At 48.0% G+C, this 144,179-nt stretch overlaps 2 protein-coding genes and 1 pseudogene across 2 annotated transcripts; 1 reads left to right on the top strand and 2 right to left on the bottom strand.

Moving 5' to 3' along the window:
- The first annotated feature begins 7,140 nt into the window (after window positions 1-7,140).
- Window positions 7,141-10,692, top strand: LOC121837825. Its single transcript, XM_042293652.1, has 3 exons — window positions 7,141-7,150; window positions 7,253-7,409; window positions 9,606-10,692. The coding sequence occupies exons 1-3, from the start codon at window positions 7,141-7,143 to the stop codon at window positions 10,690-10,692; spliced, it is 1,254 nt and encodes a 417-aa protein (XP_042149586.1).
- A 7,935-nt stretch (window positions 10,693-18,627) lies between these two features.
- On the bottom strand, window positions 18,628-19,832 carry LOC115323594 (annotated as a pseudogene).
- Window positions 19,833-37,428: 17,596 nt separating this feature from the next.
- LOC8032980 (homeobox protein OTX2) lies at window positions 37,429-128,399 on the bottom strand. The gene is made up of 4 exons (XM_040220148.3): window positions 128,176-128,399; window positions 127,684-127,773; window positions 42,560-42,720; window positions 37,429-38,282 (listed from the first exon to the last, which is right to left on the bottom strand). The coding sequence occupies exons 1-4, from the start codon at window positions 128,282-128,284 to the stop codon at window positions 37,674-37,676; spliced, it is 969 nt and encodes a 322-aa protein (XP_040076082.2). The 5' UTR covers window positions 128,285-128,399; the 3' UTR covers window positions 37,429-37,673.
- Window positions 128,400-144,179: the final 15,780 nt, after the last annotated feature.

Below are 144,179 nucleotides of genomic sequence, written 5' to 3'. Positions count from 1 at the left end.
TGGCACTACAAGTCGGCATTCTTGTTAATTTAGTTCTGTTTTTGTTATTATTTGGTTCTCCCGCATACGATTATAAATTAAGCGATATTGATGTAATTTAATTAATCTAAAAAAAGACATTCTACTGAACATAATGTTGGCGAGTTGTGGGTTTTTGTTCTAAACTGTGGCGCCAGATGACACCATCTACCCCCCGAGCCTGACTCCATTCAGTCGGCATTTGTATCATATATGCCGGTGATAATATAACAAAAATAATTAAAAAAAAAAAGTGAGCTGGTGGCTGTGAATTTTCAGGAAATGTTGTCATTTATGTGAACTGCAGACTCAGTTCATTTGATAATATATGTTTTATTTTTTTTTACTTTATTAGTTCTTGAATAAACGAGACCTTCTAAGGATTAGCTTTTTCTAACGGTGGTCTTTGTGTCCACTACATGTGGTTTTAGTGCCCACTCCGTATCTTCACATCTTGATCGTGTTGTTTGTTTAAAAGTGTCTTTCAATGACTCAATGTATTGTTGGCGTTTGAAGCTAGCCGATTGAAAGAACTGGAACAGGAATTAAGTAATTTTAAGTTTGAACACCAAACCTAACCTAACAAACCTCGTCGCCGTTTTGCCCCAAACGTTGTGGGCTTTTGATCGTCGTTGGTCATCTTCTCTCGAGGCGTGGTCAAGCTCGATCGGCCCCACTTTAGGCGCCAGTGTGGGATTCCCCTGCGCCGAGAGGAAGGATTGATGACCAATGCATTCTATGAAAAATAAATTTTCTGCATGTGTTCCTTGTGAGCCATCCTTAGGTGGACATTAAATCAAACTCTCAAGCAATCAACCCGTCACCACCAATTTTACAAAGCGAGTGAGTAAGGAGAACAGCTAGTTCTAAAATGGATAAGACAAAACAGCCTTTATTTAGCTAATAATTTAGCATTCCTGCACAATTCACCGTTCCGTCAACGACTCGTAACCTCGGCAGTCAATGATGACATCGTTTGGAATCTCAAGGTGGATTTATTGACGCCAAGAACGGCTGTTTCCGGAGACATATCATGCAACTTTATCACATTCTGTTAAAATTTTGTATTTTCTTTTTGAGTCGTGACTTCCAGTGCATGCATAGCCCACGTGGGTGAGCTACGTGAACGTCGCCACACTAAGCCTAACAGAGACGCAGGAAGAAACGTTGTTCTTGGTCGTCAGTTAGGTGACGAAAGGTAGCTCTGTGATTTGGTGTTCTAACCATAGCACTAACTGGGACTCTGTGTACTTTATATCCGCGGCAGTGTTTTTTTTTCTTAAAACAGGGGATCATGACGTGACGTCACAATGGTCTGCTACCACGCGTAAAATGACAGCTGTTTTGGGTCGTAATGTGGCTCCATGAACCTAGTGTCCTGGGGTGCTATTCTGGTCGCAAACGGGTACCTTTCGAGTTGTGACGTATCGAGAAAGAAGGGGCGGAGCCTCAAACTAGAATGATTCTTGTTTGAGGCTCCGCCCCAACGTTCGGGTTCACGCACGTGGTCAGCTAGAATCTGACGATGCCCTACGTCGCGGTGACGTGTCCACCCAGTTGGGGCGAAGAAATGCCTGCATTTCCCCCTGTTCTTTTTGTTATCTTCTTCTTTTCCTCCGGGACTTAGAACGAGCGAATAACGGAGAAAAGGCTACCTTCCGAAAAATGGAAGGAAACAGAAAAAAAAAAAAAATATATTATCCTTTTATAAGATACAAAAGATTATTTCAATAATTATAGCGTAAAGATAATTTAGCTAAGATATCTCAGCTTTTTTTCTCGAAGTCTTTCGCTACGGTCTTTGAAAACAAACTTGGCGAAAACCGCGGTAACGACCTTGTCGTGTTTGTGTCTCGTTTGCGTCGTTGCTTTCCCTGCTTCTGCACAATACGGATGGCATTACGAGAAAAAAAAAAAAATATTACGTGAAGTTGCGCTGTGACACCGATCATCCTTTGTGAAGCCGCCGTGAACATAAGCTGCAAATGAAATTTCTTGTTTGCCAGTGAAGGAGACTTCAAATGGATACAGAGCTGACGACGACTCTGTGGTAGTATATGACAAGTGATGAGATCGACGCGGAGTGAAACGGTTGTGAGCAAAAGAGCATTGTATGGATGATGCAGGAAAGTTTCTTCGGGCAGTTTTAATAATGCTTTGCTCCTTTGCTCACTGCACTGATTATGCCGGTATAGTCTCCATAAGCCATGCTCTTCTCTTTCGGCGCTGAAGAAATGCACGCGACGGCATAATTTCGGGCAGTCTTTTTTACTTATTTTTATTTGCAGAATAGCTCGTGCAAAAAAAAAACGGCTTTTACGTTTTCACTAGGGATGCCGCGAACTTTTTTCGAATCGAAGTTTCGATGATCGAATCAAGCGGTTCGAAAGGTTCGAAAGATTTCGATTTTTCGAATTGTCTATATCGTAAAATTCGACGGAGGTCGAATTTTCGAACTTGTTAAGCTAGGAAGTTCGACGCTTTTCGAACCGTCGAACTTATTACGCTAAAAAATTCGATCTTTTTCGAACTTTCGAATTTATTGCGCTGCAAGGTTCGATGCTTGTCGAACTTTCGAACTTGACTGACCAAAAAATTCGATGAATTTCGAACTTTCGAACTTATTTATCAAGATAATTCGAAAAGTTTCGAACTTTCGAATTCTGAAAAGTCAGAAGTTCGACGAACTTCGAACTTTTAGGGTAAAAGTTCGACGTTCGTCGAACTTCGAAAGACCGGCGGACGGTTTCATTTGATTTCAAGTAGTGGGGTACATTCGTAATTTTTTTTTTTCTCGAACTTTTACACGCGGTGCTGCGTTCCTTACGAAAGACAATGTCGTTTATTTCAATGTTCTGGCATGCTTAGGTTTAAAGAAATAAATCCCCGAAGGGGCGAGGAAGGACGACGGGTTTTCGACGATTATCATTTGTGCCAGATTTGAAGCACGCTGCAGCCGGAGCTATTCATGGTAGATAAGTTATACTTTTTTAAGAATGATCTATGTATAGCCTAGGTAAGTGCCGTCTTAAGATGTGATTATTGTTATTCAACGTGAGTTTCGAAGAAATGTCCAAACATGTATCTGCATGCAATTATGACCTAAACTTGATATTTATTTTCGTCTAAGTTGTTTGAGGTATCGCATTTAAATTAACACCACAGACAGTACATATCATTGCCATCTGCAGAATACAAAATAATATATTTATTGTTTTTTCACGTTAAGGAATAAATTAACTCATGGGAGAAGATTTCTAGTAGTGTTCAAGTTCAGCACGTCATTAAAAGAAAACTTTTTTTTTCGCTTCACGTTCCTGGGACGTGTTTCTTTTAGCCTGTACACATTTTGGTAAAAGAAACTTGTTTGGAAGTTCTGGACCTCTGAATATGCAAGAATAGAACACTTCCGACGAATTCTTGATAGTTTTTTTTTTTTTTTTTTCTCCTGCTTTTTATTCCCGCATTTATTTATTTTTTTTTTTTTCTTTTGTTACTATCGGCACAGGTGCTTAGGCCGAAAAGACGGCTTTGAACTTCCGAACCACTAAGCATGTGACGAGCAGTGCCTTCTGACAACGAGTTTCTAACAATGACCATCTACGCAACCTTTTACGCAGTGAAGAGCGACATTAGCTATACATATGCATAAATAATTTCAGATTAAAATAAGCTCGACCACGCCCTCTTTCCCCGTATTGTTTTCTTTAACAGTCCGAAATACCTGAAAGGGGAAGAAGGAGGCTGAACCCCCCCCCCCCCCCGCTACCCTCTTTCCCCCCGTTTTTCCTCTTCCGACGCCACTTGTATGGTAGAACGCTCCTCGACCTCGAGTTGTGTCGGCTTTTGTGCTCTTTGCGAGGCGATTCCTCCGTCCCAGAAAATAAACCTCCAGGACAATTATAAACTTCACCGGATCGGATTACTACCAGCGTGCAAGGGGTGGCGAGGTAGTTTGCCAGGTCGCTTCACGGTTTTTCTGAGCCTCAACCTTCTGCTCGCCCCTGGCCGTTTCGAACTGGAAGATTCTCGTAAAACAGTGTGTTCGTGCAATCACTACTGCGTGATGCAAATTAAAAGCCCCCCCCCCCCCCCCCCCCCCCGCCCCCCCGGGGCTGGCGGTCACAATTCTGCACTGGCAAATATTCTAGCATGTCCGGGACACTCGTCGTCTCATTTAATTGCCTGACCAACTTCGCAGAATCTACATATCACACCCTAACTTTTCTAAACTTGATTTTGTGAAAACCAGTGAGTCGTGAAAACGTTATTTGAAACTGAAACTGTGGAAAAACTTGAAAATCGGACTTCGAATTTTGAAAACTTGGATTAGAAAGAAATTCAAAACCTTCATTTTTTTTTTTTTTTTTAATTTAGCGTTAAAAGAGAATCGAAACCTTCGAACTTTTCGACCTTTATGCAAAAAGAAATTCGAAATCTTCGAATTGTTCGAACTTCATGTCTATATAAATTCGAAGCGTTCGAAGTTTTCGAATTTTTTTTACAAAGAATTTCGAAATCTTCGAATTTATCGAACCTGAAGTGAAAAAATAATCGAAATATTCGAATTCGAAATTTTAGAAACCGTGAAAGCTTCGAACTTTTCGAATTCGAAACTCCGCTGTGGACAAAAGTTGCGAATTTTTCGAAATCGAACCCCGGTCGGTACGAAAATATCGAAATTTTTCGAAATCGAACCTCAGTTCGCTTCGCAAATATCGAAACCTTTCGAAATCGAACCTAGGGTGGTTCGCGACATCCCTAGTTTTTACACGTCCCTACATAGGTACCTCGCTTTCCCATTGGCTTCATTGCGCGTGACGATTCAACGCCATTTGCCATGGAAACGTTCGTGAAACTAGAAAGCCTCTGTTTGCCGCTAACAGTCATTTTTCGAGTTCGGGTTGTGACGACAAAATGACGTAAGAACAAGAATGCACTGGACTATTTGCATTGTTTTAACTCGACAACCGTACCCTTGGCGAGTTAAACTCGAAAGAACATGGCCGCGATGCTCGTCGGATCGACCGCGGCTGGGGTTTGACATGCGATCGGTCACTTGATCAACGCGCACACGAATACTTTCGTGCTGTTGGATGAGCCCATTCGGCGGCAGGACCGGGTCGAAGAGCACAGTGAGCTGGCGTTTAACGTCTCCGATGTAACGCTTGGCGAGATGCAAGACTTGGCTTCTATTTGGGGAAGACGACGAAGCTTGCTCTTAGTCGGCGCCTGGACATTGCGTTCGTATTTCTGGCAGTTTTTGCTGTTTTGCAACTTACCCCGCGGCAACAGAACACTCTCACTGTCTCCTGCAATATCACCAACACCTTCACTGCAGGAAGTATCCTCGATAAACCGAAGGGTTTCCACCCGATGGTGCTCTGGACGGCACCGATCCGGTAGGCCTGATGGAATCCGATGATGCCACCTCGAAACCAATACTCGCCCCTGCTCGATTCGACATGACTTCTGTAACGCACACCACGCAAAACTTGCAGCCCAACATTTTGACGACTACTATAAAGTACTTACCACCTGAGGAATACGACACTGACACGGAAATTGAGACCTTCTCTGAAAAAGAAAAAACCGACGACCAAAACGATGTCGAAGATATGGAAGAACTGTATGCTTCTACCAATGAAGAGTCGCAAGATCCCGACAACCAGTACAAGACGGTTGAATCACGCAAACGACGCAGGGAGAGTACGGACTCAGAATCAAGTTCTCCCAAACCAGCAATCAACTGCCAGGCTCTTGGGCTCACCGTCATATTTACACCAGACGACCAAAACACCAACATCAAAAGCTTCAACCCTATCAAGCTTTCGGACTGCTTGAAAGCCAACTGTCCTGATGGAATTTACAGCATTCGACCTAACTCAAGGCTGAATGTGATTGCTGTAGACACTCGCAATTTAGATACAACAAGCACTTTACTGCGTATCAAGTCCCTTTGTGGGGTTCCGGTGAGTGCATACGAGCCCCGCTCTAAGAACATGGCAATGGGTGTCATCCATGGAGTACCGGTAGATATCAACGACAGCCAACTAACTCAGGCACTACTCTCAAAGACATCAATCGTTCGCATCCGAAGACTGGGAAAGTCACAATCTGTTGCATTAACATTCGCATGCCCAACTCTACCCGATGCGGTATGTGTAGGCTATGTGCGCCACAAAGTATATTTATACGTGGAAAAACCAACACAATGCCGTACTTGCGGTCGCCTCGGACACGTAGCTGCATCATGTGCATCCTCGTCTATTTGCACAAAATGCGGAAAAACGCACGACTCGACATCCTGTCCAGATGGACTACCCAAATGTGTCAATTGCGGACGTGACCATCCCTCTACTTCTAGAAGCTGTCCAAGATGGCAAGAAGAAAGGGATGTCGTTCGTTACCGTGTTCTTCACGGAAGCGACTATCCAACAGCAAAGGCAGCAGTAAAAGCTGATGCCTCTGAACACAATACCGATAACACAACTGGTCCCGGACACGGTCAAAAGTCAGCAGGAAGCATGCCAGTGAGTAACAAGCCACATAAACAACCAATTCAAGAGCCGCCCCCAGCATCGCAACCTTCCCAAAGAAAGGAAAACAAAAAGCCACTCGATAAACCAGGAAGAAGTACACAACTTAATACAGACGACCTCGAGTCCTTTCCGCATCTCCCAAACACAGTACCTACGACACAAGAAGACCTCGCTCACAATCAACCTTCTACATGGAAGGTTGTAAGTAACATTGCCACCAACCTTGTCAAGAGTGCCTGCACTCCACAACCGAATGCTGCAGCTGAACCACCACCACCTGCGCTGGGCATCGGAAGCATCTTTTGTGCTGCGATCAAGGCCTTACGTGGACTGCTTCAACACGTGTCTTCACCCATTGCCATCTACGTTGTCCAACTCATTGACACATTTACTCCGCTCCTGCAACAATGGTTGAGTTAACTCAACTGTTACTACTTAATTACCATTTATTATAATTATGACAGCACTCACTATGGATGATAGATACAACAATGCGACTATATTCCAGTGGAACGCGAGAGGCCTAAGGGGGCGTCTATCTGATCTTAGGCAATTTTCACAGAAGCATCAATTTCCTGTCATGGCCATATGTGAGTCAAGGCTTCCAAACAATTTTCGTTTTTCTGGGTATGAATATCTTTCTTCAACCCGGACTACAGGACCAAGTAGAGTCATCCTTCTCCTGCGCACAGACCTCAGTTACGTGCATCACGCTATTCCACCACATCAAGATAATGAGTACATAGTGGCTACAGTCACTGACGGCAAGGGCAACTTCACCATCATTGCTGGGTACATCCCACCGAAAGCTAAATTTGACGAAGGCTACCTCACTGACATTCTCAGCAAGTACCCGTTGCCATTTGTCTTAACAGGTGATTTTAACGCCCATAATTCTGTATGGGGCAGCACGCACACCAACCCTCGAGGTAGGAGATTGGCCGATATTGCTGCCTGTCACCATCTCTGCCTAATGAATGACGGTAGCCCTACGTATATACAGAATCTTAAAAGTAGCAGCTGCCTAGACCTCACATTCGTTTCGCCATCGCTAGCATCTCAAGCAACATGGTTTGCCGACATTGAATCAAGAGGTAGTGATCACGTGCCCACCTATACGAGGCTTGGGAATTTTAAAAATATGAAAACTCATCATAAGATTAGCCATATCAATTGGGCAAACTTTCAAGAAAAAATGACCGAGGAATGCAACCAAGAGATGGACTTACCATCATTCACAGAAGCCATCACTCGTTCATTAAACCAATCAAGAGAGCTAACAACCTTACCGATTAACCAAACTACATTCAACGCCGAATATGAGCGACTTCGGGCTATTCGCCGGCGTGCTGAGAGGCGAGTTAGAAAGCATAAAAGGCCCGAGGATTTACGTGAGTTCCGACGAGTAACTAAAAAAATCAAACGTCATTTGAACAAACTTGCAAAACGTCGTTGGCGGAAAATGTGCTCAGAACTTGATCCAAGGAAACGTACTACGAGAATATGGCAAATATCAAGAGGTCTTCGAGCAACACCGCAACAACGCTATCCGTTTCGGGCACTAGCTCTATCGATGCAGTGTTCAGATATAGAGGCCGCGAATCAGTTCTGTATACGAATTACGCAGGCGCAGTCTACACACACAATCACACCGAAAACGCCACGGCCGACACCACCGTCAACTCTGTCATGCATGGACGTTGATTTCTCTCTGAACGAACTCGAATCTGCTCTTGCATCATGTAGGCAGTCAAGCTCACCTGGACCAGATGGTGTTACCTACTCGGCAATTGCACGACTCGGACCAAGTACAATCAAATGCCTTCTTCGACTCTTCAACCAATCCTGGAACGAAGGCGAGCTACCTACATCATGGAAAGTCTCTCAAGTTATACCGTTACTAAAGCCAGGTAAATCACCCCTTACCATCACTTCCTATCGACCCATTGCGCTTTCAAGTTGCATAGGCAAACTCATGGAACGTATGATCTTGGCGCGATTGGAATGGCATTTCGAACATCATGGTCTATATTCAAATGAATCGTCAGGCTTTCGACGCGGCCGGTCTTCAATAGACGGGGTGATTGATTTAATTACATCGGTTGAACACGAAAAATCTCAACGACGAATGATCACAGCCGTATTCTTGGACATCAAGAGTGCCTTTGACTCTGTGACGCATGATGCTATACTTGACGCACTAGAAGAACTAGAAATAGGAGGGCGACTCTACAAGTGGATCTCCAGTTACTTAACTAACAGGGCAATTTTTGTTGCTACGGCACAAGAAAAAACTACCCTTTATAATGTCACAATGGGTGTCCCACAGGGTGGCGTACTAAGTCCGACATTATTCATGATATGCCTTAATGCTCTCAGAGTGGAACTTCCAGAAACAGTTCGATCATCGGTATATGCAGATGATATCTGCATATGGGCCTCCGGAGTTACCAGAGTACAGGTTAGAGCTCGTCTTCAAAAAGCATTAGGCACGATTGATAGATATCTTCTTCATCGCGGATTGACCATCTCTCCATCGAAATCAGCCGCCATAGCTTTTACTAGACGTTGCATGGATAAATACACCCTCAAGGTATCCGGCCAAGCCATTCCGTATGTAAAACACCACATATTTTTAGGCATATCGATCGATCGAGGACTGACATGGACGCCTCACATTATGCACCTTAGAAAAAAATTGACCAGCTTTATACACCTCATACGTTTTATATGTGGCACAACTTGGGGTGCGAAAGTAACATCAGTACTGCGTCTTTACAAAGCTCTATTTGAGGGTCTATTGAGGTACAGCCTGCCAGTCCTTCATGGGATGTGCGCCACGAATTTGAAGCGACTACAAAGTGTACAGGGCTCTGCTCTTCGTGCTTGCTTAGGTGTTCCGCACTCAACATCGACTTTGGGTGTTATAGCAGAAGCTGGGTGCCTATCCATTGAAGCACTTCGTGCAAAAGAAACACTACGTGTACACTTACGCCACCTAACAAGGCATGAATCCCACCACCTTGCCCGGATACAATCATCCAGGAAGGATTCAAGCTATGCTAAATTCTTGATACAGCAGGAGCCAAATATACCAAAGCAGTTTGAAACACCAAAGTTGGCGGATGTTCCACCTTGGACACTAACATGCCCTACAATATCACTCAATATAGATGGCATACAGAAAAAAGCGTCAACTGCACAAACTGTATTAAAGCAACTGACCCTCTCATTAATCAATATCAACCATCGGTTCAGAACTCACATTTACACTGACGGGTCAACAACTCATCAAAGCTCAGCTGCCGGAGTAGTTATACCCATGGAACAAGTCGTGCTCAAATTCAGACTAGGCCACCGCACCTCATCAACTGTCTCGGAGCTGGTGGCCATTAGGGAAAGCTTGAAATATATAATACGCACCGAACCACGAGCATGGTCCGTTTTCACTGACTCAAAAGCTGCACTCCAGAGCATGCAGCACTATCTACGACGTGGAGCAAATGAACAGCTGACATTCACCGTAGTCAGCCTCTGCCAACAGGCCCAACAGGCTGGCCACCACATTCACTTTCAATGGATCCCGAGCCATTGTGGCGTCCCTGGTAATGAGGCCGCTGACCAAGCAGCAAAGAGCGGTCACGACAACATATCTAGCATTTCTGTTCCATATTCAAGAACTGACGCTGGTGCAACGGTTTTCTGGGTCGGAAAAAAGATAGGTGCGGCCCTCTGGGCAAGCCCTTCTCACCACTATCCACGACTTTATAATATAGATCCTGAACTTAAGTTCAGACCGCCCAGAAACCTTACAAGAAAGACTGAATCAGTACTTCACCGAATCAGGCTGGGCGTTGCATTTACATATAAATATCTCCACTGTATTGGGAAAAAACCTTCTGCAAACTGCTTGATATGTGAAGAAGTGGAGTCACTAGAACACCTGTTATGCACTTGCACAATTTATGACGTGGAAAGGGAGGTGCTTACTGAAGAACTTTCCCAGCTGGACTCCCGACCGTTCTCTCTCCAGAAGATCTTAGGAGCGTGGGAGAGCCCAGAAAAGCTAGCTGATGCGACCAAATACCTACTACGTTTCTTACGTGATACCCAACTTATTTGCCGTCTTTAAGGAGCAGATATAGAGCTCCACGTTATTGTGATGTGTTTTTATTAATTTCCTCTTCTTGCCCTTCTTTGGCATCCCCTATTCCCCCTCCCCAGCACAGAGAAACTGGTTAATGCAAACTGCATGGAGCGACCTCTCTGTCTTTCTAAATAAACCTCTTCTTCTTTCTTGGCTTCTATTTGTGCCGGTGTTATGAAGCTTGAAAGTGGTGGTGTTGTTGTGGCTCGTACGGTAGCGTTGCTGAGATTATGAAGACGGTAATAGACCTTTATTCAGCGTTGCCGTGCATTAAGATTCAAAACCTCACCTTGACACCAAGGGAACCACGTTTGCGCGAGCACGGAGGCAGCAGCCAACGGTCTGAGAAAGAATTTTGCCGCCGCCACGACCGCCAGCGATCGCCCCAACGGCAAGAAAACAAACGACAAGCTCATTGAGGTTTGTGTAGTGCTGACTACTGATTCATCGGACGACAAAGGTGAATGATGTAAAACGCAACGTAAGTTTGCCAGCGTTGTGCAAAACGAATTCGTTTCGTTGAAAATTTAATTTGTGGAATTCGTTAACGCCTTGAAAGTTTGACGGGGACTGCATTGTGAACGCAGGCTTCACACAAGTGTTTTCTACAGTGTGTGCTTTGGCTGCATGCATATAAAGACGAAAACACTGCCTATATAGTGCATGAAATAAAATAAATTTCGTTTATCTTGGTAATGTTGACTATCTATTGAGTGCTGTTGATAGTAGTGGCGTAGCCAGGAACTTCTAAGGGGGTGAGGATGAAGCGAGGTTGAGGTGGCTGGGATGTTTATGACTTGGGGTGGGGGGGGGGGGGGGATGCTGTCGGAATTTGTGTGTATATTCTAGGGCCCGCCGGATTTGGGGAGGGAAGGAGCGAAGCCCCATAAACCCCCCTCCCCTCTCGCCCCCCCCCCCCCCCCCCCTCTGGCTTTGCCACATAAGGGGAGCATCCTACATTCACAGGCTGCAATAAGCATGTGCATAGCCACTGAGCTCGTACCACAATGGCAAGATAGTTGCTGACATTCTTCACGTTACGTAGCAGTTCTTTCTTTAGTACATATGCTCGCTTTTCCTTCACACATCTACTCTGCCTCCGCTTGTCGTTTATGCTTGATGGTGATAAGCCAACAGTGCGTATTTGCTCTGCATCACAGGCAAATTTCAAAAATCCAGCTCACACTACTCTTTAATTTCAATGAGTTACTGTCACTTTTGAAAGGAAAATCTATTTAATTGCTATAATAACCTTTACATTTAACACACGTGTGTTGAATGTAGGACAATTCTATTTTTATTGTTTTTCTTGGTCACGAAGATGACAACCATCCACAAGACACTGGCTAAATTTCTCGTCTACAGTGGGTAACAATGTTACCATACTCTGTCAGACTAAACTGCTGCTGTCTAGACAAGTAACGATTCATTTTAGGACAGACCTGTTCGTAGTTTATTGCAGGGCATCGAAAAGTGTTCTTATGACTTTCCGATGACTGACTTTCAATTCCAGCAGCTTGGCGTGAAAAGGTAAAATATCTAATTGATACAACAAAATGCACACAGCAACCCATCCAGATTTTATTGCGTGATTTACATTAGCTACAGACCGCAACAAATTGTCAACTGAAGACATAGGTACTAAGCGTGCACTAACTTCGAAGCGGTAGAAACCCTGAAGTTTAAACGTCCCCTTACCACCATGTTGTTAATGGCAAAATGGTGTTTGCGGCAAATTGTTGGAGTCCTTCAGAATGGTGACGGTCTCCTTCAGACCGATGATGACGGTGACGAAGGTTTAGTTAGAGTCTAAGTTTAGTCAACGCACCCGACGACGTCAATGTGCTTGTCATGGTGGCGACGAAAGCCTTCTTTCGCACATGCCTCAGCTGCCTCGGTTCGGGGTTTCGTCGACCCAGCCGTCTCTTCCCATCCGGTTGACAGCGATACTCACGACGGCCGTCACGGCTCTGATCACCATCCACTGGGCATTAGCTATGTGATCATCGGGGGCAACCGCGCACTTGCAGTTCCCCGCTGCGAAAAATCTCAGTGCGATTCAATTAGTAGCTGCTGCTCGACGGTCGTCATCTCTCATCGTCGCCGTCTCTCGTTGTCACACTGCGATCACACGGTGCTTTTCGACAAGCGGTATTGTCGTCAGAAACAGTCGTCGTGCATCGCGAAGGCAACCGGGTGCTCGCGGAAAACCCGTCATTGTACGCGTTGGTCGAGCCATCGTTGAGCAACAAGCATCGCCGCCATTTTCTACGCTCTAGAATCCTGCCCAAAGCTTGTTCCCCTTCGTGCAATAGAAAGAGAAGTTAAAAGCACGAGCGCATCACCCCGAACAATCTTGCACGAACGTTGGCTTCCACTGCGCAAGCGCGCCTGCTCGACAGGGACGTTGAAAGCCCGGAGCACGTTCTTGTAGCTCCTACACCCGCACTAGCTCGCACTCATAGTGGAACAGAGAGTAGGGTGTGTCGAGTAATACCGCAGTTAATCTAGTGACGCGACTTCCGCTACGAGCTACGTAGGTCGGACGTGGTCATACGTCACTTTGTCGTCACGGTCCGAACTCGAAGAGCGACAGCTTACGGCAAACGGTTGCTTTCGTGTTTCGCGAACGTTCCCATGGGAACCGCGTGGAATTATCACGCGGGCTGTGGCCAATAGGAGCGCGCGGTTCGTACGGGGGAGGAGTTTTCGAGAAACACGAACGTGACCGCTTGTGACCAGAATAGCACCCCTGGGTGGTCATGCACTAGAGAGTTTTAGTAGATCGTTCCGATACCCCCGATAGCCCCGATGACGATACAATGCATGCGTAAGGGAGGCGGTGGCGGAGTATCGGGTATCGTTATCGGAGTCATGGGAACGATCTACTAAAACTCTCTACTGTGTCATTCTTCCCCTCCGCGATTTAGTATAGCTTGATAAGGGGCGAAAGTCCCAGCAAGCCAATAAGGACTTCGCAGGAACACACGTGCTTCCATGTTCTTGTTGGCTTGCTGGAACCATTCGCCGCTTCGCTGGATCGGCCACGAACGCTCTCTAGCGGCCTCAACTAATTCCTAAATCACCGTGGGCGATCGAGCTCGCTCCTATAACTGACATCGTATAAATATGCGATGGAATACGCGAGCGAAGCATTGGTGCGCAATAGCATCGCAGTTCTGGAGATCGATTAAGAAAATCCAGTCGATTAGCACTTAATCGGTTAGTTAATCGCGTGATCGGTCTCCGCAGGTAACGCGGTAGGAATTCCTTACTTACTAAGTCTGATTTATAGAAGCAAGTAGCAATTGCTCGTCGCTCACAATGTGTTCGATGATTATCGGACCTTCACCGCACGCCGCGCCGTAATTAAACACGTCAAAAAAAATTACTCATTATTGCTTGATCCCAAAATTTCTGTTAACTATCGCACTTCCACCAGGCGCCACATCATGATTGGGTACAGTATGCAGAACGAAGAAACAATTAATAGAGAATGGATGAGGCAACACTTTCTGGGTAAGTTGTCGGGTGAGGCCAGTTGTCTTGACCAGACTGTTGGAAGGAAACAGAGAGAAAAGTAAAATAAAAAAAAAATCTGAGAACAAAAAAGAATGAAATAAAAACCGATGTGGGAAGTTGGAACGTATAGATCTGGTGCGTGGCTTCTCCTTTTTAGAAAGACAAGGGAAGGCGACGTTCCTGTAAACACGAAGAAGTGTCTTGGCAGCGGTTGATATATATATGTATATATATATATATATATATATATATATATATATATATATATATATATATATATATATATATATATATATATATATATACTGTATGCCACGACGTCCCTCTTGCATGACACCTGTGCATGGCTAGTGGTCAGTGAGAACTACCCTTCCAAAACAATCGCCTTTTTTTCTCCTCTTTTTTTTTTCCACAGAGCCCGCGGTTTTTGCGCATCCGTAAAACCTTTTTTAAAGCACGAAGCATTTGCGCATGCTTTGTTTCGGAGCTAGCACCACCGCTTGGTATAACTTTAGAGAGATAAATTTTGGTATGAGTGAAAAGCACAAGGCTTTAGAAATAGTTATTTGCTTGCGCGAATGCTCGTGTAAACTAAGCATCTTGCAGGGTATATACACTCTCCCACGTGCACTACTCTACACAACCATTCACTTCGCCAAGGACCGGGAGGTCTTGTAGTCCGACCTCTTCCGGATCTGTAAGTGGTCTAAACCCCAACAAATCTGTGTTGCTCAGAATAAGCCGAAAACGAAAAGTGGACGACTTTGCGTACAGTGCCGATGGGACGAAAATACAGGAGGCCACTGGCACAAATCTATATATGTACTGTACCCGTTTTCACCTCAAGAAAAAAAGCAAGTTTTGTGCACTGTTCATACGCGGCGCGAAGTAGTTCTTACGAGATTTTGTTGACGGAGGAAAAAGCGATGCTTTTGGCATTTGGAACGTGTACGTCTTGATAAGAGAACACATATCTTATCTAAAATGCACCTACATATCTCTTAATTATCCACATAAAGAACGATATTAGTCATGCTCCGCGAGGCACCGGACGTTTTTTACTATGGTTCTTGAGGTGAAAACGGTTTGATTGTAGTCGGTCATTTCGATTGCATGTGGACTACCTCTGTAAAAAAGCCTACAAATTAAGAGGTCTCATAACGAACTACATCGAGAGGGATGCGTCAACTTGCATTCTGCATGCTCTACACCGCTCTTGTACTACCGGTTCTGGAGTACTGTTTGTCTATCTGAAGCCCCCGTCAGGCTGACCTACACAAGAGGCTTGAGTCGACTTAAAGAAAAGCCACTAAGACAGCGGTTTACATCCAGGATGGCAGGGCTGGCAACCTCCCCAGCGAGAGACGTTTACAGTCTCTTCGGTGGTCTATAGACTTGACATGCGTCGACTGCTCTCCATGCGAGTAGTTCTGTACAAGTACCTTCATGATGTCACTGTTATCTACCCCATCCTTGACGGCTACATACGGAGGCCAAGGCGTAACCCTTCAGTACTGGACCAGCGCTTTGCGCGCACCATTAGCGCCTTCCTCTTCCCTATTCATTCAGAATCCCGGACTGTGGAACCTCCGATCAGATTATGTTCGGCAGGCTGCTAGCGTTGCTGAGTTCAAGCATCTAGTCCGGCATCGCGAGTGAAGATGTATCTATATTTACAACTTCGCCTTCCACATAGCTCGTCCATTTTTGTATGTACTCATTTCATTTTATAATCATCTGTCACTTAGTCAGCATTTGTATGCAAGGGCTCCTGCTTTTTGACTGCCTCAGACTCACGGCCTTACACGGATGTTCATGGGGAGCTCCGGTGTTAATTTGAACGTTTTCAACTAAACATATTTTCTGAAAGAGCGCAATAGAAACGGAGCCTATAGAGCCGCAAGTAAATTTTACCTAAAATTATTATTTTAATCGTACAAATACGATAAAACCGAAACCGAAACTAACCTGCAACTCTCCTGGTCTGCCATCTTGTTGTGACGTCAGATGTTGTATAAACATCAGCACGCAGCAACGTTACTAGATTACCTCAGGTGCGGAACTCCCGTGGAATGGGGTACCCTCCTTTCTTCACTCACTCCAGTGCGCCTCCCGTCGTTTAAATCGCCACATATATTTCCATTTCAAAACTCGGTGTTCCATAAAGTAGAGGCTTTTACGGGAGAGTTACGCGTTCATCTCCGTAGCGCCGGCTTTCCTGCAGGCTGCACGGCGTTTGGAGTCGAAGCGCGCGGCGCGCTCAAAAGCAGGGGAGCGTACACTGGAGCGCGTGAAGCGTCTACTTTCCTGGACGGCATTTGAGTCTGCGCCCCACATGATCGGATCTCGGCGAATAGCAGCGCGGCGGCACTTTAGCATAGTGCACGGTGCAACGCCATCCAGACTCAGTGCTCCGAAATGTTCGTATTCCATAGAATACACTGCACTTACCATTGCTGCCGTCCGGCGCGTCGAACGAGGAGAGGCAAGCTGTGTTGAGAGAGCGGGGTATACGGCTCGTGGCAAGCAGCGTCTATGAGTAGTTTCGTAACTGAGGTAATTTAATAACGTTGGCACGCAGTTTGAGCCTGTTTCGCGCAGAGTCAGAGGCACTCAAAAGGTCGTCGCAATTGTCCGTGGGAAATAATAGCTTACGATTCATGAATCTTGTCCGAGTCACGGAATGACCAGCGAATGTTATAATTTTCATCACGAGATTTCAGACGGTTCACCGTGCGCATTTGATCCACCGGCGTCGCCTCCGAGGGGCCACCAGTGGAGGCTGAATTCGCGATTCGCCGACATAGGGACAGATATGTTGCTTCAGAAGTAAGATGGCATGGAAGGTTATGTTTGCGAGCATGGTGCGAACTGTTTTCTAACACGACGCGAAAGCCGGCATTCGCGTCGTATATACTGGTCGGACGGCCACTTCCGTCTCAGAGGCTTCTCGATTGGAAACAGATGAGATGTCACTCTGCTGGATTTCTTTTTGGTGCTATTGCACACCACAGCACATCACCAGTCTTCCCCACCCTCCATCGCGTCCCGCAAATATTATAAACCAGACACAATGCGCAAAACCTCAGACGCCACTACAACGCACAACAGATGCTCGTCTGTCACATTTCTTGCGTCTCAGGATTTAAACATCATGATCCATACGCTCCAGCTCGCCTGCACGTTGGCCATCTCTACATAACGCCGTGGAGGAGGGTGCGTCGTCTGATCTTGGATGCACCATTTGACGACACGAGTGCTCCTGCTCGTTGTTGCCAGTAGAGCGGCAGCTAACGACTCGGAAGCGTGCACGTAAACTTTAAAATTCGTTTCTCTAAAGAAAATTATATTCTTTTATGAGATATTTATAGACATACTAGGGTGGTGAACATTTAGTGTGTGCTTAAAATTTTATAAGAGTCGATGACCATCAATATTTCGCCGGAGCTCCAATGTCAATAAACACTTTGATTTTGACTTTGACGTGTGCCTTTGACAGTACACTGCGAGGAATAGTTCAGATGCCGTGGTCCAACATTGAAGTCAAAGCGTCCCTGTCACGTGCCAAAACCACTAATATGTCTGATCAATTGACAAAACAATGCAATGACCGTACAATAGTCAGATGGTGGTTTGGATTGTCGATTTTAAAACGATAAGAATGGTTCAAACTTTTCTCAACTCTTTTTTATTATTATTATTCTCTATGGTTTTTTGACAACGGGGTTTGAGAGTGAGTGAGTGAAACATGTCTTTAATATGGAAAGGAGGATCGCCTGCCTTGGCCGAGTAGGTCTTAAGCAGGAGGGGTAGGGTTATTGGGGTTTGGGGGGGGGGGGGGATATAAAGATGAATACGGTGAGGTTATATGAGGTTATGTGTCCCCGATTTTCTGATGTAATCCATCAGGGAGTCGAGGAGCGCTTTACGATGTTGTGGCGAGCCTCTGGGTCGGGCCCATTCGTCTAGCGTCCTCGGTCGGTCTTCCTCATGGAGGACTTCGAGGGCTTCGTGTCTGTGTCTATCTAGACCTTTTAGACCTTTGCAGTTCCAAAGAAGGTGTTGGAGTGTCGCCATGTTGTTCACCGTGCAGGTCTTGCACTTTGCTTCTTCTGGTTCCAGCAAGTCAAAGCTCTCCAGTTTCACTGGAGTGCACGGCGTCTTGGTCCTGATACGACGGACCCGGACGGCAGCCCATCGGCTGTAGCCTGCTGGTATCTCGTCTTCTTGTGGCGGTAGGAGACTCCTGAGGTAGGCCTTCCTCGCCTGCCTGTCGAGTTCGGCCTGCTCCTCCGGATCTACCATCTCGTGCCTGCCGGATGGAGAGGTCGGGCCAAGCGTGGAGCTATAATGTGCTGCCGCCACTGCGGCCCTGTGTGCCCTCTCGTTTCCGGCTATTCCACTGTGTCCAGGAAGCCACGTTATGTACAAACCGGTGCCCCTTTCTCAAAGCTCCGTCGCAATCTTTTTTTTTTTATCTTTTTAGTTGTGCAGCCTTTGGCCCTGCTGCATTTGGTCGCGATGATCGCCTCCTGAGAATCCGTAAAAATTCTGGCTTTACTGCCCGTTACTGAGATGCTCAGGATGTCTTTGACCGCCGCAAGAATCGCCCTGAGCTCGGCTTCTTTGACGGATGTGCCCTGCGGTAGCGCTTCGGCTCACCCCTTGTTCCTTCTTGGGTCGTGCCATGCTGCTGCTGAGGCTCCCTCGGTCCTTGCTGCGTCGGTGTAGCGTATCTCGTCGCCCTTTTCATGTTCCTCGCACCAAGCTGCATGTAGTCCAGCAGCTCTTGCCCTCTTCCCTTCGTTTAGGGCTTTAGGGAGTGGCCAATGGTCTGTAACTGACTCCTCTTGCCACGGTGGAAGGGGCTGTTCAAGTGGGGGCTTGTTCCTTATGTCGTACCCCAAATCCTCTAAAAGTCGACGACCTTACCTGGTCCGCTCCAGTCGTTGAAATTGAGCGATGTTCTGTACGTCGGCTCTCTCCTCAATACGGCTCATCTGAGCTTCTTGCCTCAGCTCTTCGAGTGGCGTGAAGTTGGGAGGGCCTGTGATCACCCTCATGGATCGGTTATTCAATCTTTCTAGCTTTTTCCACTGCCCGCGGGTGAGATTTAGCCAGTTGCAGTTGTATAGAGCTCTCGACGTGAGCAGGGCTTCCGCCAGGATGCGAAGAGCCTTCTCGTCGGCGCCCCATGACTTGTTGGTTGTTTTTCTAATGAGCTTCAAGCCCTGAACCCAGTTTTTCTCTATCTCCGGGAGCCATTTCGTACTTCTGGCCGTTTCCTCAAAGGTGACTCTGAGGATTTTGATCTGTTGTTTTCTGCCAATCTCTTGCCCCTTTACCTCGAGTCGTATCGAGTTGGCGATTCCTTTCCTATGGTCTCGGGGCCTGGCTACTACCATGTATTGCGTCTTCTCAGGGGACGCTTCCATTCCGAACCCTTTGAGATACTCCAGGACTTGTTCTATGCCGCGTTGCATCGTCCATTCCTGCTCACCTAAGGATCCGCCGCGAGTCCAGAGCGTCACGTCGTCAGCGAAGACGGTGAAACCTAGCCCTTCAATCGTACGAAGTCGGGTCGGAAGACCCGCCATCACCATGTTGAAGAGGACCGGCGATATCACCGCCCCCTGCGGTACTCCTCTGCAGTTCGGCGTCTGGGGACCTTTGGTGTCTCTACTTTTCACCTGGAAGTTTCTACTGCGTAGGAAGTCCTCTATGAAATTCTGTGCCTTGCCTCGAATGCCGCATGCCTTGGCTCCTCTAGCGACAGCCCATTGAGGGATAGCGTCAAAAGCCTTTCGGATGTCGAGAGCAACGACAAGTCGTGGATCTTGCTTATTCTTTTCGGCAATAACTTCTTCGTAGAAAAGTTTGAGACTGTCATGGGTATACCCATTTCCGCTCGGAAGCCCGACTGTCTGGGATCTAGGCACTCGTGCTTCTCCAACTACCACTCCATCGTCTTTCCGTGGGGTTTGAGAAAAGCGTAGAAGCAAAGGTCGAAACAATCGGGTCGGAAGGCGTTGATTAATAAATAAAAAACAATTTAGTCTGTATTTGAGTCTACTGATGAAACCGTCATATGCAGAACTGCGTTATATGAGAAGCATATAACCAACGCTCACATCCGGTCTCTGCGTTCCTGGCACGCGCCACCGCGTCTTTTCAGAGCATCGCCTCGTCTTTGTCTCCTACCTTTTTACTTGTTTTTACTTTACTTCTTTTAAAAAAAAATTGTTTGTAGCTGACCAACCATGCTACCTTATAATGTGCCGCCTTTCCGAAGTGTCGCCTTGTACTCCACTCCCACCTTTTTACTTTTGTTGTTTTTGTTTCCGAAAGTGTTTGGCAGCTGACCAAATCTGCCACCTCCTGGGCCACGCATGCAACGCGCGCCTCACGGGGTTTCGAAATCCGAGTCTGCTTCCATGAGAATGCAATGGACCATACGCAAAAAAAGGAAAGCGCCATTTAATGTACCTAATATCATTTATCAAATTTCCGCGGAATTGAGGAGCTTGCCAACCGATAGTTTCCACCGAGAGACAATGGTCCCGGCAGAATTAGAGTCCTAGATCTAAAATATGACCACATGCTGCAAGTCCAGTACGAACCCTTCACACAACGTCTTCGATAAAGACCGTTCATTGACCCTGGATGACCCAGTCCACTGTTTGAGTGACAAGTCTTGCGGCTTTATTGCTGACAATAAACTTATTTCAAAACTCGAAGTGCCTCATCGCGGCGTAATGCCACGTTATGCATTGTGAGAATCTGTGGGCAGCAAAATCCATACGCGCTCCGCTCCCGGCCCACAGGCTCCCGGAATGCAACGCGCGCGGTGAGGGATTTATGGATGTAGTCTATTCCTTTTCCAGGATTTCGGGGCCGTCTTTCTTTTTAAGCAGTCACTCATTAAGTGCACAAATACACTTTCGTAATATCATGAAAATCGAGTTAAATGCAGATGCGCCTCGTCTACAGCTAGAAGAATTGAAAAAAAAAAAAAATATGGCGGCTCCGAATAGGATGATGATAAGTGACAAGGATTTTGCATATGCCCTATTGATGAATGGACGGATGCATGGTGGCTGTTTCCTCTGAATCGGGCGGTGACTTGCACCACCTGTGAGGATGGAAAGGAGACTGAAACAACGCGCCATCCCCGCGTGCACACCCGAGCTGTACAGCAAAACGCTAGTTTGTTATCGAGGTCGCCGAACAAGGAGCAAGTCGCTTTGCTCCGGGAGTGACACGGAAAAGGAAAGCGGCGCAAAAACGCATGGCGAGAAAAGAAAAAAGAAAGGAGCGTCCGACGAGCACAATGCGTGCGTGCGAGAGAAGACCCGGAAACCTGCCAAGTGACTGCGAGAGCGATCGGCAATTGAGCGAAAGATTTTCGATAGACCCTTCTTAAACACCGAAAGGAGACCCGTTTGTGTTGGACGGGGAAGGCGCGACAAAACGGTCGACGGACTGAATCCGCGGACCTCTGGCCGCGCACTGAGGAAACCGGCTTGCACTGCACCGAGACTCCCTTGTCATCAAAGATGCATGCTACGAAATGTATTATCTTTAGATTTATTAATTTATTTATTTATTCATTTTACTCTCAGGGTGTAAGTTTAATTGTGTATACTATTACCAGTTATACGAATACTTGAAAGGATAAAACATCAAGGACGGGGACGGAAACAGGACTTCTTTCATTGAGCAACAACATATATATATAGAATGGCACAAACTATAAAACCGCCCCCTTCCAAAAAAAAAAAAAAGTTTTCAACATGCTCGAAGAAGAAAACGAAAGCATTGTTAAAATAGAAAGGGAATTTACTATAAATATAAAAGTTTAAAAAGCCCTGGCGTCCCGACGAGGTATCAGTAATCTAGTTATCTCTGGTGCAAGGAATTCGACCTTCGTAGTTGTCAGTGATAATGAAGGTGCAGAAATATTGTTGCTGAGTGTCTCAAAGGGAAATGTACTATGAATATGGGGGTCGGTGGCCGAGTGGTCTAGCGCACACCAGCTTGGAGCAAGGGGGGTAAAAGCTCGCGCTGCAGAACCCAGGGATCCTGGGTTCGATCCACACCCCATGCCCATTTCGATCTGGATGAGTATCGTATACCGGCGTGCGGTCGTGTATCACTACTGCGTGGTGCATGTTAAAAACCCCAGACTCGCGGTGGTACTGTACTGGCTAAATTGCTCATCTACAGCTGGGAGACTCGTCGCCCGTTGAGGCAGACCAAGTTCTAGGCTGTATGAACATCACATCCACACAACCCGATTTCGATGTATTGAAGAATAAAATGCTGTGAAATCGACTTGACTTTGTAGATGAATAATTAATTTTCTGAAACATGTTTATCGCTTGCGGGACATTAGAATTTAGGCGGAATAGGATACTTATAGCTATTTGTTCTCGGATGGTGTAGGTGACATTAAATTAGTTACGCACTCCTATGTGACACCAAAGAAAACGTCCTTTGTTTAATGTTCAAATGTGGTAGTTTTATTGAACGCATCGGGGCGCAATTTTCATACGGAGACTGAATATTCGTCTCCAGTTTTCTTTCTATTTGGACACTTCCCAGGCAAGCCCGATGGTCCAACAATCAGGCTTGTTGCTGCGCACGATGTGTGTGAGGTGTGTCAATGCAGGATACTGTCGTATATCAGCAACGATAAATCTCAACTTTGTTTCGCAGGATAGCTGCAAAAAGAAATTAATGTGTTATTGCCGTGTTTCTTTAGTATCATGTGAGCCTCTATCCGTCAGTTATTTCAGCAAACCAGCTGCTAGATACACTTCCGACTCGTCTTTAACCTTTTATATTCTCCAAGGCAACGTTTACGATTGAGCATGCTCATTCTAACTTTGTCGCCTTGATGGAGCATGACTTAGGTGTAAGACGTAGTTCACAATTACTAGCGTTAGCAGCTTCACTCGGCGTCTATATCGCATTTCAGTAAAACGTGACCTACCCGAGCGAACAAATGCCGAAATATGCAGAGCTTCGTCATGGCCAGGTACAAAGCCAGCGGTGCTGCGCAAAGCTATGACTATGCGAGACATCGGCAGCCTTGAACGTAAAGCAAGTAGTCATCAAATTGCCTTTGGGTTACTCACGGCATAAGGATCCTCATCTTCTCGGTAGGTTTTGTGCATGCCCAGGGAAGCACAGGCTGTTGCGCCCTGCGAACTAGAGGCCGCGGAAGGACCTCCGCATGCGTGCTCAGCAACCTGACCATAATTTTTTTTTAGAGCGCAGCTATTAGGCGCCCGTTTCCGGCTTGAGCGGCGTCGGCGTAACCGTAAGGTCACGTGATCCCCAGGTCACGTGACCCTCCCAGGACATGTGACCCCCCAGCAGTAGGAGGGAGGTTGAGGAGGAGCGAGGAGGAGGAGGAGGCGAGGGGAGGAGGTTGAAGGATGAGGAGGAGGTGAAGGAGAAGGAGGGGTGAAGGAGGAGGATGAGGGGAGGAGGAGTAGCAGACAGGATCGCGAGGGAGCAGGAGGGAGGAGGGGTACACCCTCCCTTCAGTACCCTTCCCTCCTCCTCCTCAAGAGCTGCGCTCCAATTCGGCGTTACAGGGAGTTGTAAACGGCTTTCATTTTTTACCTTTCCTGCTTTAGCTTAAAGATGTGTCGCCTTTTCTTTCTTTTTTCAAGGCTTCAAACAGTCATGTAACGGAATCAAACATTATTATTAGAACAGCCTTACAACCTGTACGCTTCCCGATCGTTCCAGTGATGCAACGTGAGGAGTAGGAAAGCAAAACCAGAACATCGCTTTCAGCCCACAGTTCCATGTTGCGAACAATATACTCAGGGCATAGCACAACACTTTGTCAGTTGACTGAAAGTGAAACATTGGGGAGGCCAACATACGTATTGAAGTCACTGCCCGTGACGCAAGAATTGGAGAGGAGCACTTCCTCGGGGTTCGAAGCGGTGGTCGGCCGCTCGGGCCTAAACCAGCGGCGGATTCATGATCTGACGTCACGGTCAGATATGACGTCAGCTACGAAGCATTGGCTAGATCTATCTTATTGACAAACTATTGCCATTTCAACAAAAACCATAAATTTCATTAAAAAGGGGTCAGTGTAGTTCGTTTCTGTGCTATAAAAAGATTTGCCCTTGGCGCGTAGCGTACGACGCTGTCAAAGCTACTGGCGCGAGCATGAGGCTTAATATCGTTGATCATTTGCACGCGTGCTCGCGCTAAACGAAACCATAGACAAAGCCACGCGCTCGCATCAGTAGCTTTGGCAGCGTTGCATATTAATTATGAAACGGAGTATAAGAAGGGGAAAGGGAAAAGGGGGGTACACCTCTCCCCATTAAATCCGCCCCTAGTCTATGGCATCGCTTATCACCCGGGCGAAAAATGCTGAGTCACTGAGCTGTGGACGCGCGCACGCAGGGTTTTTAAACAGCCCATGGTCAGATGGCGTTCCACAGCCCAACAGACAAAGATAGCAGCGCGCAGAAGGCGATTTTTGCAGACACAAAACATTAATTGTTTTGAACCTTTTGGGCCCTATTAAAGATGCCTAGTGGCAAATCGAACCCAGTGCTCGGGTGAAATCAGCTGTGGCAATAGCGAACGGCGTTGAAAAAAGGCAACACCAGTCATCCTTGATAAAGTCGCTCTCTTCGATACCCACTCATCCACATCATTAACTTTTATTTTTTCTTGAGGGTCCGAATGGATATTATACGAGAAATTGGACACACATATTAAGAAACAACACGAACACAATATTAAAAACACCTAATCAAACCTTCATCGCCGAATATCCATGGTACGAAACAACGAACGAACTGCCGCGATCCCGACGCTGAGCGGGGCTCTTTAGGGCGAGTGCCATTTCCCCGAACATGCATCATTAACAACGCTAATGGAGGTAATAGTTTTAACCCAAGCCCCCCCCCCCCCCCCCCCCCGTCCCCCTCCGGTATTTACCGGCGGGTGGGGAAAGCGAGCAACCCCCCCCCCCCCCCCCCTCTTCCCCCCACGGGGGAAGTCCGCCCGAACGCATTACCCCGAACGGGCTAATGTCACCCCATCAATGCTCGTAGTAGCCCCTAGGGGGCGCCACCGCCGCCGTCGCTGTCCCGGAGAGATCCAGACCGGAGGTAGCCCAGCCAAATCGAGCCAGCGCTGAAACTCGGCCAATCCACATCTGTCACCGTTTTTTCTCTGTTCACGTAGTAATATAAGCAGACGTGCGCGCACTGCTCGAAGTGTGGGGCGGCGCCGCTATGTGGCGCTGTCTACGCACCAATCTCTTAAAGGGGGGAGGGGGAAGAGAAAAAGTGCGACATGCCACAGTGAAAGGACAAATAACCGCGGCGACGCCGCTACTTCAAAGTGAGGAGCCTTTCTTCGGGCTTGTTGGACTGTATTTGCTAGTTCCGCTCAGAAGGTTTCCGCCTTTTGTGTGCGCTCGACGCGCCCCTTTTCTGGGAGAACGGTCGAGTGCGCCATGTTTCGGTGTAGATTGCTACCACCTTGCCGTTTGTATACGATTTTTTTCTCTACCTACAACTGTATTTCCATTTCTCGTCATTCTCGTCAGGTTATTTCGAAGGAGCTCGGGAATCTGAAATGTGTTACTCGCTTGTAAAGCTGCATGCATTTTTTTTTTCGCATAAACCTATATAATCACTTTCTATTATAGCCAAGAGAAGGATGCGAAGTGCCAAACTGAGCGATTTACCGAAAACCTCGTCGGCCCAACGAAAACACAAATGTCGTTCAAAAACATAGGTTGGACAATGCTGCGGACTAACACTAGAGGGCAACTATGTATTAATTGAGTTTTTAGCGCTACTTAATAAGATATGATGAAATACAACGTTCATGCGCAATTATAGGTGTATATGTGGCGCCTCCTCTCGGTGGTTGCATGTTGTTCATTATTGAAACGCGACGACACTTAAAACAACATATTTTGACGTTTTCTTCAGGTTGCTGCATTTTGTTTTGTGGGCGTGTGCAGCACTCCGCTTAGCCAAACCCACAGTTGCGTTCGTGTCTCGGAATTCGAGTTCGATGTCAAAATATTGAACTAGTGACTAAGAAATCAGGTCCAACTATAGACAGTAAATGACCGATAGCCGTCAACTGGACATCGAAACTTTAGTTCGAATCGTGTTCCACAATTAATCGCATGCTTGCGCATTTTATACTTAGAAAAAAATATTAGCACGCTTTGGACGAACGATGTCTTTTATCGCTAAATAAAATATTGCAACCTCCTTGGCACACCCTGCGGAATCAACCAAAAAATATGACTACTTCTCGTGTTAAAGCTGGTTCACACACTTGCGACTGCCTACGACCGACTGCATTAAAACATGCGATCTCTTACGACGAGAGCACATACTAACGCCACCTATCGAGTAGAACACTTGTCATTCCCGTATATTTAATACTTTTTTCGCGCATCATTTTTCTTAATTAGCTTGAAACATTTTCCAGTGTTCTACACAATACCGTTCGTCATCAATATTTCGCTCATTTGATCTCAGAAATGTTGCAAAACCGTCGCTCCATAGCGAAATGCAGTCCCGCCAAGGGCCAACTCATAGATGGCGCTAGTACCTAAAAGTGTGTTATCTAGAGGTCCTCTGTGGTCGAACGAGATCACGAGGACTCGGACGTAAGCAAACGCAAGTGTAAAGCCCCATTCGTGCGATGCGATTTTACCTGGGATTTCGCAGCTGCGACGTCAGCCACCGCACCTTCCCCCAGACGCTTCTTTGCCGCAGAGCGACGTCGCAACTGATAAATCGCGAGTAAAATCGAACCATGTGAACCATGTTTCATCCGTTCCTGGTCATTCTTTCTGCGTCTTAAGAACAATTAAAGTTCAGAAAATCGATTCGTTTTATTAGAAAATCAAATACTACGCTCTGGTTGGCCCACGCTGTAGAATCAATCTAAGCGCTTCGTCCCTTGTCGTGTTCGACCAAAGCTGCCGTCAGCAACATGTTTAGTAAAGGCGCGCAATCCGCTCCTGCTCATTTTTTTTGCGTTCTCTTTTTCAAGACCCGGGAAGGAACTGGAGGAGCCCCGTGTCGCGGAACGGGGCGACGTCTTGCGCAAAGAACCGTCGTTGTTGATTGGAGAGCTGGCATAGGACTCGCTCTGCGGGCTTGTTGCCACGGCAACCGAACGCCGGATCGAAGCCGTGCACCGCGCACCATAAGCCAGCCCGAGGCTGTGTGGCGAAGCTAAGCAGCAACTAAAAATGTTCTTTTTTTTGTGTGTGTGTGTGTGTGTGTGTGTGTGTGTTTTTTTAACGGTATTTATTCTTCCGGAAAGTAAAGGGGAAAAAAGGAAGGGTGTGTTTTTTTATGGGAGTTTCTCCTAGAAGCTTTGCGACGCGTTTTTCGCAATTCTGAAGTTGCAACCGCTATCCGTGCACACTGCTGAATACATCGTCCAAAGGGCATCGTGCTCGCTGCAGGCACGATGACAAAAGTATTTGTGGATTCCACTCGAGCATAATAGAAGCACGGTTGCCTTAGACTTGCGTCTGCTTCGAATATGTCTGCGGACGGTTTTTGCACGAGCGTTTTGACTGGACCATCAAACAAGGAAGAAACAAACAGTGTTTCCAGGCTGACTCTTGTATCGTCTATTATAGCAGTGCGAACACGGCTCAAAAGGACGCGCGCATGAATATGCAGAGCTGCAATGGCAATAACAAAAAAAAAAACAAAAAAAACAGTAGGTATGGTGAATAATTTTGGTTTTAAAGTTTTAGGTTAAGCAAATCTAAAATCCCACCTAAACCTTCACGCTGACGCCATTTTCTCGAATCGACCGATAGAGAAGAAGAGCTTCGAGCGAACGAGAAGTCCTTACACGACGTTTGGAGAGTTACTCTGGTTGACGATTTTTTGGTTTTTTTTTATGTACCGTAATTTATAGGTTGAATGCGATTTTTTTTTTTTTTTTACGAAGTATCCTATTCTCTCGAAACGTTATGAGACCATGTCTCATTTCAGAACCGCAATAAGTAATTTTGAGAGGCCAGAGGGATCAGGTTCAGGGTATGTATATAGTACAACGCTGCAACAACAGCTTAGAAATTTACCTTATCAAGAAATATAATTTCAATTGTAAGCAAAAAAGTAATAGCTTTTAAAAATTTGACACTTTTACCGCTTTCTACTTCTCTCTCCGCCGTTGCGTCCATTCCCTATATTATCCTAAAGTTACTTCGAAATGTACTCAGGATACAATTACTCGGATTAGAATGCACCTAAAGTATATCGAGGTACATTGCTTGCAGGAACATCACATCCTGTGATCTTTCGCATATTACTTCAAAAGGTGGTTGGCGGCCCACCAAATTTCTCATTAGTGCCCCAACTGTGATAAAAAGGAAAAAAAAGAAGAAAAAAATCTTGAAGCCTCAGACGTTATTTTGATAATTCTGTTTTCACGCTTTTTTGCAGTCAGACCCGTGAAGATTGTGCATGATTAGGCAATTAGCCGGTGGCGTTCTTAAAAAAAAGCAAAAAAAAACAAAAAAACAATACCCCCCCCCCCCAAAAAAAAAAAAAAAAAAAATATATATATATATATATATATTTTTTTTTTTTTTTTTTTGACAGGCGATTTAATATGGGCTGTGTGTCAGATCTTACCCGAATAAATCCGAATTACCCCGGCGGGTCGTGTTAGGTGATAACAGATACAAAACGCTGGACACGGCTCTAGGTTTTCGAATGCCAAGGTACAAAACCTTTACCCTGGAGTAAGTTAGAGTAAATTTTGGAACACAGCCTTGGTGTCTAAGAAGATTACCCCAAAAATAATTTGGAGTCCCGCATATTTTTAATAAAGCAAAAAAAAAAAAATCTCAACTGTTCGTCAAATTGAGAATGATACGCACATGTACTTCCTGTGATCTGTGCAACACTGATGTCGTTGTTTTTACAGCAATTTTAGAGGTTACGAAAATGGGGTTCATCTTCATATGAATGTGTGCCTTAGATGACCAGCGACTTTGAATATATTTGGCACACATTGTTTAAAAGTCACGTGACTATGGAAAAGAGAGCGAGCGCGACAGAAACCGGCCAATTCTTAACCGGCTGTTTTTTGGCAGAAAGAAAACGAATATCGAGCCGCAAATTGTGTTCCGGGTAAAATAAAATAAGATAAGATAGCATCATTTGATTACAGAAAAAACTCTCATAAAAATCTGGGCTGGGGTTCTAATAGGTCATGCTCAGATAAAAACCTCGGCGAGCCTAACTTCCCTGTCAGTATCTCTTTAAGGGTGTCAATGTCTCCACATCCTTCTTTTATCTTTCTTATCTGTCTCTGCTTTGTGCATACGAGAGCAGAATACACTTTCCCGCTGTGTCAGTGCCTCGAGAGTGAGGGTCAGGGCATCTCAATGAACTAACATCACCATCATATTATTTATTTATTTTTACGTCAGGAGCTGACGTTAGAGACAAAAGGCACGCGACTCTCGACGAATGTTCTATTCCCCCCTGAATAATAGATAAAGACCACCATGTACTACGTTCGGGGAAGTTTCAATTATCCCCGAAAAAACCAGCCGGGCAACGCTACTCTCCGACCTGAACGCGTGCGTGAAAGCGCCTTCCCCTTTCCCCCTGAACTCCGGTTGAAACACTTATCGTCTCAGGTTTCGAGCACACGAGGGGGGAGACGAATGTCACCGTCACGTGACGACATCACGTGACAGCATCGGGATCCCTCGTCCGAGGGTCGGCGCGCAGATGGCGTCCGCGTGCTCCGCAGCGGGAGGTGACGCCAGGGCGCACGCATACACGCGACGTTCCCGACTGCCAGTGAAGCCTCCGGGCGATGCAGTCGAAGGCCGCGACTTCTGACGGTGAAGACCATCTGCCGTCGCATCGCACGCAGTTCACACTGGCAGTGAGGCGCTGCCGGAGTTGGTTCCGGTCCCACGATCGCTCGGGAGCAAACACAAAGCCCCAGTTGCACTGTTCGTATACATCGTACAAAATAGACAGGGTGACCGAATTATCGGTGAACACGCTTGTTCGAAGTATGTTTGCATCAAGCATATACATGCTTCGAAGCTGTCTCCAGACAGTGTGAAGACTACAGTATCTCCAGACTGTCTCTTCTATCGAGTATTAGCGGTGTGACCTTTAATGAGCGAGCGGCGTGTAGCCACGTGGACTAACCCCAACCGCTATTAAGTCTTCCGATCTTCCCAGTTTTGGAGCTTCCCATAGACAAGTGTGGTTCTTGGAGCGAGTCTCCCTCCGACAGGTGCGCGTCCTCATATTTGGTCCCTCGATTTCCCTCCGATGACGTCGTAAACGTGTCACGCTGCTACCCGTCGCGATCCTGGCGGTGGCACAGCGCAGCGCGGATGAACGCGGCAGATGTTTTGTTCTGCTGTAGGTCACTCTGCGGCCGGACGGTCGACGGAAACCGAAGCAGACGTGAGATGAGACGCCGCGACAACAGAGACCCACGCGCTCGCTCGCCATTTTACAGCGAAGCTGCTTATGGCTAGGGTTCTGTGAATTTTTCATGTGCGTCAAAAAAAAAAAAAAAAAAAAACTCGCAGCGCCCTCTTTTTGTCGCCTTTCCAAGCGCTTGCGCGACTAGTTTCCCCCAGCTCTCCCGGGGTGGTGGTCCCGTCGCGCGTGTCTAGTTTCCTCCGGCTCCTCGGGGCGGCGATAGTCGTCCACGCGAATGTGTATAAAAAACCAGAAAGGTCAAGATACCGTTCTCCATTTCTAATTTCACTTCACTTCTCTCGCCGTAATGGGGAGGATGCGTACAGTCCGGACTCCCGAAGAGCAACACGCCTACGAAGAGCAACGGCGGGAACGGCAACGAGAATGTCAGCGGCAAAGACGGGCGGCAAACACCACCGATGAAGATCGTGCATAAATCTGTTCGAACCTTTGTTCAAAATTCTGTGTCACGTCTGTGTTGTGTGCTAAACAGCTTCGCTGGTCATCTACCTTCGCAGAGTGGAATGGCTCATGATTTTTAATCGCCAGCCTTTGTACGACCAACCGCCATGATCATTCGACAGCGTGACAGACCGGCTCCTGTGAGGCAAGTTGTTGCGTCACAGGAGCCCATGCTTAGTCCGGCACAATGACGTCGAGCGAACAGCTGCGCTGACTCTCGCTCTCGTACGAACTTGTGCTACGATTCGACCAGCAAGACAAATGAGGCGTACTGCACGGAGGCTTAGGGTACAACTTACGAGAGTTACCTCGTGGCAATTATTAATTTACAAAACAGAGCAGTTAGAATTATATCCCTCTCATAGTTCACATCAGAATTGCTCTTTTTTCTTTTTTTTTCGTATTTACATTTTTAGATTTTGGGAATTGATAAAGTACGAAATTGACCAGGATCTTCCTTAGGACAGTAACTGAAAACAAACCCTTTCCAATAACAATCCTCTTAAAACGTGTCCGTCTGACTAGATGAAATTTATCTGGGCATTTCGATCTGTCATTATGTCGTAACTAGTCGTAACACGTACTGGGACATACTGAAGTCGGGGTCACCGCCAGATCCGTGCCTCAAATGCCGCATGGCAATGAGGCCAAAAGAGAAAACTTGGCACGCGGTATTCGAACCGCCAATAATGCTGTGACTCGTGTTCGCAGATGGTCCTTTGTATGATGTATGAGCCGAGTGACCCCGAGGTTAACCTAATTATGTGGCACAAAAATACAAAACTGCCTGCGTAACGAGCTTAGATGTTCCCGTAATTTTATCCGAGCACAACAACACTTTGCCTTTTGCTTTTTTTAAAATCACCTCACCGTAACCGTTCTCTTGCCTTAGTGAAGTTAGTATGTCTCCTATGATTATACGAGTCGTGTTGTATTTTTGTTCTGTTTTTATCTAGCTTCTTAATAACCTGTGTCGCTCACTGCCTCATGGCCGTGAGGCAGTGAGGTCGTTTGGGTCTATTATTTTAATAGACCCAAACTGGCTAGGGGCTCATCTGTTTTATTGGCAACACGTGTGTGTACCTCACTGATGAAACAAATTGAGCGAGCAATGTGTGTGCAAGGTTCGCGTGTTATGCATGTTATCGCTTTAAACAAGTCGAAGGAGCGTATATGAGCCCCCTCGCAGGTGGCGCTGGGCACACGAACGACCCCCTTTAAGAACGGTGCGTTTTTTCTGCGTGCATGAATTAACGTTGGCTTACTTTACCGCAGAAGAATGCGCTCCCACGCTGCTACTTCCATCGCCGCCATACGATAAAAAAAAAAAAAATAGCGGAAAGTTTGAAGTGATTCCTGCTATGTTGTACCAGCAATCACGTAAATAAAAGTGGTGGTCAGCGACAGTATAGACCAGTGTTCCTCAAATGGGGGTTCGCGAAGCATTCTATTAAAGGTCCGCGAAGCCCTGCCTATTCAGTCAAGTCCGGCAATAAGAGTTGCCTTTTCTTTTTTTTTTTTTTTCGGGTTGAGAAGAGATGTTTCAATTTTTGGGCGAGTTTTCTCGATGTGTGTCAATGAGAAGTCTACTTCACCCTAGCCCTTAGTTATATCCACTTATTAAATCATTATTATAATTAACATATACCTTTCCCTTCCCCTCACCACGAAGGGGATCGTCCATCATCTCCGCCGATCCACAAGGGGTTCGCGAAACAAGTAAAACACCTGGTGACTTCGCGTCCGCTCGGTGGCGCCAGTTATGCCACCAGTCCGCGATGAAATCGGTGGAATGTTGGATGCCCATTGCCCGCAGTGGAAAGTGATGATGTGATTGTTTTTATGGAAAACAAAAAAAAAAAGTTCGCGCAAAAAGATTGTCGTTCTAAAACGATCATTCTACGCTGCCCGTGGAAGCGGTGTCGATCGCTTTCTGCCCGTGTATCCTGCTCGCGAGCGGGCAACATAACCATTTTGAAGTCAAACTTCGAGGTTTTACGTGCCAAACCAACCGACGGCCTCCGGCGGCACACTCCAGTGGATGATTAATTTCGACCAGCTGGGAATCTTTTAACGTGCGACAGAAATCTCGGTTACACGCGGCGCCTTCTCCGCAATAAGCCTCGGTCAGATTGCGGGTACCTCGGCCGGGATTCGAACCCGCCACCTCCGTAGGCCGGCGCTTTTGCCTCAAAACCACCGAAGCGACTTTTTTAAATTTTTAATTGGGAGCCATTAAGATTCGTTTTCGAACGGCGCTCTTCCGTGGAGCACTGTCAACTGACAGACCTAGGAAAATTGGCAATGACACGTTGAATTATCTTTGATTTGTTGAAAAAAGCATTCGAGTAAAAGTCCCTCGTACCTTTAACACTGCTCACACATCATACAAAAGATGCAATGTTGATGATGGAGATAGTTTCCCTATACGGTATACCGCAGTTTAATTTCTTGCTGAGCGGGGTACAGAGCAGCAATTCATGAACTGTCCCTCCATCTGCTTCTATCTTCGGGATCCACTTTCCTCTTCTTTTCATATGAATATCAGGGCTGGGTGTCGAATTAGAATATGGCATATCCAGACAAATAGAGAAACTACATTATTTTATTTTTGCTGTCCGATCTATGGCGCATTGTAGTCAGGCAAGAAGTTACTCCACGCGAGCCGGCGTTTATTTTTTATTTAATATTTTAGGAGCGCTTGTTCGATGGCTTGCGCTCGAACTAGTGCTGACGTGACGGGCCCAGCTATGGGAGGCAAACGGGAGAGCCCGTCTACGCAAACTAACTACCGCTATCACTATTGTCTGTGTCACCGTCTTGTAAATAAAAGGGGACACGGACGGAAGTGATAGCGGTAATTTAGAGTATTTAGGAATAGGCGGGACAATTATGTTTCGTATCTCTGTGTGTGTGTGTATGTGTGTGTGCGCGTGTGTGTGCGCGCGCGTGTGTGTGTGTGTGTGCGTGGGTGTGTGTGTTTGTGTTTCCCGGGGGGGGGGGGGGGGGGGGGCCTTTGCCGTGTGATGTTTTTAGTTTTTTTTTTAATGATATCGTGATATGGTAACGGCAGTTCGTTTGCGTTTATTGACTCTCCCTTCCTTTCTCTCCCCCCGCCCCCCGTGTCTGCTACACATAGGTGAGCACGTAACGTTCGAACGAAAGCCATCAGTCAAGCGATGCTCAGAAAAGTGCGCATGCTCGCGCGAGGTTATTCGCCTTCCTGCCTAACTGTACATCATTAAAAAAAAAAAAAAAAAACATACTTTTAGGGTAAGTTATTCTAAACATGAAATGGTTTTACATTACCTTTTTTTTAGCCTGACAAACACTCTGAATTACAGACGTAGGGAACGCTGAAGTGTTTTACCGTGGAATACAGAAATGTCGCTTCTCCATCGAATAGTAGCGTTTCTAGTTCCTATACCGATTAACCGGTTGAATAAATTTAATCGCGATTAAAGCATAAATCGACTAATAGGAAGGTTGATCGCTCGATTCCCCAAGCCGAGAGGCACACTCCGCACACAGAAGGTGGACTGCAGAGACTTCTTAAGCTTGTTACTACACTGTCGCACAAAAACTGCCTTCAGACATCCTCGGAGCACGCATGAAGCTGCTTCTAAGATGCACGAGGCGTGACTGTAGATACTTCAGTCACGATAGCTGCAGTGGAGACTGTCTCTTGTATGATGCAGTCTGACTGCGGCTTCATGGATTACAAAATCGTTTTTCAGGCATATCGGGTCACGCACATGTTCCCTGGAGCATGGCTAATCTCAATTCCGTGCCCTATTTTTCTTCGAGATATGCTCCGATAAACGCCGATTTTGCTTTCCTGTCCGACTCCAAATCACCGACTCCCTGGGGGCGGGAATGAGGGGGGGGGGGGGGGGGGGGGGGGGGGCAACACACGGAACACGTTATATTCCGTTCCTTTTTCTGAACCAGCTTCACATTTCTACTCTCCCTCATACTCGATCATTGCAACCTCCACGAACACGAGTACTCGGAACTCTTCATCACGAGCGATCTTAACTGGATAATGCACATAGACGCACTAACAAAACTGTGGTGTACACGAAGGCGACTAAAATATGCATCGCGCGATACTAAACTTTTTGCCCTATACAACCCTAATCGGGCCCGTGCTTGAATACGCCATAGACCGTTGCAACTCAAGAAGGTATAGGGCAAGGGACAGGAAGGCCGGGGAGGAGGAAGCAGAGGGAATGCTAAAGAGAGGAGGAGGTTTCCCCCTCTCCTTTCCAGCGTTTCGTCTGCTTCCTCCTCCCCGGCCTTTCTTTCCTTAGGCGTATCCCATCTTGAGTTGCAACGGACTATAGTCCTGTCTGGTTTCTCTACCCAAAAACTAATATCCAAAACCTAGGAAAAAGATACAAAAGCGTCCTGTCAGGGTCATAACAAATAAATTTAGCAGGCATGACTCACCCGCAAAACTCAGTCTCAGGCTGGGTCGCGTGCCAGGCTATCTCCTTGAATTTTTTTTTGTTCTACTTGCCGTTGAGGAATGGAACAATTTGCCCAATCATGTAGTCCAAACAAGCTCGCTCTCCCTCCTTGTCAGCGATGGTGGAGTGCTTTTAACGTAACAATACTAATGTTGTTGTTGTTGTTTTACGCATGTATGTTGTTTGCGGTTGTGCATCTGCGATTGTAACTTTTCCAAAAAAATCCTAAAATGAAGATTCTTATTGATAAAGAAATAATAAATATAAAGAAAACTCGGCAGAAATATATTTTTTACTCACATGAGTTATTTGGAGGTTCCAGAACACTACATAATTTGTACCAAAAAAACACGATTATAACAACAGTGCGAGTGTAGTATTTTGAATTCTAAATGCCACGTATTATTTGAAATACCGAGTGTCTCTCGCTGCAGGAAAATAAAAAGCCAGGGCTCGCGGACACTGAAAACCCCTGGGGTGCTATGGAAATGAAGTATAAGCACGTGCAGCCCGTACGCCAAGGCAACTTTGGCAAGCAAGAAATGGTACGTGCCTGTCCATACGTGAGAGTGATCTGAACGATACCGGCTCCACGTTATGGCGACAAGAGCAGAAATGTTTTGTTGCTTACAACTTCTGATGGCTTGAATAGAGAAAGCTGCCATAGCAGAGACGGTCGCGTCCGCGATAGTTGAGTGGCATCTCATCTCACCCGCCCCTTTTTGATACGGCTGGTCGCTTCATTCAGTGCTCTTTGTCCATAGGGTTGTGTAAACATGGATGCGCTAAACGTGAGGTTCGCTCTGCAACTGCATGTGCGACGGTTCCTTGTGGAAATCGTGTCAAGGATTTCAGGGGGGGACGAAAGGCATTCGTAAAGCCTGGTTCACACATTTGCGACTGCCTATGATCGTGTGCTTCAAAACCTCTTAAAATCTCTAGTCGAATACGTTTACTAATAGGAAAGAAAAACCAAAATAGCTTGACAAGGGTCATCCCATATGGTCTGTTACAGGGAAAGAGAGAACAAATTGGCGCCATCTATCGGATAGGTAGGGGTTACTTTATAAATGGCGCCAGCGTGTTTTATCGTCGTGATTACATCCCGGTCGTAAGCAAACGCAAGCGTGTGAACATGCCTTCAGTCTGTGCGACTGAGGGTCCTGCAGAAGACGCGAACAGAGTTGCTTGAGCATCGTCAGCTCACGATTGTCCCACGTCATGATAAGTGGCGAATTCTGTGGGGTAATTACGTGGAGGTGTAGCTACTCTGCGTACCTAAATTGTGTGTATAATAATACATTTCTCACAACTTTTGTTTACTTTGCCCCCAGTTTATCGGAAGTCAAGGAAAAATAACGTATATTTCTGGGGTTACTGAGGGTTAGCAGATTTCGACAGATCCCAATGATGTAGGTCGTCTTCCGTGTTTGTGGTCTCGTCGACGCCTGCCGACAAGGCCTCCCCAGCGAACTCGGCAAGACCACAGACTCCCCGGCGCCGCCGCCGTCCGTCCCGGCGCGCTTCAGAGAGCGGCGCGACCGAGAGCCGATCTGGCATTCAGCGTGGTGCGCGCGCGCACACACACACACATACACTCACACGGCCACGAGGGGCACACGGCGACAGCGGCGGCGGCGGCGAGGGATGCACCGGTCGTCCCTGCAGCGACTCCAGGGCCGTCGATGGCGGCCGGCGATAGCCGGCTGGCCTAGTTGGCATCCGCCGCTCTCAGCGAAACCACACACGCATCCGAGCAGCCCCGGAGAGCGGCCTTTATTTCACCGTCCACCGGCGGCGCAGAAGGGCGACCGCGTCCGCGGGGCGAACCGAAGAAACATCTACAAAAGGTCCTATGTACAGAGCGATTGTCGGGCACCCACTGTCGTTCCGTATATCACACAAAAAGCGTCGTCCCAGGAATAAATAGCGGCCGGGGGCACCCACGGATGTCTGAGGAAGGAAAGCAGTCGCCGACGGTCCCGCGCGCGCGCACTCAAAGCACCTGGAACTTCCAGGCGGCCGTCGCCTTGTCCGCGCTGTACTCGAGACTGCAGTCCGGCGGCGGCGCGGGAGGCGTCCGCGCGCTCAGCGGAGGCCTCTCGCCGGGTTGCCCGTGCAGGGGCGCGTGCACGGGCCCGTGCACGGGACCACCCAGATAGTCCATGCCACCGTAGTAGGGAGACGGGTACTGGCTCGTGCCGTAACAGCCGCTCTGAAGTTGGACTTGCTGCTGTCCCTGTCCTGGACCGCCCTGGGCCGAGGACGACGCCTGCTGCTGCTGGTGGGGTCCGTGGTGCTGATGGTGGTGGTGGTGGTACGAGGACCTCTGGGCGCCCGACATGAGTTCGGCCACGGCAGGTCCGATGGCTGCGGGGCTCCAGATGGACGAGGCGGCTTGTTGTTGGAGCGGGGAGGCCGTCGACGATGACGGGAGGGGCGCCACTAGTGCTGGCGGCTTGTAGGGCGATTCGCCCCGGCTCGAGGAGGTCGGACTCGTCGATGGCGCCGGGCTTTTCGCCTTCTTGGGACGGGGTTTGGAGGATCCGTTCTGCTGCTGCTGTTGCTGCTGCCGACACTTGGCCCGCCGGTTCTTGAACCACACCTGTGGGGCAAAGGAAAATTGGGTTTGGAGGTTATGATCGCCAGTGAGCGGTCCTCCGTGGACCGGAAACCAATCTCTTATAACGTTTTAGCACAGTGTCATATATTGTTATCGTTACAGCCATGACGGTATCGGGTGGGAAACGTACCATGGAAGAACCCGTTTTAGCCAGCCATCGTCTTTTAACGCGCTGCCAAGAAAACAAATAGAGTGAAAGTGATAATCAATGGTGCGGCGGATCGTTACCGATATGTTTCCGGCCTGGTTCTTGCATCTCTGAGGAGACCTCCTCCTCCAACGCCTGCTGACCGCGTCACTTAAACAGTGCCCCGAGTTTTAATCTGAGAATAAGGCGTCGTAAATGAGGAGCGAGGTCTTTACTGCTCTGCCGGCTATAAGCTCATGATCGCAGCGCGACTGATGATCAGAGAAGGCAACTTTGAGCGCCACTGACGCCTCGTGATTAGACACGAGAAAGCTGCATCACAGTTCGGCTTGGAACTCGGTAGCTCGAGCTGGTGTGAGAGCCGAATTAATTAGGCCATTGTACTCATACGACTAGTTGCGAGTATTCCACACTAGATGACCGTATATCAATAAATACATTAATTAATAAATTAATTAATTAATTAATAAATTCAATTTTTAGTTTCCCAATAAGATGGTAGCTGGACAAAAAGCTGCAGGAAGCGCAGCTTGACAAGCCTTTAGCTCCAGGATGGCAGTTCACGTTCAGCGCTTACCTAAACCTGTGAAATAATAACTTCCCTATTTAATTCTGTGTAGACGGGTGTCTTCCGCCGGTAGATAATATCCACATGAAGTCATCAAATGGACAATTATGGCTGAAGTTTGTGTTTAATAAAGATGGTATAATGAATCTGATCGATGCGATACCATGGTAGGCCAGGTTTACGCCACTCTTCACATAGCCATGTGATAGGTGACAGTATCTTTAGTTAAGTTCGATGTTTATAAAAGGGAAAGCTAAGTTGATTTTAGTGCTGCCTTATACGATAATAGGAGTCAGTAATAATGGAGATTAATAACTCTAACAACCTTAAATTGAGTCAAAAGAGCATCTGTGTAATAAAAGTACGACACACTTTCAACCAGTCTTGACTTTCTTTTTTTAGCGTAAAATTTGTGTTTATATTTTGCCGATCAACGGAATTGGCATTGTTACAACAGAAAGAGCTAATTTCATCTTTCGAAAAAAAAAAAAAAATTAGGTGTCTTTAAAGATTATTCTAAAGCGTTTGATCGTATCGATCATATTGAATGTTATGGAGACTGTGGCGTAACACTCGATATTATAAAATCATATCTTAATTTTTGGCAGCAATGTGCTTTAATAAATGGTCAAAATTCTACCGTTCAACTATCATATCTGGAGTACCACAAGGTAGCATCTTAGGTCCTCTTTGATTTAACTTGTATATAAATGATATCGTTAACATCAGTTGGACCCCCTTTCATCATTTATGCTGATGATAAAAGCTCATTTTTTTCAGGCACTGAGATACAGGGGGACTGGTGTATGAAACCAACACCGCATCACACAAGCTATATGAATTAATATGAGCAAAAGTAAGGCGGTCCTTTTCAGACCTAAGAATAGAAATGTAAGTTCCAATTTTAATATAGTTTTTGGCCTCTCTAAAATTGAACTCGTTCAAAATGTGAAACGCTTGGAGTACATTTTAACAACCACATGTCTTGGAATGATGATATTATCAATATAGCTAAAAAAAAAAAACCTTTCAAAAGTGCTGGGCAAATTGTACCAGTTTAAAAATATACTGCCTTGTCGTTTAAAATTTCTCATATATAAAGCTTTTTTTGAACCCCTTTTAAATTGCTGTAGCTTGGTGTGGAGTACTACAACTCTGTCCAACCTAAATAAATTACATATTCTTCAAAAAAAGGCTGATCGCATAATACGAAAAATGTGTCTTTTGATACACACACTCCTCCTCTATTCAAAGAGCTGCATCTGATATCTATTATTGATTCATACGAGTATACCCTTCTCACACGATATAGATCGACCCTTCGATGTAATGAACCATTTTTTACGCGTATTTAAAATTTAACTTTCATTTCAAACCTCATGACGTTAGGAAAAGGAAGCGCTGGAAAATTGCATTAAATCGCACGAACTATGGGTTTCAAATATTAAGCTATAATCTTCCGTCTGTCTTAAATAAAGTTGAAAAACAAAATTTGTCAAACATTGAAAACCTACATCTAAATGAAAATCGAGAACTGTTTTCACAAATAAAAAGTAAATTGTCTTTGTGAGCTGTAAATACATCCATTTTATATATTTGGCTTCCTGTATACATCCAGTCACTAGATGCTGTCGTTCTTTGTGTATAAGGCCAAATCCTTCCTCTATCAGCAAATACAGTATAAAAGTGTTTCATCTTACGTTACTGTTGGTTGTTTTTCCCTGGTTGCCGTTGTTTGTTACCGCGTGCCAATTGTAAGGCTGCAGAGGCCTTGTCAAGTCAAAACTGTTTTGAGTTTTTTCCTCTGCAGCCCACATCACTATCTGATGATGATGTAAATGAAATTGATTGATTGATTGAATGGTGATACGAGGTGATAATACAAGAGTATGACTGTCCAAGACCATTGGAAATAATTCTGACGGGGTGAAAATCGTGCGGTATGGATGTGGTCAACCTCATTCCATGATAATGTGTCCGTAAAAATAACACCAAATATATTGAAGGACTTTACTACCTGAACTGCATCCCCACCTATAGTTATATTTAGGTTAGATTCGAATGTCATGTTCTTAGCCCGGAATAGCATGCATTTAGTTGTCTGTGTAGATTCGTACTTCATTAATTTCTGTCCACAGGTGTAGTTGAGAGAGCACACAATTCGCCGTCTTTTCAATCTCGTCGCACGCACTGCCCTTGAAAAATAATGTAGCCTCATCGGCATAGGCTACGACTGTACAGTGTGGAATACAATGTTCTATAATCATTAGTCCATAAAAAAAATAATGAAGGACCTAGGACACTTCCTTGTTCACTGTTCTTTTGGATGATACTGAATCATTGATTTGAACAAACTTCCTTCGCTCAGACAGGTATATGATTTAGATGATAAGGGTTCTTCACCCCGTATACCGTATTATTATTATTTTTTAATAATACTGCGATTAACTAAGTCAAATGCTTTAGAACGCTAACGTCAACAGTTTGTCTGCGGTGTAATTAATGATTCCACATTTCTGGGGACGTCATAGCCGAATCAGTAGATCTTTCTTTTCTGAAGCCGTGCTGGCAGTCCCATAATATGCTTCCAACCAAGTCCGTTCGCGCGATAGAGAAATAAAGTAGCTTCGCGCATTCGTGGTGAGACACGTGCAAACATCCCGGTGCGGAGGCAGTAAACACGACTATTTCAACACCTTTGGAAAGGAAAATAGCTGACAGATGAGCGGTTTGGGGTTACGTTCTTTTCTCGCGAAACGCGGGCGCCTTCTCAAGAATGATGGGTGAGTAGGCGCGCGCTCTTCTCGAGAAGACCTTTCGCAAAGGCGGGACGAGAAAGCGAGGCTGCCCGACCGTGCTTGTGTCCGGGTGCACCCCGTCAACGAGCGATGCTCACTGGCGCGAAGTCGAGTGGACCCTCGAGCCGCTCGCACGATCGAGCTTCAAGAGTGCCTTTCGCCGAAGGCGATTCGACCACGGAGAAAAGCGAAACGCCACAACATGTAAAAAAAAAAAAAAAAGAAAAAAACTTACTGTTTTTTTTTTTTTTATATTTATCGCCACAATGTTTCCTCTTTTTTTTTTCCGGAATGACGGATTTGTTAACAGTAAGACTATCGACACTGTTTCTTTTTAAGTGTTGCCAATAACTCCGTTTGAAACTTGGAATATGGCATGCTATGCTTGGGGAGATGTATTTAGGTTTCAGTAAATCGTTATCGCAAATTTAACGCCACTCCCGCAACCGCAGTGTTCGGTGTACACCGGCGACTAAGATACTGCATTGCTGAACTCTCTAGATTCATTGTTCCGATTCGTTGTCCGAGCAAAAGAGTCGACACTGAAACAGGAGAAAGAAAGAGAGAGAGAGAGAAAATCATAGACAGGAGTGTGCTGTGCCCGGGAAAACGTTTCCTTGGCACTTTTCTGGCGCCTGAACCTGCTGGTTTGGGAAAGCAAACGGCGGCGCACACAGCAGCAGCATGAACTGAAAGACGCCATTTGGTCCTCGTGAAATGTGCATCGTTATTTTCGTGTCCGTACCTGGACCCTGGACTCCGGCAGGTTGATTTTGAGGGCCACCTCCTCCCTCATGAAGATGTCCGGGTAGCGCGTCTTGCTGAACAGGGCCTCCAGCACGTCCAGCTGAGCACGCGTAAACGTCGTCCTCTCACGACGCTGCTTGCGGGGCGCCGGTCCTGACGCTGCAACAGAGACAACAAGACACGTACGTCATCAGCATCAGCATCGCGCAAGGCCTCGCGTACTGGAACAGAGCCATCTATCTATGCACCGAAAAGGCTACGCCACATAGTCTGGGAATGTCTTAAACACCATCTGCACAGGAAAGAAGAGCTGAACAAAAATTCCCATTGCTCGATGACCAAGGAGACGGCCAGAATGGATCAGTCCAATCAACAGGGCACCACGAGGCAGCACTTGACTCCCTGCCGGACTACAAGTCGGCAACCCCCCCCCCCCCCCGTCCTTCCCCATCCCACCATCCTCCTACCCGGATGACTCAAGTCAAGAGGCGTCGGCGTAATTTTCAACAATAAACATTTATTCCTTCATTCATTCACCAGGCCATATTTTTGGGGGCCACCTCAAGGCGGTGACAATGGCAGGGCACGCACAGATGCTTCGCTTATACACAAAATACAAACCGAAAAAGGTATTACTGTGCTTACGGCTATTGACAGTGAACATGCTTGTTTAGAAACAATGACTTCATGTTCCAAAATTTTAACAATGATTGCACTGCGGTGTGACAATCGCGGTATCTATAGTTCGTGGATGATAGGCTTCACAATAAAGACGCTTGCTTGCAGTTTCCTGGAAGGACAACATGCCTGTCTTGTTCGTTAGGGCTTGTATGATTGATGAATCATTATAGACAGAACCACTTATAGGGCATATGTTACTTGGTTCTTCTCAACATTTCTGGAAAAAAAAAAAAAAAAACAAGTATGTCAAGAAGTAACATTTATGCCCCAGCTACATTAGCATTCTCTCAGCTGTCATTAAGCCAACGATCGTTGGCATCTACCAACAGTCATTGAGCTCAATTAAGTTGTACGGTGTTACACGGTACAAAGGTCTAACAACCTCAGTTGAAAAGCGCGTTAAGGGTCCCAGTTGAAACCGAAACGAAGTGATGCCAATGAATTATATGCACACTTTTCATTCATTATAAACGTTTAATATAAAATAATTGTTGTTTTTGGAGTGAAGAAACGATAATCAGAACGTTATAGACGAATCATTCAAGCAACAGAAAGTCTTATCGGCGCGGACATCACGATGGCTACCCTCGTCGAGCTTTTGCTTCCGCGACGTGCCGTGATTGTTCTAGCGGCAGCTCTGGCCCCGAATCATACCTCTTCGGAGAATATTTGCTGCTACGATACTTTCTGGGTACGTTCCCCGAACCTCCGCAATAATAAGTGCCTCGCTGGCGCTGGCCATGGGCGGCGATGCTACGAACGCCGCTATCTTCAGCTCTATTGGGGCGAATGATCGTCAGCGGCTCAATGACAGTTGGCGCATGCCGTGTAACGCCAGTCGATCGCGATTGAGGCAACTGTCGGTGGCTTATGACAGTTAAGAGCGCTAGTGTGACTAGGGTATTATTCACAAACTGTCCGAACTCTGGAATCCCCCACCTTTCCCCGACACTTCTGAAGTCTCTTCTGGAGTCTGACGGGTTTAGTTCGTTTCTCGTTCCAGTTTGTTGGCGACACTCTTAAAGGCCCTGTCACACTGAGGCAACAGTTGGACAACTCGATGCGGCAACACGGGGAAGTCGTGTTGCCGGCGACCCTGTCACATCGCGGCAAAAACAGTCGGGCAACATGTTGCTGCCGCCCAGCAACCGTGTTGCCCGATATGTTGTCCGACAACCCTGTCACACCGCGCTGACGGCGAGGACAACACGAAGAACACTCCGCCATCTTGATTGTTTACCTTCGTTCGTGTGCGGCGCGGAATCGCTGGAAATGTGACTCTACAAAGTGCTTGTGCGTTCGCAGGGCCGGGAATTACCACGGTATACGACATCAACCGGTGACTGTGATTAAAAAACTTGACACGGGGAGTATTTTCCGCTCTTTATTTTATCGAAATATTCTTTATTCGCTGACAAAGCAGATAGCCCTAACCAAGGTAAGTGACATCACTGATGTATGTTCGGGATTTACGCCACCGTATGAAGTGTGCCTGTCCGGTTCTTTCATGCAATTCCTATTTCTACTGTAAAATTGCGTTATCACCGGCAGTACCCCAAAGCGTCTTTTGTAGCATGGTGTTGAGCTGAACTGACAGTGAGTGCTTCAAAACTGCGACACCGACACCATCGGCCTTCATAACAATTGGTGGAATAAATATTTTTCAAAGCTGTCTACTCGCCTACCGCCTGCTATTTGATCGCTTCATTCCCCCAAAACGTCCTGGGTATTTTTAAAACAAATCAGGTGTCCGGTAGCGGCTGTTTCCAAGTTCCAACCATCAACAATCATGATCAGAGTGGTCATTTTATGCTTCGATTTTTTATTCTCTGGTTTTGTGGATTATTTTTATTATACTTTATTAGCGGGTGAGTAGGCATGCCATTTTATTTCACTACCAGTAATGTGAGCTGGTCCCTCGGGAGTTCTAATTTCAAAACCAGTCTGAAAGTTCACGACCGTAGCTGTGACCATTTCGGAAATCGCTTTCCGTAACTACGCAGCAAAAACATTAATCGAAAATATTTTAGCTGCACGCCGCTCCTAATTATTGTTAAATAACGTTTGCCGAGCCTTTGCTTGAGTAAGACTTTATTGATAGGGCACTAGCTCTACCATCGAAGCTATCTATGTTGTCGTGTTGCCGGCCCGAAATTCGCTCAGCCAGCGATCAGGGCAACACACGTTGTCCAACACAAGTTGCTGCTGTTTTTGTTGCCGAAAGCTGTCATACCGAGGCAACATTTTAGTTGTCGTCCATCTTGTCGTGCTGTTGCCGCGATGTGACAGGTTTGTCGGACAACACGGGGAGCGAGCAACAAGTTGCCCGACTGTTGGACAACGTGTTGTGTTGCTGTTGCCGTCGTGTTGCCTCAGTGTGACAGGGCCTTAAGCCACAACAAGGTCGACTCAGAGAGCTGTGTTTGAGGACGACGACCGACTGCACCACAGCCGCTCACAACCACTAAAGACGACATGGGCAACCAATTAAGTTTTCATAAAACAAGTCTGTAACGCTAATGCAACCAGCCTTCGAAGAGTTCGAAACACGAGCGCTTTTAAGCGGCTCATTAAACGCACGTTCCGCGCCCACTTGTCTGTCCATCGATCCATCGCGATTACGCAAAACCCGCCCCAAAGCAGGGCCCTCCATGGACGCATCGTCCCACACCACGGCGCCGGCCGAAGGCGCCGCCGTGGCTCTCGGCGTTCCGCGGAGCTGTCGATCCTAGTGCGCCTAGATTAAAGAGTGCTTTCAACCGCTGATCGAAGTTTATGGACCGCCTTCGTAATACAAGCTAGTGAGGAGCCGGAGAAACCGTCGATCGTACGCAAGCGTATTCAAACCCCACCCCTGCCCCTTTCGACCTGGATGAGTATTGTGCCTGCTGCGTGCGGTCGTGTGTCACTACTGGGTGGTGCACGTTGAAGACCCCAGGCTAGCGGTTGTACCGCACTGGATCAATTGCTCATCTACAGCAAAGACACCAGACGCCGATCGGGGGCTGATTAACTTTCGCTGTATAAACATAACGCTACTATGATTACTGCAAGCGTCTGCGAAGCTTGAGTCAGCGGCCGTGTTCCAAGATTTACTCGATCTTACTTCAGGGTAAGGATTTCGTACCTTGGCGTTCTAAGACCTACCCGCCACCAGCGTTTTTAGGTCTGTGTTGTCACGTGACACGACCCGCCGAAGTAACTCGGGTCCATTTGGGTAAGATTGGGAGCACAGCCAGCCTCTCCGCGGGTTGCGCCTTAAATTGCCGAAGCTCTCTCCGTGGTTTGAGTTGGTCCCCCTCTTAAAATCTTGGCTCTCCAGTCCCACTAATGATATACAGGCGCCGGCAGGGTGCGAGAAACAGGGTGCTCCCAGCGCGGCCCGACTAATTGCCCCGTTCTGCCCAATGGGACGCGGGTGCCGTGACGGGACCCCTCCTTCGCTCATCAAGGTCTTGGAGCCGAGGCGTGCGCGGAGGGGAGATGATGAGACCCTCGGGGGTCGAGGAACCAGGAGGGAGGGGGGGCATGATGGCGGTGCCAGACACCGTGCAGAGGCGTGATCATGACTCGTGAACGGACGAGGCAGAGGCGTGACTTGCGGCCCCATCGGCCGCCGGTACAACGTCTATTGGAGACGAGATGTTTCGGTGGCGCCCGCTTATGGCTCCTACTCCCGACGTCACGCCCAGGACCATCACTCACGAGCGACGACTCGGATGGTGCGTTTAAAAATCACGGTGGAACCTTGTGAGTCATCGTGCTCTTTGACACAGTCAAAGTTAAGTCTGACATTGCTCATTCCTCCATCGATGAAAGCAGGAGTCATTCTTACAAGCCGAGTGAACGTTTCGCCAATCATGGAAGGCCGACCACAGACGCGTTTGGTCGCGCACGTCGGCCATTAGAATCGAGGGGAGGAGGGTGCGGCCAACAGCTTGCTTTTCAGGAGGCCAGCGCAATGCACAGATGCTGCGCCAACCTTCGGCTAACCTTTCTGCTAAAGAGATGCCCGGTGAACTGGTCCGCTAAAACAACATGAAATAGCAGAAATCGGCATGCCAGGGGACTTTTACCGTCACTGACTCGGCACTTTTTCACGCTAAATGAGCCAGCCTAATGGACGTTTTCCTCAAATGTGCAGCGTCATCCATCTGAAAATAAGTAACGTTTCTGGTGGCTTTAGAAACTTCGAATTAGCTAGTGCGCACGCAGCGTTGCTGCAAACAAGGCGACATCCCTATAGACCAACTCATGTTTACAAACAGGAGCGTCCCCATATAGACGCTACCGGCGCCGCGGATGCGCGATGGAGTGTGCACAAGAAGCTCGCCGTCGCCCATAAACGTACCATTGGAATGCGACGTTGCCGGCGTCGGTGGGAGTCTCCGCGCTCTTTTTGGCACTTGGATTATTGATTCTACGTCTTCCTGGCTATGTTTGACTACATTAGTGGCCTCAGCGAAATTAACGAGGCTTACTACACCGCAAAACTTCGCGCGAATAATGTGACATGCGGCGATTCCTCCCGCGTGGACGCCGCAGAATGAACGCTAAAGCCAGATTCGCATGATGAGATTCTGCTCGCTATTTTCAGTCGTGTCGTCGCTGAGGCTGCAAAGGCGTGGAACCGTAGCTGAGATGGTCGACGTCGATACTGAACATCGCAAGAAGAATCGGATCGAGTGAATCAGGCGTAACAAGTCGGTGATGGCCACTGGTAACAATTATCAACATCTCCTTGTATCTACTGCACACACCCGAGCCCACTTACCCCAACCTTCAAATATAAAAAAGTATTTTGAGGCCTGCACTTACTTCTTATCGCAATTATACCGGGTCAACGTTTGGTCGGTCTACGGGCCGCTGTCGTTTGAGCGGGCAGACAACAACAAGCAGAAACGCTTGAAAGAGCAGACGACAACAAGCAGAAACGCTTGAAAGAGCAGACGACAGTTCGAACGATCAGGCGGGCGTTTGAAGTTGAAGACGCGCTAAACGTAGTCCCGCAGGTGATCCGTACAGCTTGGCGGTTTTCCGTCGTTCATGTTGGAACAAAACAAATAAATATGACCACCCCAAGTGTCCGTTAGTTCAACCCAAAGTGTTTCCCGCACAAACAATCGTGGTCTGGCGGCGTCTGGGCTCCTATCCGCGTTCTTGGACGAACAGAGCAGGCAGAAAACACATGAAAACTGACCTTCCAACCTTTCCCGGTATGCCCCGGCGACGAAAAAAATTATAGAACATTTTAACCTGCAAATAGGTTTAAAAAATAGTAGAGGTGGGACAAAACGAGAATGGGTGACGGTTACGCTTATATCCAAAAAGAATTCTATTTGCGTGGCGACGGCAAAACGATGTTTTCGCCCATACTTGAAGTGACGATATGCAAGATGGCGGCGTCCTCGTGAAGGATGTCTGACCCAATGAGTTCACACAAATCGACGGCAGCGTCACATTTTCCGTGTAATTAAAGGGACCATGAAATGATTTTAAAATCGAATTTCATCCACCGCACGTCGTAAAAGGTGTGAAAAAGAACACAAAAACACAAGACTAGGGAGCCAAAAAAAATTATTTGCTATAGAACTTTTAAAAAGAAAACTGGACTCTTTTGCGACTTCTTTCCTTCGAAAGCTCTGCCTTTTCACTACGATGCATACGCAGAAACGGTGCACGTCAGCCGAATCCACATCGCCTATTGGGTAAGAGCCTACCTCGCCTACCTCACCAGCACCGCGATCGTAAACAATAAATAGCCGGCGAATGTTTCCTAAAGGTTTTGTTAAATAATATTCAGATCCACATTTTGTAGCATAATTAGAGATGTGTGGCGAAAATTGCCAAATTTGATAATGCTGAGAGCCAAGCGCCATCTATCGTGTGGTAAACGAAGCAACTACTGCGCGTGCGCAGTAGGGCAGGGCCAAGTTCAGAACGGTTTCCTTCCTCTCAAAACTCTGACTGACTGAACATTTATTTTTCTACGTGTTCATCTCGCGCGTGCCGACTTCAAGCAGCAAGAAAGAAATGTACTTAAAACAAACCACGACGAACAAGAACGCTGGATCCACAAACACCCGAGAAGAGCGACAACAGCCGCGAATCCCGCTCCGACGAAGCTCTCACAATATAGGCCTAGCAGGCACTCCGACTTGGCGCAGCGTTGCTTCGTCGCAATACCGTCTGTCTGCCTGCGACCGGCTGGCGTGCTGAATGGAATATGCCCGCGCTACCCTTGTGGACCCTTCCCGTATTATAGTTTGATCGCTGACCTCAATTTTAGGTTAAGAGGTGAGGTCAATCTCTTCCCCTTGTTTTCCGAGGCAGGGTTGACGAACACTCGTTGAAAAGGGACCCTCGTCAATTCTCTCTTCTTGTTTTGTGTGATATAGAGCTGAAATAAACGCTGTATGGATTACCTTCGTAACACGGTATGTACACTTTGTTATTGGTATGCCATTTTTATTCTGACAGACTGCACGTCACTGTCGAGCTGTAACAGTTCGTGGGAGGTATACGTGCAATACCGGTCCAACCTTTCTTTGCCGAGTGTCGCGTCAGTATCGAGTTGCAATTGTAAAAGATCGGTCCCGAAGCGCTTACCAACAGCGCGAATACAGCACTTCATCAAACGCGCGCGTCCGCTCCGAGTGTGAACAGGTATTTACGTGGCTCTTGCTGACAGTTCAAACGTATCTTTTTTAACGTCGGCTCGCTCCAGCATCTCCGAGACCGCGAAAAACGCCGCGGCAAATTGTTCCCATCTGCACTTCCCAACAGGCATACCGGCGATGGGACTAGTCCCATGCTGTCGCTGTAGCGCAACGTATCTCATTGAATTTCGCTCAGCTGCGATGCGGCGATGAGAGGCGCCGATTCAGAAAATACGTCGGTGACATCGGCGCAGTAAAACCCACCGGCGCACCCCAACTCGCTAACGCTCCCATCTCCTACTGCAGAGAGAACTTCCGGTTCCGGAAACATCGTACGTCACGGCTTGTTTTGTGGTCAAGAAGTCGATATTTCATTAATTTTTTTGTGCAGAAGTTAATAAACCGAGACGAAAACGGATGCCTGTTCGGCATTCAGTGAACATTGACGGTTTATTGTAAAAGTTATCTGGAAAAAGTAAAGAAGTCATTTCATGGTCCCTTTAAATAACCCTCCTTTTTTTTTCTTAAAAACGTTTCACTGATAACTTCTTCCCACTAGAAAATTCTGCCGCGTTTTTTAAGACTTTTTTTTGACTAAAGAATAAGCTCTACGAAATAATAAAATCCGCCTCCGCGTGCAGCCACTGTGGGAGAAAATCGAACAATTCCGGGAACCGCCTATTCCTACAAACTCCGTGGACTAACATCTACTAGGCACCCTGCAAAAGCGGAAACTCGTCGGCACTACGACGTCACTTCCCGCGAGCAACCCTTCTGCCCGGACAAGGGGGATCTCCGGATAAGCGAGGCTGTTTGCATCGACCTTCACGAGCACGCCGGCCCCTTCCCCCAAGAAGAAGAGCGCGAGTCATCCCTTCTCAATGGTCATTCGAGAGAGAGGGACTCTGTGAATCTCTGAATGGGCTAAGCTGATTACTTGGAAGCGGATCAGCGCTAAAGCTCTCTCCAAACTCACAAGAGGATTTGCCCACCTTTTTTTTTTCTTCTTCTTTCCTTTTTCTTTGTCAGTTTACCTTCGTACTTTAGCTTTTATTTCCCGGAGAAAAACCTTTAAGAATTTGACACCCGTGGTATACAGGATCAGAGCCGCATTACGCCATGTGTATACACACACAGAGAGACACGCGTCTGTGTGTGCTGGTGTGTAAAAGACTCCGCGGTAAGTAAGTGTACTAAGCCTTCCGTAAGCCCTTTGGCCCGGTCATTTTCCCATTCATCCACCACCGCAAGCTGCCGCCCCACTCCAATTTTGACGTCAGCGGGACTTTGTCCGCAATTTTAACCGCGACTCCAACCACGTGCTTACTGAACATCGCGTTTCGATCTATAGTCACCATGCCGCGCTCGCTGCGCGTGCGCTTCAATGAGTGCGGGATCCCCACTGCTGCGCTTCCCGTCTTCGTCGTTAGATGGCGCCACCTCAATTCCTCAAGATGTTTCACGGGCGTATGTATGCTTTCCTATCCATTCGTGTGTTTACACTGCGTCCAAGTCTGTTTTTCCCATCTCTCTCAGAAAGAGCGAGTTCTGATTCCGGTCCTTAAATCTAGGCACCAATTACCTCTGTCATAAATTAAAAAGCCGCGTGTGTAATTGTCATCGCCTAATAAAGGGAATAAAATGTGTTCGAAGGGGCATATGCGGCGGGACCTTTAAACGAGCCATATGTCGAGGATCAGCACGGACGTTTGAGTAACTTTTCTGTGTTAACTAATTACTTTTTTTTTTCTTTTTTTTTTTTTTTTTGGGGGGGGGGGGGGGGGCGAATTGCCTCTCTTTGCAGAGACACGTTCGTTCTTGAGAACAAACTGCCCAAGCGCTCTTTTTCCCAGTTGACCAGTTCTCCGCCGAAATAAATGACGCAGGCGCCCACAATCTCAAATTTCGGTTTGATAAATACTGGAAGATGAACGCGTCGGCTCATAGATACATTTTTCTTTTTGTTTGTATCTTTTGATCCAGGTAACATGCGCTCAAATTTTTGCATTTTGAACACCGCCGCTAGCGTCCCCCTGTTACGTAGTTCCAGCTTTCTGTGATGCGTAGTGTATTTATGCGGGCGAAAAAGCCGGCTTTCATTTTCTGGATACAACCCGGTATAATGTGCAGGCGACACGTGGCCAACCGGAAGTACCGTCCGCTCCTCCAGCAAGCGCTACGAGCAGGGCAGGGCAAGCTGAAAGATGCCTCTCGGGGGCGTGTTACAGGTATTTTTATGCTGACCTTGCGATACACATAAGACTCCACATTGATTTATGAACTGTTCTAGACACGAGATGGTTGTCCTCGCTGATTATACAAAACCGAATATGGATTTTCTATGTAATTTGTGGCATTTCAAGTTTAAGAAGCTAACGAGACAAACAAAAATTAGGGAGTTGAATGGTTCTTCATCGTAGTAAAAGTGAAAAGGGGAAAACACAAAACTCTTTTTGGCGGTCTTTATATTTTCCGCGAAACTGATTTCCCCTCGGAAGTTTGCGTGTCGCCCGGTCGTCCGTCCCTCTCGCGCTAATCTCTTTCCTCCCCTTCCTCTTTTATGGCCGGGCGGTTCGTCGCACTCCTTCGCCCCGCCACGGGGGCCAACAAGGTAGCCCTAATTGCGACGAACGGTACCGCGCGGCCAGCCTCGGACAAGGGCTCGTCGCTCCAGCGGCCACACCGAGAGGATGCTACATCCCGCGCGGCTCTCACAGCGCCCGCGAACCCCCGCGCGAAACGGGAGCGGTCGGCGCACTTCCGGCCCTTCACGCGCACGGAGGCAACCCGGGAAACCTAGGGGAAACCGGGAGGAGCCGCCGCGGCCGCAATGGGGAGAGAGGGAAAAGAAGGAGGGAGAGGAGTGCGTGCTCCGCTGGAGCCTGGGGACTGATGGGGAAGCGCTGAAAGGAGAGGGAGGGAGGCTTCCCGGGCGGTAGCGCCGCCGCGCGGCCGTTCGAGACAGTCGCGCTCCCTCGCCTGTTGCCCGGGCAAAAGGCCGCCCTTGTTACCGCGCGCTACCTCGGGTCCGCTAATCCCACGGCGGCGGGGACCGAAGGAACGACCGCCTGGATTATAACCCCACCTCGGGATTAAAAATGAGCGGGACAGAAGAAGAGGGAGGGAGGGGGGTGTCCCCGAAACCGAAACTATTCATGGCCGCCATCGGCATGCATGATATAACGAAGGGCGGTTGGCCGTCGTCGCTAAATCCCGGCGGCGGCCGAGGGGAGGGGGGGAGCGCCCCCGAAAAATTGCTCCTTTGTGTCCATATCGGTATCCAACGAGTCCCCCGGTCCCTTAATCCGGGTGCCCAATAATAATCCGCTCCTTTGTCCAAGTGAGCAGCGCAGATGCGCTTCCATTCACGGCGGTACCTCGGAACGGCGGCGGCGAGAACGCCTCCGCTGCCGCGACCGGGGATCTCAGCTGCCGTGTCACCCTGACGCAGACGAGGGGCACACCTAGGGCCATACATGCATGCACGGGGCTCCCAGCGACGACAAACTACGCGGACCTTTTTTTCTCTCCTCTTCGCCGGCGTCCGCTTTGCGAAGCCCGCTTTCTTTGGAACCGTTTCGCCGCGCTTGCGGGCCGGACTCCCAGAATGTCGCAGACGCCGCCCAACAAACACTCCAAGTGTTGGAGATCATTGTCCGAGGAGACGGAATTTTAGATGACCAGCCAGGACCCACTGGCGGACCATCGGGACTTCTGGGCAACATCTGCGGAGACCATTTGCCCTACTCTGGACAACTATTCAGAATTTGATGTCCGAACAAGCGTTCTGTAGCGAGCGATAGGCATAAAATACAAACAGAACCGCTCAAAATGAAGTTACTACAAGGCAGAAAGGGCCATTTAGCCTATCCTTTTGGGGTATCATGTAAAAGGGTATTCACTTGGGCTAGTTGTTGGTACATCTCAGGATTAAAAGCGCTAAAAAACGATGACCATTAAAAGAAGAAATCTGCTGTGTGTGTCTTCGCTTACTGGTCCTCGTTTTTTAACGTTTCTAATCCTGAAAACAAAAAACAAAAAAAGAAGAAAAAAAAACCGTATCATGTATTATAGACACCGAAGACCTCACACAAGGGACCAAGCACGCGGATGAAGTATACTGTATAATGCAGTTTGTGTCTACTTCACTTCCGCTCTTGCTTTTGCACTGTTTATCGTAGAAGTATACAGTGTGTCAACCAGCCCGAGTTCACGCTCGGCTGAAATATAGGAAAGCCATATTTTGGGGAACTTAACATTATCTTAATAAATGAAACTAGTGCTTTTTTTATCTTAGACGGGAAATCAAGCTGCATGTTACCAGTTTATAGCGCGCTGCCAATCTCGTGCAAAACAAATATAGCTTTTAGCTGTCTGGAATTCAGTCAATTCGGCAACAAACTGAGTAACGTCGGCACAGCGTGAACGTGTAATCACCTCTCTCTAAGTGAAGGGTGCGACGCATAGACCCACATCTCTGTAATGTTTGCTTAGATGTCCGTCTGGAATTCGCACACGCCTTGATTTATGCGCCAACATGGAAAAGAAATAAGGATAATATGGTCCCCCCCCCCCCCCCCCCCCCCGCTACTTTTAAGCTAAGGCTGATGTTTTCTAAAGGGAGGTATACACCAACTCATGTTTACAAACAAACCGGAGCGCCCCTAGCGGACGCCCCGGCGCCGCGCATGCGCGATGGGGGTGTGGGCAAGAAGCTCGCCGTCGCCCATAAACAAACGATTGAAATGCGATGTTGTCGGCGTCGGTGTGAGTCCCCCTGCCCTTTTCCGCGTTCGAATTGTTCATTCTACGTCTTCCTGGCGATGTCTGACCATCTTGAGCGGCGTCAGCGAAATTACCGAGGCTCGTTATACCGCAAAACTTCGCGTGAATAATGTGACATGTGGCGATTCATTCCGCGTGGACGCCGCAGTATGTACGCTAATGCTTGATTCGCTTGATGAGATTTCGCTCGCAATTTTCAGTCGCGACGCCGCTCGGGCTGCAAAAGCGTGAACCGTAGCTGAGATGGTCGACGTCGATATTGAAAATCGCAAGCAGAATCGGACCAAGTGAATTAGGCATAACAAGTCGGTGATGGTCACTGGTAACAATGATCAACATCTTCATGTATCTACTGTTTACATCGAGCCTGCTTACGACAGTTCAAACGATCAGGCGACCGTTTGAACTTGAAGGAGCACTGAACGTAGTCTGCAGGTGGTCCGCACAACTTGACGGTTTTCTGGCGTTCATGTCGGAACAAAACAAATAAATCTGTTGTCCACAAGTATCCGTGAATTCCCACCAGAGCAATCATTGTCCGACGGTGTCTGTTTTTCCCTTTTCACGGCACATATCCAGATCCTCGGACGAACCGAGCACGTGAAAACTGACCTACTTTTCTCGACACTTTTGGTACGGCCCCAGTCGCGGCGTTTTGACGAGAAGGCAGGTTTTTGTCTGTTTTTTTTTTTTTTTTTTCAAAATAACGCAGGAATACACGTCTGGCATGGGGACTTCTGCCCACAGTTCCAGATCGGAAGTGCGACTGACGCGCCACCATCGTTTTGTGACGTAACAAAGATGAGTTTGTGTATGCTGCGGCTGTTCCCGTACCCTTACCGTCTTAAGGAGGCAGGAGTAATCGTACGCATCAATGCCCCAGAATATGTGTCCCCCATCGTTGTGGTTCAGAAGAACGGAACCACCCGGATGTGCGTTGATCTTCGTAGAGCAAACAAAGCGGTGGTAATCGACAGTTACCCGCTACCGCCCATCGAAGAGCTACTGGATGCCTTGCACGGTGCATAACACTTTTGAAAATTAGACCTCGTCGCTGCTTATCACCAAGTGCCCCTTCATTCAGGCAGCCGTGATATAACAGTGTTCGTCACACATCAAGGGATGTGCACCCGCAGCGTTTCAACAGATGATGTCCAAGATCCTGCACGGCTGTCATTCGTATTGTTTTTTGTCTTGACGACGTCGTCGTTTTTGGCGGAACCAAACAATAACATTTGGAACGTCTACACGAGGTGCTTAAGCACATTTCTGGCGCGCAAAGCTTAACATCATGTGTGTCTTCGGTGTTACCAAACTCTCCTTTCTCGGACACAAGGTCAGTGGTACTGGAATCGCCCCACTGCAGCAAAAGGTGGACATTCTTCGAGTGGCTCTCATCCCAACGGACCTGACGCAGCTAATATCGTCTTTCTGGACACAGCTTCCTGCAGACACGGCTTCTTACGTGTGAAGATGCTGCTGGCGTCTGTCAAGACCGGATGTTCGATCCCGATCGACTCATCATCATGGCGACCAACCCGTCTGCATACTGCAGACGATCCATGGCAAGGAAATCCAGGCGGTCACCTTCGCGTCACGCACGCTGCCTCAAACTGAGCGCAAGTACTCAACGGGAGAGCGAGAAGCCATTGCCTGTCTATGGACGTGTGAAAAGCGGCATACGTCGCTTCGTGCACGCTGCCCTGAGCACCTCCAGGCTTCGTCCGCTTCGAATGGCTCGGCGGTCGACACGTCTACCGAAGTACGACTTCCAGGTCAAGTACCAGCGAGGCAGCGAAAACCTGGGGGCGGATGCACTTCCCAGGCTTCCGGTGCCAGATGATGAAGAAAGCAGGGAATTTAACGAAGGAGATCGTATAATTTCACCACCCTGGAGGGTGAATGCGTGACAAGAGCCCAGCTTCAGCAAGAATCTGCGGTTAACTCGTTTCTTTCGACAGTGACGACCTGCATCACCTCTGACTAGCCGCAGTGGAGAACATTGTCTGCGGACGAAGCAATTTTCCACGACCAAAAGGATTCGCTCACGGTGGAAGATGGTCTCCTGCCAAGGAGTAAGCAGTTTTTCGTCCCAACCAGCACGCGAGTGGCAGTCACCGCCAGAGCAAACGAGGGTCGTGCAGGCGTTGTGAGAACCAGAACTCGCCTCAAAGAGCTGGGTCCTGCTGCACGCAGCTTGAAAAATGCACTATCAATGCCCCTTGGATCGCTGAGGTGGCGACAGCAAAATCTCTCGAGTAGTAAGGCCATCTCGCTGGCGTTTAACCTTTCTCACGAACAACGTCCGAGCCAGGCAGTCGCGTGAACAGATCGGGAAAAATTAACAGGTTTATTTCATAGCGAAATATCTGATCGAAGACAACCGTCCTTCGAACAGTCCTGGGTTTTTGTTGACACCTGAGGGAGAGGAGGATTGCGGGGGCAGTGCTTCCCCCGAAGCGACCGAGAGCAATCGGAGCTGGAAACCTGATGTCTCCCCGATCACCGGCTTGAAACAGACCCCTAATTTTAACGCGTTAGCATTAAAGAGCTCGTAATACGCTCCTATAGACGCTTTACAGCAGGTGTGCATGGGCGCCGCCATAACTGACCTTCAGTTTTTGTTCCCTCTTATTCCGTTCGCTTCACTTCATCATTACCCCCAGCAGGACAGGTAATTGTCATTTTAAGTGTTACTGTGTCCTTCTCCCTAGCATAGGCCCCTGTGGAGACTCGTCAACGCCCGCTTCAGTGGCTCGGCATCTCGGTAAGACAAGAGAAGGGCGGCTATGGCGGCTCAATCTGGCGCGTGTGTAAAGCGTCTATATAAAAACATTGAATGTATTATTGAGTAGATTTGTAAATTTAACCCGAAAAAAAAAAAAACGAATTTCGGAATGTTTTTACAGAAAAACCAGATTTTTCCTCGATTATGGAGTTAAAAATTGCACCCGATTTCTACCCCCCCCCCCCCCCGAATTAAAAAAAAAAAAAAAAAAAAATATATATATATATATATATATATATATATATATAAAACCCGAAAACGAACAACCCTACGTATACACCGCAAAAATGAACCAAGGCCACCGCTGGGCTATCTTTTAGGCTCTTCTGCTCCGCGGTCGCAACCACGGACAGACTGCACATCCTAGGCCTCTCCTGGAACCAGTTGAGGAGCTGCAGCGGCTACGCGATCGTGTACGGCAAATCGCGTAGCCGCTGCATTCAAACGGCTTTTAATTTTTTTTTTTTTTTTTTTTTTTACGTTTAAAGTGTGTCGCTATTTCAAACCCGTCCTTTAGCAAAAAGAAAAAAAGAAATTCGTCGACCCAGGCAGCAGTGCTACGACATTGCAACCTTTCTGCGCCTCAGAGCCGACTCCATCTTGTCTTCAATTCCTGGCAACGAAAGAAAAGAAAAAAAGGCACAAAAGTCGAAGTGCACCTTCCCATCTTAACTCAGCAAATCCATCATCGGTTATACAGAACGTCCCGTCGATGCCACAGCGAGTTTGCTTCCATCATTTCTTCTTTTGTTTTATTTTATATTTTCATTTCAGCGCTCCAGGAGTATTCATTCGACGCCCCCCACCCTGCAACCGGGAAGTGGATGCCCCTTGTTTTCCAGTCTCCGTCGAAGCGGACAGGCGGGGGAAGGGGAGGGGGACGCCTTGACGACGCAGACGCCATAATCCCTACCCTCGAGCCCAGAAGGTCTGCTGCTGCAGTGGAAACGCAGCGTCGGCAGAAACCCCCAGCCCCGCCTGGAAGACGGCGTCGAGAGTGCCCGGTATCGATCCCGACGTCTCCGACGGAGGGCCCTCGAGCCAATCGCGTTCCGTCGCGGGAGGAGCTCGGCCCCTCGGGATCTAAGAGTCCTGGCCACTGGCAACTCCTCGCCGATGGACGTCCCTGTGGACCTCGCGGTCACGTCGCTAGGCCCAACGCGGCGACGCGCCGCCTACGCACTCCTCGCCACTCTTGTAAATGCAGTCGGTCGGCCCTGCGTCTGACAGGCGACAGTCGCAGATGCGTTCTATGACGTAGGTGCACGTCTGACCTAGGATTGCGGAGCACTGCAAAGAGAGCTAGCAAAATGGGCGAACATTTTGCGACATGACATGAGTATTAGTGCAGGGTCACGTGCTTTTCTTTTGCGAAGTTCGGTAGAGGAGACGAGCATTCGTTTTGCTTTGAGCGGCATTGGACGAGACTAGAATGAACAGACGATCGGGAGTCTTTTCAAGTATATTCGCCGAGTATGCTTCACAATTCGTCGTCCAAGGCAAAGCGAGTATACGGATGTGGAAATCAATAAATGAATGGAAGAGGCTTCATTCTTTGAAATGGCAGGTAGCATGTGTCCCTATATTGACTCTTAAATATCATCTCCCACAGATCGTTTCATGAAGATCGTTTTCTGAAGATGGTCTCCTGAAGATGCGAAGATGGTCTCCTAAAGATGGTCTCCTAAAGATGGTCTTCTAGAGATGGTCTCCTAAAGATGGTCTCGTGAAGATCGTCTCGTGAAGATCGTCTCGTGAAGATCGTCTTGTGAAGATCGTCTCGTGAAGATCGTCTCCTGAAGATCGTCTCCTGAAGATCGTCTCCTGAAGATCGTCTCCTGAAGATTGTCTCCTGAAGATTGTCTCCAGAAGGTTATGGACAACCTGGGATCCAAAGCGCGTTGTACCAGGTTACTCGCATGCCAAATCGTACGTGGTCATTTCCACCGTGAGGGTGCCAAGTGCAATTCACGCGAACGGCGCTCCGCCGCTGTAAAAGGCTGTCCCAGAATATGCGCGGGGTCTCTTGGGGTCGAGGAGCCGGCGATGACGGTGGATAAATGATACGTGTAGTTGAACCAGCGCGTTGTGTAATTCTCTTCCAAGGGCAGCAGCAAGGGAATTTTCCCAAGATCGAAGATTGCCTCTTGAAGATCGCCTCCTGAAGATCGACTTTCGAAGATCCATTCCTAAAAATCCATTCCTAAGTATCTAAGGATTGTCTCCTGTATACGGTATCCTTAAGGTGATCTCCTTTTAGGGACGGCTTGCAAGACTGAGACTGTGAGAAAGAAAGCCGTGTTAAAGCCAGCGCACATGAAGTCGAGTCTCAAGTTTCGCGCGCCCAAACTTGCCAAGCTTCTTTTTTAAAGACAGGGTAAGTTATAGGTTTATTCACACGAAGCATCTTGTTGGCGAATCTTGTGTCGCGAAACTACTAGGTTTCGGGAAACAGATTCCCCGTCTGAACGCGACCGAAAACGTGGCGGCGCAACCTGGAAAAAAGTTGCGGGTGTTCCTCGCTTCTGGAGCAATTTTTTGCTGAAATCTCACCGAAGCCTGTCAATCACCTGAAGGAGAAACGTGGAGGCTGCCAATGGCCGCTCGACTTCGCTATGACGCCTGACCTTCGAGGTGGAGCGAGCTTTTGGAGGAGTAATTTTTGGCCGATTCCGTATCCGAGCCAAAGCCGAAAAAAGAAAAGCAAACATGGCGAGCGAGAAGCGGAGAAGCGGTGCGGGCTAGCATATCCAGTGAGCCGAATCTGACGAAATTTATTGAGTGATATTAATAAAATAGTCTGTCTCTTCACACTGTGCGTACTTCATAACATTTTGAAGCGAAATGTTTGACACTCCCGGTGAAGATGATAAGGCTTGGCGAAATTCTCGTGAGTCAATACGTCACAGGTGTCGCGCGTCACACTCCACGTGTCAACAGGCTGATTTCACGAAATCTCGGTTTCGCTGAACTGTCGCGCGTTGAAAAGATGTATCGTGTGAATAATTCCCTAAGACACTGATTCTGAGAAGTCGACCCTGGAGATGGTCTCGTAGAGATGGTTCCATTGAGGTGGTTCCGTTGAGATGGTTCCGTTGAGGTGGTTCCGTTGAGATGGTTCCGTTGAGATGGTTCCGTTGAGATGGTTCCGTTGAGATGGTTCCGTTGAGATGGTTCCATTGAGATGGTTCCATTGAGATGGTTCCGTTGAGATGGTTCCGTTGAGACGGTTCCGTTGAGATGGTTCCGTTGAGATGGTTCCGTTGAGATGGTTCCGTTGAGATGGTTCCGTTGAGATGGTCTCAGAGAGACGGATTTTGAAGGTTGTTTCTTGAGGACGGTTTCTTGAAAATGTTTTTTGGTGGTTATTTCCTAATTGTCTTTCGGAGGTGGCCTCTTGGAGGTGGCCTCTTGGAGGTGGCCTCTTGGAGGTGGCCTCTTGGAGGTGGCCTCTTGGAGGTGGCCTCTTGGAGGTGGCCTCTTGGAGGTGGCCTCTTGGAAGTGGCCTCTTGGAAGTGGCCTCTTGGAAGTGGCCACTTGGAGGTAGTTACTTGGAGGTGGCTACTAGAAGGTTACTACTTGGAGATGGTTCCTTGGAGATGGTTCCTTGGAGATGGTTCCTTGGAGATGGTTCCTTGGAGATGGTTCCTTGGAGATGGTTCCTTGGATATGGTTCCTTGGATCTGGTTCCTTGGATCTGGTTCCTTGGATCTGGTTCCTTGGATATGGTTCCTTGGATATGGTTCCTTGGATATGGTTCCTTGGAGATGGTTCCTTCAAAAGGATCTTTTGGAGATGGTCTCTTGTCCCCTTGTCGGCAGTCTCCTGTATAAACCGTCCCTACCGGTCATTCCGTCACGTGACGTTACAGGCCAAAGCAAGCGTCAGCCCCGTCTGGTCGTTTCCTCCAACCCCCATGCGTGATCCGTGATCCTGGAGCCCGTTCGTACAACCCTGGCAGCATCCTGCATAATTTCCGTATACCTGCCTGCTTTCCACCTCTTTCACCGAGAATACGGGCGCAATGTATGCAAACCGTTGGCACCATTGACGGAGACTCGCAGCTGTCATGCGGACAAGCCGCCCCCAACGTACAGGGCTATAGATATCATGCGAAGCAGCTGCGTTGTGCACCCCGCGTCCTTTCTAACCGCGGCTCAGGGGTTCACCGGCTCCCGGAGTCTGATGAATTTTCTACGTGAAATTTCCGAGTTGCCATGCGCACGGCCCCTTGCCCCCTCTCATTTCGATCATGAAGGAAAAGGAGACGGCACCAGAGTTCGGTATAAGTATGGAATTCAATTCAATATAACTCCCCGAGGATGCGGTTTCAACGGCATAATTTTCCTAGCGTTCCAACTGGACAAACACAAAAAAAAAAATTATTATTTTTTGTTAAGGCACGCTCACACATACATCATACAAAAGAAACTGGGCAGTCAGTGTGCGAAGCGCGTTTCTAAGCACATGCTTGGAGAGTGGCCGCACATGATTATGCATCATCATGTCCGCGGGCAATACAGCGTCTTTTATGTATATGACGTATGAGCGGTGTGACAGTGGCTTTGAAGTTGTGGAAGGTTCGAACTTCGATATAGCAAACCGGCAACTACCAGGCGGCGCCAGCAGAGTGAGAGCCCATGGTTATTAGTCTGTCTCTTTGTAACTTGGCAAAGTGTCCTTTACATAAATATTCATCCACTTTCTACGGAATATCTATAGAAAATAGGGTAAAGAGGCCATCGATATTCTAGGGAAATTGTATCCACTTTTCTATCCCCTCTTTATAGCTTTTCGGCCGCCTTTTCCTGTAGACTTTCTATAGAACCTAGTCTATGGAGATTGAATAAAACTTGATAGAAATTGTATAAAAAAGAGGTAGAGATTTTACAGTGTTTCTATCCCCTTTCTAACCGAAGTATTCTCCCCCCCCCCCTCCCCTCTCCAGAAAAAAGGGGAAAAAAGAAAGAAAACAAAAAACGTGGACAGGCACACAGGGCAGTTCGTATATTTCCTATAATCTCTCTCTCTCCTCGTAGTCTTTTTTTTTTTGGGGGGGGGGGGGGGGGGGGGTGTTTTAGTCATGTATCCGAACCAGTGTTGTACGGAAGGGCGTTCCTGGAACGCGTCCCTTTTAGGAGGAACGAAGGAACGCCGCAGTTCCATTTTGCATCGGTGGAACTGGAACGGGAACTAAAAAAGGAACGGCGTTCCTTTTTTTTTGTCCAGTGGGGTAATTTGTATTTTATTTCTAAGAGGCGAAAAAGTGTAAAAACAATATCTTTACGAAAAGCAGGATCTCGTTAAATTTTTTGGTTAATTATCTTAGGGTTTATTCTGCGTGGTCCTCGCTTCGTAACCGTCGGGTGCAGGACAACTATACCCCGTTTCGCCTTACGACTGGACGCAGCGGACGCTACGAGCTATCCCAGCCAATCCCGCCCTGTGGACAGATCCCGTGATACGCTTTCTGCGCGTCGCTGTGCCCCTCTTCAAGGTCATGTGACTCACACGGCCTTGGATTGGCTGCGATGTTTCATGGTGTAATACGCCAAAACAACAGGGACAAAAAACGAAGGGAGAGCTAGACAGGACGCGGCGTAACTTTCAACTGAATTGTTTATTTGGTGTGTATATATATATATATATATATAAAAGTAGGCACACTTGGCAGAACACCAAAGATATGGTCTAAAAAACACACACCCCTCAAATGCCCCTCAACTGCGATGGCTCCTAGCACCCGCTGCGCTCGGACGAAGGTAAAACAACGAAGTATAATAGTTTTTTTTTTTTTAGTGCTTGTGACTGCAGTACAAAGAGCAAAAACTTTTAGTCGAAGGAGAATGCACAGAAGGAGGGACGTCTGAAACACAGCTACTTTCTTTGCTTCCACGAATCCTCAGACACCCAGAAATCTAAGGCAGACAACAGCCATCCCTGAACTTTCATAAGAGACCTACAGCTACAACGAAAGAACCGGTTACCTGACATCGAACACACCCTTGTATACCGAACATTGGTCACTTAAAAATTAAAAAAAAAAAATCTTTATTTCTATTTTCCTTGTCTCCCACCTTCTAACTAAACAACAAATCCAACACTCTAAAAAAAAAAAAAAAAAAAAAAAAACGTGCGTCTACCTTTCCGCACAACACATGGACAGCCAATCACCGCAACTTACGGAGGCAATTCAGCAAATGACGATGCCGAAACATATGTTTAGACCAAAAAACGCTTGAGTTGTGACATTGAACTGCATCTCTACCTTCAAAGCATTGGAAGATGCGATAATTATTTGACACAGTCGTAAAAAGCAGCTCCAACTGGGTGTGATGTGTAACTTCTCTGCACTCCACCAATTATTTTATCGATTCTGGTCTATACACCAACTCATGTTTACAAACAAACCGGAGCGCCCCTAGCGGACGTCACCGGCGCCGCGCATGCGCCGTGGATGGTGGGCAAGAATCCGCCGTCGCCCATAAACAGACCATTGAATTGCGTTGTTGTCGGCGTCGGTGGGAGTCCCCGTGCTCTTTTTCGCTTTGGAATTGTTGATTCTACGTCCTCCTAACAATGTCTGACTACTTGAGCGGCTTCAGCAAAACTATCGAGGCAAAACTTTGCGTGGATAATGTGACGTGCGGCGATTCATTTCACGTGGACGCCGCAGAATGGGCGCTAAAGCCTGACTCCCACGTCGAGATTCTGCTCGCTATTTTCAGTCGCGACGTCGCTCGGATTGCAAAAGCGTGGACCGTAGCTGAGATGGTGGACATCGATACTGAAAACCTCAAGTAGAATCGGGCAATACAAGTCGGTGATGGCCACTGGTAACAATGATCAACAACTTCTTGTATCTGTTTACACTTAGCCGACTTACCCCAACCAACCTTCAAAAATGTTTTTAGGCCTGCACTTAGTTCTTATCGCAATTACCGGGTCAACGTTTGGTTTACGAGCCGCTGTCGTTTGAACGAACTAACGACAAAAAGCAGCCAAGTTTGAAAGAGCAGACGACAGTTCGAACGCACGCACAATGGAGTACGGGCAAGAAGCACCGCGTCCCGCGTCAACAAACCATTCGAATGTCACGTTGTCGGCGTCCGTGTGAGTCTGCATACTCTTTTTCGCGTTGGAGTTGTCGATTCTACGTCCTCATCGCAATGTCTTACCACTTCAATCGCCTGAGCGAAATTATCGAGGCTCGTTACGCCGCTAAACTTTCCGTAAGTAATTTGACGTGCAGCGATTCATTCGCATGAACGCTGCAGAATGGACGCCAAAACCATGATGAGATTCTTGTAGCTATTTTCGGTCGCGACGCCGCTCGTGCTGCAAAAGTGTAAAAGTTAGCGGCGATGATCGACATCGATACTGAAAATCGGAAGCGGGAACAGACAAAGCGTAACAAGTAGGTGATGGCCACCGGTACCAATAATTAACATGTATCTACTGTTTACACCGAGCCTACTTAAGTCTTTTTGAGGCCTGCAATTACTTCTTATTGCAATCACCGGGTCAAACTTTGGTCTACGGGCCGCTTTTGTTTGAACGAGCAGACGACAAAAAGCAGACAACTTTGAAAGAGCAGACGAAAGTTCGAACGATCAGGCGGCCGTGTGAATTTGAAGACGCACTGAATCCGTGGGTGGTCCGGACAACTTGGGGGTTTTCTCTCGGTCATGTTGGAACAAAGCAAACACATCTGGCGACTACAAATTGTGGCCCGCACACGCAATTGTAGTTCGACAGCGTCAGGTTTGCCCTTTTCACGGCTGCTATCCACGTTCTCGAACGAACGGAGGGTGCAAAAACACATGAAAACTGATCTTCAAACCTTCCCAGACTCTCTTGGTAAAGCCCCCATCGCAGCATTTTGACGAAAAGGCAGGTTTTTTGTCTCGCTTCTTCCAAAGGAACACAGGACTGCATGTCTGGCACGGCGACTTCTGCCCACCGCCCGAGACCGGAAGTGCGTCCGGCGCGCCACCACCGCGGCGTGACGTAGGAGAGTTGAGTTGGTGTATAGAAATTATGTAGAAAAGGGAAGTTGATTGAGACGTGGAGATAGAAATCATATAGCATTTCTATCGTCTGTATACTCTATAGACTTCGGTTAAAATAAAGTCTATAAAAAGTCTCGAAAATTCCCGATAGGACGTGAGTGGATAGGAAGTTGTTAAAATGTGGATAAGATATCTATAAGCGCACTTCGGCGATACGTAGTCACATGCCTTTCTCCGCTGTTCCGATTGGCCCGCACGCGCCGTATAGCTTCCACCGTACTGGCACCGTTTCCACAAGGGCGCAGCCATCTTGAGTGTCGCCACTTACGATATGCGTTAAAACATCGTTTTGATACTTCCACGCCGCTGGACCGTGTTCACGAAAAATGCGTGACTGTATACACAGAACGGAAGGGAACGAAAAACGTCTATACGCCCACGGTTACCTGGCCTACCCAGTATTTCTTGTTTTAGACATTAAGCTAAGCGACGCTACCTAAGTAATAGCTCACGCGTATAATAACATAATATTCATATTGTTTATTTTATGTGCCCAAAACGACAACGCGGGTCAAAAGTACTACGCCGCTGAGGCAAATTATAAAGCCGCGAATAAATCAAAGCACAGAACAAATAAAAAATCATGCAAGGAGGGTGCCTGAACTTTTGAGTTAATTATACTAGATATAATAGCGAAAGGGTTTCATAGCACGGCATAGCAACCAAAGATCGAAATCATCTCTGGCGATTTTGTGCCGGCAGCCAGGTTGACCAATGAAATAGGTACACGAAGCAGAGCGGGTTGGATGGAGTACAGTTCACACACAAGAATAAAAACACAGAAAATACACGAGGGACAGACAGACACAGTTCTTTCAAAGAGCAACTACATTTAAATGATGCCCATTACACCATGATAAACCGCTTTCGTCACAGAGAATTAAGTGAAGACGAAAATACAAGAAGATACTAGAAAAAGAGAAGGAAAAAGAAAAAAAAATCAAGTAAAGATAGCTGAATTTAACTTCCTGAAAAGGAAAAAAAGAAGAAAGTGGATGAGATGTTTTCTATGACAACTTTGGCGCTAGGAATGTCCCTCGTACATTTTTTGTTTTTTATTCTTTCCGTGTGAACTGACCAATGAAACGCGACATTTGTTATTACAAAATGCGCATGTTTGGCAGATGATCGAAGCATGGGAGAGTAATCGAAAAATGATATTTTTCGCAGAGAGGGAACATAATACTGCCCAATAATCGTTTCAAAAACAACAAAATACGTTGTTGCTGTTTTTTTCTGTGGGAGTGATGTGTTCAGTCGTCGTCAGCTCTCGAGCGCTCGACCGCGCGCTTGCTGGGTTGTACGAGCCGCGCGCATTCGAGATATCACTCCGCGGTTCCACCGGTTGGAGTCGGAGGAACCTTCGCTTGCCATTGGCTGACAGTGGTCCTGGTTTCGGAACAGGCTCCTTTCATCGCCGGAGATGAAATTGATGTGTTGCGATCTTCGATTGATTTTCAAAGAGGGAAATCGGCCGCGTATATCTTCATGATTTAGAGCTCTCTAGGATAGAGCCAGCAGGATGAGTTATCGCCATATTTAGCGATCTGAGAAACCGCCTCAGGGCACCGTTATGTAGAATAAAATCAAAATTTGCGACATGTGCGATTCAAATTGGATTGTCATACGGCTAGAGCTCGACTATCTTCGTTATCTTGTCTAAGTTTTTCTACGGAAAACCGTATAATCTTTTACGCCTCATTCTTTCTTTCCCAGTGGGCTCGAACAAATGTTATAAGAGACTATTTCTCACAGACACTCCGTAAAATCGATCACGCCAATACTCCACAAACATTCAGTCTAGTTCAGGAAACAGACCGGAAGTGGGCCAGGGCTACTCGATAGATGGCGCCAGCGTGCAAATCTCGACGTAACCACTCATGCACGGTCGTAACGAAGTCGGCGACGCTGAAACACGCGTGTCTGAACCAGTCTGTAACGTGCTGCGATCGCCGTTCGATTCATGGAAGATCTGTTGTGGAGAACGCCCGCCGTCAGCCAGAAGGAACAAGAAAGATTAAAAATACAACGGCGCGGTTACGACGAGTGCCTCCTGCCTCGTCGGGGTAATCTCTTATCCGAGTCGAGCTTATAAAGTGTCGGACTGGTAACCCCGTTGATCCGGCTGACGGATAAGCGGCGCGGAGACGACGACGACGCTTGCTTCCCGAGACACGGTCAAGGGCGGGTCCTCGTATACAGCTGGCCGCTTGGGGCGCTGCTGCATGCACTCCATCGCCGCACGTTGCGACACTTTCGTCGCGTTCCTGTACAAATGTGGCGCTCGATGGCGTTAATATATTCGCGCGTCCGAACACACACTCCGTGTTATTCCTGACAAGGTAGATATGCGAGGGGCATTTGATCATTTTGTCCTGTTTCACAGTTTTGTCGCCAGGCCGCGTCAGTTTTTGTTGCACACTTGGTGGGTAGGTGGCACTGGTATACCCCCTCTCTTCCGACCTTCACGTATTTTCCGCTGGGTGGCGTTGCCTTATCTAAAATGGCAAAAAGAATGTGAATGCAGCTTTTTTATATTAAACGATTTAAAGGAACCCTACTCTGCAGAGAAAGGTACGACTCGAAGTCGTTTCTGTTTTCTTGAAAACCACCAATTGAGAAACGGTTGTAATGTACCCATCTTGTTTCTTCGGTCACTCGCGATGCCGACACAGACCTCGACACAGCTCTCAATCGGGAACATCTTCATTAATAAATACAGAATATATAAATAAAAAAAAAACACGTATTATCATTATTCTTGTGACAGCGAAAGCTATCAAAACACAGGTGTTTCTGGGAGTACACAAAACAAATAACTTTATCACGATACGATGCCGCGCAAAGTTTGGTGACGGTGATGGTGATGGCGATGATGATACTGCGGCTGCTCACTTTATAACGAGCGGGCTCGAATAATCGTACCCAAGCCCGGGGGTGAATTTAGCGCCCCCTGTGTTGTATTTGATGCGACCAATCCTCCAGTGGTCTTCTCGGTGGTCTTCCAAAGGGCTTTAGTATTATTGGCTCGCTTGCTTGTTGTTGTTGTTGTTGTTGTATGGAACAGCGCCACCTAGTGCGTAATCCACACAGGATTAAGATGCTCTGTAACACCCTTGATCTGAGGTGGTTTGCTCGAAATGAACTGTTTTGTCAACGAGAGGCTCAAGAAAGACCGTTGTCAGCGCTTGTATGAGCGAGAGCCCCGTCCCTTCACAACGATTTTTGCTTGCTCTTTCTTTTTATGCTGGCCAATTCCATTTCCAGCAAGCCGGCTCAAAAGCCCCAGCTTCTGGGACCGTGGTCTGTTCTGACGGTCGTCAAAGAACGCTCTCTAACTTCAGAGGTTTGGAAAGAGAGGCGTGCGTTTGCCATTGGAAACAGCTTGGGGCCACCAAAGTTTAGCCTCTTAGGTGCCCTTCGTAACTGTCTTCAAGCAGACGGAAGTGGGTGAATGACGTCATTTACTTCTGGTTAAAAACAAGGCGTGCACGGAGCTCACACCGGAAGAAGCGTCGTGTATAAGGGCAGACCTTAGCTAAACAAAGTAACACGAATGTGCGGGGCCTTTTGACATCGCGGCACTTCCAAAAGCGCAGCTGCTGCACGCGTGCGCAACGTGCTGCTCGTCTATCACTAGCAGCAACAGCAGCAGGGATCACTTGTGCGCATGCGCGACTGGCGCACCCAAATGCTACTTCTTTCCCCGCGAAGTAGGCAAATGCGTCTAGCTTCATAGTTCTTCATAGTGGTAGCGCCACTAAATAACCTACGTATCTTCCACGTAGCGTATCTTCCACAGCACTCCAAAAGCACTGTTTGTAAGAATAATAATAAAAAAAAAAGATAAGCGCTAGACGACACTTTAAGGCCATTCTACAAAACTATTTCAGTTTTTTTTTTTTTTTTAATATTAATATGAAACGTTTTAGAAACAACGCCGACATCAACTCAAAATGAATTATACTACATAGATTGTCCTTCACGAATGTAATAAATGGCAGCACATGCAGGCACGTTTGATTTTGCCAGGTGCATACACAAAGCTGTTGACCGTTGGTGACAAATTAAGAATTCAGGAGAAGCTCCTTCCACCTCTCTCCGCTTTAGCAGAGCAAACGCCGGAGAGGAGGCAACCTCCTCTCCAGCGGCCGCTCTGCAAAAGTAGAAAGAGGAGCTTCCCCCGAACTCTTAAGGCCGGTTCTCACATGCAGCGAAGCGCTGATGTAGCGCTGCTCACGTGTCGTCAGCTAATTATCGTCTGCCATGAACAGCAGTTTTAACGGTGCGACACAAAGCTGGTGAACGCCCCCGGCAGCACGCGCTTAGCGCGAGGTCAGCGCTATGCTTGAAGCGCTCCGCTACATGTGTGAACAGGCCTTTAAAGGGGCGGTGCAACGATTTTCGGATTTCGGTCAAAAATTTCTGGAAGTTGCCCCCTGACACTTCTGAAGTAAAGAACAGAAAACCGATTTCGCCTGCGTGTTCTAGTTGTTGCGTAAAAAAAAGATAAAGATTGGCATTTCGGGCACCCCTCAACTCACTCCCAGTCTTCAGGGTCACACCTGGTCGCACTCCCAGTGACGTCATTCGGAGTGCCGTGTAGCTTCCCGTGTGCTATCTCGGAGGACGCTTCCCCTCCCTCTCTCTGCGTAAATTAGCGGGCGCTATGCTGCAGCTTAGAGCCGAGCGAGGTCACGTAATCTTTCCGCAGTAGTTCCTTCGGCTGCCACTTGGGGCTACAGGTGGGGGAAAAACCTCGACTTTGCTTTGCGATTATGCAGCGGAATCGCGACATTTTTAATGAAGGAAGTGTTTTCTCTATCCTCTGGGACACGATAAACAGCGTTAAAACGACGAGATGCAAATTCTTTTAATCATAAAATCGTTGCACCGCCCCTTTAACCTGCCACTGATTATGGTGCCGATTGCAAAATATTCCTTTTCCATACTTTGCCCGCTACTGGTGTTCTTTTATGGGCAAGTTTACGGTTTGTGTATTTTTGAGCTCGTGTCGCAAAAGACCCGGCGTCCGTCGGTGTTCGCGAGACCCAGAAATCCCATAATGCAATGCGCGCAGCCACGTATGACGTCACACGTGACGTCATGCGACGTCACGTGACGCTACCGACTAGACGTTTACTTTGACAGCGACGAAGATCGTGATCATGACACCCCCGAGGGATCTCCACTCTGTTGATCGATCAGTCAAGAAGGTAACCAGTGGATAATGCTTAAGTCATTAGGATAATGCATTAGTCAGTAGAGCCGCGGTCACACTGCTAGTATATCATACAAAAGCTGTCTGCAGACATGTTCGAATGTGAAAAACATGCTTGACGCGTGTCCGCAGATGTAATAGTCCGTCGCATTATAGCCTCACATGCTTTAGCGCCACTCAATCATTCGATCTGCAGTAAACACCGTGCCTTTTTGTATGGGCAGTGGGACTGTGGCGTAAAGGTCTACCATGACGCGTTGCCACAAATGCGTTAACAATTAAGCGCCGCGCTTATATATATGAGGAAACAGAACCGCTTTATGGCTCATGAGCAACCTGCTAAAGAAGCGCTAAACCACTTTACGCGACAGTCTATCAATCGTTATATCTATGGGACCTAAGCACCCCAAAAAAGTCGAGCATTACATTCATGCGTGGTCGATTTCTCTATTAAAATCGGTACACAAGGTCAATTAGCACGGAACTATCGCAGACACCAAAGGGCGCCGTCGTCCGATGGCGCCGCCCTCTGGTCTCTCACACTTTGTTCATCCATTCATTTATTTCACCTCAAAGGCCCAGTTAGGACATGCATTACATAGTCCGCCTCCCGTCGGTTGCGCTATCCAGATCTTCGTTTCGAAACTGTGTTCCATAGAGAACTGTGAAGCGTCACGTAAACGCTGTGCCTCAAAAGATATGCATTCCATAGAATACACTGCAGTTAGCATAGCAGGCGCTTAAAAAACGGTGTCATGTCGAACGACCCGGAAGGAGGTAATAATCTAGCAACGTTTGAGTGTATGAACGGGCCTTCACGTTTCATCAAGTTACCCTCGCAAAAAAAAAAAAAAAAAAAAAAAAGTTTCACGTAAAAACGCGTAACCTGTACCGCGGCTTCGAACGCCGCTCTTCACAGCAGCCGGGCGCTCCGTAGCTGCGGCGTGCTCCCAAGAGAGCGCCGGTACACAAAAGGCGAGCGTGGCGCTAATCAGGGCCGTTCACGTCTCCCTCCGCGGAACACCTATGGGTCGGCAACAATGGGCTCCCTTTGGGCCCGCCGCATTCGCGTAATCGGCCACAGCTGCGCGAGGGAGCTTTGTGTGTCGCGCCGAACCGGGGGCTCCCTTGGTGGGGCTGGGCGATCGTGGTGGTAATGATCATGGTGAGGACCATCATCGGGACGATAGTAATGATAATGACCGCGACAATACTGACAATGACGATAATAGGGATCATGATGCCGTTGATAGTGATGATGACGATAATAATGATCATGATGACGGTGATACTGATGACGACGACGACGGTGAAGACTGTAAGAGAGATGATGGTAGGACGATCGTGACGACGGATGATGTTAATGGTGACAATGATGATGCTGGTGGCGGTTATACACCAACTCATGTTTACAAACAAACCGGAGCGCACCTAGCGGATGCCACTGGCGCCGCGCATGCGCAATAGGGGTGTGGGCAAGAAGATCGCCGTCGCCCATAAACAAACTATTGAAATGCGATGTTGTCAGCGTCGGTGTGAGTCCCCCTGCTCTTTTTCGCGTTCGAATTGTTGATTCTACGTCTTCCTGGCGATGTCTGACTACTTGAGCGGCGTCAGCGAAATTACCGAGGCTCGTTACACCGCGAAATTCAGCGTGAATAATGTGACATGTGGCGATTCATCCCGCGTGGACGCCGCTAAAACCTGATTCGCATATGAGATTTCGCTCGCAATTTTCAGTCGCGACGCCGCTCGGGCTGCAAAAGCGTGAACCGTAGCTGAGATGGTCGACGTCGATACTGAAAATCGCAAGCAGAATCGGACCAAGTCAATTAGGCATGGCAAGTCAGTGATGGTCACTGGTAACAATGATCAACATCTCCCTGTATCTACTGTTTACATCGAGCCCACTTACCAACCTTCAAACTTAAGTCTTATAGCAAGTACCGGGACAACATTTGGTCTACGGGCCGGCGTCGTCTAAGAGAGCAGACGACAAGCAGAAACGTTTGAAAGAGCAGACGACAGTTCGAACGATCAGGCGGCCGTTTGAACTTGAAGACGCACTGAACGTAGTCCGCAGGTGGTCCGCACAACTTGATGGTTTTCTTGCGTTCATGTTGGAACAAAACAAATAAATCTGATGACCACAAGTATCCGTGAATTCAACACAAAGTGCTTCCCGCTCAAGCAATCGTTGTCCGACGGCGTCTGCTTTTCGATTTTCACGGCACGTATCCAGATTTTCCGACGAACCGAGCACGTGAAAACTGACCTTCAAACCTTTCTCGACTTTTTTGGTACGGCCCCAGTTCCGGCGTTTTGACGAGAAGGCAGGTTTTTGTCTTGGTCCTTTCAAAACAACGCAGGAATACATGTCTGGGATGGGGACTTCTGCCCACAGCCCCAGACCGGAAGTGCGACCGACGCGCCACCACCGCGCCGTGACATCACAGAGTTGAGTTGGATGGATGGATGGATGGATGGTAATGGCTATACCCTTTGTAACGGGCGGCAGCTCGCGCCACCTATCCTAACCTAGGGATAATGACGGCGATTTTGATGGCGATGAAGGATGAATTGTGGGGAAAATGTGTATTCGTCACTCCAGCATTCTACGAAGGTCACCTTTATCGGGCAAATATGACGGTCTAAAATAGATCGTGCAGTGCCACGTGTCAGCTGAACACGCATCGCTCGCGTTTCAGCAGGCAAGCATTCGACCCAAAATGGTTTTCCCCGATTCTTATCCACTACGTTTCAAACTTACGGCGATGTGTCACCGTAGCGTAAGCTATCTTCCAGAGGCTGGCCTTTCTTAGGGGAAGCGATGGGAAGACTGCCTACTGTTTCTCTACGGTGCTCATGAACGTCGCACAATAAACAATTTTAGCAGGCCGTACGCTAAAGCTCTGCGTAAGCAAAGAAACTGCGGGATGGGAGTGCGCATGCGCGGGACGCAATTGAATGGCTAGCGCATTGTGTACGCACGCAACGCTGGGGATTTTGCGCTGCGGGTAGCGGGCTCTGCGGGAAGCTCTCGAGATATCTCGGGGCCGCTAGAGCACTAGTTTCAAGATGGCGGTTATCTCGACTGGCGCAGCATGCATGGGTGACGTGGTGTTCGCGAACTTCATTGTTACGTGAAATTACGTGGTGTTCAGCTCGGCAATTATTTCCAGGACCTACCGCAGTCGAATCAGATCGCCGTGCAGCTGAAGGAGTGCATAGTGCAAATGTTCACAGCTCGCAATCTGCTTGCAATCGCAATACGCAATATGCTATACTATTGCGATTTGCGCACATAACAGCCAGCAACGCTATACTAAATTATCTAATGTCTGGTTCACGTGGTTTCGTTCAGAGCGACTTGGTAGACACGGAGACACAACATTAAGGAAAAAATCACCAGTATTCCACCACGAACACCGCCAACAACATGTAACCACAGAAGCTACAAGCGAAGAGCCGAAATCGCGAAATGACCTGTACCGTCCAGTTCAGTGTTTTCCCGCTAGGTGCCGACCATTTCCCTGGAGTCGCGACTCGCGAATACCCCGCTTCGCCTGCCGCGTCGCTGGAAGCATGTCGACGCGTTGACTGCAAACCGTCATATTGCAGGCATCCACGAGAAGCACCCTGACTTTTAGAAGGGGTCCCTCGGTCCTCATCTCCGAAGCGATTAAAACCTTCAACCGGGAGCCTTCGGTTCCGCACTTCTCTTCGCCTACGTCCATTTGACACCACGGTGCGAGGCAATTCTAAGACGAAAGAAAGGTAGCGAGATGGGGTCATCCATTCGTCGTGCGGGTATTTCTTTTTTATATCGATTCTCCCAGCGCGCCCCGCCGCATGCACAGCCTCGTCGCAGGAGTGGGCAGGCGGCAAAGGTGCGGCCGCGGACACTGGCGTCCCTGCTTGACAGCCGCCATGATGGATTGGGCTCGCGGCCGGTCCGGGCAGCAAAGTATGCGAGCGCACAACGATGACGACGCTAATTATAACGAATGGCGGTCGGGAATGTCACGCTCCTCACAGAAACGCTGTTGCTTCTGCTGCTGAGGCTGCTGCACGCAGAGAGACAGAGTGGGCCTTTTGGTGTTTTCCTTTTCGTCTTCCCCGATGATCTGTCCTGGACTGCGGCACGCGTCAGGCGGAAGGGGCCGCTGCCTGCGGACGACGTTTCCTTCGCAAGCAGACGCCGAGGAAGGAAAAGAACCCGCGTTCCAGACACCTTCGGGTTGTTTTTTTTTTTTTGTTTTTTTGTTTTTTTTCCCCTTTCGGGGAGGAGTTTGACACGTCGGTCGTAACAGTAAAACGATGCCGTCACTGTCTCCGTATTTTTGAAACCTCTCGTTTACTCGTGCGGCTCGTTCAAGTTCACTTCCAAGCTTGCGGTCACACTGCAAATATAATACATTATACAAAAGACCGTTGGCAGACACATAAAAGAGACGTGTTTCTTGGCGGTCCTATCAAAACGTTCGCCAGACATGATCCACACATGCTTAGTACATCCTTGAGTCATGCGCGCAGATAATTCCATCGTCCTGTCTGCAGAAAACGCCGCGTCTCTTCTATATGACATGCGTGGCTTAAGCGGCAGGCACACTGCCGATATCTCATACAAGCAGACATGTATCGCAGAACTGTCTGCGCCTCGTACATGTATACGAGACCCGTAGCACCTGTTATAGATTGTGCGAGACGTATCTGCAAACACGCATGCATGAGAGGCGTGTCTGTTCCTTCAGTTTAACCCCAGAAGGAATGTGCTTCATTCAATAGGAACAAATTACATGGTGAAAACTTCTTTCTTTTTTCCTATAATAAGGGATCACTTTTTGGAAGCTAAAGAGCCCGTGCGACCAAGAAAGGAGTACTTCATTTCCAATTCGTGCGGAGCCCGAGCTCTATGCGCCGAGAAAGTGAGAGAGGAGGAGGTGACGGAGAGTGAGTGAGGACGCCAGAAGGCCGAGCTCTCTCGTTGGACAGATTAGGGGGTAGACCTAAAGCTAGTTTGCCTTTGTCTCCACTGCACTCGTCGAACACGTTCGTAGCTTCCACCGCGCCGTCAGCTTAGGGGTGAACACTCGGTCGCCTGCGCCATCGCTATTTTATTGTGAATCGTACCACATGCGGTCCCATTTTCGCGTACGAAGCTAAATAATCAGAGTAGAGGTGCGTGACGTCCGAGGATTCGAAAGTCACGTGGGTTGTTTTTTACACTCCGTCACTACGTGTTCGGGTTTTTCTTGAACCAGCATACTGAACATTAGTCGTAAAAATAAAAATCTTTTGATTGATCGTGTTATTGAGTGCAGAGTATTGCTCCGAAATTGCTCTATTGCCCTCGTGTTAACCGAAAAATCCGATCTTGTGCCGCAGCTATTTCTCCTCGATAATGAGCCCTTTGTAAATGGCGTGCTATCGAGAAATGTATACATTAATTTAAATGGAAAACGTCTAATTCTTGCGTGCGGCAGCTTTTGGCGTCTCCGACTGGTGTGTTTACCACGTCCAAAAAAAAAAGTGGTCCCTCGATTTTAGCCTGGTGACGTCATAAAAATGTCATGCTGTCGCCGGTCGCGATCCTGGTGGTGTTCCAGCAGCGGTGGCGGATGTAGCAGACGCCTGTTCTGCTGCAGGTCGCTCTCTGGTGTGACAGACCGCGGAAGCTTCGGCAGCCGGCAGTAGGGACGCTATGGAGACTGCGACACTCGCGGTCGCTCGTGCTTTTCGCCAGCATTTTTGCGACCAACCGCCAGGATCGCGACGTCCGACAGCGTGACACTCCGGTTTCTGTGACGTCATTTGTTGCCACTTGGGGACCACTTTTGACGTATGGGCAGGATGGGACGCTAAACACACCATGTCGGAGACGCGTTCCAGGCACCATAGTTTCATCGGACCAAGCGCCGTCCGTCAGTGTATAATTTCAAGAGTCTGTAGCAGCTTCTCATATCGCATTTGGTACGTCGTTTTTTTTTTTGTTTTTTTTTTTTCGTGCTACGTGGTAGATATTGTTTTATGCAAAAGATGCGCACTGATGAGAGCTCGGCATTTCAGTCACTAGCCGAATGTTCGTCTCTCAAAATCTCTATCACGTTCCTAGTAGCGCTCGGCGCCATAAAACGTTCCTTTACAAAAACAACAAAATCACAGTGGGAAGCAAATTCGGACGACTGATTACCGCACGACTTCATCGATCAAATGAAATCGCGTTTCCTGAACGACCGGTGTACGACTTCGATCGGAAGCACTTGGCGACACCGTTTATCGATGTTTTGGTCCCATGGTAGCCCCTCTCCCAAAGTATACGCTTACTCGGAGCAGAGCAAGGCCAAAGTGCTGAATATTCTTACGTCATCTAGAGGAGACCAACGCGTATAGGTTGTACACCATCAGCCTTCGGCAAAGAGCCCTCCGTGTGTCAACGCGAGTGACCGCCAAGCGTCGACACAGCACTCAATGTGCGCCCCGCTCTGGTCTTCGGTAGGTCACCTGAGGCCGCACTAACACTGCGACCGATCAGTTGGAAAATTGCCATAGAGCCTGCTCTGAAAAAGTGGCGCCGATCCGTACTCGCGAACCGAGCTAATAGCGATCGCAACGCCGCCATTTTTCCCGCACCGGCCACTTGAGGAACTGCACGTGACTTCTATTTTTGACTTGAATCGGCCATCTTGGCTCCGAAACAGATACGGTGGAAGGAGCTTCAAGGGTACGCAACACCCGACGCCCAAGCGGACGCGCCGCGAATTACTGCCGAAGTTAGGATGCGCCTATAGGTCGGGACGCACTACCTGAAATCACCGCTGAGACATGGCTGTATAAAAACAATATTAATTGTGCCGCAAATATTGTAAACTAAAGATTTCAGAAAACATCACGCGCCCCCCGTTTTGTACTAATCTCCAATAAAAGTTACTACAAAAAGAGTTTTTTTGTTTGTTTGTACGGAAAAACCCAGTTCCAGCCGCTGACTGCCTGGCGTGCCCTCGGCGCGGCCCGTGGCAACTGCGGCGGCTGCCGCGATTGGCCGGCGCGATTGACCGCGATTCAGTATCGTTTTAGAAACGGTCAAGAATTCCTAACACCGGCCGATGTAGCCGGTTCAGACCCGACAAATTACCAGAAAACGGCGCTGGATACTGTATATCAGCGTGGCGTTGGCCGACCCAAGTGATGTTCCGCCGACATCGGCCACATCACGGTAATGCTGGCCCGATCTTTACGATCCAGCGCCAATGTCGTCAGTATCAGATTGATATTGGCCCGATTTCTCCGACCCAACGCCAATATTGGCGCAATACTGTGGGCTGCCTGGGTAGTGTCTGCAGAATGTATTTTCGTATGATGTAGCAGAAGTGTCACCGTTACTTAAAGAAGACATACAGGGTGTCTCAAATAGCGGCCAGGCTCTTTCCATCGACCGCAAAAATCGGCTTCTTAACCTATCAAGCTGCGATTTTTTGCAGCGTTGCGCACAGGTGGTGCATCTTTTCCATAAAATGTGTAAAACTTACCTGAGGAAAATGTAAAAAGAAAAAGGCTTAAATCCTATGGACACGCATCGAAAGCCATCTGTCGTCAAACAAACAATAGGAAGCCCTATGGATTGAAGACCGGTGGAGTTAGGCCTTTCTCTTTTTTCTTTTTTTACCTTTCCTTCGGGTAGGTTCGCTCTTTGCAAATGTTATAGAAAAACAATGCACCACCTGTGGCCAACGCTGCAAAAACTCGTAGCGTGATAGGTTAAGAAACCGATTTTTGCGGTCGATTTAAAGAGCCTGGCCGCTATTTAAAGCTCCCCGAAGTGTTGATCCAACGTCGTTTCAAACGTGAACGATGCGCTTGATAGAGCGTAGCTCGCAGTGACTGATAAAAATATATCCATCAGCTCCAGACCGCGCACTGCGTACTGGACAAAGCAGAACTCTGCGTATTGCGAAAGGTCGCCAGCCTGGGAAGAACCACTAGTCCGACGCCACGACGCCGCTTCTTGTCCCGGGCTAATTTAAATGACACCGAAGCGAGGATTGCTTACGTGACATCGTTCGATTGGCTAATGAGCTTTCCGCGCAGACACGCTAGAAAAAATACGAAAAAAACTATTTACGTGGTGCAATTTTTGACGCCTTTGACGTGCCCATGGAATGAGTCACATGACAGTGATGTCATCGTTGTCAGTACGGTCATTTTGTGACGGCTGGTTACAATCTATGGTGCAACTGGGGAACCGGTGGGGTGTTGTGACGTCACGAAAGACAAGTCGGAACAAGCTGCCAAATACCGTTGTTACTCGATCTAACACGGATGATTGCATAGAGGCGCTTAAAAGACGTTGCCTGGCCGGATGTTGAATCCGTAACTCGCGTATATGCCTTCCCGCCACCGACGCCCGACGGCACTGCCTCAAAAAAAGAAACACGACCACCGGTGCGCTCCCCTAATGAACGCCTCCCCGCCGCGGCCCAGAATGAACATTTAAATCGATCCGGACTGCGGCGTGCACGGGGAAAGCCACCGGAACGCATCCGTGCGACGCATTAAAAGAGCGGACGTCGGTGTCGCGTCGTGTCTCGCTCCCCCCGATAGAGCACAAATAAAAGCTCGCAAGCAACAACCCTCGCAGGCAGCATCCCTCGTCGGAATGCGCGTGCGCACGCGGTGTCTCGCGCGCCAAATGCCCATAAAGCGGCCGCAGATAAGCTGAAGAACGACGGCAGCGGCGCAGCCGATGCTCTTGGGGCGCTGGCGCCGGTTGCGGCGAGCGAGCGAGCGCGCTCCCTGGTCGATCACGTTTTCCAGCCCGCAACAAACGCTCCGGGAGCAGCGAGCGGCAGAGAAAACGCCAGCAAGAAAACGGCCGGGCAGCAGCGAGCGGAGGGGAGGCTGCGGCCGTCCAACAAGGTCGCTCTGCGGGGCACGCCGCCGCCGCACCGCGTGCTTGCAGTAAAAGCGGTCTCTTTTGTCGGTGTGTCCGCCTCGACGGCGGGCACAGGTGCACGGTCCCCGCCGCCGATGGCCCATATATTGACCTCGAAGCACGAGAGGTGCGCTTTGATGGCACCGCGATCGGGAGACGACGCGCTCGCGGCGCGCACCTGAGAGGAGCTCCGGCAGTGATGCCTGGCGCTGCTGCTGCTTCGTCACGTGGGCGCTGCATGACAGCCGGGAGCGAACCCTCGGCTTCTTTTCTTTCTGGAGATCGTGTGGCACGCGTTATTGCGGCTGTTGCGCTACACTCTAGAAATTACCACCTACTCGGGAGCGGCCTTTCTTGCAATTTCTTGATCAGCGTTCAAAATGGGCGAGAGCACGCGTGGCGGTACCTTTGACCGCATTGCCAAGAAAACTTGTCCCCCGGGTATACCCACCGGGCAATGCGATGTTTGGTATGACAAATGGCGCCCTTTTACGGGAAATTTTCGATCATTCGGCCCGATCTCGAGCTCAAAATTCTGAGCGCCGTTCTGCACTGGCGCACAGCTCGTGTCGTCGTGTCGCTCAGTGGAAACAAAAACGGCTAGCTTTAGGCCTACCCACTAATCATTCCGACCAGAGCTCGGCGTTCTGGTGTCCGCTTTTATCTCCTCCTCTCTCCCAGTTTGTCGGCGCGTTGCCCTGGATCGGGCCGGTGACACGCATCGCGTGTCCCGGGGCAGCAAACTATTGCGGACGGTTGCCCCTACGCCCCGCAGCGGAGGCTAGAAGTCCGATGTTCACTGCTTCGACAGTTCCTGACGAGCGAGAATTCCTGGAGCCGAGGTGTGTGTCCTTGAACGAGGAATTCTCCCGCTTTGTGGTCTTTGCTGCGGTACATCTTAAAAGAGACCTGCCACGTGTTTCTAACTTTTTTTTTTTTAATATAGTGCACGGGTTACACGTGGACTAGTGTCTAACACACTGGTGCTTTGGTAACGCAATAAAAATACGATCAATAGACCATTCGCTAAATTACCCAAGCATCAAGGAGAATGCAGGGATTGGGTGTTTAATTGGGTGTTCCTATATAAAATATAAGTAAATAACCAAAATAAGGCGTCGACGAACGCGTGTGCAAGATCCAATTTATTTTAGGATTTTGCTTTAGAAAATTTACTACTGCTGAGGCCAGCACGTGCGGCGCGTGGAACACCAATCCCTGCATTCTCTTTTATGCTTGGGTAATTTAGCAATATGTATATATAGAAAGATCGAGTTACCTATAACGTAAACGTGTAAAATCAGTTCAGAATTCCCGGCATTGTTAATATCTCAGTTGTGGAATTCCCGCGGAAGGGGGGTTCCCCCCCCCCCCCCCCCCCCCCCCTTATTCACTTCAGTCCACCTGCCCTCGTTCGAAGCGCCATCAAGATTTTCGTTTAAAAAGTGTGCGTTCGATGGAGTACGGTGCAACATCATCTAGACGCTGCGATTCAAAATGCAAGTATTCCACAAAATACACTGTAGTTACCATAACACCTGTGTGGCGCGTCGAACGACGGGAGGCGAGTCGTGATGAGTGAGGTGGGGCACTCCTCATGCAAGCGGCGTCTATGAGGAGTTCCGTAACTGAGCTAATCTAATAACGTTGGGCGGAGGCATGGCCGAGAATCACGCGCTGCAAAGCGTCAAACGGGTGACGTGCCCTTTTTCAGCCAGTCCCGCCACTATAGCTGCCATGTGTCGTCACGATGCGACGTCCATTAGCGACGTCATCAGCGTAGCGTCGCTGAACATTCGTGCTCTGCCACCAATCGGCACCTCGTTCGAAACAGGCGTCTCCGGGGAGAATTTGTAACGGTGAGAGGGCTACGGAAGTCAGGCCTCAAAATTTACTGCGAGGAAGAAATTAGCGCAAACGATATTTACATTTTTTTTTCAGGTATCTGTACTTTAAAAGTCAAAATCGGCGCTCTTATATAATGCGGTCGAACTACTTTTTATCGCCGAGTTTCCGACCGTTTTGTTAAGAAAGTAGTGCGCAGATGCCTCCTTTGTGCAGAAAAGGGTTCGTCCGCGTGCGCAGAGCCCTCAGCAGATGCAGGCAAAAGGTTTCTGTTATGCTTGCATGCATACGTGCAAGCACGGGCGTGCTCTCAGGTTACAAACGTGTTTTCAACACTAACTTGGTGCGATCTACCGTAGCGTTGCTTTGTCAACACAGACTGAATCTATCCGCGCGCCGAAGGCAGGCCATTGCACGTCCTCGCACGTCTGGATTCCGTCTTTAGTTGTGCGTGAAGACAGAACGTGTCCAGAACCCTTTGGAAACGAGCCAGAGGTCGCGGCGAGCCGAGCGAATTAATAACACGGCTTTCTGCCGCCGAGAATACGAGAAAAAAAAATCACACCAAAAATAAATTTAAAAAAAAAGGCGGAAGAGAGAACACCAGCCAGTTTGTTGAGGAGTTGGGTATTAAAATGATCCGGCGCGGTTTTATTGGGAAGATATAGTTCGGGAATTTGAGGACGACTGTTGCGTTGCAATGACATGTTCGTTAACTGGGTCGACAGCTTTCTTTGTTCTTTTTTTAACATCAAACAGTGCGACGATTGTTTTCATTCTAGTGGGAGGCGACAATGATTTCGTGAAACACATTGTGGCTAGGACATTTTCGGAAGTCGGAAATGGTCACTTTAAGAAATGCGGGGTATTGCTAGTATCTTATTATCATTCCGCAAACAATAGGATAATAATAATAATGACGTAGTGTTGTGCGAATATTAGAATTTTAGAGTTCTGGTTTCGAATAATACGCTATTCGATAGTCGCTTAGAGATGAACTTGCGATATTCGTACTTTTTGGAAGTGTTGACCTCGGCGGGTGAGCCCCGTTGAGTGCGCTCCTCATCGAGCACGTGTGCACTGCGGGGAGAAGCAATACCAGCGAAGGGCGCTGGCTTCGCGGGTATTGCTTTCCCGCAGTGCACAGGTGCTCGATAAGAAGCAGACCCAAATGGGCTCAGCCGCAGAGGTGAACACTTCCGAAAGGTACGAATATCGCAAGTTCATCTCGAAGTGACTATCGAATATTGCTTTTCCGCAGTGCACCGGTGCTTGGTGAGAAGCACGCTTGACGGAGAGATCACCCGCCGCCGCCGCCGCGGTTTACGCAAAAGCGTATGTTACGCAGCGATGTCTTGGCAACCCGCGTTCATCATTCGCGCTTCTTTCGTCCAAATTTAAAATTGTAAATAAAAAAAATGCTTTAGCAGGCAGATTTATAAATTCGATAGATTGGGATAGCTACGAAAGATCCGTCGTTTACATGTCACTGTATTTATATTTATGTTAAAATTAACGGAGCTTAGAAGTGGACAATTGCAAGGTTCGGCACAACCTTCACCAGTTCAGCAAATTTTTGTTTAAGCATGGTACACGGTTGAAAGGCCTGGAAAAACCATTCGATCTCCGATTCTACTCAAAATCCACTGTTCGCACATGCCTAATAATAATAATAATAATAATAATAATAATAATAATAATAATAATTCAACCTCAATCAGGCAGATGTGTGTGTGTGTGGGGGGGGGGGGGGGGGGGGTTGGCAAAAAAGCAAGTCAAGCAGGCGTTGCTTTAAAATATTAAGTAATTTTCACGATCGCAAGAGAAAACGCCTAATACCTTGACAGTGTGGCTTTGTTTATACTTTGTTTATACTTTGTTCCTTTCTGCAGGGCGATTGGTGACGCGGCATGGCTGGGTGCATTTTGCCAATAACGAGATAGCAAATTAATGGAGAACGAAGTAGCTCGACCCCTTAACCTTTGTTCCCCCCCCCCAACACACACACACACACACACACACACACACACACACACACACACACACACACACACACACACACACACACACACACACACACAAAAAAAAAAAAAGAACACCTAAAAGCGAGCAAAGAAATGAGGCAAGAGTTAGCCCTCCGATTTTCGTCCAAAAGAGAACAAACAAAACACGTGTCGAAAAGCGAGCTAAAAAAAGAAGCCATGCTTGTCGCGGACGGGGAAGAAGAGAAAAAAGAGGGGAATCTGATGAAGTTACACCCACGATTATCCCCATCTAAAACTCGGGATTGGAAGAAGAGCGCCGGATAAAAGGGAGCGGCTCAACCCCGCGTCGAAAAGCCAATCCCGGAGGACGGTCACGTGGTGTGTCCCCTTCGGCGTTGCTGCTGCGGGGACCACCTCGGGCAAGTCGACAGCTGGCGCACTTCAGCGCCGCCCCCACTTACACGGGTGGGAACGCCGACGGGACGAGCGGCTCGGACCGGATAATTCGATGGGAAGACCGTGTTTAACGTCCGGATAGTCCGGGCTTAATGCACTTGTTTCCGTTTAATCAGTGCGTGCAAGACCCTACTCCGCGCGACAGCAGGCCGCCGGGATGCTGCGGCTGGCGCTAGGAGGCGCAAGCTACCGTCCGATTAGGATTGGAGGAGGATGACATTGCCTCCGTTCGTCGGTTCGGAAACTGCAGTGGCTTTTTCTTGTTTCGTCGATGCGTCCGTTTTGTGGGGAGACTGGCAGAAAGGACGGCTGCTTCAGGATTCAAGACCTCAAGCCCAACTAGAGGTCAGAATAACGAAAGGATCTTTTCGTCACAGATGTCGCTGAGCGAACTCGCACGTGCGATGAATCAGAGGGACAGAGGGAGTTTAAAAATTTCTCCGCGTCGTTTTATTTTTGTATGTAACGTATCAATGAAACTTTAAGTGTAGTTCGCCACAATAAGTGCTGAAGTTGCGATTCATTATACCGAAATTTTACATGCGGATTCTGTTTTGTCGTTGCACGCGCTGTATAGGGACTGCCCCTCTGACATTATTGTTATTATTTTTATTTTAGTACCGTTGGTATTATTAAAGAGCTTTAGTATATTCTTCCGCTACCTCCGATTACGATAGCTGACGACGATACGATGCATGCGCAAAGGCGTCGGCGAAGTGTCCGGTATCGATACCGGGGTCATCGGAACGACCTACGCAAACTCTCCATTATTAGCTGACAAACAGGCCATTTCTTTTTTACATTTAGAAATATATCGGCGCATTAATTGGGTGCAATTTAGTCGTTTCTAGCTTTTTCCTGTCATTGAAAGTGCACGCGAAGTGCGAGCGAAGCGACAGTGAAAAGTGAGGACTCTGGGGATTACTCAAGCGAGGCGTAGCGAAGCGAGACGCATCGACGGAACTCCATTCAAGGTCCCACATCATATGCAATGTCCGTGGCCGGCTATAGAACGCTGCGCTTTCGATCCGAGCATCACGCGTTTCGGCGTCATGCATTGGCCTTTACACAGGCGTAATGGTCCTGGCTTGGCCCAAGTATAAACTCGCTGCCGCCACTGATTCAGAAGCTTCCTTATCACGGTGAAATTGTGGAGATGAAAGGGGACTACTATTTCTTGCCATCGCGAAGCTTGACGACGTAATTGTGGAATCGAAACTACTCTGGTGACGACAGTCGAACGCGGCTCATGGATCGGACACGAGAACTGCGTGAGCACCCGACTTCGGCTCGTAACAACCAATGCCTCGGCGGACACTCGGGCAGTAGTTCGTGTCCAACCACTGCAATGTCTTCGCTTCATTTTTGCTTATTTTATATAGAACATGCAGGGTGTTGCGTGAATTGTCAATCCACTTAGATGCCGTTCCACTTTAGCGCCAGTCCAATCCGCTTAAAACTTTCAGTGTTTTTGTTTGAACACTTACTGTTTACGATTACCAATTATCCAAAACACTGATTTGTATAGACTAGGAAGTATTTACAATTATTTGAAACACTGATCTGTATAAACTACCCAGATTGTGCAACACGGTTCCTCCTAATTAAACGGAGCTTTGAAGAAAAAAAAGTTTTAGTTATTACCGGAATTAAACTGGAACGAGATTGATTAAGATTGTACTCTTATTTTAGGAGAGGGAAGCAATTAATTATACTAAAAAGGCGTCATGTGAGCGTTTGTCCAATGGTGGAAGGACGACCCACATTGACACTTTTGTTAGCGCGAGTTGCCAATACATGAAACCTGACGAAATCACAGCACGCCGGTAGCCACTTTATTTGTTTTTGCCGGGGGAAAAAAAATTGGGGCTGCGAAATTTATTTTGCTGAAAGTGAGTGCTCAGCAACATATCCACCGGAAATGCCACTGACGTGACGTCAAACGCGAGCCATATACAGATTAGTGATGTTGGATGTCATATTTGGACGCATTGTTTAGTCACTCATGATCTGCCGAGAAAAACGACCTTGACGGTATTGGCGACGTGCGCGACCGAAAGCGTCGCTGTTGTCGGCCTTCCACGATTGGCCCAAAAGCTGACTATGACGTCGGAAAGGGTATACCATCGACGGTAATAAGAGGAATGAAAGAACTTTAATTTCGACGGTGTTGGCAGTGTTGCTTTGAGAGCGCAACGATCTCAGGCTTCCACCATGCTATTTACAAACACCATCGAACTTGTTGTTCGCAGGGTAATGACGTCACAAGGGGGAACCATGGGAGGGCGCCACCAAAACATCTCGCCGCTAATAGGTTCAACATCGCGCAAGCAACGAGGAAGCTCACCGTCAGCTCGCGATCAGCAGCTTCGGGCCCAATCAGTGTAAGGGCTTTTGACCGGAGCACGTGATTTGTTAGCCTCCTGGAGCATTGGAGCAATGAACCTCTGCGTGCTGGGTTGTGCACATTGCGCGGGCTTGATAAGGTGTTCGACTCTGAACAAAACAAGTAAAATGCGCGCACAAGTCGTGTTGGCTCTAGCCGCGCAGTGAACGCGCTCCACAAGAGGACGCCTACAGAAACCACAGGAACGTCCCGTCAACGCTGGGCCACCGTCGTCCGCACACACGCCACCGGAGCGAGAAGACGGCGGAACGGCATCATCGGCAGTAAAAGGACAGCCCGTGGGACGACAACACGACCCGACCGTTTTCATTATAACAATGGACACGCGGAGGAACGCGGGCTCTCCCCAGCGTCACCGGCTGGTCGCTCACATTCCGGCGAAGAAGGTCTGGGCAGAAACGCCATTCCCGAATCGACATTCCGCGGAAGACAAACCGCCGGGAATCCCTTTTAGGGAACCCGGAGCCCGGGCCAACCGCGGAGACGGCCCACGGGGGAGAGAGAGAGATGGGGGTCCCGTCCCGGCGCAGCTAGGGTTGCCGGGCGCGCACGTGCGAAGAAAGCGATCGCAAATATTGGGACACGCAGGTGGGCCAGGTGCGTGTCCGGTTGTTTGCGGAGCGGCTTAGCTCTCGGCCGCTGCCCTCGCCACCGCGGACTCGGCCACCACGTGCTGCCTTTGAAGGGAGCATGTGACTCCCCTGGGTGGACCCCGGGCAAACAACACGGGAGGCGGAGGACGATGCTTGGCTTGCTTGGCGATGCAAGGACAGCGGTGCTGACACATGCGCGGGTGGATAGCGTGTAGCTCTGCTGCCTCCCCGAAGAAGGAGGGGGGGGGGGGGGATAACATCCCCCCCCCCCCTCCCGCTTTCTTGCTGCGCAGGGCGAACAACCTGCCCAGTGAGGTGTCGATTGGCGGCGTTTAAGATTGGCCGCTGCGCGGTAGAAGAGGATGGCTGCGCGCCCACCACCTCGGCTGCTCGATCGAATCCGTCGAGACGGAGCAACTGGTTCTGTGGCACGCAGCGCGGTTGTGGACGATGTGGACTTGCACGGCGCGAGCCGCATGTAATCGGATCAGTTGGAATCGATTACCCGCGTTTCGCTAAGAGGCGCAGAAAGAACCTAGTACCCCTCTCAGCGAAATAGTTGCCACTCTGAAATTTTCAGGAGACTTCTTCTCAGCTGCTCGTTAAAAAGAAAGCTTTTGAGGGTTCTAACAACCAACCCTCTACTCTGTTCAACCTTAGGATAGAGCGCAGGTGGACGCAATCGAGCCATGCCAGTCGGTCTATGCGCAGTGAATACTGCACGTGAGAATGCACTCCGTGCGCATCGCTGTGTAGCTTCCGAAGGTCACCTGATATGTACGCAGCATTGGATTGGATTGGAAGAGGAGCCCAAAACGGCTTGGCTTATTAGTTCTATTAGTTCGGAAATATTCAGCGTTCTGTGTCGTCATAGCACGCGACCGAGAGAACTATAGTGAGGAGAGAACTTAACAACCGGTTCTCAACTTGCGGTTTTCTTCCAGAAAATTGATATATTTTAAATCGCAAATATTTTTCGCAAGAAAAAAAATAATAATAATATAAAAAACGGAAAAAAAAACGCGTACATAGATGTTTTTTTAGCAGACCTTTTAAAGGGGTACGGAAACGAAATTTTAGCGCCGATCTTTCTGCATAAATATGGGCTAGGGACAGGCACCACCTCGGAAATATCAATATCGCGCTGTAAAACACAGGAGAACTAATTTTAAACCTAATTAAACGATTTCAAATTTACATCTGGTGGATGGTGGGAAGTTCTCGTGACATCACTTGTGGCATAGGGGCAGCGCCGTTCTGCGGCAATACGGCGTGCCGGCAGAATTAGCCTAGTTCTGAACGCGTTTGCAAAGCCTTGGCGGAGAAAGCCAAAGCGTAGTTGGCCACAGTGAGCTCGTTCTCGTTGCGGCTCTTGGCACGACACAACCCGAGCATGCTTCTGGCACGGCCGGTATTAGGTATTAGTTGCTGCGAGTCGCGAGCTGCGAGCCGGCGTTAAAAAAGATATGTTTAAACTACGAGAGTGTCAGCAAGACCTGCGCAAATACCTTTTCACACTCGGAGCGGACACGCGCGTTTGATCGAAGTGCTGGATTCGCTCTGTTAGACCGCGTTTCGGTAAGCGCTTCTGGACCGATCTTTTACGATTGCAACTCGATACTGACATGACACTCGGCAAAGAAAGGTTGGACCACGGTTGGACCGACATCGCGTAGCTCCCACGAACTGTTATAGCTCGACAGTGACGTAGCGTCGTGTCAGAATAAAAATGGCATACTAATAACAAAGTGTACATATCGTGTTGCGAAGGTAATCCGTATGGCGTTTATTTGAGCTCTATATCACACAAAACAAGGAGATAGAATCAATGAGAGTCCCTTTTCGACGGTAGCGTTCGTCAACGCTATCTCGGAAAACAATGAGATCGAGATGACAAGGGGAAAAGATTGACCTCTGAAATGTAGTTCAGGGATCAAACTATTCATCCGGGAAGGGTCCACAAGGGTCACGCGGGCATGGGCAGACGGTCTTGGCCAAGGACCGCCGGAGCAACGGTGCGCCACGCCGAGTCGGTGTTGCTGCTAGGCCTACTATATTCTGCCGAGCCCGTTTGGTCGGTAGAATCGTGGCCGTTGTAGGTCTTCTCGGGTGTTTGTGGATCCTGCGTTCTTCATTGTCGTTGGTCTGTTTCAAGTACTCCTTCCTTTTTTCTTGCTGGTTGAAGTCGGGACGCACGAGAAGAGCACGTAGAAAAATAAATGCCCGTTGGTCGTCGCTACCAAGTAACTGAGCGACGCTGTCGGCCGTGTTGATTTGATCGTAAAAAGTGCGTAATACAGCTGCGGAACTGTCGTAGGATTCTGTCGTAACCTGCGCAAAAGTTATGACAATTTCGTTTCGAGACTACGGGTTTTCTCTCAAATTTATCGTACGCACTTTTTTCGTCGTAAGTTCGCTTTGTGAATCCGGCCTCAGAGCTGGTTTTGTCAGTGATGCCGTGGTTGCCGACTTGCCGTGGTGCAGCGTGCGTGCAGCCCTTGCACATCTCAAACGGCCACGTTGTCACAGGTCGTACATCGTCGACGCGCCACCAAGTGGCAACGCTCGTAACCACAACAGCCACGCCGTAGCCTTTCCCGTCTGGCACAAGTGACGTCACGAATGCGCCCAATATCCCAATACGCATCGCGCTCTCCGATGGCTGATTTTCGAGCGCGCGCCCAATCGGGCCCCTCAGGGTGAAAAAAATAGCCGTCCGTTCAAAATAGAAACGCGCGATTATGATTTACGGATGTCATTGATAATATTAAACCTATTTGTGACTATAATAGGTGAAGTTCTAGTTTCGCTTCAGTATCCCTTTAAGCATTTTGGTTTTTTAAGAGCACGACCTAGCTTTTCATTGCTTTAAAAGCAAGGTTGTTTCTGACTTCAAAAATAACCACAAGAGGACTGAGATATTCGCTACACCTGCCTCTGCTGCTGGGCATAAGTCTTCCGTTTGGGTTTGGGGCTATGGTCGCTGGGCTTCCTTGCGTTGTCGTATAGGGAGCGCGTATCCGTTTTTGGAGATCGAGACAATGGCAAACTTGAGAAGGCAGTTGGCTACAAGCTTCGACGTGTGTTCGCACAAAGAGTAAGCAAGAAGTTAGAGCTCATTGTTTCTGCCGAAACATAAATAAGATGAGACAGCGCGGACCGCCATCTTGGGATCAGATAAGGCGGCCCAAAATATCAAACCAAAAAACAACTGCTAAAAAAGAGTCGAAGCATGCGTTGCTCATACGTGAACGGGGCCACGAAGTAAATGTTGAAAGACAAGGGCGAACTGGTAAATTCGTATTGAAGTTCCCAGAAGTTGCGGAAACGGAAACAAGGCATTCATGAGTTCTCGGACTAAGCACAAGGATCTGCGATTTGGGCGATACATGTTCAACGCCACCCAGAGACGCGAAAAAAGGGAAGCTGAGAACTATCGCCTATCCGAGTGTGCCGCGATAACTGGCGCGGCCTAACGGTTGAAACCTGAAACAGAATAAAGGGGACATAGCGTATGTGTGCGCCGTTGGAGTTGCGAATGCATAGGCAATCCAGCCATTGCACTATGGCTGCCGATCTAAACTACTTCACGTGCATCGTACAGGGACACGCGCGAGAACAGTGCCGAACCGTACTGAAGTCGGCAGGAACGGGAATGAAAGCATGGAATCCCCGAGGTGGGCAGCGATGTCTTGGGCTACACATGGTCCAAGAAGTCGGATCTGCGGCGTGTTTAATAATCATGTCGTACGTATGTTTAGACAGCGTGGGGAATGGCAATTGGTGTTGCTCCACCGCGGATGGGCAATTTGACTAGCGCAGCATACGAGTGTTAAGCTGGACTCTTTAACGTGCATCACGCGATACTCGTTGTACGCGACCGCAATTCTCTGCCACGCTCATCCACGTGGAAGCCGACAGAGACGGGGATCGAACCCGATCTATTGGTTCTAGTGCGCGTTTTCGCTCCACCTAATGCGTGATTCACATGGTGCAATTTTACCTGCGGTTTAGCAATTGCAACGTCGTCTGTCCGGGGAAAAAAGCAAAGCCTGGTGAAGTTCCGGTGCCCGACGTCGGAGCTGCAAATTCGCAAGCAAAGTCGCACCATGCGAATTGGGGACCTTCCTGCGGTGAGCCAATGCATTCACCCACCAATCGCCTTCCCGCTTTTTACCGCGAGAACACGTGGAACAAAGGCACTTTGTAAAGCGCCATTTTAAAGCTTCGTGGCTTCGTTACACCACCGCTGCCGGCATGCATCGTGGGAACTGCAGTCTTTCAGCACGCGCGACAACCTCGCTGTGGGTCTGCGCGAGTATAGAGCGTAAGACGACACGAGGAGTCTCGTTCAATGGCACCTGCCTCCTCTGAATTACAGTTTTGGTTATGGAGGCGACACGCATACGCGTAGTAAGAGCACTGCGTCGATCCTGTTCAGGCGTCTCTGCGAAAGAAGATCACATGGCGCAAGTAGCTTGCGCGAGTGTTCGCGCGCGGAGAAAGTTGCAGTTCGAGTGTTGAATTGAAGCTTTATTTATCGGTCGATCCACGGACGTATGACTTAATAATAACCTATTAATAATCGGAAGAAACTTCTGACTCTTTTTACACGTGCCGGAAAGGGTCCATCGGTGGTTACTTAGACTCATCAGGAATTCATAACTGCTCATAGTCGTGTGATCGTCTGCATTAAACGAAATTTAGAATCCGTTCCCTCACACACCTGAAAAGGCTCGATTGAGAGACATATTACGGCTCAAGCTTGAATTCGAGCGTGCCTATTGGAACCCTTCGCAGGCACTTATAACCAATCACGAAGAAGTGGTGCAAATGGGGTAGTTTGTTTCATAACACACCCATACTAATGAATGCACAATCAGCGTGTGATGAGTTGTATCTCGTTTTTACGACATTGATGTAACATTGCACTACTGTGTATATTCCATCAACTTGATTACGACGTCTCCCATTCGTATAGGCTGTGCAACCAATCTGATTATCATCGCGCGTCAACCATACCTATAACGATAACATTTGCTCAAGGAAAATTGTTTAGCATTAATGCTTTCTAGCACTGAAGACATAAGCAAGCTCGACAAGCTTGCAACGACGAAACGACCGGAAGTCGATTGGGGCGCTAACAGCGGTTCATGTCGGCAAATGCAGCAAAGGGGTCTATATACTTCTGCCATCTCTTGGGATCGTAAAGCTGATGACATCCGCGTTAGCCTGTCACGGTGTTTTGGTTCACTTGGTACGTAACTGCGACACGGAATAATTATTGTTCTTCGCAACGCGATTGGCAATAGACAAAAAATAAGGTCCACACACCCAGTTGCGTTTACTATGTCCGCGAGTCACTGGGTCATGCGTGCTTCGTAAGAAATTCAATGATTAGCTTACAGCCGGCATACGAAACGCGAATGTCTTGGTTACTTGCAGTTGCAACGCGGTTCCAGTGAACTGTAACGCGGTACAACACTGTCAAACCACAAAGCGCCGAGCTCACCGCGCCGTCTACGCTTATGATAACTAAATTCTACCGAGACCGACTGTTCACGGTTAGTGTCACATCCGCTTTAAGAGAGGTTATATGGCGGGAAAGACAAACGCTAGTTTCGGTTTCGTTGATATGTTTTGGACGAAATAAGGACCTTCATAGAAGCGCATAAAAAGATTTAGCGCACAGCCAGGTTCGAGAGACTAAAAAGACCTTTTTCGAAGAAAAGTTCAAAATCGTCATCGTGGTTTCATTTTAACAAAGTTCGTGTCTATATTTTTTTTTATTATATTTTTTATCGCAGTAATTAACGGCTTCGGGCTTCCGAAAAATATCGAACAAATTTATACCAGGGCGGAACAAGAAAGAAGGAATATTCATGGGACGTCCAATTTATCTTCTTTTATGTCGCTCGAGACGGCGCTGACTTCTGTCGGGCCAAAAAGAAAAGAAGAAACGAGATCGAACTTCGCGCGTCTGCATTAGCCATCCGCCTAGGATGGAGACATCTATCATTCAAGTGACACAAAACAGGAAAACCATAAAACCAAGGAACGCGAATTCGCGCGCGGTGAGTCAGCTGACACGTGCGCGCTGTCGCGCTCTCTGCCATCGCCGAAAAAGAAAAAAAGAAAAGCTATCAAACAAAAAAACTTTAAGGCGCGCCACAGCGACGAACACACAGACACACACACACACACACACACACACACACACACACACACACACACACACACACACACATATCCGACCGGCGAAGAGGCACCCCCGCTGTCTCCATACCTTACGCAAATAAACAAACCAATAAAGCAATAATAAAACATACCCGAGACGCAGTTGCTCAACAAACCGTACGCAACAGAAAAGTAAAACAACATCAAGGCACCACCTACAGCACCACGATGTCGCGTCGTCAGCGTCAGGTGGTGGTGGTGGTGGCGGTGTGCACCCTCCCCGAAAAGACACCATCTCCCCTCTCCTATAAACGGCGGAGCCTGCACCTGAACGTTGCGATGCTCGCCGGGCCGTGCCCCAATACCCCCGGGAAGTCGCCAAGGCCTCCCCCGAACGTCATCACAAGTGGTCCTCCCACCCGGGCCGCGCCGCCTATCTATAGTCCAAGCGCGCAGCTGACGCTACCACCCAATGAAGCCGACCAAGCAGCACCAAAAGTGCATACATTGCCACGGCGCAGGAAAAAAAAGTGCTAGATCATGACCACATTGCTTTAGCCGGCAACAGCGCACGCGCGAAAGGCAACCAGCGTACGGATGATGCCTTTTCGGCGCTGCTCGACTGTCAGCGTGTTTCCCGCTTATCGAGGATGCACCAACGATGACGTCACGGGCGGGCCTCGTCTCGTAGGTTGCCGCGCGCCAGCGGCCTCGCCTCGGCGTCGCGGGGCATTCCCGCGTGCCGGCGACCCGGGACGCGCGACGGGGCCACCGATAAGAGGACCGAGCTTCAAAGACCCGCGCCGCCGATCGCCATCGGTCCGAGGAGACAATGGCCCGCCCGGTCAGACCGCCGCCGCCGCCGTGCTGTGTACCACACGTCGGCGGACAGTGTGCCCGGAGCTACCCGCTCCCCGGAACCAACCGTACGTCTATACCCTCCGTCACGTGATATGGGACGCTTCCTCCGCCCTGCATCCACCTTCCGTTAGAAGCGTGGCGAAAAATAGTACACTAATTTTGTGCACTCGCGAAACGAAAGAGTGCAACCATTTCGTCGTTTATGTTGACTGTTGACTTCCACCAGCCAGCCTGTATTTTGACTCTTTTCTCGTGAAAGAGTGCATTCGGATGACATTTTGGCATACTTCCGAATATACCAATCGGAAACTAGATATATGATTTGCAAAAAAAAAAGTTTCTAAAAAAAAAAAGGGGGGGGATTTAGTATTATTATAACGTGTTGGCTTTCGCCCACGGGCCCGCGCAGAGAGCGTGGTCAGGTGATGAGAGGGAGACGTCTGATTGGTCGGTGAGCGCGTAGCTTCCAGCCCACTGTCAGCTTAGGGGTCGGGCGGAGAACAGCCGCCGGCCGCCGCTACGACTCCCGGAATCCCCGGAGCCGGGCCGCCGCCGCCGCAGCTCTCTCCGCATCGAAGACTACGTCGCGGCTTCGCAGCGGGGTGCCCGCAGCGGCAGCGAGGTGCTCGGCATGCGCGGGGACCGGCGTCGCACCCAAATGCGGACGCCGCGAATTCCTGGCCACAAGAGAGACACCGCGGCCTTGCCCGCCTTGGGATGGGACAGCAGCGGCTGCTGGGACAACAAGTACCGCGTGCGGCTGGATTACTTGCCGTGCCGCATCTCCTTTTTCTTTTCTTTCTTTGAATTTGTTGTTCACAGTAGATTTTTCGATTGCATTGTTTGTTTGTTGGTTGGTAGTGGCGGTGTCGTTCTGGTTTTCGTTCGCGCGGTCTCGAAATGCGGCCATGGATGGATGGGCGCCCCCCCGTCACGTGGCTTTCCACCAGCAACGGCTTCTCGCATGATGGCCCGCGCTGGATGCACGTCGTGAACCTGAGGTGCATGTGGCGATTGTGCAAAGCGCGGGGCATTTGGGAGCTGCCGTTTTTACGCTCGCGCCGAGAATGAGCATCTGGTCGACTTTTCGAAAGTGCGCGCCATCTAATGGCCACTGGGCTCTGCTTCCGTCCATGGTCTCCGAATCCGTGTCTATGGCCATGGTTCGCAATACCTTGGGTGCATGCACTCTGATCATGCATTGGATACGAGGGCTGTGTCAGCGTTCGCGTCGTGTCCATGGATGGATGTTAGTGGCTATTCCCTTTGGAACGGGCGGTAGCTTGCGCCACTTTGCTTCGAAAAATGGCGACCACCAATGTCGCCTTACAGGGTTTTGAGTCTACTGCACGCCTGCTGCACCACACGCGGATGTCGCGTGTTCTAGCACGGACAGTGCACCAGCATGCCTAGACGTCACTCACACGCAACTCCTATATTGACTGGACGCCATATTTGAGAGCGCTGTTTAGAGCGCGTGCTCAGAACGAGCTCACATTAATAGGCTGCTCAGACCATGTTTACGCCCATACCGAAAGTGGCGATATTCAAGATGGCGGCGCTTTTGCGGAGAAGGTCTGTAAACGTTTGCAGAAGAGAAGAGGAGAAAGAGTAAGACATTGGCGCGGCCAAAGGCGCACGATTGCTGGGAATGCTCGGATGAAGGAGATGTTATTTCTGTGTGCAGCCCGACTTGTACTTCTTGCGGGTAAGCAGAAAGCACTGAACCCCAAAGACGTCAGCGTGACGTGGACCTTGGTAGCGGACGCCCTTTCGGAAGAACACTGGCCGGCGTATGCGAGTATTTTATTTAATTGCTCGCGCCCTCTCTCGGCAGTTGCGCCGCCTCCCTTTCCTCATGGAATAAGTGCGAACTCGTTCTGAGCATGCCCAGTGAGCGCTGCCCTCAAATATGGCGTCCAGTGAAAAAAAATAAAAAATACTATTCGCTTTAGTGTTGCCCCTCATTGCGATCACTGTCGTAGCGAGCAATAGCCGTCTTTGTTGGTGCTCCCTCCGCGTGTCCTGCAAGCACGTGCCGCACGCAAGCTGCGAGCGGTTGCGGAGGATGCGCTGGTTCGATCTGATGACTCTTTGAATTCCGGTTCGAGAACGTGCCAAGCGAATGTCCTTAGGTAAAAAGAGAACGCACGGTCGTTCCCTCCGCGCACGTAACGGTTTGTCGCGTAGGCAGATCGGAAACTGACGCATCGCGTGAACGCTAGAAACATAAAGTCAAGGCTGGTAAATTTTCAACGTTCCGAAAAGCTAACTGATTTCTGAAAATCTAATTTTAAAAAGTTAGACCTTTCTTTCTTTGTCTCGTTTATTAATCTTTTTTTTGGTCGCCTTTCAGCTCTATATACACCTTTCCAAAAACCGCTCCTAGGCCGCCGCCATGTTGCTGATGCTGATGCGGTTGGTGCGACTCTCGCGCCCTCTATCAGCTAGAACTTTTCTGCCACTCTCTGGGACTGTGAAGACCCGCTCAGCGCGGTTCTCTACCTACGTTTTTGCGGTTCTGCATTCAACGTTTTCTCGCCCCTCTTGAAAGTTTCCACTTAATTTTTTTTATGCGTGCTGCGTACCCTTTCTGTGTTATCTTCAATTGTGAGAAATAAGGCTGGTAAGTGCCTGCCATTCAAGCTTTTCTGGTCGACATTCACAGGAAACGAAGGAGGTGAAGGACGTCGAACGACCCTCGACGCGATTTTGCGAACATTGTTCTCCCCCTCCCAGAGATAATCCGCGTAGAATCCTCAGCCATCTCCAAAAACAGTCGTCCGGGTTGGGGTGAGAAACGGGTCAGTCACGTTTGTTTCTTTGCCTTGGTGCGGTTGTGAAAAAAGGAAGCTCTCCCCAAGACGAGCCCCAAAACGAAGTCATCCCGGATTCCGTCCGATTGTCAAGATGTGACTGTCGTCGACTGTGACTGTGCTATTTGAGATCTTTCTCAAATAAATTTGTTTCGGATAACGCTGCATCGTGTGGTACGTACGAATGTTAACACTTCCTCAATTGTATGTCCGTGTCCTGTCCATCGGTAAACACGTTATTTGTGAGCGGAAAAATGCATGCCGTTCGGCCCTCTTCTGTTGCAATTTATTTTTGACAGCAAAGCCCTTTGTCGTTTCACATGCGGCGAATCCCGCGGTGCGGTCAAAACTTATCGCAAGAAAAAAACAAATAACTAGAACTATTCATTCCAGTCGCATTCGTTCTGTCGCGCGTGTACCCAACAAAAATAGTTTAGATTTTTTTTTTTTACTTTTTTTGTTTTTTTAAATGCGGCACAATGCTTTCTCAATGTCCTCGGAAACATACATGTACCATGAAACACAAAATATAGCGGAAAAAGACAAGAATTTAGCCGCCAGCAGCGTTTGAAACTGCACCTACGCAGGCTGCGCCTATTGAAATCACAGTCCACTCGGTTAGGGTTAGGAGGGACGCCGGTGAGAGTCTAGCCTCAAACTCAGTGACTGGGCTCACAAACGGTTTGTTGCCCCTGGGGTCGAGTGTTTTTTGGAAAGGTGTATATTCGAAAGCTCTGTCGGCCACGAGTTTCTTATTGAGAAATTCTGAAAATCTCTTAGGCCCTCTAACTTTTGTATAAGATAACGGTTAGCTGAAGCTTTGGCATTTGTTGCGGACTGCTATAATTACATTTTGGCGGAGAATAAGCATTCGGCAATGTGTAATTTATTTTTTGAGCATTAAAAAAAAAGGCTTTGTGCGCATATTTGTTTTCGAAAAGAAAACAACAAACGGAACGATAAAATAAAATAGAAGCAGTATAACCAAACGTTGGAATATGCCAGGATATATAGCATACGTTTCTGACGTAAATACTATACCTAAAATTGCGTTGGCACGAAGCACTGCACGAGCCGAGCCCCCTGCCGCACGTGCGCCCGAGTTCGGAGCAGAGGTCTTCGGAGTGCCGGCGGCAACGGATGCCGGCGCGAGATAAAGGCGGAGCTGCGAACGCCGAGCTTGCGAAAGAGGCGCGAACCGGGCGACATTTGCTAACGCCGCAGTTCAGCCGATGTGACGCAAGGAAGGTGTGTGCAATATCTAGCCCGCACTCCGTCTCGCGTTTTAGCCTATTGCGCGCATACATCGCTGACAAAGCCGTATCTGGGCAGCGCGTCTCGTATTACCCGAATGATTTACACGCTGGCTTTTGTCGAACGAAGCAGCCGGTTGTCAGAGCGGTGGAAAATGCATGCGTGCCGGACCAGCACGGTGATTACGACCGGTGTTGTCCCGCGCGTACCTCGCATAAATTGATGAGACTTTGGAGATTGTTTTCGCGCTCCGATAACGACGTGGTAAAAGTAGTTTTAGCAGAAAAATTTTGTAAATCATTTCCGTATACCATTTCGGTGATACTCGTTGTTCCTTCGGGGCCTTAGCCACCTCGGTGGCTCCGAGGCGAGAGCACCGGCCTACGGATCCCCATATGGCGGGTTCGAATCCCGGCCGAGGTGCCCGCAATATGACGGAGGCTCATTGCGGAGAAGACGCCGTGTAACCGAGCTTTCGGTGTGACGTCAAAAGATCCCGAGGGGGTTCAAATTAATCCTCAGTCCTCCGCTGGGGCGTGCCAGATGCCCTTCGTTGGTTTGGCACGTAAAACCCCCCCCAGTTGGCATTCGGCGCCTTTTCGCATGCATCGTATCGTCATTAGGAATCGTTGTCGGAGCTATTTGAACAATCTACCAAAACTCTCATCTGATACACGATATTCCTCTGATTCATTGGCGGAGTATCGGGTATCCTTATCGGAGTTCAACCGGGACGATCTACTAACACTTCCTATTCTCTCGTCATTGTGGATCGTTAGCTATTTTAAATGGCGTAGTAGTGAAGCGGAAGAAGAGGCCCGCCAGGGCAGTCTTTCAAACGCCGCCCAGAGGCTGTCTTCGCACACCTGCTGTTCCGGGAATATACACAGATTATGGAAAGAGGCTAAGGAGTATTATATGCCACGTATTTTCAATAAACTACCGGCTAATCTGCAGAAACTCCGGTCGTTCAAAAATAGCAAAAATAGAAATAATGAAATGGTGTCAATGTACGCGCCTATAAATACCAAGTATGTGTTGCTGAGTTTATTAGGATTTGCCATAACATGAATTCGCAGTGCTTTCATCGTGGTCTTTTTTATTTTTTATTTCGCAAAAGTTTAAAAAGAAATATTTTTGTTTCGAAATAGTTTGCCCCGTTCAGCGTCAATGACTCTTGATAGTATAATTTCAACGGCGCAGGATTTGCGTATTTTATTAGTTTTTTTGTTTTTTTTTTTGTCAAGTGTATTTCGGTGTACTGCCCGTACTCACAAACAAGCACAAAAGTGCTTTCGTGAGACGGATTCAAATGTTGGTAAAATGAAGCGAAAAATACTATTACTGTTGCTATTACCTGTTGAATCTCGCTTCGGTGCCATCTATAGCTTTCCCGTTCACTGGTCATTGAAGCAAGTACGAGAAGCATGGACTACTGAATTGCGAGCTGGATGTACGTGTATCTTCGCAGAACTACTCAAGAGACCGGAATTGCGAAGGCACGGCCGCGGGCAGCAACAAATGTGACGGGCACGTACATTTGTTGTTGTAGTTTTCGCTTTGCGAAAGAATTCGGTTGACGGCAAGAGCACCTCCTTTCGCAAATGTGAGCGAAGCGTTAAGAAAAAGCGTAAATCGTAGCCAGCCAAGTCGAGACAATCCGCAGCCAGTATATCTAGCTCCCAATATATCACGAAACGACACTCTCAAGATCGGTCGACACAAAACACCCGATAATTCTGCGCATGCGCGATGACTGTTGGCGCGATACCGGCTATAATGTGCCCCAAAACGATCATTATCGTGGAGCTTTTAGTAGATCCTTCCGATAACTCCAGTTATGATACTCGATAGCGAAACGATGCGTACGCCAAGACGCCGGCTGAGTATCGGTTCTTGTCATCGGCTGATCGGAGGAACCTCGCAATACTCCGTGTTGGCACCACCAATTTCTAATGAATTGGAGCAAAGCCCTGCGCGACTATTCACCTTTCCAGCGCTTATCACCAGGGCGATAAGTGCTGAGTCACCGCGCTGTGGTCCCATGCGCGGCGTCCGGTATTCCGCAGAAGAGAGCTACTGCGCATGTTCGGAACACGTTTCACGGCAGACAAAGATGGCAACACACAGAAAGCGATTACCGGAACGTTCTAGTTATATCTCATTAATATACCGTAAAATCCCGTAAGGGCGCCCTCTCCCGGCCATCCCGTTTTTCTGTCTAAACATCTGTAACATAAAAATTCCGAAACATCGCCCACCCCCCGATTCTCGTTGCACGTCAAGCGATGTCCGACGGGGATCGCGCATCAACGGCACGATCTGCGGTACCGGTGCGTCCGAGAAGCGAGTTCATGGCGGGTTCCCGCGTTTTTGTCTGCGATCTGCGCGCGATATCGGCTCGCGTAACACGCGAGTTGTTCCCGCGTGTATATTGCATCGTGAAATGCGATTCTGCCGATCCCGCGATCTGCGGTATTTGTTTCCGTGGCATGCGAGTTTGTAGCGTATTCGCGTGTTTTTGTCCGCGGTCTGCGCTCGCGGTATCGGTTTCCGTGACAGGCAAGATTGTAGCGGGTTCCCGCGTCTTTATTGCACCATGAAACTTGAATCTGCTGCGTCCTCGATCTGCGGTATCCGTTCCCGTGAGATGAGAGTTCTCGGCGGGTTTCTCCGAGTCCTTCGCACCGTGAAACGCGAATCTGTTGCGTCGGCCACTTGCGGTATCCTTTCCCGTTACACAGAAGTGTGTATGGAATTCCCGCGTGTTTATCGCATCGTGAAACGCGAATTTGCCGTGTCCGCGATATCAGTTCCCGCATCACGTGGTTTGTAGCTGGTGCCCCTGCGCTTATCATTAATTTTCGACAAAGTTTTGCTGTGGCATAGATAGGCCACCCCACGTTTTTCATCATTTATCTCTTCATTTTGGGTGGGCGTCCTTACGGGATTTTACGGTAGACAGATTTCGTCCCCCAACCACCCCCCCTCCCTTTCCCCCCTCAAATCATCCTTAAAGTTAGTCGTCCACAATAACGAATCCAAAAAGGCAGTTTACACGAGTCAAAAATGCAGTTCGTACGTGCAGTGAAGCCCTGTGGGTGATAGGTTTAGCCGGTGATACCAAACGCAGAAAGTTGATGAGCGCCATTACAATACTCTTTTGACACTTCTTGATTGGGTTCATTGGGCCGTGTGCCGTCGGCTCCGGTCGACTCGTTGAATGAAGTATGTAGCCTATAGGCTGCGTTTACAAGATGGATACGACGATTGTGGTTGGGTATAAGAAGAACAACAGCAGAGAAACTGGGCGCGCCTGATTGGTTCCCATTCCGTGCGCTACTGTAGCATCCATCGTGACACGGTATGTAGTTGGTAGTCCACAAGACTCTGTAACAATCCCTGAACTCTTGAAACTTCCATTATTTCTTATTTTATCCTTTGCTTCTTTTTTTTTTTTTTTTTTTTTTCAGTGGCACTCGGCAGTTATCATTTTAGGGACGCACGGTCCGCGGGCTCGGAACTTGTCCGGAGCTGGAGCGACAGCTCGCTCGGTGAGCTAATGGCGACACACTTCTGCCAGGGGGTCTTAAACCCCCGAGGGCCGGTGCTGGATTAGCGAGCCTTCCCCCTCCACCTTGGCGCGCTGGGAGTTTTCCCCAATTAGACTAATAAGGCCTTTACCAAGTCGGAAGACCAACCCCGCGTTCAGAATCACGTGGAGCCCTTTCTCCACGACTCCTGATTGGACCGTTGACGCCCGTGACGTCAGCTTTGGGAACCAACTATAAAATAAATAAAAAAAACTCCAGCCCCCTCCCCCTCCCCTCTCGCGCGCGCGCACGCACGCACACGCACACAAACACACACACACGCCCATATCCTCAGTTCTATGCAGAGATGTGAAAAGAGCGCATGCGCTCGATGAAGGAGAACTTCTAGTGATCGCTCACTGTGCTGCCTTTGAGAGTTCTGTTGCCTGGGGCGGCTTATACGTGGCTTGCATGTAGCATCATGGCACCATGCCGGTGGTTATGCGTACTACTAGCCCGCAGGGCACGTGAGCTGCAAAATACCACAAGTGGGTATCCACTTGTCTTTATGGTAATTTGTTGGATCGCGCATCCTCGCTTAGTTGCTGCAGCGCAAGTGTGGTCACCGGAAGTTCCTAAAATCGGCCATCTTTGGACTGCGTAAAGTCAACCAGGTGAAACGCTGTAGAGGCTGGGCGGCTGCGAGCTAGCTGAAAGACACGTTTTCTGCTCGTTCACCATCGCCATTCGCCGAAAAGGTTTTTGAAAAACCTATGGGGTAGCTGCTTTTGAGAACCGGCGGAAGTTTTTACAAAAGATCAGTACGGTAAAAAAATAAAAGGCACAACTTGCAAATCGCGAGTCTTGCGGCCAAGCGTCGCGATAAAAGGACATGCCTTGGCACGCCCAAGTGCTGCGTCTCTGTGCCTTCGGCATCCAGCAAGTTGCCGAGACACATCCATGCGTCGAATAAGGCACGGCAACAATTCCAAGAGTAGCTTGCACATCGAGAGCATGCCTAACATGCTTTCGACATGCAAGCCCATAACCGGGCGTGTACAAAACGAGACTGATCCAAGAAAAACAAATCAAAGGCAAAGCCGGACACCGCCTCGCGTGGATGCGTATTCACTGGGCGCCATAATTGAGCGCGGATTTCACAGCCCAGAACGAGCGCTATACTTATCTTCTGATCACTACCATCTTGGCGGTGTGTGTAGAGGAACAATACGGAAGCGTCGTGGAAAGCTCATCGTATAAGCTCGCACTGAGCAGCAACGGACTTGCGACTATGGCCGCCAGTGAATACCATCTTTTCGACGACTCGACACCGGCGCCGCGGCGACGACACCAAAACGAGCTGAACTTCTAAGCTGGATCCGAGCGACTGCATTCGACGTGATTTGCGAGCCGCAGACGGGTCCTTGTTTCACCGCTCAAATCATATCGCGTGCCACCACCCCGAAAAAGAAGTCGTAAAAACTCGTGCAATGGGCGACTGCCAGGAACGGGTTCTCGCTTTCACCCGCCCCTCATCTGCATGAGCACGTCAGCCAGAAAAGGCACGCGCCCCTAAAAGCAACAACAACATCCAACAGAACAAAAAGCGCCTTCCACGCGCCAACACCAATCAGGGCTGTCGACGACCACGAAGATGGGAGTGTCTCGGGAAAGGTCGGAAGGCATCGCGGCGGCAGCAGCCGTGTTATTGGGAGCCACACCGTGTAATTATTGAGGAAACTCCGCCACGCATCTCGGTAATTTATTTGTTTTATATTTTTTAGACGAGCGTGCGTTGCGTGTGCTAACTGACGGGAGAAGCACGGACTGGTATACATTGCGCGACAATGCGTGAACACGACGTCGTCGCTTTCTTATATTTCGCTCGATCGGCGGGTACTAAATTTCACCTTTTAGGGTAGCGTTGAACGCTTTCCATCGCAATTATTTATTTTTTTTATTTTAACAGACAAACCAGAAGAAATAAATCGGCAATCATAAGTTCCTGCTAACAGCGATCGCGCTTCGTTTACATAGAGAGGACGCGAGAGATGTGTTTGTCGTTATAATGATGGCGAGCGGAACCTTTCCTGACGTGTTCTATGGATGAAAGGCGGATTCAAGTTTGAGTCAATCGAAGCTGCCAGCAATATCCGCGATTTTTGCACAAACCAACCAAGAAAACAGTTAGGCGCACCCTTTTCAACCGATATATCAGTATTGTCAGAGATGGCCCCATTCGGGTGATTACCTTCGACGCGCTGAGGGGGGGGGGGGGGGGGGGGGGGGGGGGCTGTCGAGGACATTTATTAACAAGCACACCACGAAATGTGGCTCTGCTAACACATTCGATATTATATTATGTGTCCTGTCCGAACGCATATTATACACCTGCAAACTGTTGATCCTAGCCACGCGCTGGGGTTGTAAAAGCAGAAAACGCGTGCTGAGCTCCAGGCATCGTTCGTGTTCGGCTCTTCTCATCACCGCAGTTGTTGGACACGAGCCACTACCCGAGTGTCCGCCGAGGCATTGATTGTTACGAGCCGAGGTCGAGTGCTCACGCAGTTCTCGTGTCCATTCCATGAGCCGCGCTCGACTGTCGTCAGGTTCCGATCCCACGATTCCGTCATCAAGCTTCGCAAAGGTAAGACTGAAAAATATAGTCCTCTTTTATCCTTCCAATTTCACCGTGACAAAAAAAAAAAAAAAAAAAAAAAAAAGCTTCTAAATCAGTGCTTACCCTTCACACCCCCGGCTGCGTGCCTGAGTGGCGGTCTCTGCGAGTATATTGGCGCGTAGGGACGCTGTAGTGAGGGTGGGCGCAACTCAAAACCTGGAGAGCGTTTGCAATTTAATGGCGGCGCCTGAGGGAAAGGATTCGAGAAAGGATATGCGCCAGTGTTGCCTGCACGAGAGCAGGCGCCCGCTCTGTTGCAACTCTGTTGCTCCATGCGCCTTTCCTCCTCTCGCCTCCCATTGCAAGCAACGAGCGCCTTGGCGCAGCCTCTCTCGCTTCCTTCTCGCTCCGAGAATTGCAAACGTCGAGCGGAGAAAGCAAAGTTGCCAGACAAGCAGCAACGTCTAAGATGGCGGAATTTACCATTTTTCGCGTTAAAAAAATACTTAACCTATCGCAACAAAACTGGTGGCTATGGAAAAGTAATCATTTATACCTTGTGTAAATTATTCAAGCACCTTAATGGGCTCTTATGACCCGAGTTAGGAAAGAAAACGACCCTTTACCCCATAGACTCCCAGCAAAATTTAGCAATTAAATGGCGTCCATGTCCCGTGATCGCCGATCTAGCAGTTGCACCCACCCTCACTTGAGCCTCCCTATTGGCGCGACGAGATGGTGGCGCCACCTCATATTGAACTTCCGGCTCAGCAACACTTCCCTTTGATTTCCTTGCTCTCAAGACTCTGACTGACTGCGCCACCTCGCAGGCACCCTCCCGTGACAGAGCTGGTAGGATACGCGCAGACGACGCGCTGTGTCAAAGCACGGAGTGGCCGTGTTACTTCGTATCTCTGCCGATTAAAATCGGTTTACTTATTATTAAATAAACGGCGTGCGATAGGACTATTTACTACCTCTCTTGTTATTTGTTTTTTTTTCCGGATTAATAGAGGCTGTTGTAGAAAAAGGTTTTATTTTGTTCGAATTATAATTTCAAGAAAAATACACCCTATTCGCTGTGACACATGTTGTAGTGGGGTAAAATCCTGGATGTTTTGTTTTCACCATCCCGCCTTTTGTTCTGGGGTAGAGAACATCACACCACCATTCCAGCGCTTTGTACCAAAAGTGTTCGTAGCACGACTACGTGTGTCACGGTTTCAAGCTTTGGTAAAATGTGATACTACAAATATCACTTCGCCAAATGAACACAACGCGCGAAACAGGCTTTGCCGCGACAGCGCATGAAGCGGGCTGACGAGCCGAGGGATCCAAGATCTGCGCGGTCTGTCTCAGTCTGTCCAACCCGTGACGTCACAAACGATGATGATGATAGCTAGAGAAGCGCCCCCTCTGGTTCGCACACGCCGCCAATGCTTGAGGACCAGTACGCTTCTGCAAAGTCATGAACGCTCCAATTTATTTTTAATCTTTTGGCGAGCAATTTTCTCGCAATATCTTGCCACCAGGGAAGAGGCACAACGGCGCATGCGCGCCGGTTCTCCTAGAAGAACGACGGTCGCTTCCCGCAATGCTTGGATAGAAAATAGCGTATCGTCGCGATTCACACGATTACCAGCGACCTCAGCGCTTCTCCGTGCCCCGTTCGGCAGCGCCATGAATCGCGAAGTGAATTTTACGACGGTTTCTTACGGGACGCGAGACATGAGCAATCAATGCGGGACAGTCCCGCAAGTCGCGGGAGGGTGGGTCACACTAACCTCACTTTTGCCTTGATACGTATCTGCATTCTGCACCAATGGTCACCTATATATAGACCGACACGCTCTTTACAAACAAGCCGGCGTTTGCCCACACGCATGCGCGGTAACCAAATTCGCGTGAAGTGAAGCGGCTGCCCATGCGCAGTGCCGTCGACAGCGCCACCGCAGATGCATGACGTCAGGGCCGCGTGTTGGTCTTATAGACCAACACGCAGTCAAGATGCCGCTCTATAAAGCGCAGGTCTCGTGCTCCTAATTCTCTCAGAAGTTCATGTGAGCTTCGAAACTATGGAAATAGCCTTCTCGACCCCCCCCCCCCCCCCCCCAAAAAAAAAAAAAAAAAATAAAAAAAAATAAATAAATAAATAAAGAAGAGAAAAAAACGACACCCGTCACCCGACTTCCAACGAGGCGTCAAAATGGCGGATATTTGACTCCTACCCCCCTCATCGAGACGGCTCCAATTACTCTATACATACACGTATACTATACTAACAGTCTGCGAACACCAACCCACGCTCAATCAACGACGACCTCTCCTTCCTCTCCCTCGCCGATGTCACACGGTCCGAGTAGGCTTAGCACCCGAGAGCGACAACACTGTAGACGCGGCTGCAAAGCCTAATTGGCAACCTGAGACACCGCGCACGCGGACGCCGTTTGGTGGCGCAGCGGGGCGCCTTCCTCTGCGCCACGTGCGGCCCAAAATGGCCTCCCTCGATCCTGTCCCTGCTAGAGAACTCACAATGAGTGGTGGGGGGGATCTCGGGTTTCCGACAACCCTTGGGAAACGACGACGCCGGCCCCCGCGTGTTTGTTTATCCGCTGTCTCGGACCCCCCGACAGACTAGGACCCCGCGCTGCTTCCGACTGACTGTCCGGCGTGTGTAAACAGTCCCCGTGTCGCACTAGTTTCTCTCTTCCACGGAAAGACGGGTATTCTCGGGGGCGTGCTCGGGGACCCTGTGTACCTAGAATCCGCCCAACTGCTTAGTCGATCGAAAAAACGGTGATCGAGAGTCACGTGGTCACGTTGTCACGTGGTTCACAGAAGCCGCCATTTTGTAACGATTTCTTACGGCAGTATAGCTGTCCCATTTGGGAGAAATCCGGCGTCAGGGACGACTTCTAAATGCGAAATACAACATTTAGATTCAGAGGCAACATCTCGATGCAACACTTAGAGCTCCTTTAAGATTTACCAAAGATTTACCAAATTCTTTTTTTCTCGCTTATGTTGTTGGCCACAGTACACCGCGCGACACCGTTCGCACCAGACTTGTACATACTAAATAAAAGTAATCATCGAATACTTCTTGGGTTAATTTCATAATCATTTGAATACATGTATTACGAAGTAATCGCGAGAGTGGTCAAATTACTTTTGGAAGTACTAAAATAAATTGTATCCGTTCCTATTTCCCCCTCCCCTTTCTAATGGCGCTCTCTGTTTCCACCAGTTTTCTATTAAAGAAATCTCGAACCAAGCCTTCGGTTCATCAATATCGGTGTATTAAGAAGATATGTAGTTCATATTACGGTGATTCAAATCCAGCTGTGGACGGTACAAAAAGACCCGTTTTCAAATCGGCAGGAAAATTTGTCGCTATGAAAATCTGGAAGTCAAGCAACGGCTTAGTTTCTTTTTTTTTTTTTTTTAGTTTTTTTTTCACGTAACGGTCAATTACTTTTCTTCTCCAGTAATCGAGTCATCTCATTGAATGCTTTTTTTACCGAGCAATTGTAATTGTCGGTTATTTGTTTTTTCTAGTATACGTGTACAAGACTCGTTTACCTCGAACAAGCAATCGCCTGTTTCTTCTGTTTTTCTCTGAGTATTGAAGGACTGCCCTCAAATCTACCGTATACTCGTTGTTATAGTTTTCCCCATTATTGTCTTGATAAAATAACATAATATGAATAATACTTTATTTCCTCTCCAAGAGCGGCGGGGCAAGGACAAAAAGCTGCATTCAGGAACATGACGAGGTCCCCGCCCCGATACAAACCGCAAAGACAGCAGTGATATCATGTTTCATAATCACTCATTTAAAAAAAAAATACGAAACTACATACCTACAATAAAAATGAAGCGGTGGTCGAGAAAATCACTCACTAAGAAATAAAAATTTTCTTAGTGAGCGGCAGTGAACGTCATAAACAGTGGGACTTGGTGACAACTTCAGGTAGGACGTGATATTGAAATCAATTCGTTTAGAAAGTGAGGTAGATTGTGTCTTGTTGATTGACGTCCATATGTTGTACGAGATGTCGGCACAAGCCATGGTTCTGCGTGTCGTGTATTATGGCTAGTGAGATGCTTGTTTAGATTAAAAAATTCAATTATGAAAGTGTTGTTTGCGATCAAGGCAGATCTGTAAAGGCACGTGAGTATGAGTCTGTAAAGGAACGCTATATTTAGGATGTTTAACTGCTGAAAATAATTAGCAGTGTTCTCATTCCATGCGAGATTGCTATTATTCTGATTGATTTTTTCTAAACACGAAGGAAGTTAAGCTTGTTATGTTTTGTAGCATGTACCCCAAATGTGATGACAGTATGTTAGGTGAGGAACGGCAAGAGCATTGTATAACTTTTTTTAATAGTGCATGGTAGCTATGTTTATTTCAGCCCATTTATTATATTTATCTTTGTGCGGATGTGATTAATATGAATGTCCCATGTGAGGCGTTCGGTAAAATAAAAGCCCAGGGATTTTATGTCACTTACAACTTCTATTCTCTGGTTGTCTAGATGAGGATATGTTGGCCTACAAATTAATTTATTTCTGGGTCTAAAAAATCGCTTAGTTTCATTGGATTTTGTTTGCAGACAATTTGCGTCCATGTATGTGAAAATTTCTAAAAGAGCTATTCGCTTCTGAAACCATGTCAGTCGGGTGAGTACCAGTAATAAGTAAAGTCATATCATCGGCATAGGCTATTATTTTTGCTGATGTCATTATATTAAAAACATCATTAATGTAAAGTATGAAAAGAAGAGGGCCTAATATCCCCAGGAGCACACGTGTTTTAATAGTATCAAGTGGGAAAAGACACGAGTTTATACAAACAGATTGAGACCGACGCTGCAAATAAGATTAGATTAAAATGCAGTTTTTTTTTATTAAATGTAATCTAAGATACACCTACATATATCCTAATTCACGTGCATGACGGGGGCAATTAGTAACGTTCCGCGAGGAGCCAGACTTTTTTTCTTGAGGTGAGGAAAGTGCTCCGTTAGGGTGGTATAACCTCCGCAGTAAAGTGTAGTACCCAACAGTTTCGAAGTGACGGGCGAAAAGCGCCGGTGTCACGTTCGCGCTAACAGCGTCGCTCAGTGTGCGGTGTTCTTTGTTTCGTTTTGTTTTGTTTTTAGGACTCTGGAGCAAGACGGACGTGAAGAACGGGGAGGCCCGGAAGCGACGGACGGCTGCAGCCACGTATATATATAGATTCGCGATTCTGTCGGCGCCCGAGACGAGGAGAGGGAGAAGCGAGAAATCCAATCCGAGTGGATTACATATGTCTACAGCGTCTCCAGAGCGCAGAGCGATGTAATCTTACCGCCAGATTGCGATGGCAGCGACGCAGAAACAAATTTTTTTGGGCCGCTTAATGTAGAAGTTCTATAGGAGAGGGTGGTCCCCATGCATATAGCGGCAATCGCGTTACCCGTTCCGGCATGCGTTTGACGTGCCATTTTCGTAGAGGTGTAAAAATATCCCGTTTCCCTGGGTTTTCTTTTGTGGTTTCGCTAAAGCACCAGTCCACACTGCTAATACCATCCTACCAAAAGAAAAAACTGTCTGCAAGTGTTCGAAGAACATAGAAGCAACCGCGCGCTCCCAACATGCTAGAGGACTAGCGAGGGAAAGTAAGGCCGGGGAGGAGGAAGCAGACGGAACGCTGAAGAAGGGGGGGGGGGGGGGGGGGGGGGAACGTCCTTCTCTTTTTAGCGTTTTCTCTGCTTCCTCCTCCCTGGCCCGTCTTACCCTCGCCCTACCCCCTCTTGAGTTGTCCCAAGAAAATTTTTGTCATCGTGTCTGTACATACTGCGATACTGCGTCTTTTGTAAGATGTATGAGCAGTCAGACTGAAGGACGTTGACTAGCGCTACCTGGGTCTTGTGAGACTTATTCAGTCAGACTGAGGCTGATATAAACCAACTCATGTTTGGATGGATGGATGGATGAATCCGGCTGAGCCCTTTGGATCGGGCGGTAGCTTACGCCACCTAGCCATTTTGTTTTACCATTTAAGCATAGAATATTTAAATGTGAAATCTATATTCACTCCGCACTGGAAACAAAGTGAGACTATAAAAAAAACTCTTGTCATCAGTTAATAAGAAAATACCTAGTTTTCTCTCGCTTTCTGCCACCATTCACAAACCGGAGCGCCCCTAGCGGACGCCACCGGCGCCGCGCATGCGCGATGGAGTATGGGCAAGAAGCTCGCCGTCGTCCATAAGCAAACAATTGGGATGTTGTCGGCGTTGGTGTGGGTCCCCGTGCTCTTTTTCGCGTTGGAATGGTCGATCCCACGTCTTCCTGGCTACGTACGATTACTTTAGCGGCCTCAGCGAAATTAACGAGGCTCGTTACACCACAAACCTTCATGTTATTATGTGACATCCGGCGATTCGTTCCCCGTGAACGCCGCAGAATGGACGCTAAAGCCTGATTAGCATGACGAGATTTTGCTCGCTATCTTCAGTTATGACGTCGCTGGGGCTGCAAAAGCCGGTGTGGTGTCAGTGCGAGCCAGGCACAGTCGGCGACAAGTCAAGAACCCCGAAAATGGAGTGAGCTCTCTGCCTACGATGACACTCGACCGCATGCGCAGCTGGAGGCGAAGCGTCCACTGCATTCTTAGTCTGCCACCGACCACGGGGTAACCCCCGGCATATACTCTCACGCACCGTCACAGAGCCTTTCCGAAACCCGATCAAGCGACAATGGCGGTCGCCATTTCTGGGGCACGAAGCGCATCACTGGGTCCGAGTTATCGTCGAACGCTGACGTAAACCTCGGGTCTCCCGCCCAAACGATGGTGGACTCCGGCAATCGACGCAAACGGTTACTAGGTGGCGCGAACACTTTTGAATAGGGCGTCTGTCCTTCGCAATGCTGGTGTTGTCGCTGGTGCTGTCGTTCTTATTGTTGATGCGATACTGTATCTTTATGTCAGACAGTGTCTGCACACTGTTCTTTGTGTGATCTAGAGAAGTGTGACCACCGCCTTAATAAAGCAACGGTGTGTGCGCACCCAAACGCGAAAACTCGCTCCTAGCGAACCCTCGGCGCAGCGCCCCCTCACCGTCAAACGGGCCACTCAAACCCCTCGAAAACTCCGAGACCCGCGCTTGTTTTACGCCTCTAATTCAACCGGAACCCACAACACTCGTTCACGTGGAAGAAGGCGGTAGTCGTTCCCCATCCGCGGGGGCGTGTAACCGACCCCGAACCGTGCCCGCTCGACAGCGCGGGCCGCGGGGCTGATTCTATGGGAAGAACAGCGGTACACACCGTGCACACACCCCGATCCACCTCCTCCCACACCAACCCCCTGTGGAGAGGAAAGGTTCCGGTGTCCCGTTGCAGCGGTCACGTGCCGACGTCGTTGCAGAAGAGCAATTCGGGAGCCGGCTATTCGGCCCTAAGCTGACAGCGCGGTGCAAGCTACGTGCTCGTATGAGAACCAGCCGTTCGACCATTCTGAGAGACTAGGCCCACGTATGACGTCATCATTAGTTGGTCCCCGACCCTCCTCAAGCGGCAAAACGCGCTAAAGCTCGAAAAAATACTTTTAGAAAAACAAAAATAATAATATAGCAAAAAGTTTGTAACTCAAGCAGTTACTACCGTTTCTTCGCAGTTACTGCTTCTTACTAGCTATTTACTATCTCAAACGCGCGACAGATACTGACTGCAGCTGCTACGCGGGGAAGCGAGAACATGGCTGCTGGGAACCTAGATGGAAACGCTGTCTTCTAAACTGTCGCAAATAATTACTGTGTGTACACAGTAATTATTTGCATTGCATCATAGTAAGAGATACATTCCTCGGAACGTTTGGCAACAATATTGGAGAACAGTATTGGTGCGAAAGCAGCACCCTATTTGTAACATCGTCCACGGACGAGGTAGTCACTGACCAACCGACTTATTTTCAAATGATCCGTATAAAAGACGTATGGTTAGCCATTGGGTTGGCGTGTCGTCGCGTGCGTATCATCCGTGTTCCAATTCCTCATTTCTGTTAAATGTATAACACGTATATATGATACGTATTATACATGTATAATACATACGTATTATACATTATACATACGATTATACTATTATAAATTATACATTATACATACGATTATACTACATGTATAATACATACGTATTATACATGTAGTATAATCGTATGTATAATACGGGGAAAAATAAAATCTATCCCAACGATAATTTGCCCATTTTTAATTTGACGATGACTAGCGCCACCTGGGTGCCAGTTACTAGCTAAAGGCAGTGAAAGATACTAGGTCGGTCAGTCACTTTTACTAGCTTCTTGACCTAGTAACTGTTACTAGCTTGACCCTTACTACCTACAGTTACCAGATACCTAGTAACATGTGACATACAGTTACTAGCTTTTACCCAGTAAATACTACCAGCTTTTTATAAGTGTATTTGCCTAATAAATACGACAGCTCTTTAAAAGTGTACGCCAAAGAGTGCCAAACGCGTGCGCTTTGGCGTCATCACGTGATAGCGTCGCGCTCGCCTGTGAGACGCTGCAATACGCGTTGGCGTCACACTGACGCGAGCTCGCTGCGCGTATACCACAAGCGATGACGTTTGTGGAGGACACACATCGGCCTTGTCTTGTAGGTGGCTGGTATTGCTTGTACCACGGTTCATCCCCTGACCCCGCATGTAGAGAGCGGAGGATGAAAAAGAGGCGGTTTGATTGGTCCGGCGAGACAGTAGCTTCCACCGCGCTGTGAGCTTATGGGGAGCACGGAGTATGGACTGGGGTCCTTCTGCGTGCGCGGAAACTGCCTGGGTCCGTGGGAAAACGACGCCTCCATATAGGCGCCGAATCGTCGGTAAACAGATGCACCGCGCGGTCGACGCAACGGGGCTTTAATGTAAACGGAATGTCTGCTTTATAACTGGAGACTGTCCCGAAGCCTAGTGTATATACGGTGCGCCAGCTGTTCCAGCAACACAGAAAAGGGTAAAGGAAAAAAGAAATATATGTATATATTATATATAAAGAGGAAAGCCGCGGGTTTTGGGTGTTGGGTTCATGCATACGCGTGCTATATGGAAACCGATGATTTAATATGTACACGATTTCCGGAATGTTTTGTTCCTTTCTGCGCTAAACGTTTCGCCAAAGGCTTTTTCGCTAGTTTCGAAATTCTGTGACTTGGCGATTTGGAGTAGTGTGAAGGTGTTAGGTGGAAACAGCAACAACTCAGTACGGAGTTTTTACAGCGTGTTTGCGCGTGAGATTACACAGTCGTGGTTTGGGTCGTACATTTTTTCAAATATATTTATGTAGAAGATATATGTGAAGGCATGTTCTTGGGAGAATCATCGAGATATATGTGAACGGCTTTTAGCTAATTTTTATGCGGAAATATAAAATTTCGAAGCTCGAGACGTGGTGGTCGCCAAGGTTCTCACTATGGTAATTTGCGCAGCTCTCAATTTCACACCGAAGTATGCACGTAGTAATGCTATTTTCTATTTATTTTATGACAAGGTTTACAACATGATACACGAAATATTAAAAATTACAAAAAAAAGTTCTATCGAGAGAGAAAAAAAGGTACGAAACACATCAATAAGCACGTCTAAGAGACACATTCGCAAATTATTTATCACTAAACTACTTCATTTAAAATGGCTTAAATTATATGAAAACGAGTATCTTTAAATGCACTTTACGAATATATAAAAATATATGCTTAGCCATTCTTTCAGTTGTGTGATAAATGCAGCGACGCAGCTGATCTCTCTAAATGTCGCAAGGTAGCACTGCACAACGATATTAAAAAGAAAAAGGGGGGGGAAAAAAGCTCCATCCCCTCCTTTCCCGGTTTATCTTCTCACGAAGGAGACCTGGCGGACCCCACTGCATGCTGCCGACAGCAGCTAACTATCCATGCACAGCCTAGCACCGTGAAAGCCAAAGCCCGCACACGAGGAAGGTCCATTATCACCGCGAAAACAAGGCGACGGAAGAGTATCTGGTGTTCAACATTGTGTATCGACAAACAAACTGGCTTGCAATTTCCCGATATCCATGAGTACAGTTCAATGGAATACAGATGGAAGTCGATAACCACCAGGGTTTTGCGTTTGGGTGTTTCCATGTCAGTTGATAGAGTGAAGTTCAGCGTCATATTTTGCATGGTTCTGTAAAATATATACTATATGAAAGTCACGTATTCCGGAGAAGCACTCAGCTATACATACAGGGTGTTTCACGAAACGCGGGCCAGTTCGTTCCTGTGAAAAGTACGCCTCGCACAGAAAAAGGGTCGGCTCCTGCTCCAAAGGGCACATTTAGGTGAAAAGATCTGTGTTCCATATAATTAGGTTAATAATTACTTTTCATAATTAACTTTATAAGTAATGAACTTAATGGTATCGTTTCAATTGGAGGCATCATTTAGAACCATTAAATCCCACCACATTATAAAGACATAAGACACGCGCAGCATCGAAAACACGCTCAATTTGGACGCGTTTTGAAAATTCTTTGGAGGGAACGCGAGGAAACACACGCATAAAGCTACTCTATAAGGGACCCCTCTACACCCTACGATGGTAGAGGAGCACCGCTGTACGGCCCTTGTCGGTTCTAAAAAAAATATATATATATCTCTTTGGAGCTGACGTCGTGCGGCAAAGCCACGAAGGGCCCAAATTGAGCGGAAGGCTTTCAGCGTTCTTGAGTATGGCGCGTGATTTGCTCGCTTTGCGAAGCGAGTAACATGAGCGTGATGGGTTGTGGTTTTGTAAACACTGTACTTTGTTATAACGACGAAAGAAAAGCATGTCGCCGCCTGCTCGTGCTTCTTTCTTCGCGATCCGTTCTTCGGCGCTCTTAGTCGCGGCAAACGTCACAACCCCACAGGGGGTATTCGCAGGACGCCATATTTGAGGGCGATGTTTAGAGCGCATGCTCAGAACGAGCTCACATTAATAGCCCGCTAAGCCCGCCAATTTCGACGGAATGCACCTGGCGAAAGAACTGTGGAAGCTCGCCGACAGCGCGTTCCGCAGCTTGCCACCCAGCTTAAAAATGGTATCTGGGCTGTGGACGATCGAATGCGGTGCGTCTGGTATCCTGCGAGGAAGAGAGCTACTGCGCATGCTCAGAACTCGTTGTACAGTCCAACAGACAAAGATGGCAGAGCGCACAAAGCTATTATTGGAACATAAGATACAGCTTGACCCCGGGCCCGCCCCGACCGCCCAGAAGAAAAAAAAAAGTTTATATAGAGTTTGTTTCGTTGCAGTAATAAACTACGCATCGCCTAACGTTCATTCTCCTCGCAAATGATGACGCTAGGGGTCCAAACCAATTTTCAGGACTTATCGTTACCTTATTGAAAAGTTAGGAGTGATCTTGTGACATTCTCAAACGGAAAACGGAGGCCAACGCAGCGCTCAATACACGAAGCTGAACGGTGCCAGTTCTACCGACAACGAGTCGCGTCTCTGCCACCGCTCTAAATCTGGTTCATCGTGCTGTTGCTCATATGGGGAGCCGGTATACTCGTCAACTTGGGTAACATTTCTAAATTTTGTTTTCTCGTCCCTCTCGGAAGGACCGGCATTGATGGCAGCCTCGTGGGCAACGCGTACCACAAAGATGCGCGAAACAGTGATTTCACGAGATAGTACACTCGCTCTTCATCAAGTGTGACTCGTGTTTTCGGTGTGATACTCATGCAGACGGCGGAGGAGTTTCGCGAAGCCGTCAAATTCGACTTTTATATTGTGTCATCTACCAAACTTGGGTGAAGACCGCGTGGGAGGAAAATGACCGACGGCGATAAAAACTAGACTTTTCGAAACTGACGAAAATAATCCCTGGAGAAGGGGAACAAAGGGACAAAGGACAGGCACAAATCTCCAAACACAGCTAGATGACTGGTGAGCGACCGAAAAAATCCGCCTGGTCCGGGTATCGAACCCGGGACCTCTCCATTACATGTGGAGCGCTCTACCAACTGAGTTAACCAGGGGTTAGATGTCAGTAGAGCAAACTGGTTTTATCAGTTGCCACCAGTCTAACACCATCAAGGGTGAAGCTTGCAATTTAATGTTATAATTATAATGCAATTACATGCATTGGGGCAAGCGAGCTGGACAAGAAACTAATTTTTTTTTTTCTGCTTAGAAGCTTAACCGGGGGACTGAAAACTTCCCAAAAAGTGAGTGGAAAAGCAGCGTTGTTTCTGTAGAAACATTTAACGTTTCGAATGTGCCAGATTTCTAAAGTATTCGGAGGTTTTCGGAAAAGCGAGAATGTCAACTCGCGCACCTGTCGAAATGTGCTGCGAAAACTTCCGCGGCCTGCCGGTGAAACTGTGCAACACATAAAAGGGGAATAGATGCGCATACCGTTACCTGCAAATACAGCTCCATTTTGTGTTACGTCGTTCAGACAGCGGAAGGTCGGTCTGCCTTCGACGTGTGGAGAGAGACGTGGTTTACGCTGAAGATGAGAAATTGAGCTAGTACAGCACCGCCCAGGGGCCTTAACGTGCATCACACATTATATTGACGTACACGACAGCACGCCGGTATATGATGCCCATCCCGATTGAAACGGGCAGGGGAGGAGATTGAACCCAGGATCCATCGACTCCATATTGCGCGTGCACTGTCTCGAGATGCTTCGCCGAACAACCGCTTTTTGCATTGTTTTGTTTTTCTCCCCAACACGAAAATATCTCTAGAGGACCATGCATTATATATACTACGGGCACCCGTATAAGGCTCTATTCCTGCGTGCGCAATCTGTAATGTATGCCGCAAAAGAAGAGCAAAAACAGAAAGCCGCGGAAGTTGGACAAATGCCCACCAGAGCGCGTCCATCGCAAAGGTTCATAGCGCGACATCGAAAAGGAACCCGCAGCGCAATCTCGCTATCGCGAACCGAGTATTGGCGCGAGCGATAGCGATCGCACACCACCGCTGACGTTCCGCTTCACCGCGCATGCGTCGCACGGCAACAACCCTTTCGCAGTCCCGAGTGCGCGCCGGCTTCGCACGAGATCGCTATCGTCCAGGGATCTCGTAAGAGCGTTACGGATAAAAGGACGACCACGCACACGAACGTTTAGTTCCGTCAACTCGACAAAGGGGCGAGCGACGAAGTTTCTCTCGGTTGTTCTCGAAGAAGGCGCGAGAAATGGACTCGTCTGTGTAGTTCGAAATACGCTGCCCCAAGGAAGGCGTCTCCAACTGGTGTGTTTAGCGACCTATAGACGTGTAGCTCTCAAGTTTGGAGCAGCGCCTCTGACAAGCGAATACAGATACTTTTAGGTCGCGTTTCGTCCTTTCAGGCGCTTTTGTCAGTGCCCGTTTACAGGCGCTGCAGGGACGCTGACGGACGCTAGTGTACGCTTGTTGATTCTGCACGATACGATGCTTTAGGACGCCGCTCACCACTACTATCTTTTGCGGTCGCGTCTCGTGGACACCACAGCGCTCCCTGGCCGAGGGAAACAGGCCTATTCCGGCAGTGAAAGCGGTCCCGCGGTAGACGCGGTGAACGCACCTGTCGGAGACGCGTTTCAGACATCATAGTTCAACGTTTTTACAACCTTACCGAGCAACACTGGTGGCGGTCGCCATGTTCTGGGCATCCCTTCCGGTACACTGTACTTCCGGCGCGAAGCCTTTTCGTTGAACCCACACCACTCTGCCACGCGCGTGCGGGCCACCAGTATATGCACTGCCACTAAGTATGGTTTGCACTGACGTCATATCAGCTGCTATTGTGGCGACCTTGTTGATGACTCATGAGCACGTAGATTCCGCAACATAAGAAATTTCGCACCACCGTAATTTATTTTTCTCCGCAAGAGCGAGGGGGAACGACCACCACCATGGTTCGATGTCGTCCCGTGCGAGCCGTGTAGACGGTGCGAAATTTTAAAGCGGTGGCCGTTGGCCCTCGGCACACGACTGACAGCAACGCTCAGGGTTGTAGCAGCCAGTGACTTTACGAGTTCGTGGCATCATCGAGAGCGTGACTTTTCCGTCCAAATGCCGCTAGCGGTTCGAAGCAGATGCAGAAGTTTTAAAAATATCTAGTATCTCATTCAAAAATGTTACATGCAATTTTCTTAAAAAAAAAATAATAATTAAAAACGGAGGCTTATTCTTGATAACTGGCGCCTTTCATCTTACATCTGTTCAAAATCTCCGTCGGCCGCCATTTTCCCACTAAAATTTTCAAAAAATCAGATAGCTTTTGCCTAAGATAACGGCTAGTTCTGACATTTTTCCACCTTGTTCGGACGGCTAGCGGTATACCTTTGGGCGGAGATTGAGCGTTCGGCAACGCGTAGTTTAATTTTAAGGTAAAAAAATAATAACAGCCTGTAAATTGTTTTGGAAGCATTTTGCACACTTCCCATCCAAGGAATGGATCTGGGGGTTTCCTCAGGAGGTTCGTCGCCGTGGCGCGGGTGAAAGTGCGCTGAACGGAGCGGAGCCTTTCGCAACGTGCCAGACGCGTCGCTGTGGGGCAACCGCCGGCAACCCCTTCTTCGCCCGCCGCGGTGGCGGCTTATCGCCGAGGTCGTCGCGGACGTGGGGTCCATGCCCAATCGCGCTTCCTGCCGCCGCCGCCGCACCAACCCGCGCAGGCACGAACTGCTCGACTCACCCCCGAACGGACAGTGGCGCTGGAAGCAAGCTGCCCCCTCGAAACCAATCGCACTTTCCATCACGTGATCACGCTCTCCTACATGTATACCTTAATCCGATGACGGTCGCGCCTTGATCATGTTACACATGGCTCAAACATATTTGCAAACAAGCTTGTTTTTTGGCTAATATGACAACAGGAAACACGCCTGACAGTGTGTATCTGCTGTGAGACCGCTGTGAGACCGGTGTTTTATGCAGAGACCGTTGTCAGGTGATGAAAGAGAGGCGGCTGATTGGTCGTGCAAATGCGTAGCTTTTACCGCACTGTCAGCTTAGGGGTGAGCGGGGTGTACGTCTCGACTCCGCGATCGCGCCGTTTCGGAACGACGAGATCGGCGTCGACCGACTCCGCCGATCTCGGAGCTCCCGTTTCTTTCTTCTTCCACCTTTTCTGTTTATCTTTGAATACGGAAACGCGGGACCGGAGAAGCGGTTTTCATTGAGCGCCTTTCGGGGTTTCCAGGTATTTTTGTTTTTCTCCGAGAATGACAACAACTTTGACGATTGCGCGGCTCTTCCACGAATGTCGACTCGCACGGACGCGGAATGCGTTTGACGGTTCGCGAGCGTCTCACTTTTATGGGTCTAGGGTTAAGTTTTTAGTGGTCTCATTGGGGTTCCAATTATGGTGTTGGGATTTAGCGTACGATGTTCTTTTGAATGAGTCGTGCGTTTCTGGAGCGGACCAGCGATTTTGTAATTTTCGGCGAGGATACAGAATGACCAGCCCCTTCGCGCCATGAGGTCACGTGCAAGTCCTAGTATTAGCGACGTCCGCGACCAAACGCCTCGTTGTGATCGGCTTTCGATGATTGGCCAGACGCTTACTAGGACGTCTTTGGTATAACATTGAATAGTAAAATATCGACCAAATAGTCCGCCCAAATACTTTGGAAAAAAGTGAAAGCCGTTTACAACTCCCTGTAACGCCGAATTGGAGCGCAGCTCTTGAGGAGGAGGAGGGAACGGTACTAAGGGCCATGTGTTCTCGGGGGGGGGGGGGGGGGGGGGCTGTCACGTGACACAGGGGAAAGGGTCACGTGACCCCCTCCGAGGTCACGTGACCAAAATTTTCCCGCTAATTTTAGCGGGGTAATTTACCCATATTGCACCGCGCGGTTACGCCGACGGCGACGCCGCTCAAGCCGGAAACGGGCGCCTAAGAGCTGCGCTCTTAAAGCACACATATATATAAAAGCGGGTAAAACATAAACTTGCTTAAAGGGGTACTCCACCGATTTTTTTGAGCTACCTCAACTAACTATATTTTCTGACTCCCCGGCCTTTACTCTCTCCGGTATGCTGTTTAGAATCGCGAAATTCATAATAGTTATTGCGAAATCGGCAAATGAAAATGATGCAAAAACCAACATTCAAATATACGCGCGCTTTTCAAGGCCGTGACGTCAGTGGCAGGCAGGCTTGCCAGTCGAGCAAGCAGCCAAAAAATAGAATATGCCAATCATTTGTCCCGTGCTGGAGCGCGGGTACTGCAGCGAGCTTCCCAAGCATAACCATGAAACTGCTTCGAATCAGTTTAAAACAAAATCTACAGCCCAAAGAGTGAACCCCTGCCTTCCACTGACGTCACTTTTTCATTGTTGCCAGTAGAGACTTCGAGCTTGAAAAACACGGAGAAAACCAAAACTGTAAATTCAATAACTTCGCGAAAAAACAATATTTTGACCTAATATTTGGGATACTATTTTTGCGATGTTTGTGTGTTAGTTTAGCCAAATTTCAAGCAAATCGGAGACAATGAAAAAATCGGTGGAGTAGCCCTTTAAGGCGCTGAAATGTTGAGATCTCTGTCCGACCGAACGCGCCTGGAAGGAGGGGAGGGGAGGGCTCGAGCGCTATTTTGAAAGCGCTGTTTGTGGCACGTGGTGCATCATTCTCAAATATAATTTTGATATTCGTGATCCTGCAGTCCACAGGAAAGACGAATGAAGTGTTTACCCTTAGAGACAGAATCGCTTAAGTTTCCCTATAAGCGTGCACTTCAGATTCTGCGGTCGAATGTGACGTTTTCGGTATTTTTTCGAAGCTTATAGAAAAGCCAGTCTCAACTTCAGTGTCCAAACAATTTGGACGCTGAAAAACGTTCGAAAAGAACGGGATGAGGCTGAAAACGTCACATTTGACCGTAAATCTGCCGTGCACGCTTAGTATAGAAAAGCCTACCGTAATACCTCGAGAGATCGCCCCCCTAAACTCGAAAGCAAATCGGGTGAAAATAGGGAGTGGAGCTAACTTTCGGTGTAAGATTAAGTAAGAAAAGTTGGAGAGAAAGACATACACAATTTTTAGGTTATGTTTCGTGCCAAACTAGTTATCGTGGCGAGCGACAATTAAAGGGGCAATGCAACAATTTGTGCACTTTGCGCAAATACCGCTTAAAACGGATCCCTGACGTTAATGACCTATGAAACACGCGTTCATTTCTGACCCCACGCAATAGAATTCCCCCGAAAAAATTGAAGAAAAACGACCAGCGTTCACCCCCTCAACTTGCAGCCAAAACAAGCGGCCACGTGATCTGGAGCCGATTATATGCCGCCAATGCTGATCATAGCCACGCGCTGGGGTTTGCAAAGCACAGGACACGCGCTGAGTTCCGGACATGGTTAAGGCTCGGCAACTGTCGTCGTTGCCCGAACGCTTCTCGAGCTAGCAATTATCACGAGCCCGAATCGAGTGCTCACGCAATGCTCGGGTCCAATTTATGAACCGCATTCAAATATCGTCATTGGGGTGTACTTCAATCCCCTCTTTACGTCATCAAATTTTGCAAAGGAGAGATTGAAGGAAAATAATCGCTTTTGTCCTTGAAATTACACCGCAACAAAGGAGTTTCTTGGCCAGTGGCATTGCGTGCGAGTATCCATGACTCCCACGATAGTGCCAGTAAGCTCGTGTACAGTGAAAAACATTCCAATGGAATATCGTTGCACCGCTCCTTTAAAGGAGCTGTGCAACGATTTTAACGTTGAAAGAATTGGCATTTTCTGCTTTTGATATTGTTCACTGTGTCACAAATGGCAGAAAACACACCTCCTTTCATCGCAATGTTGCGATTCCGCCGCGTAATAGCGAGGCAAAACTTGGAATATTTCCCGACCTGCAGCCACGAGCGGCGGCCATGAGAAACAAGCGGCGTGACGTCACTTGGGTCGTTGTAAGAAAGATAGCAAGTTGTGCGAATACCTGCTCGATAAAAGGTAACTCTTTTTACAAATCTTGTCGTTCCAACATATATATAAATGCGTCAACACCCTGGTATCATCCACAAAACTTTTATTATACGGAGTTTTAGTGGCGCCATCTATCCTAGGTCCACAAAACCGCGAACAGCCGCCAGAAGCCGGAGGGGAGGGGGACAGCGCCGGACGGGCAAGGACGGGTGGTCACGCGGTCGGCAGCGGATGAGTTCTCGCTGCTCGCTGATGGTCTAAAGAGAGAACTTTTCCGGAACTCCGCGCCTACTCTAGTGACGTCACTGTGCACGTGACCCGGAAGACGATGCACGAGTTGAGAGGCGGCGAAAACCTGGATCTTTTTCATTTTTTTTAAGTAAAAACTAGGGTATCCAGGCAAAATCTGTTTTCTGTAGTTCACTGCAGAAGTGTCAGGCATCAACTTCCACAATTATTTAAGCAAAGCCCTGAAATTGTTGCACAGCTCCTTTAAGCAAACAGGACTGTATACTTCCCAGTCAGCAATATTCGCTTATATCCCCCTACTAACGAGGTGTTGGCTTAGCGCGTCTGCAAGGCACAGATCAAAGAGGAAAACGGGGGTCTCCTAATATATTAACTGACAGCGGTGCGTTTACACTGGCGAATCCGAGGGCCGTTCCGCGCCGGCGGCGAGCAAGTTTTGGAGCCGAGTGGCCAAATCCGCTCGTCGCGGCAGCGGAAAATCTGAATCGTCCTTGGAGTTGTATCCGAAATTTCCACCAGCGACGAGACGATTTCGCCACGCGGCTCCAGAGTCTGTTCGCCACCGGCGCGGCCGGAACCGCCAGCGGATTCGAAAGTGTAAACGGGCGTTTCTTATGGTAATCTATATGAAGCGCGGTTCTCGAACATCTTGTTAGCGCTCCGCCGCCAATGAAACTCCGATTCCGATAAGGTTGCCGAAGAACCCTATAATCACAAAGTACGAGGAATGAAGATAAGATGGTTCCTTCTTGGTTTTCTTTTTTTTTTTTTATCGGCTAATATCAAAACGCCTTTCTTATACTGTCACTGACAATAGTAGAAATCACATTCACAGGAACGTAGTACGGAATCCCAACAGCCGTGAATTTCAGGAGACACCAGACAGAACACACCCACTTCTTCCCCATACTATACATGCCTTGCACGTGACGTCATATGGCACTGTACCAGCCGCCATTGCTCCGTACCAGGTTCCTGTACGGAGCCTTTTGCGGCATACATTTGGCGCGATCGAATCTGCTCTTCTCGACAAGTCTTGACCAGAAAAACAAATTCAATGGTGTCAAATGTAGGCTGCAGAATTTACGGGTACAGGAGAACGGTACGGAGCAATGGCGGCTGATGTGACGTCAATGCAAGCCATGTATAGAACGGCCCCCAAACTGATGGATGTATACGTGCACTCCCCACACACAAACACGGAGTTCAGACCCACGTTCCAAACCGGGGACCCTTCCTTTTCCCCTTCACGAGGGAATGGAAAGAACGGGAGGAGGGGGGAGCCCCGGCAAGCCAATCAGGAAGCGGGAAAGCAGAGCCAAGCGCGCGGCGACCAATAGCGTGGCGGCGGGGGCGGAGCCCAGCGTTTGCACACGTTACCACCGGGGGAAGGCGCGGGTTTCAAGGGAGGGTAGGGAAAGGGGAGGAGGGGGGGGGGGGGGGGGGGGGAGTTGCAATGTGCAGGCGTGGGCAGCCACGAGCCCATGGCTCCGTAAATGTAACGGTTCTGGGTTTTCAACACCGTGGTGGCGGCGGCGGTTTTCGCTCGGTGTGTACGGTTCGTTACGGCGGCGGCTGTTTCCTCCTCCCTTCATCTTCTCCCTCTCCCGGGTTATAAAATAGAAACTTTGTGTTGGTCTACCCGCGAATAAAAGAGCAATGATTCCTCCCAACGGACCCTCCATAGTTCCCACGAAACAAGCGTGGGATGGAGAAGTTAGCGACGAATATATCCTCTTTCTTCTCTTTTATTTCCTTTGGCGCGTTGTTATGGCGTAGTAAGCGAATTATGTAATGTTTGGGGAGTTTGAACAGATCCCGTCTTTTGGAAGGATGAAGCTCGCATTGCACTCTGTGCTGATCGTCATTCGCGCGGAACCTTCCATTGCTCGCCCTGTAAGTGACGGTCTTCGTGTTCTGCAGGAATCTGAACTCGCAGACCCTTTTTTATAAGTGTAGAGCGAAAGCGGTATTTGAAGTGCAATACTGCCAGAGTAACATAAGAACTGATTTGCATTTACAAGCATATTATTAAACGCATAATTCATATTGGTAAATAAAATACCAGGCTAATATAACTATACCGGCGCGACCATGCGTTGAAAAACATTTTGTAAGCAAAATCCGGACATATAAAAGTGGAACGGTTTAGGTGGAATTATTTAATTTTAACATATCCAAATGGACGATTAAAGGGGAATTTTTCGAGCGCTCCAGTTGGATGTTGGGCCAACATATATGTAACTACCAAGTCTCACGTAAAAGTCCAGAGGTCGATTCTGAACACTCCAAAGACGCTCCAAATCTATGCCAGTGGGATTCCCTGTTGATTGTTCGTTAACATTGCTTCGGAATATAGGAACATGTTACATAAAAAAATATTCCGTCGTAAAGTACCATAAATGTTAACGTGTTCTCTTCTTTTTATTTTTTTTTTAATTTATAAAGTTTTTTTTTTTTTTTAGTTAAAAATGCCGACATTATTTGTTACTATTTTTATGTGATAAGATTACGTCACAACTCTGACGGGAAAGAAATCTTGCTCGATGGCTGCTTTGTTTTAAAATAAGTATAGTAGCCTGCACACTAAATGCAGAGCGCGAACTTGATTGTTTGGGTACCGATTAACTGAAAGCAACTCGGCAACTCACGCTGCGCTTGTGCAAGAGATAGTTATCACTACGATGCACTACATCGATACGACGGAACGGGATAAATACTCGACACGTTTCACGAATTTGATGATAATATCGCCGAGTACACATCAACAGAACTTAGAATAAAAACAAGTTTCGAAATTCAGACGTGAAACATATGAAAGCAAGGATATATTACGTCGCTTTCGATGCTTTTTTGGGAAGTCTAGCAACACTGATAGTGTGAAAACATTATATGGAAAAAAGAAGCTCCCTACTGCGTCTCTTTCCAAATTAAGCGTTATTAGCAAACGTCAATGTGGGCTAAACATTCAGGTTCAAAACGAAAGGTCCACCAAGGGATATACTTTTTCAGGCAAAGGATTGCCTGCATACCCCCGAAATCATGTATATGCAATCAAAATTTATTTTGTTGTTGATAATTCGTTGCCTACACGGCAGTATTTTGAAGCTTTTTCGTACGATCAATGATGTTTCTACCTCCTCGTAAGTTTATATGGTGCATGAAATATTGTTTTTCTTGTTGCTATGCGCTGTTCGCGTCACGCCGATATTCAGTGTTCTTTGTAACCTAACATTATCAAAGAAACAAAAAAAAAAAAAATACTGACGCGGGTTTGTTTGACAGAAGTGAACACAGCTAGGCAACATTTCATTTTGCAACCATAATTTTTCCTCGACGCTAAAGCCAACGATGTCGCGTGTGTTTATCTAAACGTTCAAATGCAACAACGCCCAGACAAAACCCGAAAGAAACAAAAAATCAGGAACGCCCTGGATTTACGACAATCAACGTATACTCTAAACGAAGGGAGACTGTACAGCAAGCAGCTGGCTCTCATTTCGAATTTCCAACAACAAGGCACAGCGGCACCAGGGAGGTGTGTGCTTTGAAAGACAATATATACGATTGTTCGTTTAAGGTTTTCTTTTCCAGGGGTGCGTGTGTGAGGCATATTTTGATCATTTCAGACGATTCACAGACTGATACAGGGTCGGACGACTGTGCAGTCTAAGTTTTGATTAGAGACACTACTGCGGCACGTGTATATATATGCCCACAAAGTATACTACATTGTGCACGGGGATTTTAATTATGAATACGTGGATAAGCGGCAACGACGTCATTCAAACTTTGATAGCTACATCGGGTGCCCCGACATACAAGCAGATTATGTCTTTTAAAACGGCAACTTCAGAGTGACTTTTTTTTTTTTTTTTTCATTCCGAGTGATAAAAAGATTTGTGGCTTGTTCATTAGATATATGTTGCAGAGTGACACCTTGTGGTGGGCTAGTTGGGTGTGTATTCGGAAATAAATAAACTGCGCAAAATATAGCTTGATAAGATGCCGCTAACAGGATGAGACGTCAAATGAACCCGGAACGTCTACATATAATATATTGGTTGCGATATGGTTCCGTCATTTATTGCTGAAAACCCACCATCTTGTTCGTATATAATTTCGTGACCGATCCACCACTGCGCGCGTAAAACATCGGAGGCGACCCAACCATTTCAGGTTTAAATGCGGTTGTTAATCTGATGACGATAATATTATGTAACTATGTCGTAGAGTGCCCGGTGCACATGCCTTATTATAGGCTGTGGCGTGATCAGCGTGTATGCGTATAAATACGTGCGCTTAGCATTTAGCGTTTACATCATGTCTCATACATTTAAAAAAAATATATTCAACGTGAAAGATGCTACTTCAAAAAAGGGGAAGGAAAAAAAGACATGTTCAGAACCTATAGATTTATCCGATTCTGAATATACGTATATATATATAAAAAAATCGTTACTTTCAATCAGTCCTGGTATACACAGAATGTAGAGTAAGCGACGGATATATAGAATGTCGAGTGATATAGAGGCTGTGGAGTGAGTACACCTATATAGAAAGGAGAGTGAGCGGTCCATCTGCCTAGACAGACAAAGCTGATCGGTGTATCCCTCAAAGTGAGCTTTCGAGTGCGGGGGGGGGGGGGGGGGGGGGGGGGGGGCGTACGATGGGGGGTTCCTTCCCCCGGGGGCGATCGCGTCGTAATAACCCCCGGGGGCGGTAGGCAAAGCGACTCTTCGCCGCTGACCCCCAGTCGGGCGCCAAGCGAGCGCGGCGTCTTTTGTGGTCGGGCACCCCGCCACGCCGAACGAACGCGGTCGGCGCTCGCGAGAGCGAACGCAACCAACCTCCCGCCCAGGGAAAGTCCGAAGGGCCCCAAAACAAAACAGAAACACCCGCGAAGGAGTCCCGCGGTGCCTCTCCAGCTCACGTGGCGGCACAGCGACGGCGGCGGGCCGGAGACGACCTGCGGGCCGGGCGGCGATGTTGCGACGTAGCGTCGTTTTTGTGGGGCCGTAAACGCGAGCTGGGAGCAGGTAACCCCCCCTCCTCCTTCATCTTCCATAAAAATCGCAGGTGTTGTTCCGGGCGCGCGCGCGCCGCAACGCGAGAGCGCAACAACTATACCGACCGGTTTATGTTGTTTTTTTCTTTCTTGTTTTCTTTTTTTCCTTGGTTCGAGGTATAAACACAGATACAGCGAAGAACGAAGATCAAGGGGGGGAAAGACTCACTTGGGCAGCCGGACGATCCGTACCAGACTTCTTCGATCATCTGAGAGTCCCACTCGTCCCGGTACTTGTCCAGTCGAATCGGCGGGTGCCCTGCAGGGGAACCACGAAGCACTTTTTAGGGGGTGGACTGCAACACACCGCACGGCTGCTTTTGGGGGTAGCCCGGGCTTGCCGACCGCGGAGCCACAAAATCCCAAAAGCAAATGAAAAATAAAAAAAAAAGGGGGGGGGGGGGGGGGGGCAGCGCCGCGGCTTAATTCGGTCGCCGCCCTGTTTACCCTAATTCGAGGGCAAGGGCACGGGGCCACAATTACTCGGCATCCGTCAAAGCCTTAATCGGCTTTGCCCCCCCCTCCTTCTTAGCCCCCTTTCCCCGGTTTTTGTTGGCGGGCGTAATCCCCAAATCCGCGATCGCGGCAACAAGCAAAATGAGGGATTTCGGCGGCGGCGGCGGAGCAGTCGAGGAGTACGGCGTCGCGTCGTCGCACGTACCGGGGTATCCAGGGTGGAGCAGATCGACTCCGGGCGAGCCGTGGTGGAGTCCGATGCCGTTGACGGAGTACGCCGCCGCGGGTGCCTTGAGGTGGTGGTAGGCCGCCATGCCCCCCGGAGCTTGGCACGCCGAGAACGGCCCGGGCCCGGCCGCCGGTTGAAACGCCAGCTTGCTCGCTCGCACGCACCCTGCGCAACGCGCACACGCCACTGGAGTGGGAAACGGGACGCGTTCGGAACCGCAGGCTCCGCCCCCCGGCCACGCCCATCGGCACCGCCTACCGGACACGCCCCACTTTCACCCGCAACGACGAAGCGAAGCGGGGAAAAACAAGAAAAGACGCCCTCTCCGCGCGCGCGAGAGGCGCTCCGCGTTTTTTCGCGCGGTGGGAAGGGTCTAATATAACGCGGGAGGCGGGACCGCCGCAAGCTCCGCCCCTTCGTGGCTCCACCTTTTTGAATCGAGTTTTAGCAGACGTCGCGCGCGCGCGCGTTGACGGGGTTAGTAGCAGACGACGAAAAACGCTTGTTTGGGGATCAATGGAATCGGGCACGGGAAGAAGGGGGGGATGGGGGGATCAGACGGGAATTATCTCCTTAAAGGGAATTTGATCCCCTTTTTGCCGCCTCCTTTTTTATTATCTCGGCGGTGTGTACGCTTTTGCGGCCGAAGGGATAATAAGGAGCTCAATTGGATTACAACGCCATCGCCGCCAAAAGCTAATCAGGTGGCGGCGAGCGGTGCCGCGGCGGGACGTTCGAGAGAGCGGCGCGGAACGCCGAAACGTCGCCGGAGGACCTCGGGCTTACAGGGCCACTGGTGTCCTCGCGCCGCGAAAGGAGCTCGCGGCAGAGACGGACATCGGAAAACGAGAGCCGAGCTCACGTGGCTCATGCACTGTACAAAAGAACACGCGGTGTTCGCTTGGGGGGCCCCAGCAATGCAACACTTTGGGTTGCATTTCACTGCTGTCTCATCAAACCACCGAACATGCAAATTTCTCAGCACTTTCCAGCTTTCAATGAGCTTCGAGCGTGCACACACAGACAAAGCACGACGGAAGGCGACCGGCGCGTGCAGGAGGCCCGAAAGAGACGCACTCGTCGTCCTTTTGGAGGCCACCGTCCTTGTCCCTCACTCTCTAGGGTTAAAATGATGACTATACGCATATTGTTGAAATTCTTTTTTTTTCGGGAGCCTATTTGTTTTTATCGGCGATTTCCACGAAGGGGGGGATGATTGTACGCTCGGTCCCTGATATACGACTCTGCACGCGCATCTTTGGCGCTTCGGCGGACTGCCAAGGGTACGCGGACATCGCTTACAAATAACTCGAGCCTCGAACTGCTTATTTTCTTGTTCCGATAGCACTCCGCCCCTGCATGCCCGTCTTCGGCGGGCGCCAACACTTCTTCGGAGCGAGTTCTCGCACACGGCGGACTTGTTCCATCTGACCGTGATTCTGTAAACTCAACGCGTTTCTTTCCTTTCTTTTTTTTTTTTAATTTACTTATTTTCTTGCACGTTACCACGGGAAGAAAACAAAAAAATAGGTATACTGAACAACGCGTCAGCACGGACCTTTTCCCAATAAGTTTCTGCGCATGTGTATAACTCCCAAGAAAGCGCTCGTTACGCGAAAATCGGCTTAAACATAATTTAATCTGGAGGTAGAAATACTATTTGGCGGTGGCGCCAGTCACCGCCCGATTCATAGTGAACGCCCGATTCAAAGTGAACGCCCGATTCAAAGTGAACACCGGACGCGCGTCCATCAATCCAGGCCGATTGTTCAATCAAAACTCCGGAGATCAGAAAACAATTAAGCAAGAACGGACTTCCCAGCATCTTGATTTTCAGGTGCAATTGTAGTAAAGTTCAATACAATACCAGTTTCGTGCAATTATTGTATTCTTAGTTGGTGTACATATCGCACATTGTTCCCATTATTTGAAGCAGCCGGTCCTGCGGAACACGGAAGCAAGTTCTTTACTTCGTCGGAGGAACATCGAATTTAATCGCACCGAAGACATTCACATTCTGCCAAATCTCGCGCACTTGTCCGCGCTAGATTTCGAACTTGAAAGCATATATACAGAGTACCACAAGGAAAAAAATTTACAGGGTTTTCTTTTTAACTACAAAATTAAACTAAGCATCGCCGAACGCCCATTCTCAGCCCAAGGGTAGCGCTAGAGGTCACAACCAGATGCCAAATTTTCAGCCCGATCCGATAACTTAATCAAAAGTTATGAAGTGATTTTCTGAAAATTTTAATGGGAAAATGGAGCCCATTTTTGCCCGTTTTCGGTTTCTGGTGCCATAGAGCCTCATGTGTTCGAAAACTCCGTCGGCCGCTATTTTTCCATTGAAATTTTCAGAAAATCACAACTTTTGATTAAGTTGAATGAGCGTTCGGCGATGCCTAGCTTAGTTTTGCGGTAAAAAAGACCGTGTAAATTTTCTTTCGTGACACCCTGTATGTATATATTAATTCTCCTCTTTCCGTTTCAAGTTGGATCACATATAGGCTCCTTGCACATGACGTCATTTCCGATACCCTCCAGAGAAGAGGGGAAGAAGGAGCTCCCCTCTTATCAGGACCCTCCTTTGTGCCCCCCGGATTAGCACAGGCGTCGCTATTCTCCTCCCAGAAGATTATAGAAGATTAACCCGTCACTCAACATTCTTACAAAAGCAGATTCCCCCTCCTCCTTTTACTTGGTGTGCAAAAGTATGCGATGTGACGTCAGTGCAAGGAGCCTATATGATTGAACCAGCATTCGATTGTCCGAATTCTAGCAAGGGCGGCGCGCTTTGACGACGGGCAACAAATTCCTGATTACAATTTTCGAACGCAAATGATTGGATATTAGGTAATCCATTGGCGAATCATCACTTCACGCTAGTTACCCGACGTCTGTCGTGCTCAATAGCGTTATTATACAGTCGAAGAAATCTGAAGCGACTAAGAAGCAGAGAAAGAAAGTCAATCGAGAACTATCTCCCCCTCAAGCATCTTAGAAGCACTTCCTACGACTGAATGCTCTGCAGACTGTTTTGTGTATGCTCTCAGTATACGACCGCCATTTTTATAGAGTGGTGCGCGAACAAAATCTTTTTTCAGTGAAACCCCTCAAGCATCTTAGAAGCACTTCGACTGAATGTTCTGCAGACTGTCTTATGTATGCTATCAGTATATGACCGCTATTTTTATAGAATGGTTCGCGAAGGAATCTTTTTTCAGTGAAGAAAGGTGCGTACATGTACATGGCGGAGTATAAAACATTGTTATTATTATTATTGCTATTATTGGTTCAATGGTCATTTAGTTCTTAAAGGGTTCTCAGTCGTTAATAAAGAACCTTACATATATGTAATCGAAACAAGATGTCCAATTAATTTTATTAAAGTTTTTTGTGCATTTTGCCGCGCACAATTAAGCCTCCTTGGCCCGTGCGTGGGACACGGCAGTAGTGGTACGGAGAAAACAAGTAAAGTGAACACATTTTGGGTGTTCAGCAAAATAAACGGAACAAAGAGAAACACCCTATTTTAGTCATATTTTACGTGCGCGGGACAAAAGTTACCTGTGCTGACACAAAACAAAACAAAAAAGTGCAATTGTATTGATTTGATTTTATACGGGCTTTGATTTACTAAGCAATAAAAGAAAAGTTTCCTTAAAATCCGTCTTTTCTTTTTGATATTATCCATAAAATAGAGGTTTTCGAATAAGAAGACGATTCAAACGGGTTCTTTCAAGAAAAATCTTGTTCTCTCTTTAATTGTCCCCGGAAGTGGGTGACACGCTTCTAAAAAAAAAAAAAACCGGCAAAGCAGCGTGACGAAAACTTGGGGTGGGACGCATCCCGTGTAGCTAATAGCATCGAGTCCAGGCGGGTGGCTTAAAGGATTAGAGCTCTATCCGGATTAAGGCGGCAAAGCCCCTTACACGATACACCATTGTACACACACTCTTCGCGTGCCGTGCGCGAGCTTAAACCTTCCTAAACACATCGTGACGAGAGGGAGAAAAAGCCAGCATGGTAGTGTCCAAAATGCAGTCAGTGGGACGCTGTGAAGCCCTTCTGGATATCCTCGTCAATATATAAATATATATAAAACAAGAAGTAGAGAGAGTGATATAGATGAAGAGCGGTCCCCGCTCAAGACGTCCTAATAAAGTTCATATATAGATCGTCTGTATACAATATGCGGTTTTTTTTTTTCATATATATATTCATATGTATCGGTAAGTGGAACACGAACCCATTGTTGCCAGGACCATGATGGGAACAGGCCGAAAACCGGCGCGCGCAACGTCTGAAGAAAAAAGTATATCTCTAGCTGCTTGCATAGCATATTTTGGGTCGGACTCTCTCGAAAGACATCTAGAAACCGCAAGAGCAAAAGTAGAAAGATATTTTCTTAAACAAATAAAAGAGAAACGCTGTCCTTGAAAATCGGCGGCTACCGAAAAAATCTTCTCATGTTACGCGCAATCTCCATATTGCGACCCGAGACTTCGAAGAAAAGAGACCGGTGGTGGGGGGGTTGCAAACATTGTCGCCCGTCTTTGGGAGTGGGATAGACTCGCCGGCTACAACAAGCCAGACGACGACGACGGCGAGATGTATCAGGCTTGTTGTAGCACATGTAGCGACGAGGGGGTGCTGATGGTTATCACACTCTTTAGAGCATGCAGCAGATGCGAATCCCCAAAACAGGGTTGGAGCTCTCCCCCCTTGTCGGGTCCAAGCAATCGCTCCTTTTCTTGCCTCCAATTTTATTTCTTTTTGTAGTAGTTTTTTTTTTTTTTTTTTTTTTATGTGTAAGTGTTTTATCCGCGCGTTCTAAGCCTGTCTATTCGAGCTGCGGCGATTCACCCGAGTGATGTCCCCCGATACGTTGTCCCATGCACTGCGGATGACTCTATGCATATTGTGTGGGGAGGAACCTTTCCTCGCTTTCTCAATAAACGTGTTCGGCAGACTGAACCGAAAGCGTCGTTGTCGTGGAGTACTCGGGACAGCCAATCACTGAGACATTTTTCGGATACAGGCGATGTAACTTCAAGCAATCTTGAGGCCAACATGTGAAGCGGTGAAACGCGCGCGCTCGTTTGTTGCAGTAGGTGAAAGCCCCTGGCGGACAAAGTGTGAAACTCGGGAACGGGGATAGAAACCCACGTGGTTGAAAGGCGTCGCCCTCTAGGGGTGAATGCGCCAGGCGGCGAAATGGGATGCTCTCGTGAAGTTAATGGGAGGATGCGGACAAGCATGGTTAACGACTACCATTTTTTAACTCTAGAGAGTGGAGAAACAGATGGGCAGGACAACACGAATCTACAAACGCAGCTGGGGTTTATTTTACAAAACACGAGCTTGAATAGCCAACCAAGACAAGGAACCCGAACAGGCCAAAAGAAGGCCACTGATGAGAATGTTCATGTCTTACGCCCAAACCATGGAAAATGCCCATATCTAAAGATGGTATTATATGAGATCCGCTAAGACCATAGTCAAGGTGAAAAGGTGAACAACGGAAAGATCGCAAAGCAACAAAAGGAAAGAGGTCAACCAACTACTAACAGAACCACAAATATAGACAACCATGGTCTCAGTTGGTCTCACACGGATCGCGGTCGTGCGGAGTCTTGGTCTGGGAAATGGTGTGCAGCAGACGTGTATCCTGGTTTGGGTATACGCGTGACGTCGACATTGTCATCAGTGTCTTCTTTTGGACTGTTCGGGTTATTTGTCTATTTAAGGTTGTGTTTTAAGATTTAAACCACAGCTGTGTTTGGAGATTCGTGTTACCCTAGCTGCCTTTCTGTTTTCCTACTCTCCAGGGTTAAGAAATGTTAGGGGTGCTATCATATACTGTTGCAACGCCTGCGAAAGCCGGTGTGACCTGACGAATGAAGCGTGAAGCGGGGGAGCGGGTATTAAAAACACTTGGATGAAAAGCGTCGCCATCTGGTGGCGAACACGAGAAGCAGCGAACCCGGCCGCTGTCGCCTGTTGTAACGGAATGGAGAGATGGATACGGCTAAACCCATTCTAACCGGGCGGCCGGCGGCTTGAGGCGAGTATAAATCAAAAGATTTTAACGTCAACAATTAAGTAATCCCCGATTAAATGGGGGGGAAAAGAACCAGCAAGGCAGCATATTGTAACGTGGGGTTGCGCGGATTGGCGGATAAATGGTGAAACGAGGGACATAATAAGCGCGTGGACAGAGTCGCAAATAGAAAGGATGCTGGACGAATGAACCGTCCGAAATTATGCTTTTAGGTCCGAGTACGTTTTCTGCCTCGCCCTTCGATGGCTCGACGAGAGCTCCGCAAAAAAATGCCAAGCTTTCTTTTTTTAATGGTGAGTCTTCTGACGGAAGTGGAAAACCTATAAAAATCGTCGGAATTTGAGTGCATAAGGTGTGTGTAAAAGAATAAAAAATAAACACGCCCGTTTGCTATCTACAAATACGTATTCAGGGCAACCGTATTTACAGACACACACACACAAAAGAAAAAAAAAGGGGGGGGGGGAATTCTGCGTAATTGTTTACGCGAGGAACACGGCCAAAGGTGCTAAGTTATCGACCTGCCCGATGAGTGATTTTCGCCTTGGCGCGCGCTCCACCACCGCATTCGAAGCACGGATCTCGCGTTTTAGTCTGTATGCAGACTTGTATGATGCATACAAGCGTGTGACTTCGACTTAAGGTCGAGTAGCATTCGAAGCACGGATCTCGCGGTGACCCGCGTTCGAATGTGTATGCAGACTGTCTTTTGTATAATGTATTTTTGAGCGATATACTTTTCCGCGCATGGCAGAACCAATCGCATGCAGTGGGGGCAAGGAATACGACGATGCTAGAAATATATGTTTCGATCTCAAAGAACAGTCTGCGGTGCACATGAGCACGACGCCTCATCACCCTCAATGCGTAGCCCGCGTTTTGCTTGGGTCTATAAACGCGATGTTCGGTCGTTTAACGAGATTGCAACGATTGACTGTCTCGGGTGCATGCTTAACGGAACGAAGACGTCTGCCGTGTCCTTCGTGCCCGGAGAGCGGGACGCACGTCAGAGTTGTACAACAACGCGTCATGCGAGTCAACATAACTTGCACGTGCACCCCGCGCATGCGCATCGAGGAGAACGAGCTTTAGGGTGCTAAAGTCCAAGTACACCAAAACGTCTATTCGAAGTGTACTTAAAATATCGATAATCGAAAGAATATTAAAAACAAATTTTATAAATACTTTTCTGTTCCGCGGAAGAATACGTGTCGTGATACCTTTAGTGTGTATTGCTTTTCACCGAAGGAACTCGGCTGCCTGCAAAGCTACAGGCCTGCGCGCGGAGGCAGCGGCGCCAGCCAATGCCCGATCCCGCTGCCGTGCCCTGCAATCCGCGAAGGCGAAAGCGCGGAACAAAGCAGCGGTGTCCCAACACACAGACACACGCGGGTCCGGGGATCGCGCTTGTCGAGCGGAGGGCCGACTTGTCGCGCTGCGTGACTGCCGCGCGTCCATCCAAGCTGCTCAGAAACAGGGCCAGCCTTTGTCTCCTTGCCTCTTTGAAGGGGGCGGAAAAAGGGGGGGGGGGGGGGGGGGGGGGGTGCCGTTCCTTCTTTTTTACATTTTTATTTCACTTTATTTTTCAAACAGCCAACACGTTCTCGAGTCTCCTCGGGGCACCGAAGACATCGCGTGCCACGAAGTCGTCCTTGGTCCCTCCTTTTTTTTTTTTCTTCGCTTATCTCGCTTTTTTTCGTCTATTTTAATGCTAATTTTATTACATTCTTAGTATATTTATTACGTCATCCTCCTGTCTCCCGATTTTTTTATTATTATTATTATTATTCTACCTACACTCGTTCGTTATCTTCTAGTGTGCTGCGCAAGTCGTTGGCTCCTCGTCGCATCGATGGACAACCCCCCTTACTTTTTCGTTTTCGATTTATTTTTTTTTCAGCGCATGCGCAGTTTCTTGCGGTAGGAGTGACTCCTATGTGCTATGGCAACGTGCTGGGTGTGGTGATGGCGGCGGGTGCAAGCATCGAGAGTGTTCCTCCGCGCGAAAAAGAGAGAAAAAAAAAAAAAGTAGTGCGACCAGGTCAGTGCATATTCCCTTGTTCCCGCCTTTTTTGTGTGATTCCGCTCCAAGCGATGCCTCATAGAAGGCAAGGCCTGAGCATATACGACTCTAACGTCATCGCTGGTGGCTATATCTAGCGGCTGCAAGCTTGCGTCAGCATCACCGGCAGCGCGCCTTGCAGCGTCTCAGTCGAGCTTCGGCTTGTTTTCGACTTGGGGAGGGTCGGGAAGCCACTAAAGATGACGTCATCCGCAGTCCTTATGTCTCCAGTCAAGGATACCGAAGCACGTGTGTGAGCACACGAGCTTCGGTACATATATCCCTAACTGGATTACGTATAGAAACTTTCTTCCAGCTAATAGAACTACAGTAGAACTCGCAATACTGAATCGGTGGCGTGCGCAAAAACGTTGGCAAGTCTGGTATCAGCAACTGATTGTTGCTATGATGAAAGGGCGTGTTCCGTGGTGTTGTCTCCTCCGACGTATTGCGGAGTCGAAACTTTGAGAAGCGGAGTCCTGCCACATCGTAGATTCAAGGCTTCCGCGTCATCCGCGAAGTACATTTCACGGCAACAAAATTGTCCTTTTTTTTTATTATTATTATTTATTTATTTTATTTGGGGGGGGGGGGGGGGGGGGCGATAGTGGAACGAGTTTTAATATGAAGTCCAGTAAATATCAACGCAATATCTTAGGAGTAAATTTCACTTGTTTTCGTCTTCACAATTCGATCCTGTGACAATTTCCAGAGTCTGGGAAGATACCATGATGCGTGCATAGTGATGAACCATGCATCTTTCGAGACAAATTTTTCATTTCAATGATCGCGTCTAAAAAGTAATAGCTAAAGGCTCTTAGAGTCGGATGAATATATTTGTATGATTGTGACGGGACTCTTTCATCTATTGGCGTTATGTGATCGGTCCTTTGCTTAGAAGTGGTTTCCCTGTCGCGGAAGAGTTACTAAATTACCCCTTTAAAGTTTTTTTTTATAACCTTTAAAGTCGCAATACTTTTTTTTATTGATAGAGAGAGAGAGAGAGGAAGAGTCGTTTTTTTATTATTATTTTTATCTGGGATCACGTGACACGTTCTTCGAAATTACTAAATTTCTTAAATATTTGTTTCGCTGGATTCCTTCAGATTCTTTAAGGAACCAAAGATGTTTTACGGGTTCGCACAACAGAAGATTGGATATTTCTTAAATGTATTCTTTTGTACAGGAATTACTTTTTAAAGAGGCAATGTAGATGCATCTCAGGCGCTAAACGTTCTTTCTGTATACATTCTATGGAGACAGGTAGCCATAACTTATGCGTAAGTTCACGTTTAAATGCCCGAATGACACATAAAGAAGTCAACACCGCCGCAGTGTATACATAGGCAATCGGGGAATGTTGTTAAAAACGTGCAGAAATGCGAAGGACAACTTTTAAAACAAATATTGTCACTTCTTTTTTTTTTGTCTTCGCACGGAAAATTAATGCGCACAGCAAGAACCTGGAAACTCCGCCTGCATGTGACTCTACATCGAGATAAATAGTTCCAATTCACATCTCATTACTTGGATCATTCTATTGAGGTGAAAATAGAACAAAATGCTAAGTGAGAAAAATTTATCAGAGAGTGGCCGTATTCTATTCGAGGAGAGACGAATGTGCGTCATGCTGCGAATAAAACGACGTACATTCACACAGATAGCTGCTTTAGGGTTACGACTGTTTTTAAAAACTTTTTTTTTTCTTGCAATGGCTTTTTGTAGTTTTGTAGACACGTTATCTCGAAGCATTGTGTCGGGGATCTCTACGGCTCGTTCCAATAGGCTTATTCAAGTTTTTAGGGACTTTTTGACTATCGCCTCAAATAATGCACTATTCGACTGCATTTCGTATCAGTGACTGACAGCACTCGGAGGTATCGCGAGAAGACTCACGTTCGTTGGTCTGTTCTAGCGGGTCAGTTAATTCCGTTGAGTGCGCTTCTCACCTCTCACTAGTGTACTGCAGAGAAGCGACAACCGTAAAGTTGGCATCGGGATTTCGCGCGTCTTGCTTCGCCGCAGCGCACCCGCGTGCTAAGGGGAAAGCTCTAGTCCAAAGCAAGACGTGGCATAATTTCTGAACAAAACTTCGGCTTTTATATATTTATACACCTTTCCGACGTATACAAATCCACAGCCCAGCAGGTACGGGTTCGTGTCCTATGAAAGAGAGGAATGCACGCGCCATGCGCACAAGCTCTGAAGATGGCGCCTGCCTGAAGCTCTTTATCCAAACGGTCTTGACGACATATTTGAGTGCGCTACTTTTTGGCAGATGTTCGGAACGAGCTCACATTATTAGGCTGCTGAGACCGGCAATCTTGATGGTTTGCAATGCACGTGGCAAAAGAATTGTGGATGCTCACCGTGAGCACGCGCTCAGCAGTCGGGCACACAGCTATATATGGCCGCCAGTGAATATCTCCAGCATTGACTGCGATATCCTAATGGCATCTTTTTTTTATTATTATTTCGAGATTTCGCATGGATACTTCGGTATTGCGAGTAGATTTATACGTACTCCTCTGTAGGTTTTTTTTTTTTTTTAGGATTTGTTTCTATCTCATTAAAAATCGCAGTTTTATAACAGTCTTTAGAACTCGGAAGAAACATATGTTTAGGCGCTGTTGGCGGTATTGCATTGTATAAGATTATTTCAGTGCAATTTCGTACCTAACCGAGGTGGCAACCGCACATGACTGAGATGGTAGCAAAGTCGACAGTGCCTCTTAGTTGGACAGGCCAACACATGAATCTTAATCTAATATTTGCAGTGATATGAATGAAGATGAAGTGTGCGCTTTTGCTCCCCGACCTCTTTTTGCCGCTCCAAATTTTTCTTTCGACTGCTCCGAGAGTTTCTCCAGAATTACTCGGACCAATCACGTCACCGCCTTTGTCTCCACTACACCCGTCGACGAAGGCGTTAGAACGCGGAAAGCAGGCGTCCGGCCAATCACTCGAATCAGAGCTTGGGAGACTGACGTCAGCTCCTCCTCCCCCTCACCTTCTCAGCCTATAAGTTTCGCGCACGATCGCTCAGGAGCACTAATTACAAACTACGGCCGCTAATGCATAAAATAACCAGCAAGGATCGTCCGCCAGGACGGCTGAAAACGCGGCAGCAAAAAACACGACGAAAGAAGCGGCAGTATACGAACAAGCAACCTCCTCGAGTACACGAACACGGCATCGGGGAACAAGGTTGCTCGACAAGCAGCCAACCCACTTAATGCCCGCTGAGAGCTGGTGGTAGCATTTTTAATATCGGTTATAGTGTGGATCGCGGTTTCTCGTTCGTGTCATATTTTGGCGGTGCTCGTATTTAGTATATCCGTACATCAATATCAGTCATTTTATTAACTGTATTAATGAACAAGTCTTCAGCAAGAAAGTCGTAAACGTAGAAAAATGTTTGAACAGCAGTAGAGGCTTTAAAGGGAAGATGGGGCACTTCTACATTTGAGAAAAAACGCTTGAATTGCGTTCATTTGGCGTTTAGAATAGCAGATATCAAAATTGTATTTCAATGCGACGCGCCGGAGAGCCACAAGAGCAATTTCAAAATAGGGCTGAAGCCCCGCCCCCCTAGCCTTGGGCAGCCAAAAGAGCCGTCGATGACGTCACGGACAGCGACTGTCTTTCGCGTTTTTCTCGCGTTTAACAATACTTACGCAGCAAATGGTTTGGGTATTCGGGTTCATGGGGTAGAAATACACTAGAATTCACTTCTAACTCATTTTTTCCAAGAAGCTCCGTAGCTTCCCTTTAAAGCCTCTACTGCTGTTCAAACATTTTTCTACGTTCAGTCATTTTAGTTCGGTTCGACCTTTGACCGGGGTGACCCTCGAAGAAAGGTGGGGTGTGGCTTATTATGTTCATGTTTCTCGCTTCGTGATTGGTTCTTCGGAGTGAATCCTGCAATCTCATTGACTGTGAAGTCATAAGGTGAGCGGGGCTCGCCACGCCCCCTTACAACTTTTACGGACTATATTAATGTATAGCGAACAATGTCGATTCTTCCCAATCAAACATGTCCATTCGGTATATATGGTGCAGAACAGATTGGTCAGTATTGTCCACCAAAGAAAGTACAGCGCATTATTTGCCCTGTTATTTGCGTTCTTGCATTTGTGTTTTGTGAATACAGCAGAAAAGGTACGTGCGTCGGACATGCAAGAGTTTACACCACTTTGAAGGTCGCCGTGCTTCCGCAGAGTGTGAATGCACGCGCTAAAAAAAACACACCACACTCCAGATTTACACCCTTCAGGGTGTAAAAAGATGTTTTATTGACCTGCACCCGTGGCTACACCCTTTCAGCACCCTTTATCGTTGTAAAGTAGGAAGCGGTTGTTTGGAAAGCTCGCCATTTAATAAAGCCCGTAAAAAAATTCTTATTGACTACGACAAAGAATTAGTCATGTCCTCGTGATTTTTACTTGAGATGCATATACCCTGATTTTCGAGAAATTGTGTTTTGTGTAAAATATCGAGAAAGGGTAAACAAAAACAAAAAACGGCACCCTTCCACTTTTTTGAGGCGGTCCATGGCTGAAATGAGTATACCTTTCAACTGGCGGCCGAGCTGTCAACAGGGTCGTGATACCGCTCTCGTGCATGTTTCTTTGCGTTTATATATGTTGCTTTTGTTTATGTGTGTCAAGTATGCTGACATTTAAAGACCTCAGGGAGTCGTAAAATATCTTCAGGAATGAGCTAGGATCGACAGCATTCTTTTTTTTTTACAGCGGTGGCGTAACCAAGTTTGGTTACGCCACCGCTACCGCAATGCATTGTTTGCGCGTGCCTGATCATCTATCATGTGGTTTTGACACTTGTTTTCTAGAAAAAATTGTAAGGGTTGCATCGAGGGAATTTTAGACTCTCAGCGCGTGTGACAACCTCGCTGGAGCTTTGAGCGTGCAGAGCACCAGGCAGTATTGCCACCTGATTCTTGTGAACTAAAGGTATGACGGCGGTAAGAACGTTCTATACGAGAAGGTAAACTAATTTCGTATTTCAATAAAAAAAAAAAAGTATACGCTTAATGTACATTTTTTTAGCATACTTTCCAACCCAGTGTGGCAACTGATGTGAGCGCACTAAAAGCACACGCTTACTGTTAGTGAACTGGGAATCTACCGCAAGCATACCCAAAGAACTGTTTCGTTAAAAGTGTACAAATTGGTACATCATAGTTTTAGCATATACTACTTTCACCGCGTTCACCCATAGACAGTAAATCCCCCCAACAGGCAAGTGAAACGCCAAACTAAATCTCGTTGATATTCGTCGCGCACAAAACAGTCTAGTGCACAAAAAGAAACGGCGTGACAAAAGAGCACGAAACTTGGCTCTCACAAACGTCGAGAACACATGCGGGATAATTTAAGCGTCGCCTTTCACCCCGGCGAAGTTCAAAACGGCGAGGAACAAAGCGGAAGGGTGGGCATACACCGACACGACACCATTGTGTGTAGCAAAATGTAATGTTTTACTGAACAGACTTATCAAGTCGCTGTGCAGAGTTGCTTCGAATGCAAACATACACGTTAACGAAGTTCTGAATCGCGCTGCGTGCCGGTTGCCCGTGTGCATGTCGCTATTCAAATATGTCGTCGCGTCTCCCGTGTTTATCTCTGAAGGCTCACAGAGAGAAGGGTCAATGTTCCCGACTTTTCATGTTACGCATGCGGGTAAAAGCAAAACACTGTCCAATACTTGTATAGCCAATGGGTGCGAGTGCGTCTGAGAGCGTCTCTGTTTGCTTGGTGTGGAAACTTTTCGGACATGCATTACTTGCCAAAGTAGGTGTTTTGTGTTTTCGCGAGCCTTTATACTGTCTGTTTCTCTCTCTCTATGTAATCTTCAGGCTGAGACAGGCACGTAGCCAGTTTTTTTGTTTCGGGGGGGACCGCCCATGACAAAATGCTGTATGAGGGGGAGGGGGGAGAGGAGGTCCCAGCAAAACGGAAAATTTGGGGGGGGGGGGGGGGGGGGCCGGGCCGGGCCCCACGGGCCTCCCCCCTGGCTACGTGCCTGGGCTGGGATGTACATTTTCCATGTTGAATTTCGACGCGTGTATAACGTGTTAAAAGAAAAACGATAACATGCTAAATTTTCGAGTAGCGTTGCCTAAAGAAAACATTGCATGCCATTTTCGAGCATTTTCCGGTCAACAAATCCCGTAAGTGCAATGCGACAACAATAACGCCCGCTTATAACTTTTGTATCGGACAAAGTCAAGTCCTCAAATTTTTTTTTACTTGTGATTGCAACCGTTAGTGCCATACATATCCGAGTGGAGGCTAAGAGTTTGGTTATGAGTATAGTTTATGTTCGCGGTGATAAAAACCTAATTTGCTTTCCTCCCAATCGATACACCCTGTAGTTTAGACTACACTTAGACGACCTTCAAAGCGCTTCATATTATAGTCCGTTTCACATATATTATTAAGAAGGCTTTCAAGGCGATTGAAGGGAACGCGTGACTTTGGATTTTTATTTGGGGGGAAAACTTCTTCAAAAAACGTAATCAAGGCTACACGCAAAACCCTATATAAATTTTTCGCTATCCGGAATATGGAACTGGAAATGTAACTGGAAACCTGAAATCCAGATTGTAAACGATTGAATAATTGCGGAAAAACTGAAATCCAGATAGAATTCAAAAAGATTTGCAGTTCCATAATCCAGATAACGAAAAGTTATATTTTCGCTCATTATCTTTGTGCACATCTTTCGAATTGCCACATAAAGTCGTCCTGTCTTCGTGGAACAACTTTATGTGCGAATAGAGTCGAAATTAAATTCTAATAGACAAATCAGCTCGTACTCGAGTCTCAGCAGCGTTTTCGACAGCGTTTGAGAGCAGCTGGGAAGGCCGCACCGTGTTTCTGCTCCTGCCAGGCGAGAGATTAGCTTCCCCGTCATGGCCCGAACTCCTCGATGCTGCACCGAAGCCTAACTCAAGAAAAACGTCGCCTGCATTACTTTCGCTCGTCGCGAGTTTCGAGTTTGCCGATGTGCTCATTCTTCCCAGCGATCAGAAATTGCTCCGGCGTCAATCACCCGAATTGCAAAGCCTGCATGGTCCATTCCCATCGACAACCATGATTATCGTGTGAGCTCGTGCGCGATCGAAAGCGTCCCTGTGGTCTGCCTGCCACGATTGGCCGAATGCTGACTATGACGTCAGCAAAGGATTTCTCATGGACGGAGATAAGAGGAATGTAAGAACTTCAATTCTGACGCGGCATGGCTGTGTTGCTTTGAGAGCGCAATGATTTCAAGCTTCTACCACGCTCATTACCAAACACCCTCCAACTCTTTGTTCGCAAGGTAATGACGTCACGAGAGGGAACCGTAGGAGGGCGCCACCAAAACATCTCGCCGCTAAACGGAGGTACTCACTGGACGCTATATTTGAGGCGCGCTGATTGGTGCGCAGGCTCAGAACGGGCATGCGCAATAAACACGGTGTTTTCACTACAGGCATGATGACATCTGCGATCTCAAGCATGTTTGAAGCAGCTTCATAGATGCTTGAGAGCTTCATGCTTCATGTTAGGAAGATGTCCAAATTTTTACATGACAAATGAAACACAATACAAAGAAGAAGCGGACAGTGACTGTCTCTTGTGTACGTTCAGTGGGACAAGTGCTGTCGCCATTTTGTGTCCACTTTTCTAGGGAACATCCCGCGTTTCTGAAACTGTCAGCAACTCTATAGCACATTAAACTACTGGGACATAACGACTTAAAAAAAGAAGCACATTGGGGGTTTTGGTTTAGAGAACAAACACTGTTTATAAATAGAGTCATGTAATTAGTCGATGAACCTGCAGC

This window comes from Ixodes scapularis, unplaced genomic scaffold (assembly GCF_016920785.2).
Source record: "Ixodes scapularis isolate PalLabHiFi unplaced genomic scaffold, ASM1692078v2 PGA_scaffold4__175_contigs__length_147842914, whole genome shotgun sequence".
Lineage (NCBI taxonomy): Eukaryota > Metazoa > Arthropoda > Arachnida > Ixodida > Ixodidae > Ixodes > Ixodes scapularis.
The sequence above is the reverse complement of the archived record's forward strand: the minus strand, read 5'-3'. Positions and strand labels throughout refer to the sequence as shown.

Excerpts from the sequence above, each read along its gene's own strand:
- LOC121837825 (XM_042293652.1), top strand. Across the intron at positions 7,410-9,605 it reads CTCACTGACATTCTCAGCAA|GAAGGATTCAAGCTATGCTA; the intron begins GTACCCGTTGCC and ends ACAATCATCCAG.
- LOC8032980 (XM_040220148.3), bottom strand. The coding sequence starts at position 128,284 with ATGGCGGCCTACCACCACCTCAAGGCACCCGCGGCGGCGTACTCCGTC. Across the intron at positions 127,774-128,175 it reads GCTCCACCCTGGATACCCCG|GGCACCCGCCGATTCGACTG; the intron begins GTACGTGCGACG and ends GTTCCCCTGCAG. Across the intron at positions 38,283-42,559 it reads TGCCGGAGTCCAGGGTCCAG|GTGTGGTTCAAGAACCGGCG; the intron begins GTACGGACACGA and ends TTTGCCCCACAG.